At 61.8% G+C, this 130482-nt stretch overlaps 12 protein-coding genes across 32 annotated transcripts in view; 7 read left to right on the top strand and 5 right to left on the bottom strand.

The window, feature by feature from the left end:
- DEAF1 (DEAF1 transcription factor) overlaps positions 1-20533 on the bottom strand; it is a gene marked incomplete at its 5' end in the record, with an annotated part of 26167 nt that extends 5634 nt beyond the window's left edge. For 4 of the 5 annotated variants that reach the window (XM_082659298.1, XM_082659295.1, XM_082659297.1 and 1 more), the window contains 11 exons: positions 1115-1204; positions 7631-7878; positions 9490-9618; positions 9979-10107; positions 10843-10969; positions 14422-14487; positions 15371-15510; positions 16008-16154; positions 16439-16568; positions 17971-18068; positions 20245-20533. In XM_082659298.1, the coding sequence (XP_082515424.1) occupies positions 1115-1204; positions 7631-7878; positions 9490-9618; positions 9979-10107; positions 10843-10969; positions 14422-14487; positions 15371-15510; positions 16008-16154; positions 16439-16568; positions 17971-18068; positions 20245-20533 (1593 nt within the window). Of the gene's footprint in view, positions 1-551; positions 793-1114; positions 1205-7630; positions 7879-9489; positions 9619-9978; positions 10108-10842; positions 10970-14421; positions 14488-15370; positions 15511-16007; positions 16155-16438; positions 16569-17970; positions 18069-20244 lie in introns of all 5 variants that reach the window. The other variant, XM_082659294.1, reaches the window with a different exon arrangement.
- A 904-nt stretch (positions 20534-21437) lies between these two features.
- TMEM80 (transmembrane protein 80) lies at positions 21438-27066 on the top strand. Of its 2 annotated transcripts, none has more exons than XM_082660993.1 (5): positions 21438-21475; positions 23536-23668; positions 24356-24507; positions 24596-24688; positions 26028-27066. In XM_082660993.1, exons 3-5 carry the CDS (start codon positions 24435-24437, stop codon positions 26231-26233), a joined length of 372 nt encoding a protein of 123 aa, XP_082517119.1. In that variant the 5' UTR covers positions 21438-21475; positions 23536-23668; positions 24356-24434; the 3' UTR covers positions 26234-27066. The 2 variants fall into 2 exon arrangements, with proteins under 2 accessions (XP_082517119.1, XP_082517118.1); XM_082660992.1 differs by having other exon boundaries at positions 21444-21475; positions 23536-23555; positions 24414-24507.
- A 1819-nt stretch (positions 27067-28885) lies between these two features.
- Positions 28886-47113, top strand: EPS8L2 (EPS8 signaling adaptor L2). Of its 3 annotated transcripts, none has more exons than XM_082660897.1 (21): positions 28886-29032; positions 31434-31526; positions 31664-31719; positions 32519-32583; positions 40467-40628; positions 41040-41189; positions 41279-41358; positions 41472-41614; positions 41698-41774; positions 41943-42069; positions 42262-42350; positions 42451-42525; positions 42739-42887; positions 43005-43137; positions 43252-43364; positions 44690-44795; positions 45451-45564; positions 45833-45902; positions 46028-46208; positions 46321-46453; positions 46540-47113. In XM_082660897.1, the coding sequence occupies exons 2-21, from the start codon at positions 31513-31515 to the stop codon at positions 46621-46623; spliced, it is 2121 nt and encodes a 706-aa protein (XP_082517023.1). In that variant the 5' UTR covers positions 28886-29032; positions 31434-31512; the 3' UTR covers positions 46624-47113. The 3 variants fall into 3 exon arrangements, with proteins under 3 accessions (XP_082517023.1, XP_082517021.1, XP_082517022.1); XM_082660895.1 differs by having other exon boundaries at positions 31434-31556; XM_082660896.1 differs by having other exon boundaries at positions 28962-29032; positions 31496-31556.
- A 16814-nt stretch (positions 47114-63927) lies between these two features.
- Positions 63928-72704, top strand: TALDO1 (transaldolase 1). The gene is made up of 8 exons (XM_082660291.1): positions 63928-64051; positions 67610-67733; positions 69379-69486; positions 69715-69846; positions 71619-71794; positions 71883-72080; positions 72274-72419; positions 72502-72704. Exons 1-8 carry the CDS (start codon positions 63955-63957, stop codon positions 72532-72534), a joined length of 1014 nt encoding a protein of 337 aa, XP_082516417.1. The 5' UTR covers positions 63928-63954; the 3' UTR covers positions 72535-72704.
- A 1514-nt stretch (positions 72705-74218) lies between these two features.
- Positions 74219-80618, bottom strand: GATD1 (glutamine amidotransferase class 1 domain containing 1; the record flags this gene model as incomplete). 3 transcript variants are annotated; one of them, XR_014297055.1, is made up of 9 exons in its annotated part: positions 80506-80618; positions 78923-78999; positions 78364-78469; positions 77892-77999; positions 76820-76914; positions 76020-76113; positions 75740-75851; positions 75499-75657; positions 74219-75129 (listed from the first exon to the last, which is right to left on the bottom strand). XR_014297055.1 is itself a non-coding variant. In XM_082659290.1 (8 exons), the coding sequence occupies exons 1-8, from the start codon at positions 80567-80569 to the stop codon at positions 75651-75653; spliced, it is 663 nt and encodes a 220-aa protein (XP_082515416.1). In that variant the 5' UTR covers positions 80570-80618. The 3 variants fall into 3 exon arrangements, 2 of the variants coding, with proteins under 2 accessions (XP_082515416.1, XP_082515417.1); XM_082659290.1 differs by having other exon boundaries at positions 74219-75657; XM_082659291.1 differs by lacking the exons at positions 74219-75129; positions 75499-75657 and having other exon boundaries at positions 75736-75851.
- A 6769-nt stretch (positions 80619-87387) lies between these two features.
- CEND1 (cell cycle exit and neuronal differentiation 1) lies at positions 87388-88765 on the bottom strand. The gene has a single exon (XM_082661295.1). The coding sequence runs from the start codon at positions 88736-88738 to the stop codon at positions 88298-88300; it is 441 nt and encodes a 146-aa protein (XP_082517421.1). The 5' UTR covers positions 88739-88765; the 3' UTR covers positions 87388-88297.
- Positions 88766-90724: 1959 nt separating this feature from the next.
- Positions 90725-96619, bottom strand: SLC25A22 (solute carrier family 25 member 22). Of its 3 annotated transcripts, XR_014297145.1 has the most exons (11): positions 96592-96619; positions 95429-95570; positions 95207-95332; positions 94950-95005; positions 94072-94162; positions 93321-93387; positions 93082-93200; positions 92792-92966; positions 92555-92709; positions 92387-92462; positions 92245-92308 (listed from the first exon to the last, which is right to left on the bottom strand). XR_014297145.1 is itself a non-coding variant. In XM_082661230.1 (10 exons), the coding sequence occupies exons 2-10, from the start codon at positions 95446-95448 to the stop codon at positions 92158-92160; spliced, it is 969 nt and encodes a 322-aa protein (XP_082517356.1). In that variant the 5' UTR covers positions 95449-95570; positions 96592-96619; the 3' UTR covers positions 90725-92157. The 3 variants fall into 3 exon arrangements, 2 of the variants coding, with proteins under 2 accessions (XP_082517356.1, XP_082517357.1); XM_082661230.1 differs by lacking the exon at positions 93321-93387 and having other exon boundaries at positions 90725-92308; XM_082661231.1 differs by lacking the exons at positions 95207-95332; positions 95429-95570; positions 96592-96619 and having other exon boundaries at positions 90725-92308.
- A 2648-nt stretch (positions 96620-99267) lies between these two features.
- On the bottom strand, positions 99268-105001 carry PIDD1 (p53-induced death domain protein 1). The gene is made up of 15 exons (XM_082661158.1): positions 104686-105001; positions 103958-104271; positions 103108-103521; positions 102582-102791; positions 102442-102496; positions 102078-102279; positions 101875-102000; positions 101458-101637; positions 101232-101379; positions 100981-101116; positions 100749-100899; positions 100532-100655; positions 100337-100455; positions 99838-100259; positions 99268-99638 (listed from the first exon to the last, which is right to left on the bottom strand). Exons 2-15 carry the CDS (start codon positions 104259-104261, stop codon positions 99380-99382), a joined length of 2850 nt encoding a protein of 949 aa, XP_082517284.1. The 5' UTR covers positions 104262-104271; positions 104686-105001; the 3' UTR covers positions 99268-99379.
- A 2410-nt stretch (positions 105002-107411) lies between these two features.
- On the top strand, positions 107412-109608 carry RPLP2 (ribosomal protein lateral stalk subunit P2). The gene is made up of 5 exons (XM_082660991.1): positions 107412-107558; positions 107744-107867; positions 108372-108420; positions 109293-109391; positions 109496-109608. Exons 2-5 carry the CDS (start codon positions 107745-107747, stop codon positions 109570-109572), a joined length of 348 nt encoding a protein of 115 aa, XP_082517117.1. The 5' UTR covers positions 107412-107558; position 107744; the 3' UTR covers positions 109573-109608.
- A 2414-nt stretch (positions 109609-112022) lies between these two features.
- PNPLA2 (patatin like domain 2, triacylglycerol lipase) lies at positions 112023-117875 on the top strand. Of its 2 annotated transcripts, none has more exons than XM_082660617.1 (10): positions 112023-112089; positions 112842-113179; positions 114964-115196; positions 115279-115344; positions 115701-115910; positions 116157-116217; positions 116332-116517; positions 116622-116754; positions 116960-117082; positions 117177-117875. In XM_082660617.1, exons 2-10 carry the CDS (start codon positions 112993-112995, stop codon positions 117445-117447), a joined length of 1470 nt encoding a protein of 489 aa, XP_082516743.1. In that variant the 5' UTR covers positions 112023-112089; positions 112842-112992; the 3' UTR covers positions 117448-117875. The 2 variants fall into 2 exon arrangements, with proteins under 2 accessions (XP_082516743.1, XP_082516744.1); XM_082660618.1 differs by having other exon boundaries at positions 112029-112089; positions 116332-116508.
- Positions 117876-120552: 2677 nt separating this feature from the next.
- On the top strand, positions 120553-124113 carry CRACR2B (calcium release activated channel regulator 2B). 6 transcript variants are annotated; one of them, XM_082660375.1, is made up of 9 exons: positions 120553-120977; positions 121056-121167; positions 121594-121777; positions 122242-122388; positions 122517-122607; positions 122747-122839; positions 123052-123218; positions 123411-123482; positions 123702-124113. In XM_082660375.1, the coding sequence occupies exons 1-9, from the start codon at positions 120813-120815 to the stop codon at positions 123883-123885; spliced, it is 1215 nt and encodes a 404-aa protein (XP_082516501.1). In that variant the 5' UTR covers positions 120553-120812; the 3' UTR covers positions 123886-124113. The 6 variants fall into 6 exon arrangements, with proteins under 6 accessions (XP_082516501.1, XP_082516504.1, XP_082516506.1 ...); XM_082660378.1 differs by having other exon boundaries at positions 123030-123218; positions 123702-123886; XM_082660380.1 differs by having other exon boundaries at positions 123653-123778.
- An 891-nt stretch (positions 124114-125004) lies between these two features.
- Positions 125005-129816, top strand: CD151 (CD151 molecule (Raph blood group)). Of its 4 annotated transcripts, none has more exons than XM_082661355.1 (9): positions 125005-125134; positions 126090-126158; positions 126996-127105; positions 127197-127388; positions 127819-127893; positions 128365-128469; positions 128572-128730; positions 128887-128973; positions 129058-129816. In XM_082661355.1, the coding sequence occupies exons 3-9, from the start codon at positions 127022-127024 to the stop codon at positions 129115-129117; spliced, it is 762 nt and encodes a 253-aa protein (XP_082517481.1). In that variant the 5' UTR covers positions 125005-125134; positions 126090-126158; positions 126996-127021; the 3' UTR covers positions 129118-129816. The 4 variants fall into 4 exon arrangements, with proteins under 4 accessions (XP_082517481.1, XP_082517479.1, XP_082517480.1 ...); XM_082661353.1 differs by having other exon boundaries at positions 125011-125134; positions 127021-127105; XM_082661354.1 differs by lacking the exon at positions 125005-125134 and adding an exon at positions 125562-125713 and having other exon boundaries at positions 127021-127105.
- Positions 129817-130482: the final 666 nt, after the last annotated feature.

The following is a 130482-nucleotide window of genomic DNA, read 5'->3' as shown; positions in this document are numbered from 1 at the left end:
CTCCATCACGAAATAAACCCACGAATCTTCCTCTGATGGTTCACAGTCAGGGAAGAGCCACCGATCAGCCGCCCTCTCGGATCACGGGCCAGCAGGAGCCCGTCCACCCCGCCGGCTCCTCCTGGCTGCCTGGGCTCCTCCCAGCGTCCCCGAGCGCAGCAGGCATGCGGGCCCTCTGCTCAGCACACGAGCCATAGGTGACACCAGGGAAAGCAGACCTGCGGGTCTCTTTCCCAAGTCTCCCGCCCCGGGAACGGGCCAGGGCTCAGGAGCGTAGCTGGGAGCCCCTGGACACACCTTCCGCGCTGTGCTGACCCCTGCAGCCCCCCGGGAAGCCCTGAGACGCAGAGGAAGATGCCACGTCCCACACACCCTAGTCTTGGGGGTCATTCCTGCCCACCTCCCTCCCGAGGACATCTGAGGATGGGGCGCTTTGGGAAGCCGCCAGGCACAGGGTCCCCTGCGCAGCAGAGGCTGTGTCCGCAGATGCAGCTCCAAGTCACAGGTACCAGGGGTGGGATTTTTTACTATTTGTCCACCCGGAAAGTTACCTTTTTTTTTTTTTTTTTTTGCGGTACGCGGGCCTCTCGCTGTTGTGGCCTCTCCCGTTGCGGAGCGCAGGCTCCAGACACACTGGCTCAGCAGCCATGGCTCACGGGCCCAGCGGCTCCACGGCACGTGGAATCTTCCTGGACCGGGGCACGAACCCGTGTCCCCTGCATCGGCAGGCGGACTCTCAACCACTGCGCCACCAGGGAAGCCCAAGTTACCTTTTTTAATCGTGGAAAGTTTCTAAGAGGAGAGGATAACCCCACAGGTCCCAGTCAACGGCTTGGCCCCTCACTCTGAGTAAGGGTGAGAAAAGTGGTAAAAACCCGAACTAGCAACTGCTACTCCAGAACACTCTTTAATCTTCTTAGAATCAGACGCCTACACGTACAACCGCACTGACTTTCAGGGTTTATGACGAGGCGTCCAGGGCTGGGGAGCACTGACCACGACAAGGTCAAGGTCACTGGGGAGCAGCGGCCTCCATGGCCACAGCCTGTGTGGCTGCCTCGGGGCTTTGCCGGAGCCCAGGGACAGTGCGGAGGTGGCACGGGGGGGGGCCTACCTTGCGCTGGCAGAAGGTGGAGCAGTAGTTGACCTTGTGGCAGCCGGTGCACTCGCTCAGGGCCTCCCGGCCGCAGTTGACACAGAACTGCTGCAAGAGGACACAGGCGTCAGTCGCGGGGACAGGCTGACCCGCGTCCCCGCCCCCCGCTGCCCAGATGCGGGGTGGGCACTGCTGAGTGGGAAGCAGGGCTCCGGATCACACTGCTGCACCAACCTTGCTCCAAATACCAGGGGATTTCACTGCCACCAAGTACGTGCAGGAAACCAAACTGAGGAAGGCCAGGATTCTCAGCTGTCAGGATCGTCTCCTGAGCGGTCAGGCCCTGCGGCCCCCAGCCGGACCCTCATCCGCAGCCCAGGCACCCCTGGCCCAGCCACGCAGCTCCACTAGGTGGGTCTTCTGTGTGTCTTCCCCACAAGACGCGAAGGAGCCACTCCTTCTAACCAGCCAGGGAGGGGGACTCCAGTGGCACCGCTAGCGCTGGTGTGTGCAGCCGTGACCCACGCTGTCCGGCGCACCTGGCTGCACTGACTGCAGGCCAGGCCCCTGCTCCCAGCCAGCGGGTGAGTGTGTGACTTGCACACCCATGAGCCACACCAGACGCCCGTTCCTAACACCGCTGACCGCCTCCCACCGCTACCCCCGAGAGTACATGCAAAGCAGCAAATTGCTTCTTGCTTCCTGTTCTGGATTGCAGCTCCCTTCTCTGCCCAGCGCTGACTGACACGCTCCACCCCGAGCCCCCGCTACCCCCCACTCGCTTCAGGAAACACGCGCATCACGGGGACTCTGAGATACTACTAAGTTAGCTTGTCCACTGTCCCTACTTTAAAGAACAAAATACTTACAGGAAAAAACCGAAGTCTGTAACCACACATAGAAATTCCTCCAGGGAGAGCAAAGGTCTCACAGTTAGTGGGAGCAGAGGTGCGGCTGCCCTTGAGGCTGGGGGCCCCATGGACCCTCCTGCCTCTCAGCTTGGAAGTCCTCAGGGAAGCGGCCTCGTGTCACACCCTGTCCCCCGCGAGCCCGCGAGTCCCGCTCACCTGGACCTGCCATGTTGGTGCTCCTGGCACCAGCACAGTTCTTGGAAAACAGCCACCGCTCAATAAATACCTCTTAAGTGCATGAAGAGCCTGTGTCATGAGCAGACCTTGTGGAGCGGGAGCCGCTCTTGTGCGGCAAGAACTTCCGACCCCGGGCTCCCAACACATCCCCTTGGGAATTACTTCTTAACCCAAGCTAACCTGGGGCAGGAGATCTGGCTCAGACACGCCGGCTGACACACAGACAGAGACGGACGGCCACAGAGCCCTCGGGCTGTGTCTGCACACATCGGTCGGACCCACTGCTTCCCTGCTGCCAGCTGAGAGCGCCCAGATCTTGGTTCCTAAGAGCATTCGTTCTCCAATAAAGGAACCAGGCTCCCTGGAGAAACGGCTGATTCCAGGGCTGGGGCGGGGAACCCCCAAGATGGGCCTGGAGCGTCTTCTAGCACCAGAAAGGAGGGAGGTGCTCTGAGAGGCACGTTAGGGACGCGGGAGCCGACAGAGCTCCAGCCGCCAAAGCCAAACCGGATGAGCAGAACAAGTAACACGGGTGCCGTGAGCCCCTCTTGATAGAAACAAAGGTACAAACAAATGTACAAGAGACAGATCCCCCACGGAGAAGAATTCTGGAAATATTCCTAGATCACCGCTGTCCAGGAGGGGGACCGCCACCCCGGGTGACTAAGGGAGGAAAAGGGGCAATCACTCCACAGATGGAACCCTCCGATCTGCCCCAAATGCGCATGTGCTGGGCCTGGGCCCTGGGGCCCTGGAGTGAGACGAGTCCGCGACAGGGGGTCGGGGGCTGATGAGAAGAGAGAAGCCAGAGACCTCCCCCCGCCCTGGCTCGGCCAGGAGGCATGTCTGCAGCCTGGAAGAGGTGTCACCGGACTGACCCGCGGGCACCGGCTCTCTGCCAACGCTGAGAACAGCGTCTGCGGTGCAGCCAGAGGCGCCGCCCAGACTGCCCACCACTGCTACTCTTTGGGCCACAATTCCCTCTAGAAAAGGAAGTTGGGAAGATCATCGAAGGCCTGAGAAGGAGCCGGGAGGCATGAACAGAGGCCAGAGCACAGGGATGGGGCCCAGAGTGCGCGCGCTCCCCCAGCCGGGGCCGTGGCAGGCGGCCCGGCGCCCTGCAGCCACGTGGCTGGCTTGTGCTGGATGGACACAGCGCCCTTGACGGGAAGGGCATCTGGTCTTCCGCCCTGTTTAATCTCTGCTGAGCTAACTATATACACACAACACAAATGCCCCATGGTTAAAACTGGCAAAATCTCCTTAATAGTTCAGCAGGGCTAAAACGTGACTTTTCAAGAAATTCCACAGACAGTGTCCAAGCAGGCAGCCCTGCTTCCCCACCCTGGGCCGCCAGCACCTGCGCCCTCCCAGGGAGCCAGGGAGCGAGGGCTCAGCCTCCTCCTAGGGGTCCTGGGGCCTCACTCGTCCGGTCCTCCCCACCAAGCCCCAGCACCCTAAGGAGGCTGCCGTGGACAGGACCTTCCAGAAGAGTTCTCCGGGGCAGCCCTCCCCCAACCACCCAGCTGGGGGGCTCCGTCTCACCCTGGCGACGTCAGGGTGTCCAGCAGCCTCTCCACAACAGCCACCAGTGCTCCCCACCTGGCCTCCTGGCTCACTGTCCCCCGGGCCCCGCCGGCCGCTTCTCGCTGCCGCCACCTGCTTCAGGGACACGTTTTGCGTCCCCTCACTCACATGTGACTGAGGTCGGGGCCTCTCAGCCCCCCCGAGCCCCCTGAAACCCCCAGAGGATCCTGGGGAACAGGCTCTCCGAGGAGTCTGGTTCCCAAGAACCCAGTGTCGAGGAGCTGTGGTCATCACGGGGCCACAGGGATCAGACACATTGCCGTTACGAAGGGTAAACACACAGGGTGCACAGGGTGGTCAACCCACGTCTGCAAGCAACTTAACCAGGTCACCCGAGGAGCCTCGTGACACCAGCACACACAAAAGGACACTGGCGTCCACCCACCGGTGGCACTCGGACAGGACGGATGCCTAGCTTCCCCCCGCCATGTGATCAGCTCACAGGAAAACTACTGGAGGACACGTCACACCTACAGCTCCGGAGAGAGGACAAGCACACCTGTAAGAGCTCCAGCCATTTTCAAAGCTCCGGGTGTGGGAACGTGTCGGACGCCTTGGCGGGGGAAGTGGGCTCAAGCCCCTCACTAAAGGCTGAGCATCCTTCCGCCAAACAGGATTTTAAGGATAAAAGGATTTCACGCTGTATTTCTTCCTTAGAAATTCATAAAACTACAAATGAAGTGCAAAGCCCAGCCTTTCACGGTGGGGCACTCGGCGATCCAGCTGCGGCAGACGCTCCTGGCTGACCCGACGGACACGCGCGTCAGCACGTGTCCCACGGTGGGTCGAGGGGGAAGTTCTGCAAAACAGGAATTCAGCTCCTGGACCCTTAAATGTGGGATGAGCGTGGCCATGACTGTGGGCTATTCCTACGTGAAAGACAAAACCCACGCAGCTGACTCAACACGGTGCCCTGAAAGTAACCTCGGGACCGACCAGGTGGAAACGCCTCACTCCGTCTTTTTCATGCCACCTGTCTTTGGAGAATTTTCACAGAGGGGAAGGGATGTGTCTAATTTACTTGTAATTTTATTCTGTGAAGGTAAGGTCCACAAAAATTAATGAAAAACGTAAAACTGAAAGTTAAACCGTTTTCCCGTTGCACTTCCCTGCGGGGATGAGGTCCGGCTTTCTGTGCTGTCGCCGCCACCCCAGATCCGAGCCACCCGCCCACCCGCTGTCCAGCCGGCCTGACGGGGGGACACTGTGGTCTCCTCCACTCCCAGAGTCTCGGCAAGGGGGCATCCTCGCCACCCCCGGGGAAGGGAGGGTCGCCCCCCCGCCGTGCTCATCAGGGACAGGTGGTGGTGAGGCCGTGGGCAAGGCACACGGCACACACGGTGGTGGATGCAGGATGGGCAGCCGCCCTGGCAAAGTCTGGTGGCTCCTCAGAAAGTGAACCCTGAGCCACCGTGGGACCCAGCGGCTCTGCTCCCAGGTACGCACCCAGGAGAAGTGACAACACACGTCCACACAAACGGCCGTGCAAAAATGTTCAGGGCACTGTCCACAAGAGCCAAGAAGTAGAAACAACCCGAATGTCCACCAATGGCTGAGTGAAGAAACATGCGGTGCGACAACTAATGTTTAGCCATAAAAAGGAATGAAATTCTGACCCAGGCTACGTGGACGGACCCTGAAAACACTCTGCTCAGTGGAAGAAGCCAGACACAAAAGGCCACATGTTGTGTGACTCCGTTTCCAAGAAACATCCAGAACTGGCAAAGCCACAGAGACAGAAAGCAGGTTGGCGCAGCTGGGGCCTGCGGGTGGTGGGGAGTGACGGCTCCTTTGGGAGGGGAAACGATCTGGGATCAGATGGTGGTGGTGGCCGTACAAGTTGGTGAACAAACTACTGGACTGTGCACCTTAAAGGTGTGAATTCCACAGTATGTGAACCATATTTCAACGAAGAAAAAAATGCCCTTTCGTTATGAACATTGGGGACTTTTCTGAAGTATATGATCAGAAACGTGTGAACATGAGTGCATTTTGCGATTAAGACGTTGGTTATAACCGCAAAAACCAGATACGATCAAGTATTTTAGAAACAGGACTAGTAAACTGTTTACAAACATGGAACATGCAGACATTAAATGTTTGAAGAACCGGCAGCTGAGCAGCAAGAGCGCACTCTTGCCCCGCGCGTGCGGCCTCCAGACCCAGAAAGGAAGGAGCAGCTGCCCTTCTGGTGACCAGAGCAGTCTGCAGGGCTGAACCCCGGGGAGGGGCGGGGAGAAAGGCCCAGGCAGGTGGGACAGGAGTGGGGGGGGGGTGGAGCCAATCCCGAGGGGGAGGGGGGAGGGGGAAGGCCCCCCGCAGGTGGGGCAGCCTCAGGGCCTCCCCTGCCCACCAGGTGTGTGGGGCCACAGCAAGGGGCCGTGGTCACCTGGGCTGGGGGGTGGGCAGAGGGCTGAAGATGGAGCTGCCAGATGGCTGGAAGCCAAGGGAGACCGAGATCAGCACAGATGGCCACAGGCACCTGCCGCCCCCATGCAGCCAGCACGGGGCTGAGCCAACAGAAAGAGCAGCCCAGAAGGCGGCGCTGAGCAGGGATCTTGGTGCCCCCCGCCCCCAGAAGGGCCTGCATTCCCGCACGTGACCCAGACCAGGACTAGAGATGTGACGGGCAGAGGTAACCGAGACAGACTCCCCCTCACACAACAGAGTTCAGGAGACCAGCCAGGAGCTCAGCTGCTTCTGAGAACCAAGTCCAGCACTTTTCAGGGGAAGAGAGAGAATCCAACAGAACTCAGAGCTTCTGCCGTGAATAACCCAAAAGGTCCAACAATCAAAATGACTGGAATGTGAAGGAAGGAACAGAGCTTCCAGTCAAGAGGAAAGGAGTGAACAGAGGCAGATCCTGAGCTGACCCAAAGGTCAGTTATTAAAGAAGTGAAGATGAAGGAGATCAGTGAAGTGCAGGAAGAGGCGACCATGCGGAGCGGCTGGCTGGGGCGCAGCAGAGTAAAGGCAACTCCATAAAAGACGCACGTAGGCTTTCAATCCACTGCCTCTCGGCAATGAGAGCCCCCTACTTACGATCCAGCAAGCCAGGCGGCGCGGCCAAAAAAAAAAAGAAGAAAAAGGAAAACTGCACCTGAAAAGCTCTTCTTTCCCCTTTACCTATAAAAAGTAGTACTAACTGAAATTCTTTTTCTTATATGGATTTGGTGGAGATAAACCAATTCGACTCACCTACAAACCAAAGTGACACTGAAGACGCATCACTGTCCGTTCTCCCGCCTCCAGCCGCTCCCAAGAGGGCTCTGGGTACCAAGCAGCCCGGCCCGCCCTCCTCCGGCCCCAGATGAGCCCTGGGCAGTGAGGACACACCTCCTCTCGGCTTGGGCACCTGCTCCACATCACCTGGAAGACTGCATCCCAAAAGGCGCCACACGGCTGAGGGACCCTGTGCTGCAGGAAACGCTCTGGGCACCAGGCTTCCCGAACCACGGGGACCTCAGCAGCAGCGAAATACCTGTGACGGCTCCTCTGGGGCTGAGAAGCGAGTCCCCGTGGGGCTGAGATGCGGCCACAGAGCTGGGTGCCTGGAGGGGCTGGTGACCGCAAGACCTCTGCCCCAAAGACACACCAGAGGACGCTCCTCCAGATTTGATAACACACGAGACCCGTTTCCCCGGGAGGAAGACGGCCTGACCAGGTGAGTGACATCTACAACAGGCGGGCACTCAAAAACAACGGCTGGTGCGTGTGAGGGACAAAAACGCCCGACAGGTAACGGTGGCCACTTGTCTATCAGAGAAGCTTCACTTGTGCGTGGGCCGCCAGGTCCCCTGCCCAGGAAGGTGGGCGGGCTCTGCAGGTGGCAGCCCCAGACCCCCTGCGCAAATGGTACCTCTTTCCGCTCTGCATCCGCCTGGACTCTGGCCTGGGCCGCGGCGGCTTCTCGGTAGGAGCTGGCCTGCTTGGCCTGTTCAAACAACGTCTTCAGCTGCTGCGCGGTGCTGAGCAAGGAATTGACCATCTCCTCCAGGTACAGCCAGCTCCGCTGTTCCGACATCTCCAGCCCGCTGACCACAGCGGGAGACACGGCTTTGGTGGGGGTGGAGGGAGGCACCGCCAGGGCGGGCAAGGATGTCAACACTAGCGTGTGGAAAGCAAAACACAACAAGAACTTAACCCATCTCCCGGCTTCAAGGTGCCTCTGCATGCTCATCAAACGTGGGAAAGTAGGGTGGCGAACAGAGCATACCCACGGTCCCCCCTTCAAGTCACCCGTCCATGGATGACACAACAGCTGCAGGTGAGGTGACCATAGAGCTTGTGCAGAGCCAGTGTGGGGCGGGGGGCTGTTACATCACATAAAAAGTAAAGCAGACGGAAGAACTAAAACCTCCTGGTTTCGTTTCTGCTCACACAGAAAGCCTTCGGGGATGTCTGTGGTCCCCGGGGGGCTGATGAGGGATGTAGGAGACAGGGTCCCCTCAGCTGGAGAAGAAAGTCATGGAGGCGGGAGGGAACCTCAAAGGGACGCTGTTCTGGACGGGAAGTGGAGACTCGCACACGCGGACGCGCAAGGGCTCCCCACCCCTGTCCCGGGGGGCCTGGGGGCAGAGACACCCAGGCTGTGCTGCTGAATGTCTAACATCCTCCCAGAGAAGAACACCTGACGGTAGCATCGCCCGAGTCCTCGGTGTAAAAGCCCCCAGCTGGAGGTCACTGGACACAGGCTGCAGGAGACACACGGGAGCCGGACGAGTGACGCCTGCCCCCTTGGCCATGCCCCGCCCCCGCAAGGGCAGGGCCCTGGGCCCGGACATAAGGAAGCAGGCAGCGTGACAGGGTGGACAGAGGACGCAGCAGCCGCTCTCGGGGCCCCTGCCAGCCAAATCAGGGACCATCCCAATACAAATCATCCCAGCAACAGGTTGCAACGCCCTGAATGAAACAGGAAGCCACGCGTCCACGCTGAAACAAGCAAACAAGCAAGCAAGCAGACGGGGGACCGGTCGCCCAGGCCTCGCAGCCCTGCTCAGGGCACGGCCGACTGCATGGGGTGGGCACTCCCCATCCAGTCCCTGCCCAGACCCCGCAGTCAGCAGGGCCACAGCCCGGCCAGGAGGCTCACCGGGCCTGGGGCCGGGGTCTGAGGCAAGGTGTGGGGAAGAGGCAGAACAGAGGCGAGCTTTAAGGGTGGGAGGGGCGTCACAGCAAGAGGAGAGCGCGGCGAGACAAGAAAAGGAGAAGGAGAAGGGGCGTTTTCTAGGACTCGGGGACAAAGTTCTATCTTGCTGTCTTGTCTCTGGCGGAAACTGTAAAAAACACAAAGGTCCACCAGCTGGGATTACGATGCTCCCTGTAAAAAAGTGTCCTGACATAGAATGTGTCCAAAACGTGCCGTCAGTGACAAATCGCTCAAAATGCACACGTGGGGCCACGTCCCCGTTAAGCTTCAGGCGGGGCGAGTCGCAGACACGCACACACCCTCTCACCTGAGGCCACCCGGACGAGCGCCCTCACGGGACAGACCCCAAGCACAGTGTCCTGGTCAGAGCCTAGCCGAATCTCAGGCTCTGCAGGTCAAAGGTCGCTACGTGAGCAGCCTCACCCCACACAGAAATGAGCAGCAGCTTCCAGTGAAACCTGCTTTACAAACACAGGCCTGAAGCCCCACACCCCACTTCACCTAGGAAGCCTTTCAGAAGGACGATTCTGCACGTGACGGCCACTCGTGGAGAATTCTCCCACACTGACCTATTTTGGGATGAGATGTTGGCAACGCGGCCTCCGGAAACGGTGCGATCTGACAGCTGTCCTGATACCCTGGGTAGTGGGGCTCCGGGTGGCCGACCCTGCATGGGGGCTGCACGCCTGCTTCTTGTACTGTCAGGGGAGAGGGACATGATGGCGTGAGACCCAGCTGTGCTGCACGTCCAACAGGGCAGCTCCCGAGCCGCGGAAGTGGGGGACGTGAACTGTCAGAGGGACAGTATTTGGGATGTTCTGCATGAAATAAAACACAGTACAAAAGCCAGTTTCCACTGTTCCCTTTCACTTTCCGGAGGCGGCTACCAGAACATTCCACGTGCACATGGGGCGTTTCTGCCCCGCGGCGCCCGTCTAGGCTCCGTGAGCAGCCTCAGCTTCTCAGGCCCTGGTCCCGCCGCCCCTGCCTGCGGGGGTCCCCACAGCTCCTGCCAGCGACCCGCTGGGGCCGCGTTGCCAGGCGCTGAGACAACTCACCTGTGGCTCCCGCAAAGACGTCGCCCTGGGCCGGACTCTCCGAGATGACCGCGGTGGCCTCCACGGTGGACGCCCGGTCGAAGGTCAGCGCGCCAGAGGTAGTGATCTGTCCTGAGGGGGTCACGGTGACTGGAAAAGCAGGAGAGCTGTCACCGCGTGCTGGGCCCACTGGGCACACTGCAGAAAAACCCAGGGGTCGGGGCGGGGTGCGTGGGGGCCACAGCAGCGTCCGCCGGCCCACAGCCACCTCCGCAGGGGCGGTGCCTGGGGGGGGGCCAGAGACGCCTACCCCAGCAGACGCAGCTCCTGCTGTGTGTCCTGAGCACCTGGATGTACTGTCTCGTCAGAAGGCAAGAGATAAAATTTAAAAGAACGTAAGAAGGACTTTGTAGCTTGAATTAAGAAAAAGATTTTTGTCAAAGCTGAAGAGAAAACACAGCGGGGCCCCCGGCATTCTGGGGGCTCTGTTTCCTCCTGCCGACCAGCCCCAAGGACATGGGGCGCCTCCCCCGCAGGAGCCGTCAGGCTGCTGACAGTCCCTAGCGACCGGGCGCCTCCCAGGCCTCTCCCACCACCGCAGCCCAACTCAGCCCAACTCGCCTCCTCCCGGTTTCAGAAGCAGGCGCCTCCCCCGCCTCCGCCCTCCCTACACGTGCCCCAGCCGCGCCTGCCCCCGGGGCGGCGAGAGGGCCTGAGGGCTGCGCGAAGTGAAGTCCGTGCCAAGGACAGGCCGGGACCGAAGAGGCCAGGGAGCCCCATGAGCGGCAGCCGTGCCTGCTTTTGAACCAGACCCCTCGGCCACACGCGTGAGCAGGACACGCTAAGAGCATGTCGCGTGACGACAGCTGCTTCACTGTGACTCACAGGTGGTGGCGGCTGCGGCGGGAAGCAGGGTGATGTTCTTGGGGGCATCCTTCTTGACGGGTGTGGCGGGCAGCTCGCTCTCCTTCTTGCGCCTCTTGTAGGGGACGAAGAGCCTGACGGGCCCGCTCTGGGGGAGGGGGGGCGGGAGGCAAAGTGAGATGCGTGGAAACGCCACCTGGGACTCTTCTCCAATGGCGACCTGCCTGGAGACATGCCCAGACTGCGGCCAGAAGACGGAACCGTGCAAAGCTCCCTTAGCTCCCTTTAGGCCCCAAACGGCTTAAAATAACAGAAAAGGTACTTTCAGAGAGAACGTGTGAGTTAACAGCACTTCCAACAGGAGAGTAATATCAACACCGAATTTTTAGGAATCCCCGGGAGACAGAAAACAAGTGGGGACAAAGGAAGGAGAAGGGAGAGGGCCCACGGGGAGCAGGGGGCGCCCCGCAGACCCTGAGGCCCCGACACGCGGGAGGAGAGAACCTCGATGGAGCAGAAACAGCAGGAAAACGTGAAGATCAGGTGAGCCTCCCAGCTCACGCCCAAGACCCCTGTGGGCTCGCTGGCCCTTTCTGCTGCCCATTCAAACCTGCTGTGGACCCGCAAGTGAGCTTCTGTCCTACGTGTCAACCCCAGAATCTCCACCGGGCTCTCCCCGGTGGCTCCTCCCTTTACTGATTTTCTCCACGTGTTGAGACATTGCCGTCACCTTCTAGGCTAAACTGTGTCCTCAGGACCACCTGTGAGGCCCTGACCATCAGGGTGGCCGTATTTGGAGCAAGGAGGCAACGGGGGTCTTGAGGGTAAGGGCCCTGACCCGCCGGGATTAGTGCCCTTGTAGGAGCAGCTGAGTAAGCGAGAGCCTACAAGCCAGGAGGAGCCCCGCCAGGAACACACCAGCACCTCGACCTGGGCTGCCTGCCTCCACAACTGTGAGAAAGTCAGCGCCCGCTCCTGAAGTGCCCCCGCAGACCGAGACCCGTGCTGACGACGCTTTGACGTGTCTCCTTCAGCCCCGAAGACACAGAGGCTGCTTGGAAGCCTCGTCTGCTGCCCGCACCACGGGCAGTGCCTGCGTCTGCTGCTTTTCTTCTGTGTGGTTCACATATCCCTGGCCCTTTACATGTCTCACAATTTTTGCTGAAACGGGACATTTTAGGTGCTGTACTGAGTGGCTGTGCAGATGACTCTCCCTCCCTCCAGGGCTTCCTGGCTGCAGTCCTGGACAAAGGCCTCCAGGCGGCAGTGCCCCAGCCACCGCACCAGCTGTTGGACTCAGCCACCTAACTGCTCTACCCTTTGCAAACGGCTCCACTGTCAGATCGTCACGTTAGGCTCCTGTACTGGGTGGCTTTCAGGACAAACCTTTGAGGAGGCTTCTCAGGGTGATCACTTCCCGGTGGGAAGCTGAGCCGGCTGCCCTCCTGCATTGCCGGCCTCCTCCCCACGGGCTGCCCTGGAGCAGGGCAGAAACGGCACTCAGGCCGTCAGCCCTGCTCGCCAAGCCGCTTGGCCTCGGCCGGCCTCAGCTGCGTGGACCTCCACCCTAGGGACGAGCGGGGCCGGGACGATGGAGCTTCCCTGGGCTGAGCCGGAGGGATGCAGGGAGGGAGCAGGGCCTGACGCGAACGCCAGACTCACAGGATTCTCCTGGATAAGTGCTTCTCTTTTTGTTGTATGCCCCCAGGACAATCTCCAGAGACCTTAAGTGGTTGCTTTTTATCATCTTCGCCAGTTAGGGTTACTTGTCCGGGAGTGGGTCCCTGGAGCCCTGCACAGCACTACTCCTGAGGCAGAAGCCGCAATGTTTCAATCTGATGAAGGCTGACCTATGAGTTTTCATTTCATGGCCTTTGGTTCCACGTCGAAGGCCTAACCCTAGCTCAGGGCAGATTTTCTTCTACAAATCGTAGTTTAGTTTTGGACGCATTTGGCTGTATGATCCATCTTGAATTCGTGCGTATATAAAGTGTGATGTTTAGGTCAAGGGTCACTTCTACGCCTGTGAGTGTCCGACTGTTCCCACACCTGCAGGTCCGTGTGTGGACGGTGGGTCTGCTCCTAGATCGACGGGTCCCCCTCTGCCAAACACGGTCTTGGCCGCAGAAACAACACAGCAAGTCTGACAGTCAAGTGCTGTGATTCCTCCACTTGTAGTCTTCGTCCTCAAAACCGTGTTGCTACCCCTTTCCTCTGCCTTTTGATATGAATCTTAGAATCAACTTGTTGATGTCTACAAGATCCTGCCGGGGCTCTGAAGAGACCCGTGTTAAACCCACAGACCAGTGTGGGGAGAAGGACGTCTTCACTGCATCGCGGCCTCCAGCCCGCAGGTCCACGTCTTCTCGGAGTTCTCTTGCTGGCCGTTTCTAGCTTCAGTACACACGTCCCATACATGTGCCGTCAGGTGACACCTGAGGGTTTCGGCGTTTGGAGTGACCGTAAACAACCGTACCAGGTACTCCATGCTTCCCGATGGGGCTGACCCCCCACTCTGCTCCTCTTACCCCTGAAGATCTCCAAGAATGTCACCTACCAATCTTCGCAAGCAAACTTTAAAAGTGTCTTATTCTCACACAAATATCCTACTGGTCATTCTACTAGACTCATGTGTGATCTACACATGAACTAGACAATTTTAGAATATTTGGTTTTCCCACTCAACAACATCTCTCCAATTAAGTTTTCTTCCATAGCTGCTGCTAATTAACCATAAAAAAAGAAATCTCATTATGCAGCTTCCTAGTTAATTTTAGGACATTTAAAAATAATATTCAACGATAGAAACATTGAAACAAAACTGGTAGTCCACATATAACAAATTAGTGTCACACTTTGAAAGCTATAGAGCAATATACGTTCAAACGAATGCAAGTATCTTTTATTTAAACAGTTAAGAATTTAGAATAAAAAAGACTTCAAAAGACATTAAAAGTTCTCTATATAAATCAGCTCAGTGTAGTTTTTTTATAACGTGACATTAAAAATGAAAAACATAAAACAGCACATATATACTTGTCACCACAAAAAAAAGTACGGTTAAGACGATGACATTATAGGGACTTCCCTGGTGGTGCAGTGCTTAAAGAATCCACCTGCCAATGCAGGGGACATGGGTTTGAGCCCTGGTCCGAGAAGAGCCCACATGCCACGGAGCAACTAGGCCCCTACACCACAACTACTGAGCCTGCACTCTAGAGCCCACGAGCCACAACTACTGAAGCCTGCGTACCTAGAGCCCGTGCTCCGCAACAAGAGAGGCCACCACAATGAGAAGCTTGCACACCGCAATGAAGAGTAGCCCCCGCTCGCCGCAACTAGAGAAAGCCTGCACGCAGCAACAAAGACCCAACGCAGCCAAAAATAAATAAATGAATAGATTTATAAAAAAAAAAAAAAACGGTGACATTATAGGAGCTTTCCGTTATTTAAGAAAGTTTCCCTTAACGTTCTTTGAGCAGCCCCAGGGCCCACTTGAGGCCTCACTCATCAGAGTAATGGTCAAAACCCAGAATTTGAGGAAGAAACTAAGCTGGAAGCAGCTCTGAGAGGAGCTGAGGGGAGCAGGGGCCCACTCACCAGGGTCATGTCATCACAGCAGGCGGCACAGGTGCAGGAGGCGGCATGAGGGTTTAGGATCCCATCCTGAAATTTAAAAAGTACCGCAACACGTGAGAAAGTCGGCTCTGAAGTGAGTCAACAGCCCCAGATCTCAACCAGTTTCACCCCGATCCCCCTGTGAAGGTAAAATCCCACCATTTCCAGAACCTTCTCTCGTACACATCTCTGCTGGTGGCAGCATCTCTCTCTCCCCTGCCAGGGAGTGTAGGCGTGATTTCTCTATCAACCTCCTAGAGCTAAACCGGAAACAGCAACGAGGAGCCCTCTCCTCTCACAGATGAGCTCAAGGAGAGAGAAGTTAGGTGTCTTTTAAAAAGTCACGGGCAGGGCTTCCCTGGTGGCGCAGTGGTTGAGAGTCCGCCTGCCGATGCAGGGGCGCGGGTTCGTGCCCCGGTCCGGGAGGATCCCACATGCCGCGGAGCGGCTGGGCCCGTGAGCCATGGCCGCTGAGCCTGCGCGTCCGGAGCCTGTGCTCCGCAACGGGAGAGGCCACAGCAGTGAGAGGCCCGCGTACCATAAAAAAATAATAACTAATTAATTAAACGTCACAGGCAGAGTTACTCAGTTTTCCTCAGTCTCTCCCATGTATACGTGTTATTAAACTTCCGTTTGATTTTCTCCTGTTAATAAATAAACAAAAGTGACACGCACTCAAGCGGAAGCTGTTGCGCTGCCTCAGCCGCTCCTCGCGGCAAGGTGTGGAGCAAACACCCCCAACATCCCATCTGGAACATCAGGAAGCAGATGGAAAGGTGACGTAACTCACACAGCAAGTGAGCGGGGGACTCGAATCGCATCTGACTCCAGCCTGTGAACCCTGGAAAGCCCTGCGGCCGATGCTCCAGGAGCCGGGCCTGCGGCTTGCGGCTCTGAGCAGGGAGGGTGGGGAAGCGCGGCACCTGGGTACCTGGATGAGGCACTGCAGCGGCCGCCCCGCATAGCGGATGCTTCTCTTCCAGTCTTTGCTGCTGGCCCTTCCTGCCATGGCTTCAAACTCGGTAGGACTGTACCAGTTCTCCCCCTGCTTAATGCAGCGCCCCCGGCCTCCTGAAAGGACGAAGCCACCCGCTGTAGTTCCCGCTGACACTGGGCCAGGCCCATCTCCCCTCCCGCCCACCCCCCCTCGGTGTCCCGGGCCTGCCTGCTCTCAGCCGCTCCCTCGGTGCCCCACGGCGAGCCCACATCTGCAGGCAGCGCTTCCCACCGCATGCCTGAGCCCCGACCTGCTGTCCACGGTCACCGCACACTCCACCATATCCCACACGGAGCTCATGACGTCTTCCCACTTGCAGAGCCTTCTACCTACGGGTCACCCAGCTGACCCAGGACCGTAGGGAACATGGTCCAGCCCTGCTCCTACCACGGGCCACCCCATTCCTCGACCTGCCCGTTTAACTAGTTTATGCGTCATTATGGCCATCCTTGGCCCCAACTTACAGTGGGGGATGCAAAGGGAAGGCGATAAGCAGCAGCCTGGGCCCACCCCACGCAAGCCCACCTGGGCCCACTCTGTGCACACCTGGGCCCACCCCGCATGCACCCACCTGAGCCGAGCCTGCTCTTATACAAGGTGCCACTGATGTTCCGACAGCGCACAGGCAGCTCACTGTCGTACACCGATGGGTCCCAGTTGTACTTAGTTCCACCTTTCTCTTGGCCGGGAGCCAAAGGAGTCGGAGGAGACTGAGGGCCTTGAGCAAAGAAAGCATCATGAAAATGAGAGACCTGAACGCACCCCGAATAACAGAAAGGCACAAAAAACATCTTGATTCTAACAGGTTCTTCCCCCAGCTCTGCAGCATCGCCCCCTGTAACTCTGGGCAACTCTTCTGTTGCCTGAAAAAATCCACTTTTTATACTTAAACTAAATAGTATTTGAAATTTGAAATTCACCACAAGATAAAATTCACCCCCAGGATAAACTCCACCAGCTCTCAGAGCGTTTGCCCCCGAGGCCTGGAGCAGGAGGGCATACCGGGGGTGAGAGGGGCAGTGGGTGCCTTCAGCCCGGCGGTCTCCACGATGCTCCCGTCCGTGTGCACGACGATCAGCGTGGCCTTCTCGGTGTTCAGACTGTCCCCGATCTGAAGGGCTGTCCTGCCCGACTGGGGGAAAGAACACCAGTAGTCTCAAGTGACAGCGGCTGGCGCACACCTGCACACCGGGACATGGTCCTACAGAGAGGTTCCAGCTGACACCGCCACCGGGGGGCCCACCATGCCTCATGCTTCTCAGATGCAGAGCCAAGGCCAAGAAGAGGCGACACTAGGTCTGCATGGCTCTGAGCGAATGCTCACATGCCTTGTCCAAGTTAAGGGATAAATGTGTTCCTGGAACAGGAAATGCCCTCCCGTCTGCCTGGGCAGCCTCTGAGGTTGCAGGCCTCAGAGGAGGGTTTCCGAGAGGCCAAGCTCATAAGCACAGCCAAGGCCCAGTGCAGGACCCCTTCTCATGCCCGAGCCCACCCAGACACAGGGCTTCCCAAGCCACGCTGCTTACATGCCTCTCCACTGGGGCTGGATGCTGCCGTGACCGCGCCTGCCTCCTCTGGGCCAGCCAGATGCCCCTTTCCTATCCCTGCGGGCGCTAAGCCCACCCCAACTGCCCACAGGCACACGCTCATGGCCTCACTCAGACAGCCCTGGAGTGGACTAGAGACCCCGGCGCACCCCGTCCACACCAAGGCCTGGGACACTCTCGTGCTTTCACGCTGAGGATAAAACTAAGACAAAGACCTTTTCTTACATCTGAAAATGTGGCCTTCAAACCAGGGGAGGTGAGTAGAAGTTTATCGTGGGATTGCGGGCCCTCCACCCGGCGTGCGCATGCACACACCTGGCCTGCTCTCACAGGCCTGCAGGGTCAACGCCTCAGTAAGGGCGTCTACACTGCCTGCATCTGAATCACTGCACTCGTACAGCTCTCGACCGGAACCACAGAACGCTTTGCGTTCCTTCGAGAATCGCAAAGTATTTTTCTCACGAAGGCATGTGAGACATGTCGATACTCGAGACCCCCTCTCCTTGTCAGTTTCCAGAAGGATCACACTAGTTTCTGGGTCTTCTTGTCCTCAGAGCCCGCTGACTTGGGGCCGCCCCTAACTCCCCGACCCTCTGGCTCCAGCCCCTCCTAGAAAACGAGAACGTGACAGAGTCTGCTGTCAGGCAGGACACCGGCCAGAGGCACCACGTCACTGCCTGGCTATCAGCTTGCGTGCATCCTGATACCAGAAGAAATAAACCAAGACTCTTAGATCTGCACCCCTGAGCCCTTCACCAACCTGCTGCCCTTACACTCAGGAGCAACACTTTTCTGTCTGTCACTACCTCAGTAACAACCACTTTGCTTTCAGGTGTACAGCGTCCCAGGTGCGTGATCCAGGCTAGAAGGAAACCGTGAGATCTCCCCTCCCCTCCCCTCCCCAGGCAGTCGGCACAGGGCAGGCTCAGGGTCTCTGGGGGACGGGCCACCCCCCTCGGGGCCGGAAGCGCTCCCGTGGCGGCTTACCAGCACGTGGCCCGAGAGCGAGGCGGCGTTCGCCACCGACGTGGTGAAGACATTGTCCGCCGAGGCGCCCACGTTGGCCACTGTCACAGTGGTCACCTCTGCAACACAGGAGCCTCACTCAGGGCCCAGCCAAAGGCCACTGGGGACAGGGCGAGGGTGGGGGGCAGCCCACGGTGGGTCCAGGTCAAGTACCTGAGCTACCGTGGGAGGCCTCACGCTGTACACGAAACGCCCGACCAACGTTTCTAGACCAGTCTGAATGACCTGGTCCTTCCAAGGACAAAAGGCCACCTCTCCCTCTCCACAGAGCCTGCCACGCACAGTGTAGACCACAGGGCACGCCTGCCCTCACGCACCCACTGAGCTGGCCACAGCTCTGCCCTGGCATCTCGCTCCCTTCTACTTAAAACCATACCCCAAAGAGGCCCCTAAAATCCTAGAGTTCCCTCCCTTCCGGGTGGGGATCCTCCTGGCCCCTCTCCTGCAGGTCAGTGCAGGAAGGCTCATGTCTATCCCTCCCTCCCCTTCCTTCACCCCTACCTGCCACGGACCTCTTCCTCCTGAAAAGCGGCAGACCTGCCTGTGCCCACCCCACGCGCCCCCCAACTCTAAGCCCGGCCCCTCCTAGCAGCGTCTGTACACGGGGGCGCCGTCGCGCCCCGCCCCCCGTGCTCCCCCCACTGCCCATGGCCCACTCCTGATGGGCTGCCCCGGACAGCCCTCCCTTGATGCTCCCCCAGCCACCAGGGGTGGCGCTGCCTTCCGGAATGTCCCAAACCTAGAGCGCCTGTGGCCTGGGGGAGGTGCTCAAACTGACCGAGAGTCCTGCACATTCCATCAGCCCGAGCTCACTTAAACTGCTCTAAAAACACCTGCTCCCCATCTGTCTCCTCCACCGTGTCCCAGGGAGCCCGGGCCCGAGGGGTCTGAACACAAGCTCAGGTCTAAAGAGCTCGCCAGCAGCCCGGGAGGCAGCCTCAAGCCAGCACCCTGTCCTGCTGAGTTACAGAAACCCGGGAATCACCTGGCCTCGGTAATTCACAACCAACAAGTTTTAACACACTGGAAAAACACAAGGATAAAACTCTGCAGGAAAGAAACACGTGATGTCAATACGTGTCTCCAACGTGTGAATAGCATCACATTCCCTTTCTGCATTCAGAAAAACCCGTGCAAAAACAACACAAAGCTGAAGAAAAACTTCACCATCCAAGATCTCAACTTTAAACCAGAGTTTAGCAATGAAAATGGAACCCTTTAAGGGCCACAAAGCCTTCTTTCCCTGCCTTTTGCGAGGATCCCGGACAGACCACAGGCACCGGGGCAGTGAGAGAACGGGCTGCAGGCCCCACGCAGCTCCTCCAGGGCCAGAAAAACCGGAGCACTGGGTGGGGAGGCCGCTGTCCAGTTCTGAAACCCATGAAATTCCCTCGGGGAGAAGAGCCTTAGGATGCTCCCCAGGGGTTCCAGTGCCCGGCTCTGCCGGCCACACGGGAGCCCAAGTGGGAGGGAACAATGCTTAGGAAAGTCTCTACCTCCTTCGGGACGGTGCCCCGGGGAGACACAACCTCTAAAGGGCGCTTTGGGGCATGGCTCACGAACCTTGAAAATGAGAATGTTCTGTGCGGCAAGAACAAAAGCGTGGGCCAGCAGCCCGGTGGTGCCCGAAGAAGGGAAGATCCGTAAAGGAGGAAATGGGGGCCCCACGGACAGGCCAGAGGGGACTGCCCCCAAAGGCTGCGGGCCCTCCCAGACTAAGTGAGATGCCTTGCTCCCCAGGGCTAAGGTCACACCTGAGCAGGCCCTCAGGATTCTGGGTGACCAGATGCACCCAACCCCGGGCTCCTCCAGGACAGGACCCGTGTCTGACCCCTGTGTCACCAGCACCCAGGACAGAGGAGGAGAGGACACGCAAGGCAACAGGCAGGTGCTGAGAAGGTTCTGGAAGTAGCGCAGAGCACTGAAAGGAAGGAAAGGAGTTCAGGGAGCAAGTATGCGGCAGGGCAGGGCCAGGATGCTCCCATGGGGCAGGTGTGCAGGGACCACACGACACACCAGGTAGGTGCGAGGCATGTGCTGGGGGAGGGTGGGTGTGCCAGTCAGCCAGGCGTGGGCAGGGCAGGTGCGCGTGGAGGACAAGTGTGAGGAGTGCGCGCGGAGCAGGTGCCGCCAGGTCGTGCGGGAGTGTGCGGGGCAGGTGTGCAGGGCAGGTGTAGGGCAGGTGTGGGGCAGGTGCGGACAGGTGCGCGGGAACCACGGGCGGGCGGCACTTGCCTGCGAAGGCGGCGGCCGCGGCGGCCTCGTCGGGGCCAGGCAGGGCCTCGGCGCCCATGTCCATGTGCCCGGGCTCGGCGGCCATCACCGCCACGGCCGTCACCCGCCGCGTCTCGCGCTCCGCCTCCGAGTCTCCGTCCTCCTCCGAGTCCTCGTCCCTGCTGAGCACGGGCTCCTCCGCCTCGCCTCCCGCCGCGGCCGCGGCCGCCGCCGCCACAGCGGCCGCGGCCGCCACCGCCGCCGCCTCGGCCAGGCCCAGCTGCTTGGCGGCCGAGTCCGAGTCCTCCATCCGGACTCCGCCGAGCCCGCCCGAAGGCGCCGGCCGGGGCCGCCCGAAGGCCGGGACGGAGCCCGAAGCGCGCCGCCCGAGCAGGCCGCCCGAGCCGGGCCGAGACGGGCCGAGCTTGACCGAGGAGGGCTGCCCGAACCGAGCCGAGCTGAGCCGAGCCCGCCCGAAGCCGGCCGCCAAGCCGAGCCGGGGCCGCCCGAACAGGGCCCGAACCGGCACGAAGCGGCCCGGTCGAGTCCAGCCAAGCCGAGGCCTAGAGTCCGGAAACGAGGGGGGCCGAAGTGGTCCGAAGCGCGGAGCCGAGTCGGTCCGAATTGGTCCGAGGCCGCACGAGGGTTTCCGAGAGGCTCTGCGCTAGCCCTCCTCAGGGCCTAGAAGGCCGCGTCGGCCGTGGTCCCCAGTCATCGGGGTCCCCTACTGTGAGGCCGATTCCGCCGGACTCCGACGCAACGCGACCCGGCCTGGAGAACCTTGCGCTGCAGGCTCCGCCTGCACCCGCCGCCCGCGGGAGCCGAGCCCGCCCGAGAAGGAGCCGAGCGGAGCCGAACGGTCCCGAGCCGGGATCGTCACGAGCGAGCCTCGGCTCTCCGCCTCCTCCTGTCCGAAAGTGCCCGAGCGCTGTCGGACGGGCTAATCGGGCCTCGGCCACAGTTCGGGATCAAGTCCCGAAACGCGACGCCGTCGAGCCCGTTCGGGAGCAGAAGCGAAAATGGCCGAAGGGACGCCGTTTGCGTCCGGCTCCGAGAGGATGCCGGGATCGCGGGGCGGGCCGCGGGGCGGGCCGCGGGGCGGGCCGCGGGGCGGGCCGCGGGGCGGGCCGCGGGGCGGGCCGCGGGGCGGGCCGCGGGGCGGGCCGCGGGGCGGGCCGCGGGGCGGGCCGCGGGGCGGGCCGCGGGGCGGGCCGCGGGGCGGGCCGCGGCAAGATGGCGGCCTCGCGGCGAGGTGAGGGGCTGGGTGCGGTGTCGCGGAGGCCTAGGGGGTTCTCGGAGGTCGCCCCGGGAGATGGATTCGGTTGGTTCGGTTCCTCCTGTTGCGGGGAAGGGCGAGCTGCGGGTGCAGCTCGCCGGGGTCGTTAACCGGTGGACTTCATGTGTCCACAAGGTGAGATCCTGGCCCGGAGAACCCGTCCGGGGTCCGCGCCGCCGCTTCCCGTGAACGCGCGGGGCAGTGGAGCCACGGCGGTGAGGTCACGGCCCCCCCGAGGGGACGGTCGGCGCCCCCCGACCCAGTGGGCCGGCAGCGAGCGGGACGGGCTCGTCCGGGGCCGGCAGGAAGGGGACACCCCGGTTTGGAGTGGGTCCCGCCTGCGGGCCCAGTGGGACCGGCTTCTGGAGCGAAGGTTTGGATTCTCGCCGGGATTGCCGGCTCACGGGCTCGTCCTGTCTCGGTGGCGCCCTGCGCGGGGCGGCGGGGGGCCGGCCGGTCGGCAGCCCCTTCGAAGTCCTGACCGCTGGGTCTGTAAGAGCCCGCACCGCACAGCTCGTGGAACCAGAGCGAGGTACGCGGGCGGCCCCGGGCGCTCACTCGGCCGGATGGAAAAGGCCAATTTCCACATCTCAGCTGTCAGGCTCCGAAATTACTCGTGCGAGGAGAGGCTGGGACTAGACGGGAGCGGTGAGCTGGGCAGCTGACAAAGAAGCAGACTCTGTGGTCTGAGCTTCAGACAGAGTTTCCCGGCACCGGGGTTCCCAAGCGCCAGACCTTTGTGCAAGGCCACGGGTACTGAGGTTCGCGCGTTTTCATTTGGTGGAAAATTACGTTTACACCAGAGCTGTCCGCTTCACACCCCTCGTATATCACCCAAGGAAAAACATTCTTTCTCTTTGCTTTCACATTTAACTTCTGACGGCCACATTGTTATTACAGTGAATCACTGACAAAAAATGCGAAGTTCTAAAAGCCACGGTTATCTTTAGTCAGAATGAGCCTCTTTCTGTAGGTCTGAAATCGTTAGCGCAGCATATCTAATTGTAGCTACCCTTCATGTCAATTATTTAAATCCCGTGGCGCTGAAGGTTTTTCAACAGCATTTTTTCCCTGAGCCCCATCATCTCAAGCATAACAATGGGCAGCTGGCAAGTAGATCTGAAGGTCTGAAGCGAACTGTCAAGAGAAGGGTCAGAGGGGAGCAAAATCCCGATGAACGTGAAATCCACTCAAATAATGACAGGTATCGAGGCAGCCTAGTTTAGCTTGGGCCTGGGAAAAGAAGGGATCGGGTTTAGAGAGCACCCTTCCCATATCGCGATGAAGGTTTATTAATGATCTGTGCTCGGCACCCTCTGAGGCTCCCCGTGCTCAGCACGTGCTGCCTCTCCGTCACCCGTGTCCTGTGCTGACCCAGGTAAGACCCCCACCTAAGTGAGACTCCCAGAGGACCTCGAATCTGCCAAGGAAGCGAAGGCTCACCCAGGCTGGGAGTTTCTCTCTTGCCCCCTGGGGACTAAGGAGGAAATGGAGTAGGAAAGAGCAGCGTCCTACTCGCTGCTGGCAAATTCGGAGTCGTTACTGGCGCGTCACCGTACACTGTCATCTGAAGACGCAGGCAGAATGTGTAACTGCTGTGTGGCGGGAGAGGGTTGGAAAGGGACTAGATGGCTGGCTTAGGAGATTCTTATTCGGGGACGGATATTTGGGGCCATGAATAGAATTCCAGAGGAAAGCAAACATCTGTTATCCATGACAGAGACTTGTAACCTGAATCAAGAAACGTTTTCATCTATGTACGTGTGGCAGATACGAGCTGAGAAAAGCTGTGTGTCCGGTTTCTCTCCTGGCATCTGGCCTCAGGTGTGGATCTGGGCTTCGCCTGTGGGTGCGCCCTGACTCCCAGCCTCAGGTTCAGAAGAGCAGATGGTCAGATCCTCCCTGGAGGGACAGTGGGTGCAGAGGTGCTGGAAAGGAACCTAGCTGCGGGCCATAAATCCGCGGCAACAGGAGAACAGGCCGCTGGAGCATCCTGGTAGGACTTGGGACCTCTCTGACTGTACCTTCTCTTCCAGGGACAGCTTCCTCCACGGTGGTATCCCGCTGCTGCATCGCTGTGGCCCTCCGTCAGCCCAAGACTCAGGCCTCCCAGGCCCCTGAAGTCGGCTCTCCTGCTGCCACATCCCTGTGGCCCTCCAGGCGCCTGAAGTCGGCTCTTGGCCCCTGCCTTTTGCTGCTTTAAGCCCCCAGCCCCCAGCCCCACCTTCCCTATAAGTTCTGAGTAGTCATTCCACTGAGTGGGAAGGGCGTCCACTAACAGGTGGAGAGAGTTGATACAACCTCCTCCGCTGGTGCCTCCTGCCCAGCCCCTCGCCGAGGGGTGGCTGCCTGACTCCCTCCGGGCCCAGGGGGGCAGGAGCGCGAAAACCCCTCACTTGGAAAACTTGCAGACTTGTTTTAGCGTCAACAAATGCGAAGTGTTCAGAGCTCAGGGAAGTCGCTAGTGGGCGTTGGACTGCCCCCAAAGAGAAGACGGTTCCCTTGAAAGTGAAAAAGGCCCCGTTTGCTCTCAGTGTCACAACTGGGACCTAGGTCAGGGTGATGCCGCCTGAGGGAGCCCGGGGTGCCGAGGCCGTCCTGCCTGCAGCCACCAAGGATGTGCCCGGTCCTCTTGCTCTAGGCTAGGATGTCCCCTGGGGGGGAGCCCCAGCCCCACCCCGGAGCCCACAGGAGCCCTGCCAGGTGTGGTGGCACCAGGAGGGGTGTCAAAGGAAGCCAGGCAGGGGGCTGTCGGCCACGTCTTCGTGGCCACCCGCAGGTGCCTGGGCTGGACCCACGTGTTTGCAGGGCCTCTGGACAGGTGGCGGAGCAGCCCCTTCTGTCCACTCTCCCCAGGTGGGTGCCCTCGGGCAGGGTCATTTGCTGGGCCTGAGAGTCCTTAACCGCTGGCCAGCTCTCATCGCTCCCTCTTCAGATGCTGCTCTATCTGAGTGGAATGTACTATGCCCTTTATTTCCTAGCTACGCTCCTGCTGGCCGTGTATAAAAGTAAGTCTCGTGCGAAAAGGCAGCTCAAAGGTGTGGGTACCCTGCGTCCTGCAACAGGGGCTCAGCTTTGTTGCCTGTTTTTCTCCAGGCCAGGTTTTCACTTACCCTCACAGTTACCTGGTCCTCGACCTGACTCTGCTCTTTCTGATGGGGATTCTGGAAGCAATTCGGTTATACTTCGGTGAGTTGACTGAAAACCACATAGTACTTGAGATTGTTGCTAGGTTTATGTGCGAACCTTTACATGTTGATCATTTTGTAACGTGGTTCTTAGAGACACTTTTGATTTAAACTGCTCACGCATGGTTTTGCAGGCCTCGCCTTACAGTGTCATTAAGTGTTAATTTGTCCAGAAGCTTTGTCCACAAGACGAAGAATATTGGCCACGTCCTTGGTGGGGATGCTTCCTGTTTGGAAGCATGTTGTGCACAAGCTGCTGGGTAACAAACAGCACCGAGGTTAGAACCCAGCTCAGTCATCAACCCCGGGGCCCTAAAACACTCACCCCCACCCCCTTCCTCCCCTTCCATTGGCCTCAGTGGTCAGGAGGAGAAGGATCTGGAAAGTTCTGTCAGGACCCCACCAGGGCAGCAGGGCCTGGAGGGTGAAAGCTCCGTCGCCTCCCCAGTGCGGCTCCTGGACGCCCCCAGCCAGAATCTTGCTCGGCCGACTCCCCTCACGTCCTGAAGCTGAGACAGTATAGGAGCCCCGAGAGAGCTCCCCCGCTCCCTCCTCAGCTCACCATCAGGGCCCACGTCTCCCCATTCCCAGCCACAGGCACACAGACGTGAGCACATCTCTTCTAAACGGGATCACGCTGTGTGTTCCGCTGACGCGTCTGAGAAACGCTCTTGCCTCTGGAATGGCTGATAGAACAGCCGGCACATCCCGGGCCCCTGCACACGCAGACCCCCGACACAGACAAGCCCGTGCCCATGGGAGGGTGGCAAACGGCACTAGAGTCGCTGGGCATCCGCAAGTCCCTCACGCTCCAGGGGCACCCTGGGCACCCGTGGCCGGGACAGCTGGAGATCAGCGTCTTCCATGCTGACCCATTTGTTTGTAAAACGTGCAGTTGCTTTGTTTTTTTGTAAATGTGCGTGAAATTTTCCACGACGACCTTAGCCCACAGTGAACTATTTTTGGAAATTTTAAACAAAATCTTCTCAGTCAATGTGGAATTAGGAAAAGGTGTCAGAATACAGTTGGAATTGTCTTTAGAAAACCAAATTCCCTCTCCCACCCACACAACTGACCCAAAGACCAAGAGTAGAACATCACAGCCTCGGTTGGCTTTCTTCCTCACTAAGGAAGACATGCCCCTTTTTGCGTTTGCTTTCCGACACTTTGAAGAGTCCCCTGCAGTGGTCACAGTGGGATCTTTCACTCAAGTCCTCAAGCATCACATGGTGGTCAAAGCTGGCACGGGTCTCACGGCCACTCTTGAGGGGGGTCAGCGCTCCCGGGCCCGTGCGTCCCAAAGCCCGGCGCTCACCCAGCACGTCTGTTCTGCTTTCCAGGCACCAAGGGCAACCTGATGGAAGCCGAGGTACCGCTGGCCGCCAGCCTGGTCCTCACGGTGGGCGGTGCCCTGCTGTCCGTCTACTTCCTGCTCTGGCAGACCCTGGTGCTGTGGGCAGACTCGGCCCTCAGCGCCGTGCTCCTGGCGCTCCACGGCCTGGAGGCCGTCCTGCAGGCGGTGGCCATCGCCGGCTTCGAGGGCTAGGTGGGCGGTGCCCGGCCCGCGGGACAGCCCTGGGCAGGAGACCTTCCTCAGAGCCAGACTGTGCCCCAGCCGTCACCTCCCCCACTGACAGTTGCTGAGCGGGAAGGACATCTTCGTGCTGACCTGCCTCAGTGTTTGTTAGAGGGTCAGATGGTGTGGAGGGTCTGTGAGGCGGAGGTGGGGTCGGGAACCAGGGCAGAACAAGGTGCTGGGCAGGGGCTGGGTGTGGCGGAAGCAGGGGTGGGGCTGTCCCCGCCGGTCTGCGGGGAATCGCGGGGACATCTCGGGCTGGTGGGGGTCTGGCTTCAGCAGCCACCGACATCCGGGGTGCAGAGGGGAAAGAGGCCTTTGGAAGGCAGGCAGCCAGGCCAGTGCCCTCGCGGTGTCCGTGGCATCTCCCTCTCAGGCCGGGATTGGCCGTCTCTGCTCTCCCTGCAGCTTCGGGATGGCACAGGGACCAGGGGTCCTGCTCTGCGGGCCAAGCCCCGGGCAGGTGGTGCGCTCTGCCGCGCACAGGAGGCACCTGCCGAGGGCCAGGCAACTCGGGGCTGGGGGGTTTCCTTTCCCTTGGGGGCTCTGGAGAAAGGCGAAGGTGACCTGGAAGCCCCAGCGCAGAGGCGGGGAGGAGAGCTGGAGAGGCCCCCGTAGGGGTGCTGTCCGGCTCCCAGGCCCTCTGCAAGTGCTCCTGGAAGGGGTCTGCGCCGATGTTTCCTAGTGACTTCCCTTGGTCTCAATTTCACGTTTTCTAAGTCTCGAGTAACGTTGTGTTTGAGCATCTGGATAGTCTCTCTTCACGGTATTTTTAAATAAAGAAGCTTCTCTACCTCTCTGAACTGCTCCTGGCTGCAGCCACCTGTCTCCTCCAGGGTTCTCCCTTCATCCCTCAGGGCACAGGCCGCGTGCCCGCTGCAGGCCCCACGCAGCAGCCCTGGAGCTGCGCTCCCCCAGCCTGGGCCTCCCCGGGGCTGGCCTCAGTGAGGGGGACTGGTGGTGTCAGCCTCGTCAGTCTTACCCTTAGGGGGCCGGTGGGAGCAGAGAGCTCTCTGCTCCGCCAACTTCTTTAGCTCAGGACCAGCGTGCGCCTCTAGCCCCGAAGGCCAGTGGGGGCGTCCCCCTGCTTACCCTCCTGTGCGCTCATCAGGGCTCCACCCTCTCCCGCCCACATGGGCTCGGGGAGGCCGCGATGGCCACACCTGCTGTCTTTGGGAACCTCAGCCCCTCCCTTGCAGACCCAGGCAGCAAGATACCTGTTGTCCTCCCGGTTCACAGCCTGCCCGAGAGTCTGGACCAGGCCCTTGGCATCCCCATTGCTTTGGCCACGGGGCATACCACACCCAAGGTGGCCACCGAGCAGCCTGGGACTCGAGACCCCCAACTGCATTCTTGAGGGCATCAATGCTCCCAATCACGTTGATTTCAGAAGCAGAGAACTCCCACCTCAGCTGCTCCCCTCCCTGCGTGTCTCCCACATTTTGCCCTTTCAGGCTCAGACTCCTGGAAGGGCTGGCGTGCCGTCCCCTGTGGGGACGTCGTCAGCAGAGGGGAGACGGAACCAGGAAGCCAGGCCTTGCCAGGGCTCTGCGGCAGGGCGGGGCTGGAGGACGAAGGCCACTCCCTGTACCCCTGTGCGAGCTCACCAGTAACACCCCAGACAGGCAGGAAGGCCCTGGCGATATGGGGAGGGACAATGCCGCTGGCCTTCCAGGACACTGTGTCTCCTTAGCTGGGGCTCCTGGCAAACACCAGCTGCGCGGCCTTCTAGGACCACGTCCTGGCATACCTTTCCTGCTCCCCCCACCCCAGGACAACAGCGGGAGCCTTGGGGTGCCTGGGGGTGCCCACCACCACCTGGCCTGCCCTCCTTACCCAGCTTGGTGGGCACGGCCATCCTGGGGATCAGTTCAGCAGGAGGAAAGACAGAACGGCGGGCAGAGCTTGGGGCCTGGCCTAAAGTGGGGGTCACTGCCCGGAGCGCTCTCACACCAACGCTGCCCTGGCACTCAAGGACAGCATAGGCCACAGGCGTCCCGACGCCCCCCTCCCCGGCCGTGGGATAACCCCGCTCCTCAGGGGGTGCCCACTCTGGGCTGGGCGACACAAGGAAAGAGACTTCAGGAGTTCCTAGATCGTGGAGGAGGTATCCCCGCCCCCGACCTGGCAAGCTCAGGGAGCTGGACTGCAGGACCTCTGGCCCATGGTCCTACCTTTGAGACTCACTCAGACTAAAGCCTGGCCCTAGCGCTCCCTCCAGACCAGAGGGGCCCCAGTGGAAGAGGATGGGACTCGGCCCCGGGTCCTGGGGCACCTGAGGCTGGGGGCACCTGGCAGGGGCAGGTCTGACCTCCCCAGGACTCCACGCCACTCCTCTGGGGTGCAGGCAGCTGGGCTTGCCCCGGGTAGATCTCAGAGCAGCGTCGGGGCGCGCTGTCACCCAGAGCACCCCAGCGAGGGATGGGCTCCAGGCCCCGCCCACCCGTCCACCAGCGCCCCCGCTTTAGGGGTGGGGTTTGCGCAGAGGGACCCGGGTGGCTGTGGGGACCGTCCGCGGGGAGCCGCGGTGGGGGCGGGGTCTGGAGCGGGGGCGGGGTGGGCGGGGCATCCACGTCCCACCCCCGCCCCTGCCCAGTGCCCGCCCGCGCACGGTGACTCTAACCTGCCGCTCAGGTTCCTCCCCGCGCCCCGCCCCGGCTCCTCCGCGCGTCCCTCTCTCCTCTGGAACCAGGCTCCGACAGACGGGCGGACAGACGCGCGGACTAAGGGACCAGTGGGCGACCAGGCGCGGGGCCGCGAGAGGAGCAGGTGAGTGCCCCGCCTAGCGCCCGCACCCGCTTCGGCCCTGGAGCCACAGGGGAGCCGAGCGCACGGAGGGCGGGCTGCCCGGGCCTCAGTTTCCCCAGGTGGCAGCGCGACGCGGGGCCCTGGCCTGGGTCTGCAGGCCGGGCCGGGGCGCATGGGGCATCGGGCGCGAGGGGCCGCGCCGGGCCCGCGGGCTTTCCCTGGGCTGGTGGCCGCAGCCGGGTTCCTGCGGCCTGGCCCGCCCCGTCCGGTCCTGGGGCGGCGCCGTGCGCTGGGGATGTTTGTAAGCCAGTGGCTTCTGAGTCAGCCGGCCGCCTCCCAGCCCTGGGGCTCGGTGGTAGGAACCCCCTCCTCCAGTGAAGCGGTGTTGAGGAGGTCAGCCCCTGCCCCTCAAAGGATCTGCACCACTGTTGCCGGGGCAGGCTGGGGGCTCCTCTGGCGTGCTAGCCGGCTTCCTGTGGGTCAGAGGCAGGCTGAAACGCAGGGCCAGGGAAGCATCGGGCCGGGGTCAGGCTCTCGGTTAAGGTTGGGGTGTGGGAGTTTCAGGGAGGAGGCTGGGGGCCGAGCTGCCGGGGCCTGTGTGCGTCGAACCTGGGCTGGGCTGGCCTGGGGCAGAGCATGTGCCTCAGGTGTCCCGGTGGCAGGGGAGGCGGGTGAGCAGGGTTCCTGGTGCTTCTGAAGTGCGCCACCGACCCCCTGTGCCCCACCCAGATGTGGTCAGCCCCAGCTGCGCTGGGAGGCCCAGCCCAGCTGGCGCCGCCTCTGCTCCCGCACCTCCCCCACGGCCTGTGGCGGGGCCTCTCCTGGCCCTGCCCAGTGCAGTCAGGGGTCCAGCGCCGCCCAGCTCTCCGCCTGCCTCTGCCTCCCAAGTGCAAGCTCGGCGCCCTGCTCCCCACCTACAGCGTCCCAGGCGTTTCCCTCCCCCAACCCGCAGGGCCCAGACCTGGGCACAGCCAGAGCCCCAGGGTCTCCCCCATCCCGGGCCCCACCTGGCTCCCTGGGCCTTAAGCTGACTGCTCCCCAAGGTCAGTCAGCTGCGAGCTGGAATTTGAACTTGGAGCTGGTCCCTCTGCCCTCTCTGCCCTACTGGGCCTCCTCGCCCTCCCCTGCCTGACCAGGCACCATACTCGGCCTTCCTTTGCACCCGGAAAATGACCACAGTGAAACCAAAGTGCAGCCTGGGCCCTGGGGCCCTCAGGGCTAGTGTCATCCCCACCCCAGTCAGCTGAAGAAGCCCCTTACTCCCCGCTGGAGCCGGCCTGTAAGTGGCCTCTCCCCCAGCTGCTCCCCAACCCAGATGCCTGGACCCACCTCCCTGGCTGGCCCTGAGGCCCCCCACCCCGCCCCCTAGGGGAGGCCGAATGTCACGACCTAGGTGTCTGTGTGCTCACAGGCCGCGGTTTCGCCCAGGTGCGTGTGTGTATCTGGACACACGTGCCCAGCACCCTCGGCTCAGCCCGCCAGGAATCCCATTAAGCAAACACTCGGGCTCACCTACTGAGGTCATGAGCATTCCGGACATTCTCCACGGACAGATGGACAGAGGAATCTGGCCAAGCCGGGACCCTCGGTGGCATGTGGGAGGGGGTAGCCTGAAGCCCCCGGATCCCTCACGCCTCCTGGGAGCCTTCCCTGTAGGTAGTACCTGGTCAAGCTACCAGGCACCAGGTACTACCTGCCCTGGATACCAGCACCCCTGGCTTGCGACCCAACCCTGCAGCCCCCTAAACAATGAAGCCGCAGGTGGATGGCATCACTGGTGACATCTGATGCGGCACAGTGTGGACCCAGAGGTCCCCACAGAGCACAGAATCCCACAGGACATGTCAGCCTGGCCCAGGGGCACCAGGCTCTGCTCACCCCTCAGAGGGTGGGCTCCGTCTGCGCTTCACTCTGGGCTCTGGGTCCCCGGGCCCCCTACCCTTCGCCCTGGGCTCCAGCCTCATCTTTTGCTGCCTTTCTCCCTTGTCTGGCTCCCACCTGCCTCAGGGCCTTTAAACATGCTGTTCCCTCTGCTTGGAAGGTGCCTCTTCCCCCGACCCCCCCTTCAGAGCCCCCAGGACATCTTCCTCGCAGCCCCACTCCAGACAGCCTCTGGGGGTGGGACCCCTCTGCTGGCACGTCCTGGGGGTCCCTGTAGAGGACCGAGGGTCCAGGGAGGGATGGGGCTGCAGTGAACACCAGCTGGGTTGTGGAGCAGGGGTGGTCCTGGTGTGTCCGGAAGGCAGGGCTCTGCTTCCTGAGGACTGCCTGCCCAGGCACCCTGGGGAATCTGGCCAGGCCATCGGCGCTCCAGGCCCTGGATCCAGGGAGGGATGGGGAGGGGACCCAGGCCCTGTGCTGGGGTAGCAAGGCCCCGGCCAGGTCACGATAAGGTGTCAGCTTGGCTCCCCTGTGCACTCAGGTGTGGGCCAGGCACTAAGCCCTGGACTCAGGCCACTCTGAGGTCTGCCCTCTCACCGCCAGCCACCGTCGAGGACGCCATGAGCCAATCAGGGTCCGTGAGCTGTTGCCCGGGTGCTGCCAAGTGAGCCCCCACCCCCACCCACTAGGCCCCCACCACCCGCTACCCACCCGTAGTCCCCAGGGAGGGGTGCGGCATGGGCCCCACCCTCACCAGCCCCTCCCCTGCAGTGGCAGCCTGGGCCGGTCTGACGGTGTGGCCAAGATGAGTGCCAAGGACCTGTTTGGTGAGTGAGGTTTGAGGACAAGAGGCCTCGGGGGCCAGCTCGGCTGGGAGGGTCTCGCCCACTCCCTTCTCCAGGGCTGTGCCAGGCCCCCACCCGGGGAGACGCAGGTCAGCCCTGGGCACCCAGAGAAGGCCCCTGGACCCTAGTCAACCAGCAGGTGCTCAGGTCCCTCCCCCAAACTCTGGCCACTGAATAGCCCTCCCCACAGTGAGCCAGTAAGGGGAGAGGCCTTACTAATAATTCAGGGAGCATCAATATTGATTCTCTGTGCTCTTCTCCGCCACCCGATCCTCCAGGGGCGGGGGCTCCTGCTGGACTGACTGCCAGGTGTCTGCTCTGGGAGGGCGGGGCCTGGCTGGCCCCCACCTCCCCCAGCTCTGACCCTCCCCCAGCCATGCAGTGCCACCTCTGGAAAGCAAGGACCCCCAGGGAGGGACAGGGAGAGGCAGGGAGATGGGAGCTGGGAGCTCTTGGAGTTGGGGGAAGCCCTGGACCAGACCCCTCCCCAGGAAGGTGGGCAGGGGGCCTCCAGGAAAGGAGGCTCAGCCTCCTGCATCCGCTCCAGGACAGACCCCAGACACAGTTGTGCCGTCACCACTCTGAGCTGGGGGTCCCTCCTGGGGCCCGAGGGAGCTCCATGTTCTGCCAGGAGGGGCCATCCCTCCATTCTGTGCCCTGTGTCCTTCCTGGAGGCCACAAAGGGCCCACAGAGCAGCCCTCCTCCCCTGCACTCTGCCCTCCCTGCGGCCCCATCTGGGGTCCCGCCGTCAGGGGTGAGTGACCGTGTCTCCTTATTCAGAGCAGAGGAAGAAGTACTCCAACTCCAATGTCATCATGCACGAGACCTCCCAGTACCACGTCCAGGTGAGCCCCTCACCCCACAGGGCACTCCTGTCCTCTGTGCTCTGGGATCCCCGGGCCTGTGGGGAAACTGAGGCCGGGGGAGAAGTGGTCCCACAGCAGGCAGCCTGTACTGGGCTCACCCCCAGAGCCTCCCTCCAGTCCTGGGGAGCTCCCGGTCTGAGGGGCACAGGAGCCCTGGGGCTACATCAGGGAGAGGGATGCCAGGGGCAACACAGGAAGGCAAGGACAGCTCTGGGTGCCCCTGGAAACCCCAGTGGGAGGGAAACTGTCATCCTGGCCTCACAACAGGGAGCCAGACTAGGAGGGAGGAGTTTCTGAGCTCCTGCAGGGATGTCCTCCACGGCTAATCCCACTCAGCCTGGACAGTCGAGATGGGTAGCTGCACTCTAGAGGAGCCGCCAGCTCCGAGGCCTTCGCTCCTAGGTCACTTTTAATTCACACTTAGAACTCAGGAAATACGTTTTTAAAATGACCTTCCTGCTCGTGGCAGCCGGCCAAGTTCCTGGTTCCTGGTCATCGTCCAAACCTGCAGGACAGCAGGGCTGGGAATGGCTGAAGTGGGAGGAGGGAGGGGGACCCAGGATCAGGAAGGTGGGGGGCCTGGACCAGGAAGGTGGGGAACCTGGACCAGGAAGGTGAGGAGCCCTGGACCAGGAAGCAGGGAGCCCTGGACCAGGAAGCGGGGAGCCCTGGACCAGGAAGGTGGGGAGCCCTGGACCAGGAAAGTGGGGAGCCCTGGACCAGGAAAGTGAGGAGCCTGGACCAGGAAGGTGGGGAGCCCTAGACCAGGAAGCGGGGAGCCCTGGACCAGGAAGGTGAGGAGCCCTGGACCGGGAAGCGGGGAGCCCTGGACCAGGAAGCGGGGAGCTCTGGACCAGGAAGGTGAGGGGCCTGGACCAGGAAGGTGGGGAGCCCTGGACCAGGAAGGTGAGGAGCTCTAGACCAGGAAGTGGGGAGCCCTGGACCAGGAAGGTGGGAGGCCTGGACCAGGAAGCGGGGAGCCCTAGACCAGGAAGGTGAGGAGCCTGGACCAGGAAGGTGGGGGGCCTGGACCAGGAAGCGGGGAGCCCTGGACCAGGAAGGTGGGGGGCCTGGACCAGGAAGGTGAGGAGCCCTGGACCAGGAAGTGGGGAGCCCTGCACCAGGAAGGTGGGGAGCCCTAGACCAGGAAGCGGGGAACCCTGGACCAGGAAGTGGGGAGCCCTGGACCAGGAAGGTGAGGGGCCTGGACCAGGAAGGTGAGGGGCCTGGACCAGGAAGCGGGAGCCCTGGACCAGGAAGGTGGGGAGCCCTGGACCAGGAAGCGGGGAACCCTGGACCAGGAAGCGGGGAGCCCTGGACCAGGAAGGTGAGGGGCCTGGACCAGGAAGGTGGGGAGCCCTGGACCAGGAAGTGGGGAGCCCTGGACCAGGAAGGTGAGGAGCCCTGGACCGGGAAGTGGGGAGCCCTGGACCAGGAAGGTGAGGAGCCCTGGACCAGGAAGCGGGGAGCCCTGGACCAGGAAGGTGGGGAGCCCTAGACCAGGAAGCGGGGAACCCTGGACCAGGAAGCGGGGAGCCCTGGACCAGGAAGGTGAGGGGCCTGGACCAGGAAGGTGGGGAGCCCTGGACCAGGAAGGTGGGGAGCCCTGGACCAGGAAGGTGAGGAGCTCTAGACCAGGAAGCGGGGAGCCCTGGACCAGGAAGGTGGGAGGCCTGGACCAGGAAGCGGGGAGCCCTAGACCAGGAAGGTGAGGAGCCTGGACCAGGAAGGTGGGGGGCCTGGACCAGGAAGCGGGAGCCCTGGACCAGGAAGGTGAGGAGCCCTGGACCAGGAAGCGGGGAGCCCTGGACCAGGAAGCGGGGAACCCTGGACCAGGAAGGTGGGGGGCCTGGACCAGGAAGGTGGGGGGCCTGGATCAGGAAGGTGGGGGGCCTGGACCAGGAAGGTAAGAACGTCCCTCCCCTTAGAACCCTCCATGCCCACAGAAGCCAGGTGAGTCACTGCTTTCTGAGCCTCAGTCTTCTCCTCTGTACAGTGGGTGCAATGAGACATGGGAGTCCCTAGGGCTCTTGCATTGGGCTGTGTTGCCGATCAGCCCTCGCTGCCAACCTGGGCAGGCAGGGGCCATCTTGTGTGGTCAGCTCATGACTGCTGCAGGCTCAGCGTCCAAGGGCCGCTCTGCCACCTCTCTGTGGGAAGGACTTTGCCCTCCTTGGTGAGGAGCCACCTGTGCCAGCGGGGCCTCCCAGCCCTTCTCCTAGACTTTGGTCCAGGCTAGCCTGTGGAAGGACCCCAGGCTGGGGCCACCTCTCCTGCCTGCCCAGCAGCCAGCAAGGCTGGGGATGTGGGCAGGTTTGCTGACCCCTCCCGGATGATGAAGCTGAGGCCAAGAGGGAGGGTGAGAGGTGGTGGCCATGGGAGGGGGGGCACCGAAGCCTTGTGGGTTTGTTTATTTATTTATTTATTTATTTATATGGCTGCGTTGGGTCTTCGTTGAGGTACGCAGGCTTTTCATTGCGGTGGCTTCTCTTGTTGCGGAGCACGGGCTCTAGGCATGTGGGCTTCAATAGTTGTGGCGCACTGGCTCAGTAGTTGTGGGGCAAGGGCTTAGTTGCTCCGTGGCATGTGGGATCTTCCCGGACCAGGGCTTGAACTCGTGTCCCCTGCATCGGCAAGTGGATTCTTAACCATCTGCGCCGCCAGGGATGTCTCAGCATTTGTTTTATGTGATTGAATTTTTGTGTAGTGATTGAGTATCCTGAGACCTTGCTGAATTCATTTACTTGTTTCAGGAATTGCTTATAGATTCATTGGATTTTTTTATGTACGCAATCATTTTGTCTGAAAATACAGTACTTAATTTCTTAATTTTAGCCACTTTGTTTTCCTTGCTTTATTGCCCTGGCTAGAACTACCAGGACAGTGCTCAATAAAAGTAATGATAGTGGACATCCTTGCCTGTGTCCAATCTTAGAAGAGAGTATTCAGAATTCCCCGTTTTATAAGCTGTATGTTTTTGTAGATACCCTTTACTAGAATGGGGAAGTTCCTTTCTATTCTTTGTTTGCTGAGAACTTTTATCATGAAAGTTGTTGAATTTTATCAAATGCTTTCTCAATTGAAATGTATTTACTTAGTTAATGTAATGAATCATGCTGATTTTTTAAAATGTGGAACCAACCTTGCATTTCTAGGATAAACTTCATTTACTAATGGTTTATTATCCTTTTCATGTATTGACTTGACAAGACTAATTTGCTACTATTTTGTTAAGGTTTTTTTTTTTTTTTTTTACGGTACGCGGGCCTCTCACTGCTGTGGCCTCTCCTGTTGGGGAGCACAGGCTCCGGACGTGCAGGCTCAGCGGCCATGGCTCACGGGCCCAGCTGCTCCACGGCATGTGGGATCTTCCCAGACCGGGGCACGAACCCGTGTCCCCTGCATCGGCAGGCGGACTCTCAACCACTGCGCCACCAGGGAAGCCCATTAAGGATTTTTTTGCATTAATATTTATTAGAACATTGATCTACAATTTTCTTTTCCTGCAGTGCCCTTGGCAGGTTTGGGTATCAGAGTTCTGCTGGCCTTATACAATGAGTGGAGAAATGTTCCTGCTCCTCTAGTCTCTTCAGAGAGAGTTTATGGAAGGTTGCTGTGATTTCCCTCTTAAGTATTTGTTAGGATCCACCTGTGAGGCCCTGAATACAGGGCTTCCTTTGGGGGAAGTTTTCTTTTATTATAAACTCACTTTTATGCCCGTATGATCTGTAGTGATGTCCCCTCGCTCCTTCTGGTTATTGATCATTTGTGTTTTCTCTATTTTTTTCTTGGTCAGTCTTGCTAAGTGTTTATCAATTTCATCAGTCTTTTCAGAACCAACCTTGGGCTCTGTTGATTTTTCTCTGTTGTTTGTGTATTTTACTAGTTCATTGGTTTCTGCTCTTAGTTTCCTTCTTTTCACTTACTCTGGGCTTCATGTGATTGTCATTTTCTAGCTTCTGAAGAGGAATGCCCAGACCATTGATAGCAAGTCTTTCTTCTTCTCTGCCATTCATTTAAAGCTATAAAGCCCCTCTAAGTACTGCTGTAGCTATCTTCTTCCACAAGTTTTTTTTTTTTCTTCCACAAGTTTTGATGTGCTTGTTTTTATTATTGTTCAGCTCAGAATATTTTCTTTTTTAAAATTTTATTTTATTGGAGTATAGTTGATTTATAATGTTGTGTTAGTTTCAGATGTACAGCAAAGTGATTCAATTATACATATACATGTATTCCTTCTTTTTCAGATTCTTTTCCATTATAGGTTATTACAAGATATTGAATATAATTCCCTATGCTACACAGTGGGTCCTTGTTGGTTATCTATTTTATATATAGTAGTGTGTGTACGTTAATCCCAACCTCCTACTTTATCCCTTCCCCACCTTTCCCCTTTGGTAACCATAAGTTTTTTTTCGAAATCTGTGAGTCTGTTTCTGTTGTGTAAGTAAGTTCATTTGTATCATTTTTTTTAAATTAGATTCCACATATGAGTGATAACCTATGATATTTGTCTTTCTCTGTCTGACTTACTTCACTTATTTATTTTTTTAAATAAATTTATTTATTTATTTACTTACTTTTGGCTGCGTTGGGTCTTCGTCGCTGCGCGCGGGCTTTCTCTAGTTGCGGTGAGCGGGGGCTACTCTTCGTTGCGGTGCGCGGGCTTCTCATTGCGGTGGCTCCTCTTGTTGTGGAAGGCAGGGTCTAGGCTCATGGGCTTCGGCAGCTGTGGCACGCAGGCTCAGTAGCTGCAGTGCACGGGCTTAGTTGCTTCACGGCATGTGAGATCTTCCCAGACCAGGGCTCGAACCCATGTCCCCTGCATTGGCAAGCAGATCCTTAACCACTGTGCCACCAGGGAAGCCCCTGACTTCCTTCACTTAGTATGATCATCTCTAGGTCCACCCATGTTGCTGTGACTCAGAACATTTTCTAAATTTACTTGTAACTTCTTTGACCCATGGGTTGTTTAGACTTCTCTTCTTTTTAAGCATTTAACCATGTAAGCATTTATAGGTATAAATTTCCCCTTAGCGTTGCTTTTGCTGCATCCCATAAGTTTTGATATGTTGTGTTTCTATTTTCATTTGTCTCTAGATATTTTCTTATTTCCCCTGTGATTTCCTCTTTCACTCATTTGTTGTTGAAAAGTGTGCTGTTTAACTTTTACAAATATGGACCCATGATTTATTTAGAAGTGTGTTGCTTAATTTCCCATTAATAGGGATTTGTAGTTATCGTTCTGTTATGGATTTCTAATTGAATCCCATTCTGGGCAGAGAATACGCTCCGTATGTTTTCAGTCATTTGGAGTGCACGGGCAGCATGGGTGGGATGGTTTGGCTGTGCAGTATTTTGCTGACGACGCGCCTCATGCAGACAGACCAGCTGCCTGATAGTCACTGCACGTTTCTGCCCACTCTCTTTCTTTTCTTTTCTTTTAAAAAATATTTATTTATTTGTTTATTTGTTTATGGCCGCGTTGGACCTTAGTTGCTGCACACAGGCTTCTCTCTTGATGTGGCGTGCAGACTCTAGAGCACGTGGGCTTAGTTGCCTGCGGCATGTGGGATCTTAGTTCCCCGACCAGGGATGGAACCCACGTGCCCTGCATTGGAAGGCAGATTCTCAACCACTGGACCACCAGGGAAGTCCCTCTTTTTTTTTTTTTTTAATATTTAGTTATTTACTTATTTATTTTGGCTGCACCAGGTCTTAGCTGCAGCATGTGGGATCTTCGTTGCGGCATGCGGGATCTTTTAGTTGCAGCATGCAGGCTCATGGTTGCGGCATGCTAACTCTTAGTTGCAGCGTGCATGTGGGATCTAGTGCCCCAAACAGGGATCGAACCCGGGTCCCCTGCACTGGGAGCGCAGAGTCTTATCCACTGGACCACCAGGGAATTCCCCTGCCCAGTCTCTTTCTAACCTGCCCATGGACATGTAGGTTGGCCTCCAAGAGTTGTGCAGGGAGCAGCCTTGTACCCGTGCCACATTCTACACGTGTGCAGGTTGCCTTGAGATTGTAAGAGGGAAGCATGTGGGCTGGTCCAGTGTCATCAACTCCTCCCCAGAGCAGCCAGGCGAGTGCGGAGCAAGGGTTCCTCCTTCTCCACGTCTTAACCAGCCAGTGTAACCCGCAAGGGCTTGATAGTGCTGGGCAACAGAATAAGCGAAAACTCATTCCGAAAGTCATAGTCTCCAGCTTCAATGTGCAATTCTTGTATTGAATGAGTCTGCATATATACGTGTGTGTATATATATATACTTTTTGGCCGCACCGTGCAGCCTGTGGGATCTTAGTTCCCCAACCAGGGATTGAACCCGGGCCCTCAGCAATGAAAGCGCAGAGTCCTAACCCCTGGACCACCAGGAAATTCCCCTGTGTATAATTTTCTATATTAAAAGGTTACTTATATTTATTTTCCTACAGACTCTGTGTTCATACCTTTTGTCAATTTTTCTATTGAGCTGTTAATCTTTTACTTATTTACATATTCTTTCATTCTTTTTTCATTTATCGTTGGTATCCTTAATTATTAAACAAAATAGAGCTTTTAACAAAGTAAGAACTGTCATTGTAATGCATGTTGGCCTTTTCCTGTATCAAGAAAATTAGCCTACATCACCTCCATTATATCTATTATTATATCTGTAGGGGGTTTTTTATATACTTTGTATGTGGTACTTTTTTTCAGGCAGAAATTTTTTTTTTTATTAAGTCAAATTTATTGGTCTTGTCTTTTTATTACCTTTTTTTTTTTTCGTGGCCCCACCGCGTGGCATGCGGGATCCTAGTTCCCTAACCAGGGATCGAACCCACGCCCCTGCAGTTGAAGCTCAGAGTTTTAACCACTGGACCACCAGGGAAGTCCCGGCCTTGTCTTCTGAGCATCTGGATTTTCTTCCTTGCTTAGCAAAGTCCCCCAGTGAAGAAGGCCTTCCTGAGATTATCAGAAGTTACCTAGTATTTCCTACTAGCACTTTCATGCTTCCATGTTCTGTGGTTAAGCCTTAACTGCCTGGAGTTTCTGTGAGTGTTCACCCCGCTGCCCCAGCATTGTCTACTGAATTCAGCAAAGGTCAGCGAGGACACATGCGGGATCCTGGAAGGAGGAGGGGCCTGAGCCAGCCTTGGAGAGAGAGGAGCGGGGCGGGCCAGGGGTCCCCATGGGCTGCTCGTTCATTCCCATCACATTCACTGGGGGCCTGCTGGGGGCCCAGCACTGTCACAGGCGCCGGGGAGGCAGCAGACAGAAAGCAAACGAAGGAGCATGTCGTGTCCAGCATAGAGTCGGATGATGATAAACACGAGGGCAGGTCGGGGGCGTGCTGAAAGTGAGCCCGTGGCCAGGCAGGCAGGAAGGTAGTGTCCGCGCACAGTCTGGAAGGAAGAGCGGGCTGGGGGAGACGGGGCTCGGGCAGAGGTGGCATGTGCCAAGGCCCTGTCGTGAGCCTGCACCAGGGCTGCTGGAGGGGCAGGGAGCCTGGTCCCGGAGCCCAGTGGCAGATGTGGGTGGGCTGGGGGCTGTGTGTGTAGGGCTGCCAAGGGGTTTGCCAGGGCACGTCCATGGCCCCCACAGACATCCCCCAAGGAGAGCAGAGGACCCCCAAGGTGGGGCTTTGTCTCTTCAGACCCCCAGGGCAGGGATGTTCCCCTCAGACCCCCAGGGTTAGTTGTGACCCCCTCAGACCCCCAGGGTTGACTATGACCCCTCGGACCCCCCAGGGCTGGCTGTGGCCCCATCAGACCCCCAAGGTTGGCCCTAGCCCCTCAGAGCCCCAGGGCACAGCCCCTTGGCCCTGGTTCTTGGCACCAGGAGGGCTCCACCCAGAGTGACCCCCTGCCTGCCCACCCAGCACTTGGCCACGTTCATCATGGACAAGAGTGAGGCCATTGTGTCCGTGGAAGATGCCATCCGGAAGCTGGTGCAGCTGAGCTCCAAGGAGAAGATCTGGACACAGGAGATGCTGCTGCAGGTCAACGACCAGTCGCTGCGGCTGCTGGACATCGAATCCCAGGTATGGTGGCAGCAGGAGGGAGGGCGTTCGCCCATCCTGCAAGGCAGGCACAGGCAGTGACCCAGACACACTGGGCCTCTGTGGGAGAGGGAGCAGGCCGAGGGCCGAGAGTACAGGGGAGCCACGTCACACAGGGACACGTCCACCTCGCAGAGCTTCTCCACCGGCTGTACCGAGGCGGGGCCCGTTGTGTGCACGTTGCCCCGTGGGGTCCGTGTCCATGTCCAGGCCACGTTCCTTTTCCGTGCCATATCCGTGGCGTGAACGCCACAGGCCACGCCCACAGTCAGCCCGTGTCCCCGGCATCCGCTCCTCGGGTCTTCCCCGTGCCCATGGCCGTGAGCCCTCCTCTGTGTCTGGGACTCTCGCCATGCACCATGGCGAGCCTGGTCCCAGCCGCCTGTCCCCCAGGAGGAGCTGGAGAACTTCCCGCTGCCGACCGTGCGGCACAGCCAGACGGTGCTGAACCAGCTACGCTACCCATCGGTGCTTCTGCTTGTGTGCCAGGACTCAGACCAGAGCAAGCCCGACGTCCACTTCTTCCACTGCGACGAGGTGGAGGTGAGGGCCGGGCAGTGGGGGGCGGGATAGGCGCGGGGCGGGGAGCCCAGATCCCTCCGGAGAGCCAGCCTGATGCCCCGTCCCCCCAGGCGGAGCTGGTGCACGAGGACATCGAGAGCGCGCTGGCCGACTGCCGCCTGGGGAAGAAGATGCGGCCACAGACCCTCAAGTAGGGGGAGGGAGGAGGGGCGGGGGGAGGGGCGGGGGAGGAGGGGCGAGGGGCAGGGCCGGGCCTGGGGCTGGGACTGCGGCCAGGCTCAGCGGCCCTTCGTCCCACTTCAGGGGCCACCAGGAGAAGATCCGGCAGCGGCAGTCCGTCCTGCCCCCGGCCCAGGGCCCAGCCCCCATCCCCTTCCAGCGCTACGGCAGGGACTCGCCCTCCACCAAGAACCGAGTGGACCTGCCCATGCCGCTCAGAGACCCAGGTGGGCCGAGGAGGATGGGCTGGGGGCGGCAGCAGGGTTGGGGTGGGGGGGGCTCAGTCAGCAGCAGCTCTGCTCCCGAACAGGCTTTCGCACTTGGGAGTCGCAGGCGCAGGACGAGGAACCGAGGGCCGTGCTGGCTCAGAAGATCGAGAAGGAGACGGTGGGTCTCGGGCCGGCAGGACCTCCCACCCACTCCGGGCTCCTGGGGCCAACCCCCAGCCAGCACCCACCCCCTCCCCCAGGCCAGGGGCCAAGAGGCAGCGGGTTGGGGTGTCCCTGCAGCGGGTGGGGCTCCGGAGGCTGACCCCTGCCCCTGCTCTGACCCCAGCAAATCCTCAACTGCGCCCTGGACGACATCGAGTGGTTCGTGGCTCGGCTGCAGAAGGCTGCTGAGGCTTTCAAGCAGCTGAACCAGCGCAAGAAGGGGAAGAAGAAGGGGAAGAAGGGGCCGGCAGGTGCGGGGCAGGGGGTGGGGGGCACCGGACAGGGGAGGGGCATCGGGGTGGACACAGGAGTGGAGGTGGGGAGCCCAGTGGCCACTGAGTGGAGCAAGGCCCAGTCTCAGCGGGTGGGGAACACTAGACTGAGGCCAGACCCGCCGGGGCAGCGACGGGCCGGCCAGGCTCACCCCCCAACCCCCTGTCCAGAGGGCGTCCTCACGCTGCGAGCACGGCCCCCCTCCGAGGCCGAGTTTGTTGACTGTTTCCGGAAGACCAAGCTGGCCATCAACCTGCTTGTGAGTACGGCGGCCCACCCCATCCCTCCGAGCTGATGTTGTGGGTGGGGTGCCCTGTCCCTGGTGCCACCCCACAGGTCGGCCTGCTCCCTGCCCACAGGCCAAGCTGCAGAAGCACATCCAGAATCCTAGCGCAGCCGAGCTGGTGCACTTCCTCTTCGGGCCTCTGGATCTGGTGCCTGGGGCTGGGGGGGAGGCAGGGGCTGGGGCGGGGGAGCGGGGGCCTGGGGGGCTTGCCCCTGACTTGGGGGGAAGCAAGTGCCTACCTTGGGCAGTGGGCTGGGGCCGGCGTCTGCACTCGGAGTGGGGGGCGCAGTGGGCAGGCCAGTGGTGTTGCAGGCAGGCGCAGGGTGTGGGGGGGGGCCTCTGACGCCCCGCTGTGCCCCAGATCGTCAGCACCTGTGGTGGCCCAGACATTGCTCGCTCCGTCTACAGCCCCCTGCTCTCCCGAGACACTGTGGGCTTCCTGCGCGGCCACCTGGTCCCCAAGGAGATGGCGCTGTGGGAGTCCCTGGGGGAGACCTGGACACGACCCCGGTAGGGTGGTGGCATGGGGCGCACACCAGGATGGGTCCCTCGGCGGGCGGGCTGGGGGTCCTGGGTGGGGCCAGCTCTGGTGGGTGGCCCAGCTGACCCCAGGACCTCCCACCCCAGCTCCGAGTGGCCTCGGGAGCCGCAGGTGCCCCCCTACGTGCCCAAGTTCCAGAGCGGCTGGGAGCCACCACTGGACGTGCTGCAGGAGGCCCCCTGGGAGGTGGAGGGGCTGGCATCAGCCCCCGCTGATGAGGTCAGAGCGCCCGCAGCCCCGCTTGCACTCCACCCCCGCCCACTGCCCTCACCACCCCGCCCTCCTGGCCCAGCCCCTGCTTCACACCAAGTCCCAGTGTCCGCTTCCCCACAGCCAGCTCCAGTGAGCCGCACGTCCTTCAGAAACTCCCCAAAGCATGGCCTCGCATCTGAGCCCACACCCCAGGGAGACGTCCTCCCCCAAGTCGGCTCCCCACATGCTCACAGGTAAGCTCTGCTCAAAGTGAGGGAGTGTGACGCTCACCCCTCAAATCACGGAGGCTCTGCTATGGGTACACTGCCACCAGGTGGCAGCAAACGCGTTTTTCACGACCGTCAAAATACCGCTTTCCACGCTAGAGCCGGGTTTCCTCTCAACTTTGTGGTGTACAGTTGAGGGGAAAATGTCGAAAGCGCCCATAAAGTGCTTAGGTGACGTACCTAATACGTCATCTCTTTTTGTTTCTCCACGTTTATGCTTTAGAATCATGGTTAGAAATGTACTAAACCACTGAACTCAAACGGTCTCAACGATCCCAGTTGCCCTGGTGGGGCTGATTTAGGCCCAGCCGCAGAGCCGGAGGAGGAGACCGATGGTCTGGGTGGGCCTCTCTCCCTCTGGCCGCACACACTTCCACAGACCATGTCTTACAGCCCCAGGGCCTGGGGGAGTCCCCATCCTTCCTCCCCTCCCCTCCTACTTTCTGTTCTCAGCCCTGGCCCAGGACCTGCCTGGGGAGCTCATTACCCACCAGACCCCAGGATTCAGTCTCAGGAGGGGAGGGGCTTGGAATCCATGTTCTGAACAAGTGTGCCCCTCCCTGTGCCCCACCAGCCTGATGCCCTGGTCCCTGGCCTAGGGCCGCCTTCAAGAAACATTTTCATCCTTTTACCTCCAGCCCCTGACCAGTCCACCCTGGCCAATCCTGACACAGCCCCCCACCAGGGCCCCAGAGGCTGCCCCAGCCCCAGAGCCCCCACTTCCCCAGGGTCCCGAGCCCTGCACCTGTATGAGGGGTGGCCTCGTGATCAGGGGCCAGACTGACCAGAAGGGATGGCCCAGCACGGGTGGCAGGCACAGGCCTGCTCCGTGCAGGAGCTGGGACACCCTGGGACCCTGCAGCCCACGGGCGGCCCTGCATCGTGTCTGCAGTGCCAGAGGGACTATGGCTCTGAAAGCATCCGGCCCTCCCCCGATGGTCAGCCACTTTCCAGGGACGGCCTGTCCTTTCTCGGGTACACGCCTGGCTCTAGATCCCCTGGGGGGCTGGACCTGGAGACCCCTAGGCCTCCAGGGCTAGGGGCTAGGGCAGGGCAGGCCTTGCTGTGCCCACAGACCCTTGCATTCCATCCGCCTCCGCTGCCCCCCCACGCAGGGGGCCCCAGACGCAACGGGGCTGTCACAGTTTCCATCCCAGCTGACAGTCGCAGCCGCTGTGCCGCAGAACAGGACGCAGCCGTTCACCTGGGAAGCTGCTGCCCCTGGCCCTCCCCCAGGCCCAGGAAGAGACCCCAGCCCAGCCCTGAGCCTCAGCCCCTCCCATTCCACACAGGGGCTACGAACCCGCACCGGCCATGGCCAAGTACGTCAAGGTCCTCTACGACTTCACAGCCCGCAACGCGAACGAGCTGTCGGTGCTCAAGGACGAGGTCCTGGAGGTGAGTGGGGGCCGGGGAGCGGGCGGTGGTCCAGAGGTGGGATCTGCCTGACCCCAGGGCTCCACTCTGGGTCAGCAGCCTGGCACCTGCCCCAGCACAGCTGAGGGGCCTCCCTGTCTTGGGGATCTCAGAGGGAGCCCAAGGGCCCCTGGGCTGGGCTGGGCTCGGGCTGAAGGGTGGGGTGGGGTGGGGTGGGGTGGGGTGGGGTGGGGTGGGCCCTCCCTGTGCCAAGTGGGGGATCCCCCAATCCAGCAGGGGCTTGTCATTCATGCCCACCCCGGGAGCCCCCTCAAGGCACTTTCCGAGTTTTGTGTCCTGAATCCAGGCCACCCGCTGGGGGACAGAAAGTGGAGCAGCTGGAGGGGGGGGTGATCTATATCCACAACCACACTAGAGGCTTAGGAGGCTGCTGGGAGGGACGGGGAGGGGGGTGGCCCCTATGGATGGGTGGGAGGCCAGGTGGGCCAGGGGCACCTGGAGGGGGTGTGTAGAATGGGGGGGGCAGGCTCAGGGGGGACTCTGGAGCTCTCTCTGGCCCATCGGTAAACAGGGGCTCACACGGGCGGTCCCAGCACCCATCACTGGTGCCTATGGCAGGGCCGGGGCGGAGCGGGCGCTGTGGGTCAGGGGTGATGCGGGGGTGCGGCGCCCACAGGTGCTGGAAGGCGACCACCAGTGGTGGAAGCTTCGAAATCGCAGCGGCCAGGCAGGCTATGTGCCGGGCAACATCCTCGCCGAGACCCGGCCGGAGGACGCCCTCCTGGAGCAGGTGAGGCGGAGGTCTGCTCTGTCCTGCTGCGGGGTCAGGCCGGGTGGCGGGGGGTTGGTGGGGGGTGGGCAGAGAAAGACCGGCCCGGAGCCTGGACCCCGCGGCTATAGGGGCTGGTGCGGGGGCTCCCCGGCTCCGGGCTGAGTCTGGGAAGGTGGGGGGCTGGGCAGGTCCTGGGAGGTGGGGGAGGAGGGGCGGGGAGGGGTGCCGGGAGGGATGATAAGCTGACCTAATGGCGCCCCCACCTCCCCTCTTGTTCACCCTGCAGGGGGGGAAATACTGGGGTCCTGCCAGCCCAACCCACAAGCTGACCCCAGGCTTTGCCGGGAACAAAGGCGGTGAGGGATGGGGCCGCCAGACCCTACGGGCGGGGGTGGGGGGGCCCAGAGCCAGCGGGGGAGGCGGTGGGGAGGGGAGCCCCGGGTACGCGCGGGGCAGGCCTGAGCCGCCTGGCGCCCCGCAGAGCTGATGCATCACATGGACGAGGTCAACGACGAGCTCATCAAGAAGATCAGCCACATCAAGGCGCAGCCGACGCGGCACTTCCGCGTGGAGCGCAGCCAGCCGGTGCACCTGCCGCTCACCTACGAGTCCGGCCCCATCGAGGTCCGCGCCTGGCTGGAAGCCAAGGCCTTCAGCGCCCGGTGAGCCGAGGGGCGCACGGGGCGGGCAGGGGGCGGGCGCGGCGGCCGCCACGCCCACGGCCAGGGCCCCGCCCTCACGCCCCCCTCCCCGCCCCCTGCCCCCCGCCCCCAGGATCGTGGAGAACCTGGGCATCCTGACGGGGCCCCAGCTCTTCTCGCTCAACAAGGACGAGCTGCGGAAGGTGTGCGGGGAGGAGGGCGCCCGCGTGTACAGCCAGCTCACCGTACAGAAGGCCGTCCTGGAGGTGAGCCGCCCCGCCCTTCGCTCCCCGCGCGCCCCGGGAAGGGGGGCTGGCGGGACACTGACCTGCGGGTCCCCCGGCTCCCGCAGAAGCAGCAAGGTGGGTCGGAGCTGGAGGAGCTCATGAGCAAGTTCCATTCCAAGAACCAGAGGCGGGCGGAGGAAGACAGCTAAGGCCCGCGGCGGGGCGCACGGCCCGCGGCGGGGCCCGCCTCCGCGGCTGGAGTATTATTTTTGTACGTGTACGTATTTCGGACCGTGGACTCGGACGGAGAGTCGTGCCGGCTGGGGACCGGCTCGCCCGCCTCGTGGCACGTGGGGCCTGTCCTCCAGCTCAGCGGTGCCCCGGCCCACACTCCCCACCTGCCCCGATGCCCACCGTAGCCAAACTTGCCACCAGGTGGTGCCGGCCCCTCGTCCGCCCGCCCGCTGAGGCCAGAGCTGTGCCGGCCCCAGGCCCGGCCCTACCCTTCCCCACAGCTCTCCCTGAGGCCACAGAACCCACACACGCACCCTGGGAGGGGGCAGGGGACTTTCCTCTGGCCGCCTCCGTCCACACAAGGGTTTCTCCCAGCGCAGGTGACTCAGGCCCTGCCGCCGTCCCCACGGCCCCCTGCAACCTCTGCATCCCCATACCTCCAGCTGGCCGGCTGCCGGCCACCAGGGCAGCAGACCCCAGCCACACAGCTGCCCTTGGCTCTGAACTGGGTGGGCTGGGGGACTCCGGCCCCACTGGGGTGGGGGGCATGCCGTTCTCCCTTCACCACCTGGAGGATCAAGGATGGACTGAACACCACTCACCCGAGTTCTGGCCTTGGGCACCCCTCAGCCCCACCCCAGCCCTGCCCGCTCCCCCCTCCGCAGAGCCGGAAGGGAACTTTCTCTGAGCAAGTTTCAGGCCAGTCTTGCCTGGCGTGCTGTGTGCGGGGTGGGTGGGTCTTGGAGCCCTGGACTCTGCGGGTCGCACCCCAGCGAGGAAAGGTGACCACGGCTCAGAATCCATATCATTAAAGCACTTAAGCCTCCCAGCAGCCCTGTGTCTGTCTGTCTGTCTGTCTCCTGGAGCCCCCCGGGATTGCGCCTTTGGAAGAGCTCCCGAGCAGAGGCAGGCTGTGGCCAGGCGGGGCTGGGGATGTTCCCAGTGAGCTGCTCACCCCTGGACCCAAGTGGGGGGCCCAGGACACCCTCCCCTCCACACCCTTGCGAGAGGGCCCAGAGGACACTCCTGGGAGCTGGGGGCTGAGAGGGGGGCCCTGCCCACTGATGTCCGTCCAGAAGGCCCGAGTGGGAGTAGTGGGGAGCAGGGCTGCCAAGCCTCCAGGGAGGGAGGGGGCGTGAGTCACAGGAGCAAGACGGAAGCTAGATTTAGAGAACTTAGCCCAAGCTGAGGGAGTTGCCCCAGAAGAGGGCGTGGGCCTGCAGGGCCGGGCAGATGGCCAGCTGGGACGGGGTCCGTGCAGGAGCGGAGGGGTCCCTGAGCACACAGCGTGCAGCTCTCCGCACCACGCAGGCTTCCGGCCACCTGGCCATGAGCGAACTTGGGCCCCACCCTTGGAGGCCTCTGGTGCTCTCTGCTGGCGGCCCTGCCTGTTGTGTGTGACGGCCGGGGTGCCCTAGCACCTGGCTAGGTCAGGGGCGTCTGACCTGCATATCCCCAAAGCAGCCGGTGGACCCACCCTGGATCAGGGTGTCCAGAGGCCTCGGTTCCGGGGTCTCTACCTGATGGGCAACCACAGGAAGCTTGGACCCAGAGGCAGGCTGTGCTTTTCACGGTGGGAGATGGTGGGCCGACTGTCCCTCTCTGGGCCAGGCCTCGGAAGCCCCGACTCCCAACTGGGACAGGCCGTGCTGGGCCGAGTCTGTCCAGCAGAGCCCAGTCAAGGGCAACTGGAGGTGTCTGGGGCCTTCCGGGCTACACCGAGACTTGATCACCACGGCCCCCTCTCCCTGGGAAAGGAAGGTTCTCCCCACAACCCCAGGCCACGAGAGGAGGCTCTGTCCTCCCAGGCCTGGGCAGGACCCCACAGACAAGGAGTCCAAGATGAAAAGGGAGGGCTGAGGGCGCAGACCCTGCTGGTCCAGAGCAGCCAGCAGTGGGGAACCCGGACCTGACAGCCTCCCACACCCTGCCCCGCCCCCTGCTTGCCTGAGCCCCTGCCTCAGAGCGGGGATGAGCACCTCAGTGCCCTCTCCCCCGGGGCCCCAGGCCAGACTTCACTACCCAGGAGCTGCTCTGAGATGCCCCGGCCCCGCCTCTCTGCTCAGGCCTCTGGGCTCCCAGGAGGGGCTTCCCCACCCTCCCAAGAGCAAGGCACAGAGGGGCCAGGTCCCCTGCCTGGAGCCCCAGAGGGGGTCAGGGCCTGGGTTCCAATGCAGTTTGGCCTGATGCGTGTCCCTAACCACTCACGTCCCCACCTCCCACCCTGCCCTGGTCAAGCAGGGCAGAGGGAGGGTTGGATGGCAGCAGCCCCAGCGGAGGCTGCGGGGATCTGACCATGGGTGGAGCGGGGAACGTCACACTGGGGAGCTGCCCGCCCAGCACCCGCTCTGCACCCGGCTGTGCCGCCAGCAAATGTCCCCCCCAACAAGGCCGTCTCTGTCTTGGGGACAAGCTCGTCTTTGTGGCCCTCCTCCCACCCGCGTGGCATGGCTCTGTGTCCCCTCCTCTCCTCCCGTACACAGGCCGGGCCAGGAGGCCAGATCGGCTTCCCGTGACATTTTGGGCGGAGCTTCTTCATTTTCCTGTCTTTTTAACGTTTTCAAAATATTCGATTCACCAAAAGGTTACTGCACAAAATAGCATAGGGTGTGAGATGTCTTCACACCTACATCGAGCTGCTGGGAACAGAATAGAGGTGAGGGGTACACCTGTCACCTGTGCAAAGTGCTGCTCGGCGGGGTCGGCTTCACAGGTGAGGACGGCACGAAAGCATGAAAAGGGTCCCAACCAACCACCCGGCCCCACCGCGACTGACATCCTGAAGTGTCAGGCTAACGCGAGAGGCAAAATTAGAGCTGAGAAGCTCTCGACCTGTTCAGTAGTTAAACCGCACGGCGCGGCGTTCCAGGTGGGGTCCACAGGTCCCTGGGGGGCCCTGGAGGCTACACAAGCTGCTTAACAGGACAGCGGTATATTACGGGTTGAATTGTTTCCCCCCAAGTTCATATAGGATAGGGTGATGAGGGTGGGTCCTGACCCAACATGACTAGTATCCTTATAAATAAGGGACATAGACATACACACAGAGAAGCCTAACCCGAACCTGAAGATGGAAGCAGAGGTCAGGCCGCTGCTTCTACAAGATGAGGAGCATCAAAGGTTGCAGCAGGGCTTCCCTGGTGGCGCAGTGGTTGAGAGTCCACCTGCCGATGCAGGGGACACGGGTTCGTGCCCCGGTCCGGGAGGATCCCACATTCCGCGGAGCGGCTGGGCCCGCGAGCCATGGCTGCTGGGCCTGCGCGTCCAGAGCCTGTGCTCCATGGCGGGAGAGGCCACAACAGTGAGAGGTCCGCGTACCACAAAAAAAAAAAAAAAAAAGATTGCAGCAAACCATCAAGGCTGGGGGAGGGGCCTGGGCCAGATGCTCCCTCACAGCCCTAGACGAGCTAACCCTGCCGACACCTGACCTTGGACTTCCAGCCTCCAAGACTGGAAGACAGTGAATTCCTGGTGTTTAAGCCGTGCAGGTTATGATACTTTGTTAACGCAGACTCGGAAGCTAACACCAGGTGAGCTGCCGTTTTCACTGGGCTCCCGTGGCACAGATGGCGCAAAAGCCCCAGTGGGTGAAGCTGTTGGCTCAGCAAGGATCCCGGGGTGGCCACGGGGCAGGGCCCCCCGTCTTCCCCACACACTCTCCCAGGGAAAGAAGCGCTTTCAGCAAACGCTCCGAATTTAACTGACCTCAGTCTGGGCCGTGGCGCAAGCGTCCCGCTGCGCTGGGCTCGGGTGCCGGGCGAGGGGTGAGAACCACTGACCGATGGGCCGTCGTTGTTCACACCGGGGTTCTTGGCAGACATTTTCTCCAAAATGAGAAAAACAGCAGACAGTCCTTGTTGCCACGGTAAACTTGAGCTCTCTAGTGGGAATGAGAATTTTGGAACCTGCCAGCATCAGCGAGACGGCTTCCCGACCTGAAGGCCTTTCTCCGAGCTTGTGATGTTGGTGTGAGTTCCACGTGGACACGGAATGGGAGACTCTGAACCAGCGTTTTCCAAACGACCAATGCACCATGTTACAGCATCACGGCGGCCAGAGACCCGTCCACGGAGCGAGATGGACCGAGGGTCCACGGGGCCCCAGGGAGCGGTGCACGGGGTGGGCTCCCGGTCCAGACTGCAACCGCCCCGAGAGACGCCACGTGCTGGGGTTTGGTGTCGGAGCAGAGGAGAAAGTCCGCGAGGATCCCAAAAAGCTGTTCATGTGCTCCTGCCTTTCCAGCTGCAAGTCTGGGCGAGGCTGGATTTTCTCCGGATGCTTCGACCAAGACGACATTTCCCAACTGACCGAAGACAGACGCGGTGACGACGTCCAGCTGCCGCTGAGAAGCCTGACGTCAGGGAGGTTCGCAGAAACGTGTATTCATGCCACTCTTCTTACTGAATTTTTAAAAAACTATTTCTCAGGAATCTATTCTTTATGTGTTGAATGCTGGCTCCCCAAAATGCTACCAAGGGACAGATCGATAGAGCTACGCGGCTTAGCTACCTTGAGAGTCTTAGCAGGATCTGGGGGGCAAGGGTAAGGTGTGTGTGAGGTTTGGGGTCTGGATTAGAATTAGGCAAATTCAAGACATAATTCGTTCAGGATTGGTGAGCACTTAAAGGGTTGGAAGTGAGTTTAGAGGATCAGCTGAGGTAAACCATGGTATAGATGGTTTCTACAAGTCTGTCGTCATTATTTTAAAAGGAAGAATAAATGCAGGTCTTTAAATTTTCATAGTTTTATTTTCTAATACAGTAAATATGGATGGATAACACACATAAGTAAAAGTTCTTTGGGGGCCTTAGTAATTTTTAAGTGTTTAAAAGTGTCCTGAGGGGGCTTCCCTGGTGGTCCAGTGGATAAGACTCCACACTCCCAACGCAGGGGGCCCGGGATCGATCCCTGGTTGGGGAACTAGATCCCACATGCATGCTGCAAAGAAGATCCCGTGTGCCACAGCTAAGACCCAGTGCAACTAAAATAAATAAATAAATGAATAAATATTTTTATAAATAAATAAATAAATTTAAAATAAATAATAAAAGTGTCCTGAGGCCCAAAAGCATAAGAATCGTTGATATGGAATCTACTGGGAGACTGACAACCAAGGACAGAGACAGGAACTGGGCAAAGCTGGGGAGGGTGTTCTCTGCGACTGTCCCTGAGCAGAGACTTGAACTCGGCCCGCAGAAAAGGCACAGAAACCACTTTCACCTCTCAGATGGGCAGAGTGGATGCGGGCTGAGGCCCAGGGTACCACCAGGCCATGCTGGGATGTCCCCAGAGGACACCCCCAGGGGTGTGGGGAGTGGGAGAGACAGAGCTGCAGAACCCACAGGAGAGGTGCTCAGAGACAAGAAAGAGAGACCCCACTTCAGCCGCCAATGCAAGGTCACCTGTGCTTCTCACGAACTGACTACAGATCGGAAGTTCCCACGACCCCCTCCTTGCTAGAGCGGCTCACAGAATTCAGGAAATCAGTTTACTTACTAGATCGCGGGTTTATTATAAGGGATATTAAAGGATATGAATGAACAGCCAGGTGAAGAGATATGTATATAGGGCGAGGTTTGGAAGGGTTCCCAACAGAGGAGCTTCTGTCCCTGTGGGATTTGGGGCCTGGCACATGGAAGGCCCCAACCTGGCAGCTCTCTGAACCCCCTCCTTTTGGGTTTTCATGGAGGCTCCAACCCTCTAATCGTGGTCGGTCCCCCTGGCAACCATATCCCCATCCTTAGGGGATTTCCAGTAGTCACCTCTTACCATAAACCCAGTAGTGGTGGGAAGAGACTTGTTATGAATAACAAGACACCCATTTCACTTCGTGGCTCAGAAGGGATTTCCGGGATTGAGGCCAGAAGACCAAATATTGTAACAAAAGATGCTCCCGTTGCTCAGAGCAGGGCTCTGGGAGCTGTCTGCCAGGAAATAGGGACACGAAGTATGTATTGATTATAAGTCACAATATCATATACGGTTGTACCATGTGACTTTTATCCATTCATCCATCATCAGACACCTGGGTTGATTCCAACTTTTAGCTGTTGTGAATGATGGGTGAACATGGGTGAAGACAGAGCTCGAGGCTCTGCTTTCAAGTCCTTTGGGGATTGTGGAAGGAAAATGAAAGTGGGGTGGGGTTTGCTAAAAGCACACTTGAAAATTGAGCCGGGGAGCCACTGAGGTAGCGAGGCTTATGCACATCTCAGCCCGGATGGAATCGGACCGTTTGACCACTCGCTGTCCTCATGCAGACATCAGAGCATCTGCCAGAAACTCACGTACTTATTGGACCCTCACCCTAGGATAACTCGTGATTCCTTAAGGACAAATATTTCCTGCCTCGCGCCAGAGTCAACCACAATTCTCAGCAGACAACTGCACAACCTGGTGGCTTTCGTCTTCATAAGGCCCTGACTCTCCCTCCTCCCCAGAACTCTTTCGGTTTTACCCGAGCCTGTATCTCCTGAACTGCAACCTTTAAGACCCACATAAACTCTTTCCTAATTTGCAGCTTCCTGCGCTGTTTTTTGGTCGACAGGATACTCCCAGAAGTGGGATTGCCGGATCGTGTGGTAGCTCTATCTTTTGTTTTTTAAGGAAACTCCATACTGTTCTCCATAGTGGCTGAACCAGTTTACCTTCCCACCAACAGTGCAGGAGGGTTCCAATTTCTCCACATCCTCGCCAGCACTTGTTGTTTTCTGTTATTGTGAGAATAGCCGTCCTCATGGGTGTAGGTAATATCTCTCTGTGGTTGTAGTTTGCGTTTCCCTGGTGATTGGTGACGTCGGACATCTTTTCATGTGTTTATTGGCCACCTGTGTGTCTCTGGAGAAATGTCTAGTCAAGTCCTTTGCCCATGTTTGAATCGGGTTGTTTGGTTTTTGTTGTTGAGTTTTAGCAGTTCTCTATACATTCTGGATATCAATCCCTCATCAGATATAGTGATTTGATATTTTTTTCTCCTATACTCATGGGTTGCCTTTTCTTTTTCTTTTTTTTTAACATCTTTATTGGAGTATAATTGCTTTACAATGATGTGTTAGTTTCTGCTGTATAAAAAAGTGAAACAGCTATACATATACATACACCCCCATATCCCCTCCCTCTTGCATCTCCCTCCCACCCTCCCTATCCCACCCCTCCAGGTGGACACAAAGCACCGAGCTGATCTCCCTGTGCTATGTGGCTGCTTCCCACTAGCTATGTATTTTACATTGCGTAGTGTATATACGTCCATGCCACTCTCTCACTTCGTATGGGTTGCCTTTTCACCCGGTTGATTGTGTCCTTTGATGCGAAGTGTTAAATTTTTTAAATTTTATTTATTTATTTATTTATTTATGGCTGTGTTGGGTCTTCGTTGCTGTGCAGGGCTTTCTCTAGTTGTGGCGAGCAGGGGCTACTCTTCGTTGTACGGGCTTCGTTGTACGTACTCTTCGTTGTACGTTGCTGTGCACGGGCTTCTCATTGCGGTGGCTTCTCTTGTTGAGGAGCACAGGCTCTAGGCGCAAAGGCTTCAGTAGTTGTGGCGCACAGGCTTAGTTGCTCTGCGGCATGTGGGATCTTCCCGGCCCAGGGCTCGAACCCGTGTCCCCTGCATTGGCAGGCAGATTCCTTTTTTTTTTTTTGGCGGTACGCGGGCCTCTCACTGCTGTGGCCTCTCCCATTGCGAGCACAGGCTCCGGACGTGCAGGCTCAGCGGCCATGGCTCACAGGCCCAGCCGCTCCACGGCATGTGGGATCTTCCCAGACCGGGGCACGCACCCGTGTCCCCTGCATCGGCAGGCGGACTCCCAACAACTGCGCCATCAGGGAAGCCCGGCAGGCAGATTCTTAACAGCTGCGCCACCAGGAAGTCCTGAAGTGTTAAATTTTGACGTAGTTCTGAGGCAGGAGGTAGACAGGCCCGCGGCTGAGCAGCTGGAGTCTGTCCCCTGTGGACAGATACTCCAAGATAAAGAGAATGTCTGGAGCAGAGAGGAGCTGAGTCCGGTCCAGATAAGAGATAAAGACCACATATTCCTCATTCTTGAGGTCCAGGAGACCTTCCTGACTCCACACGTGCAGAAAGGCTCCTCAGGGGCCAAAAAGGGAGGGGGCGCCACCCTATTATAGGTGGTGTCAACCTACTCACATGACTCTGCGCCAGAATCCATCTTGGCTAAGAGATGCGCACACAGGGGAGGAGCCTGAGATAAACCAAATACAGACTCAGAGCCAGGCAAAGCAAGGTGACTGACCAGAGGAAACCCGGAAGAAATGCCCCATATAAGTGATTCAAACCACCACGAGGGCATGACTCTCCCTCTCAGCCCGCCCGCGTGTCCATCCACACGCACTCTTTTTCCTCCTAATAAACACTTTTCTGTACTTTGTCCCTTTGTTGAAATTCATTTCTACAAAGCAGACAAGCCAGGGCCTTGTCACTGGCCATTGGCCCTCATGGTCTAGTGGTTAGGATTCCACACTCTCACCGAGATCCCGCTTCAAGCCTCTGCAGGCCGAGGCCACCTGAGATCAGTTCCACTTACCTTTTTTTTTTTTTTTTTTTAATTGCCTGTGCTTTTGGTGTCATATTTAAGAAATCGTGGTGCTCCTGTATTCTTGGCCCGTAGAAACCGAGAAAAAAGAAATGTTTGCTGTTTTAAGCCACTCTGCTCCAGGACAATTTCTTAGGCGGCGTAGACAACTGAGCTCTGGTTCCCGTCCATCGCTGTTACGATTGACTCACCTTCCACACCCGCCCTTGCTCACCTGACTCAACCCCCCCACCCGACCCCTCCCCCAGGACCTGCCCTTGTCGCCTCACCCGCTGTGCCCATATGGCCCTCCTCTCCCTGAGCAGCTCCCTTTCCCCCACTGAACCCCAGAGGTTAGATCCACCTTCCGGCTCGCCCATACCTGCCCAGCAGAGCTGGGAGGCTGCACCCACCAGCCGCACCCAGGTCTGCCCCATCTCACCGGCCCACACCCCGTCCCCCTCCCCCAGGGCCCCCACCGTCTTGGCTGGTGGACTTGCTTCCTGCAACATCCCTGAGGATGCAGAGTGGTCTGCAGAGCCACCCCCCACCCCCTGTGCCACAGCCGTCTCCCCACTGCCCGTCTCTGCCCAGGTTGCTGCCCTTCCTCCCAGCACCCCTGACGTCCTGTCTGGTGACAAAGGCCACGCTTGCATGCGTGCCCTGGATCCCAGCGCTCACTAGCCCTGCTCCCTTCACAGCAGACCCCCAAAAGCCTCGAGGGTCCACCCCATCCCTCCTTCTCCCTCCCACCCTCCACTGCAGCTGCCCTGGGCAAGGTCAGCAGGGAGGTCCCAACTGGAGGCCACACCCCAGGCCCTGGAGTGCCCCTCCCCCACCCCAGGGCATCCAGTTCTCCAGAAGCTCCTCCCAGGTCCAGGCTCGACCTTGCCCTGGGCCCTGTCCTTCTCCATCTCCTCCCCCCCCACCCTGGGTGGTCCCTCCAGCCTCCAGGCTTCAGATGCCCCACCCAGCTCCCCTCAAACATGTTTCTCCAGCCCAACCCCTGCCCTGAGCTCCAGACCACTAACCCCACTGCTGCTTCGCATTCAGCACCAAGACCCCCCGAACCAGAGACCCCTGCCCCCACCTGACGCCCTCCCTCCCCGACAGCCTGCGGGACTGCAGCAGCTGGCTGTCCTGGTGTTGCAGCGAGGGGGACCCCTTCCAGGGCCCGAGAGTGGGCTCTCGTCTAACACCAGGAAATGGATTGTCCGAGGAGACCCACGTGCCAGCAAAGCAAGAGACCTTATTGGGGACGGGCGCCCGGGCGGAGAGCAGTGGGGGTAACGGGGCGAGGGAGCCAGGAGGACTGCTCTGCCACATGGCTCGCAGTCTCGGGTTTTACGGTGATGGGGTTAGTTTCCGGGTTGTCTCTGGCCAATCACTCTGACTCAGGGTGTTTCCTGGTAGCGGGCCCATCGCTCAGTCAAGGCAGATTCCAGCGAGGAGGCTTCTGAGAGGCCAGTAGGACGTGTGGACTGGAGTCTTCTCTCTCCTTTTGACCTTTCCCGAGGTCTTCCGGTTGGTGGTGGCTTCTTAGTTCTGCATTCCTTACTAGGACTTCCTGTTGTAAGATAACTTGTGCAGGTGGTTACTGTCATGCCTGGCCAGGGTGAACGGGCAGTCAGGGGCTGCCTAGAACATATCCTCTCCCCACCGTGCACCCACTCCATCATGACCAACCTCTGGTCCCTGTCCCTGCCCCCAGGGAGAGCAGTGGCCCCTCACGGCTTCCAGCTTCCACCCTTGCCCCTAAGTCTGCTCCCAACACAGCACCAGAGGGACCTTTAAAACCTGAGTCCTAACCCTCCTCCGCTCCCAGCCCCCCAGGCTCCTGACACGAGTCTTCAGGGAGGACTGGGACCCCCCCACACTCCTCCAGACCTCAACCTCGTACACCTCTTACGACAGGGGGCGACTCTGGCCTAGGGCAATTGCACTGGCTGTGTCCCGTCTGCAGCGCCCTGCCTGGCTCTCCCCAAGACCCTGGCATCTGCTCAAAGGCCAGCTTCTCAGGGGGGCCTTCCCTGATGCCCCCACCACTCACAGGCCCACGGCCTCTGCCCCATGTGCTCCTCGCTGGCATCTAGGCAGCCGCTTTTCTTGTCCCTGCCACCCTCTCTTTGCCTCCAGGCATCCGACCGGCTTCCCAGTGGATGGTGCCATGGCCCTGGCTGGGCCACAGGACAGTCCTGGTGCTGCTGGAACAGGAGTCCTGGAGCCCTCCCTGTACACGCCGGCCCTACGGCTGCAGTGAGGCTGGACCTCCCCAGGGCAGCCTACTGCCCACTGACCCAGCCTGACCCTTGGCCTGTCCCCAGGGATCGGTGGGGGGGGCACCAAGGCTCCTGGGAGGTTTCCTGCAGCCCGTGCAAGAGCACCTTGGGGTTATCCCTACCTTCCACCGCCTGGGAAGGGGCTGAGCCAGGCACCGGGCCCCCTCTGGAGCAGTCAGAGCCGGCCAGCTGGCCCCCCGAGGCCCTTACCCCAGCCCCCACTCTCGCTCCACACTTCGCTCCTTCTGTGACCCTGAGGCTTTAGCTGTACCTCGTCTCCCCAAACTTACACCTGCCACTGGCCTCACGCAGCCACCGGCTAGGTTTGCGTTAGAGCGTCCATGTAGTCATACAGCACCTGTGGGTTTTCCAGGCTCCAGAGGCCCCCTTCCTGAGCCACACCAGCACCCTAAGGTCATGGAGTCGGTGGAGGGGGACGTCAGCCATCACTCCTCACCATCTTCACAGCCACCCCCTTGCTCCTGGCCTCCTGCGGGGCACACTCTCGGTCCAGGCCTGGCACTGCCGGCCTTCCAGCGAGAGTTCGGACCCACAGAGCAGCCCGAGCCCAACATACGGGGGAAGCGAGGCTCTCAGTGGCCCTGGGATGCACCCCGGTGACTGGCAGTGTTGGTGGTGATTTGGGGGTTTTAATGGCAAAGCCGGTAATCATGGGGATGAGGGAAGCTGTGGATGGTGTTTGAGGTTTGCACACAGATGCATCCCACCTTCTCCGATTCAGTGCATGGTAAACACCAGCCAGGGTGCAGTTCCCTGGACAGCACAGCCCTCCACATTAGTGTCAATGAAAAAATTCATCAATAGTCAATCTAAGAATGACATAGAAAAAGAAATTGTTTGAGCCAATCTGAGAATTATAACCCAGGACACAGTCTTTCAGAAAGCTCTGAGGACTGTTCCGCCCATTAGAGGTCAAAGCACAGTGAGACCTCTTGAAACTTGAAACTTTGGCTCAAGTTTTTGAAACAAAGGGTTACATGATGTGTTGACAGTTTACACAACCCAGATCTGCAGGGCTAAAGCGTACAAAGCAAGTAATGGGTCATAGGTGACCTTTACAAGGTTAAGAAGGAATGTGGGCTCCTGAGGAGGTCTGGTTAATGCAGATGCGCAACGCACCTTAAAGGGGAGGGAGGAGGCCCGAGCAGGTACAGAAGAGTTTTATCTTTACATTTTTCTTGTCCTGCCATAAAATATAAATTGTATTTCATCACAAGGTTGGAAGGAACTTCTGGTGTTCCCTGAGTAATCACGGTGTCAGGGGCCAGGTTCCTCGGCACCTCCCTCCTGGCGCGGGTCCCGCAGCGCCTGGAAGTGACGGTGGCCCCGGGAGCCCGGCCTGGCCAGACCCCCTTCCCCTGCCTGGCCCAGCTACTCATCTGCACCTCTGGGAAATGGGCCACCATCAGCTGAGATTCAGCCCACAGAGCTCTGAATCGGGCTGAGGCCAAGGAGTCTCCCCTTTCCCCCCTCCCCTGGGTGGGGCCCATGTGGGAAAAAGGCAGAGAGAGGGACCCCTGGAGAGACGCCCCGCCAGGCAACTGCCCAGCAGACTCTGCCCCACATCTTTGCAACCTTCCACCCCAGGATGTCTTGTATTGGGAACCAGTAGATGCCAGGCAGGTGTTTCCGAGGGTCTGTATTTTGTTGTGTTTTGTTCCTTGTCTACTCTGAGTGACCAATGCCCTTTAAATATACAGAGCTGAGGTTCTCAGACCCTGGCCTGCACCAGCAACAGCAAGGCCTTGTGGGCGGCCGGAAAACAGACTTTTCAGACAGTTCCCAGGGGGAGGTGATACTGGTGGTCCTGCCTCACTCCGAAACCTCGACTGGAGAACACTCGCACCACCCCAGGAAACTCCCTGGTCCCCCTTCTGAAACCAAGCAGGACCCTGCAGGCCCTCCCGGGTACAAAAGCCCCTCCGTGCCCCTCATTTCCTGTTTGTAGAAAAAGGCTCTAGCCTCCCAAGCCCTTCCTGAGTTCAAAGAGCAGGGATAGGCAGTTACTAATTAGGGAAGTGAGGGAGAAGCAGGTAAACAAGAAAAGTAGAGACAACAGTCAGCTCAGGATAAAACTGAACCTTAGCTCCTCCTCAAGGGATTTTCACAACAATCTGATGGAATTCTTTGAGTTGTTCTTCAGGAACTAAGACGCTCGCAACCCGGGTGGATGGTGACTTACTTGCAGACCACAAGCTTGTAGACCCCGGACTGGTTGGAACCAGAAGGTTGATGACTGAGATTTCTGAAATGTCACCCTGTTACCTCATCACCAACCAATCAGAAGAAAGTCCACGTGCTGATCCGGCCCCCGGAGAGCTGGGGTCTTTGAGCAGGAGCTGCCCGTTCTCCTTGCTTAGCCCTGCAGTCAACGCTGTACTTTCCTTCACCAGAGCCCCGTGTCAAATGATTGGCTTTGCTGCTCGGCAGGCGAGCAGACCCAAGTTCGGCCGGATAACGCTTTTTCTCCTTCTGTTCTGGCCTCCCCTGAGCCAGCCACTGTGGGGACTGGTATTACCATGAGCAGTCAGCCCGTTCTTGAACTTTACAGAAATGGAATCCTTAATGTCTGGCTCCTTTCACTCACCAGAACACTTGTGGGATTTCTCTGAGCTGCTGCAGGGTCACTAGCCCATTACTTTTCATGGTCAGGTAGCTCCCCGGCATGGAGCTTCTGCTGATGGACATTTGGGTTGTTACCCGTTTGGCGCTTTAATCAGTGAAGCTGCTGTGATCATCTGTGTGCAAATCTTTGTGCAAATGTTTTTCTCTGAGGAGTAGGGGACTGGTTCGCATGCTTAACTTTTTTTTTTTTTCTGACCATGCCGCGAGGCTTGTGGGATCCTAGTTCCCTGACCAGGACCAGGGATAAAACCCGTGCCCCCTTCAGTGGAAGCGTGGCGTCCTGACCACTGGACTGCCAGGGAATTCCCAGTACATGCTTAACTTTATGAGAAAACACCCAATTGTTCTCCGAACAGTTCTTTTTGTGCCATTTTGCATCCCTAACAGCGGCATGTTCATTCCAGTTGCGCCACGTCCTCACCAGCACTTGGTATTGTCAGCTTTTTAATTTTCACTATTTGAGGGAGAGAATGGAGACATCTCATTGTGGTTTTGATTTGCATTTCTCTGATGAATAGAATTTCTCTTTTTCTGTGAATTGTATTTCCCATTTTTGCATTTTAGTGGAGAAACGAATGTCCTTTCAACGAGTGATAAGACAAGTGGAGAAAAATGACTCTTGACATCTACCTCATAACACAGACAAAACCAATTTGAGATTCATCAAAGACCCTAACATCAAAGCCAAAACTGAAACGTCTCTAGAAGAAACCATAGGGGGACTTCCCTGGTGGCGCAGTAGTTAAGAATCCGCCTGCCAATGCAGGGGACACGGATTCGAGCCCTGGTCTGGGAATATCCCACATGCCGCAGAGCAGCTAAGCCCACGCGCCACAACTATTGAGCCTGTGCTCTAGAGCCCACGTGCCACAACTACTGAAACCTGTGCTCCTAGAGCCCATGCTCCGCAACAAGAGAAGCCACTGCAATGAGAAGCCCATGTACCGCAACGAAAAGTAGCCCGTGCTCACCGCAACTAGGGAAAGCCCACAGGCAGCAACGAAGACCCAACACAGTCATAAATAAATAAATACATAAATACATTTATTTTAAAAAAAAGAAACCAGGGGCTTCCCTGGTGGCACAGTGGTTGAGAGTCCGCCTGCTGATGCGGGGGACGCAGGTTCATGCCACGGTCCGGGAAGATCCCACATGCCGCGGAGCGGCTGGTCCCGTGAGCCATGGCCGCTGAGCCTGTGCCTCCGGAGCCTGTGCTCCGCAACGAGAGACGCCACAGCAGTGAGAGGCCCACGTACCGCAAAAAATAAATAAACCATAGGAACATATTTTTGTCCCTTTGGAGTACACAAAGACTTTTTTTTTTTTTTAAGAGAAAATACAAAAAAAAAGCACTAACCATAAAATTAAAAATTGATACATTAAACTTCAGCAACATTAAAACTCATCAAAGGGGCTTTCCTGGTGGCGCAGTGGTTGAGGGTCCGCCTGCCGATGCAGGGGACACGGGTTCGTGCCCCGGTCCGGGAGGATCCCACATGCCGCGGAGCGGCTGGGCCCGTGAGCCATGGCCGCTGAGCCTGCATGTCCGGAGTCTGTGCTCCGCAACGGGAGAGGTCGCGGCAGTGAGAGGCCCGCATACCGCAAAAAAAAAAAAAAAAAAAAAAAAAAAAAAAAAAAAAAACTCATCAAAGACACTGTTAAGAAAATGAAAAGGTAAGCCACAGACTTGGAGGAAATATCTGCAATACATACACATCTGACAAAAGACTTAATCGAGAATATACAAAGAACTCAATTCGAAGAAAGAAAGACAACCAGTCTCGTAACAACCAGCAGTTACATTTCCTATGACTGATTTCGTACTTAATTCTCTTGGGACACCTTCTGTTGATGAAAAATTAATCAGTTGATCTAAGAAAGAAATGGAAAATTTTATTTGAGCCAAATTGAGGATTATAACCTCAGGAATAGTCCCTCAGAAAGCTCCAAGAACTGTTCCACCCATTAGAAGTCCAGGCACAGTTTTACAAGTGTTTTGAGACAGAGGGCTGTATATTAAATGATGTATTATCGACAGTTTACACGATCCAGACCTAAGTGTCATTGTGGCCCCTTACAAGGTCAAGAAGAAATGTTATCTTTTAAGGAGTTGTCTTGCTGATGCTAGGAGAATGCTGCTCTTTATGGTTGAGCAGGTATTTCTTTCTTTTTTTAAAAAAAGTTAATTAAATTTTTGGCTGCGTTGGGTCATTGTTGCTGCGCACGGGCTTTCTCTAGTTATGGTGAGCAGGGGCTACTCTTCATTTTGCAGTGTGCTGGCTTCTCATTGCAGTGGCTTCTCTTGTTGTGGAGCACGGGCTCTAGGCACGTGGGCTTCAGTAGTTGTGGCTCACAGGCTCAGTAGTTGTGGTTCGCGGGCTCTAGAGTGCAGGCTCAGTAGTTGTGGCTTAGTTGCTCCACAGCATGTCGGTCTTCCTGGACCAGGGATTGAACCTGGTGTCCCCTGCATTGACAGGTGGATTCTTTCTTTCTTTCTTTATTTTTGGCTGTGTTGAGTCTTCGTTGCTGCACGTGGGCTTTCTCTAGTTGCGGCGAGCAGGGGCTACTCTTCGTTGTGGTGCGCAGGCTTCTCATTACGGTGGCTTCTCTTGCTGTGGAGCACGGACTCTAGGCACGCAGGATTCAGTAGTTGTGGCACGTGGGCTCTAGAGCGCAGGCTCAGTAGTTGTGGTGCACAGGCTTAGTTGCTCTGCGGCATGTGGGATCTTCCCAGACCAGGGCTCGAACCCATGTCCCCTGCATTGGCAGGCAGATTCTTAACCACTGCGCCACCAGGGAAGTCCCTGAGCAGGTATTCCTGCCTATGGGGGAGGGTGGTCCATGCCTAATGCAGATACACAATGCACACTGAGGGGAGAGAGGGGGCCAAAGGGCAGAGAAAATGTTTCGTGTTTTAATTTTTATTGTCTTGCCATAAAGTGTGAATTTTATTTCACACTTCTGAACTTAGTACTACTTCTCTGGGGCAGATTCCCAGATGTGGGTTTCCAGAATCAAAGGCCCATCCTGGGGCTCTGGAAAATGAAACCACAGGCCCTGATTTCAGGCCACCTCACCTCTCCCAGCTCCTCCCCAGGCACCAGGCCCAGTTTGACCTAGGAGGGCTCGGAGGAGCAGCCAGGCCTGAAGGGAGGACGTGCACCCTGCGCGCCCCAGGCCTCAGGAGGGCTGGGAAACGGGGGGGCAACCCAGACCCAGGCCCACAGCCCCAGCGGCCCTTTTCATGGTCCCCGAAGGCCTCGGCCCAGATGCAGGGTCTGGGGCGTCTAGGTCTCCCTGTGACTCTGCTTAACCCTCAGCCTTAACTCCTCGCGGGGAGTGGGGGGCGAGGAGCATCCCTGGGGGTGCTTCGCTCCAGGGGGGGCACCGCTCCGGAGGGGGCGCATCACTTCGGGTATCACTGCCCCGAGGGGAGCATCACTGGAGGGGTGAATCACTGGAAGGGGGCATCACTCCGGGGTCACAGCTGCGGGGGGCCGCATCCCTCCGAGGGAAACCAACGCTCTGAGGGCACCGCCCCGGGAGCGGGGCACCGTCTCCAGGACGCTTCTCCCGGCGGGACTCGTCGCTCCGGGGGCGCCGCCCTGGGGACACATCGCCCCGGGGAGCGTATCGCTCCGGGGTCACCACTCTAGAGGCGCATCTTCCGGGAGACCTCAGCCGCACAAGTCAGGTACAGCTCCGGAGGGCGGGGGCGCCGTCTCGGGGGCGGGGCCTCGCCCGGGCGCAGGCGCGCAGGCCCGCCCTCCGGCGCCGCGCTCGGATTGGCCGCGCCCGCGGGGAGGGCACGCGGGGCATTGTGGGCCGTCCGCTCCCGCCACAGCTCGCCATGTCCGGGTCCCCGGTGAAGCGGCAGAGGATGGAGAGCGTGCTAGACCAGCTCAAGCAGTTCACCACCGTGGTGGCCGACACGGGCGACTTCCACGGTGAGGCTGCGCTGGCCCCGAGCTCCGAGAGAGGGGCTTCGTGCGCGCTGAGCGCCGGCCGGCCCCGGGGTGAGGGGAGGCGGGGCGAGGTGCCGGGGGCGCGAGCTTGCAAGTGAGGGGCGGGCCGGGCCACCAGGCCTCCCCGGCCGCGAAGTTGGCCCCGGTTCTCCTCGGCGCCTCTTACCCGGTCCGTCCGCTCCCTTCTCCCTCGCCTCCCGCCCTCTTCACCCCGGCTCCCTCCTTCGCCCCCACTATTCCCGGTACCCCTTTCTTTCGCCCCCCGTCCCCCTTTTCGCTCTCCCCCCCGTTCCCGGTGCCCCGACCCCTCTTCGCTCTCCGCCCCCGCGTTTCCCGCCCCCTTTCTCCCTCGCTCCCCGCCCTCGGCACCCGTGCCCGGCCCCCTTTCGCCTTCGGCCCGGGGCCGCCGTCCCCTCCGCGCTGCTGGTAGCTCGCGGGAGCCCGCCGTGAGCCGCCAGTGCGTCAGGGGACAGTGTCCAAATGCTTTGATTTGGGGAGAGACTCCAGGTCCGCCTTGGAGCTGCGGACCGTTTGTGGTTACACGGGGTAGTTTTGTTGCGCGAATGTTGACCGCTGAGCAGGAACATGAGTTAGTTCTGGACCCAGAAAGACCAGAAACTAAGAATGACACCACCTGCTTTTGAAACCTCGTGTTGCACACACTCTCCACCCCTACCCAGGGGACAGCTGTGCACGCTGGTGCCTGCGGCCGCGTGCGGGCCAATTAGACGTTCACCACGTTGGGCCAAGGAGCTGCGGGGATAAAACCCCATGCGCCGAGGAAAGCAAAGCTTGTCCCAGATTCAGATTTTCCTGGCTTTGAATCACGTTCCTTGCAGGCAGCTGGGGGACTTAGCTCTTCCTCCCTCTGCAGTGGAAACCCAGACTAGGTGAACCTCCATTCTGTTAGGCTGTGAACAATTAAGATTTTCAGGAAAATAATGAAATTCTCTGGGTACGAGTGCTGTGGGGCACACAGTACGGAAGGGACTTCCTCTCTTTTCTGCTTTCTCATGGTGACTTGAGAAACAGGCTTTAATTCCTCTTTGGTAAGAGTAAGTCTTTATCTAGCAGAGTCTAGGAGAGTGAGTAAGCATGTTTAGCTGCTTCAGTATAAACGCTGGAAACAGTGATGGGCTTGAGTCCAACCTGTACTTTAAACCATCTGCCAGAAGGTCCCCGCCTGGTCAGAGCTGGGGGCCCTGGAGATTCCAGCTCCTGCTCACTGGGAGGCCACGGTCTTCTTTCTACCCCCTCCCTCCCTGATTCAGGCCTCTGGCAATGACATCACTAGGACAGAGCGTGCTGGAGAAGTGGCGGCATGTATTTCTGCACCTTCTTAGCATGGAAAATTTCCCATCTTTGTGAGTTGACAAAGCCCTGGTCTATATTGTTTCCTGTCGGGTCTCACCAGGCAGCAGCCGCAGGATGGCTGGTCTTGTTACACCTGTCAGTGTAGGGCCAACAAGGCAGGAGGGACCCTGAGGAATGCTTGCTTTCCCCCCCCCCCCTTGCTTTTTAGAAATATCTAAGCCCAAGTGTTGACATTTAAGATTTCTAAGTGAGGGCTTCCCTGGTGGTGCAGTGGTTAAGAATCCGCCTGCCAATGCAGGGGACACAGGTTCGAGCCCTGGTCCGGGAAGATTCCACGTGCCTCGGAGCAACTAAGTCCCTACACCACAACTACTGAGCCTGCGCTCTAGAGCTGGTGAGCCACAACTACTGAAGCCCACGTGCCTAGAGCCCGTGCTCCACAACGAGAGAAGCCACCGCAATGAGAAGCCCACACACCACAACGAAGACCCAACACAGCCAAAAATAAATAAATAAATTTAGAGAAAAAAGATTTCTAAGTGAATGTTAAGAACTTTATTAAAAAATACATTTGTTGATAATGTATATCCATAAATCTTACATAGTTGTAAATTTGTGGGTTTTTTGTTTTATTTTTATTTTTTGGCCGTGTCGCCTGGCATGTGGGATCTTAGTTCCCCGACCAGGGATCAAACCCACGGCCTCCTACATTGGAAGTACAGAGTCTTAACCACTGGACCACCAGGGAAGCTCCTGTAAATTCGGTTTTTGGTCACTTTATGAACTGAAGGTTCTTACCTTCGGGGAGTCGTGGGCCTCTTTGAAAATACAGTCAAAGCTGTGGATGCTCTTCCCAGAACGACGCCCCACGCCCGGATTTGCGTTCAGTTTAAGGGTCCGTGGAGTCTGAAGTCCATCTGTTGACCCTAGATAGGTCTTGGTTTTGTTTTGTTTTGTTTTTAATAAAATTATTTATTTTTGGCTGCATTGGGTCTTCGTTGCTGCACGTGGGCTTTCTCTAGTTGTGGCGAGCGGGGGCTACTCTCGGTTGCGGTGTGCGGGCTTCTCATCGCGGTGGCTTCTCTTATTGCAGAGCACGGGCTCTAGGCGTGCAGACTTCAGTAGTTGTGGCACATGGGCTCAGTAGTCGTGGCTCACCAGCTCTAGAGCGCAGGCTCAGTAGTTGTGGCGCACGGGCTTAGTTGCTCCGCGGCATGTGGGATCTTCCCGGACCAGGGCTCGAACCCGTGTCCCCTGCATTGGCAGGCGGATTCTTAACCACTGTGCCACCAGGGAAGCCCCCTTGGTTTTGTTTTTAATTTTGCTAAAAGCTTTATCAAGGTATAATTTTATATGATGAAAGGTACTATTTTCAGTGCATTACTCTGGGTTTTAACACATCTGTGTAAGTTCTGCTCCAGAGTACTTTTTCTTAACTTGTCATTTTGAAATAATTATAGACTTTTAGGAAGTTGCAAAATTAGCCCATAGAGTCCCATCGTCCCCCAGTGGTGACATTTTGTGTGGCCGTGGTGACATCAGAACCAGGAACTTAGCACTAGCATGACACCGTGAACAGGCTTCAGGCCGGCTCCATGTCCACCGGTTTCCACCTGCATAGAGGAGGGGGCATCCCCTGTGGCAGTTTTATAGTTCATAGGTTCTTGTAGCCACCAGGATGGGTAGGACACAGCTGTTCCCTGGCCACAGAGACCTGCCTCGGCCCTGAGAGCCGCCCCCTTCCCTGTTCCTGTTCCCCATCTCTGTAGTTTTGTCATCAGAAGATACTTTGACAATACTAACTTGCCCAATCAGCTTACTGAACCAGCTAATCCTGGAAGCTGAGTTTGGTGAACGTGAACTCTGTGCTACCCCGGGAGCCTGGGCCACGAGACTCCTTGGACTTCCTAGCCTGGTTACCAAGAAGGTGCTAGTGTGTTAAAGGAGAATACAGACCTGGTGCCGACGACGCTGTCAGGCAGCCACTGCCCTTCTTGCTCTGGGCCCTTGGCACATCTGCTTCCTGGCTTTAGTCTCTGTTGCTTTCTCATCGTGCACGCAGCTGCCTCTTGGCCAGCCTTCCGTGTGAAGTGCGGCCACATCCTGGCTCAGAAGACATGCTTGACTCTGTTTACACGTTTAGGGCTTACAGGGGTTGGCGCGGGTTGCTGGCTGGAAGCGAGCACTCCACTTACTTCCCTGCTTTCCACAATTATTTCCCTATAGCCATCGATGAGTACAAGCCCCAGGATGCCACCACCAACCCGTCCCTGATCCTAGCCGCGGCGCAGATGCCCACCTACCAGGAGCTGGTGGAGGAGGCCGTCGCCCATGGCCGGAGGCTGGGCGGGTGAGTGCGGGTCTGGGCAGCAGCCCTCAGCTGGTCTGGTTGCTTCCTGCCCTCCCTGAGTTTAGTTCTCAGGTGTCTTAGACTCAGGGAGGGAATGCTGTCTGCTTTCCTGTTTCTTTTTGTCAGGAAAGAAATAGCCGACATGTTATTTACACGTAGCAGGCAATACCCATTGTGCGAATACAGTTCACTGAGTTTTGTTTGCAGGAACATGTAGACACCACCCCAGAAGCCCCTCCCCGCTTTTGCAGTCAGTCTCCCCAGCCCTGGCAACCATGGACCTGCTCTCTGGCTTTTTGTTATGTTTTAGCAGTTCTGCTGGAGTGAGATTCATTAGTGTGCTGTCCGATTCATTCTGGTCAGTTTATGCACTGCTGCAGCATCTGCACCTCCTAGAAGGTTCCCTGGAGCCTCTGCCAGTGACCACAGACTGGCTTTCCTCTCCGTAGATTGGCCTTTGCTGGATGTCATTTTAAATTTTCATTTGGGCGATACAGCTCAGCTGAGAGTGAGCCTGCAGGGAACAGTGGCCTCTGGGAGGAGCCACGCTGGGCTGGCCTGTCCCTTTCTGGTGCTCCTGTGTGCTGAGGTCAGGCGGTGTGCAGGTGTGTGTGAGATGGCTGCTCCTTGCACTGGGCCGCCCTGCCCCCGCCATCCTGGCTGCTTCCCTGTCCCTTCTTGGTATTCCTGGAATCGGTGACAAGGTGGTGCCCTTAGTGGTCACCAGACTGGCCCTGCTCCCGTGTCCAGCCCGTGACACGCGGGCTGGAGATCTTTCTGGTCCATTTTGGAACAGCATCATGTACCTTACTCATCTGCCCAGGCAGCTTCAAAGAGATTGGAAAGACTGTTCTGTTCACGTCCCCAAAGATGAAGGGGTTCAGTTTGGGAGGATGAAACGTGGAGATGGAAGGCAGGGATGGTTGCACCACGATGTGGATGCACTCAGTGCCCCTAACTAGTCACTTAAAAATGGTTAAGATAGGGCTTCCCTGGTGGCACAGTGGTTGAGAATCCGCCTGCCAGTGCAGGGGACACAGGTTCAAGCCCTGGTCCGGGAAGATCCCACATGCCGGGGAGCAACTAAGCCCATGTGCCACAACTACTGAGCCTGCGCTCTAGAGCCCACGAGCCACAACTACTGAGCCCGCATGCCTAGAGCCCTGCTCCGCAACAAGAGAAGCCACCACAATGAGAAGCCCACACACCGCAACAAACAGTAGCCCCGGCTCGCCTCAACTAGAGAAAGCCCGCACACAGCAGTGGAGACCCAACACAGCCCAAAAATAAATTAGTTAAAAAAAGAAAAACCCAACAAACCTCATTAAAAAAAAAGGTTAAGATGGGGCAGTTTCCTTGCGGCCTAGTGGTTAAGACTCTGCAGTCTCACTGCCGTGGCTCAGGTTCAGTCCCTCATCAGGAAACTGAGATCCTGCAAGCTGTGTGGCATGGCCAAGGTTAAAAAAAAAAGGTTAAGATGATAAGTTTTATGCTATGTGTGTTTTACCACAATTTAAAAAAATTATTTTAAGAAAAAAGATGAAGGGAAAAGAATTTGGGAAATGAATAACAGAATTTGTTTTGTAGAACCCTGTGCATTTAAATCTAACAAGCTTCTAGCCTAATTGTTTCCCTGGAATTTCAGATCACAAGAGGAACAGATTACAAATGCTACTGATAAACTTTTTGTGCTGTTTGGAGTAGAAATACTGAAGAAAATTCCAGGCCGCGTATCCACAGAAGTGGATGCAAGGTAAGGACGCAGGGCTGACACAGGTGACGCGGGCAGAGGGCGGCAGCTGCTTTCAGTCCGCGGTTCCCCGCGTGGCGCCCAGGTGCTGCTGTGGCTGCTGGTCCACGATGAGCTGCTCGTCTCTGGGTCCTGCTTGAATATCAGTCCTGCTAAGGTGCTCTGAGCTGGGCATGCCACGCACCCCCTGGCTGGCTGCTGGGCACCCCTGTCACGGCCCTGCCCCCGCAGGCTCTCCTTCGATAAGGATGCTATGGTGGCCCGCGCCCAGCGCCTCATCGACCTGTACAAGGAGGCTGGGATCAGCAAGGACCGGATTCTGATAAAGCTGTCGTCTACCTGGGAAGGAATCCAGGCTGGAAAGTAAGTGTCCCCGTGAGGAGGGAGCTGGTGGGGACTGCCCGTCCCGGGTGGGCCTTGGGGAGCAGGCCCCGTGCGATGCCACACGTTGTCCTCACGTCGTCTTCCGTGTACAGAACGTAAGTCGTTTCCCAGCAGCTGTGCTCAGTGCGGAGGAGGTAGAAGCAGGTACAGACAGGGAGCTGCTCTGGCGCCGGCCCCGCAGGGCCATGCACGGCTGTCCTGGAAGCGCCCCTTGTGCACCAGCGGGGTCCCTGTGTTATCTGTTGCCCTCCTGCGACCTTCTGCCTCTGGACGCACCTGTCTGGACTCTTCCGCGTGATGGAATCGTGCAGCACGTGGCCTTCGTGTCTGGCTTCCCTTGCTAGGCATGTGTTCAAGGTTCACACATGCTGTGCGTGTGTTGGGGCTGCATTCCTCTGAAAGCTGTTGTTCGCTCGTGTGTATACACTGCATTTTCTGAGTCCATCCTTCAAGGGACGCGTGGTTGTCCTGCTTTTGGTGCTGTCGAGGGTAGTGCTGCTGTGAGCACATGTGCTCGAGCTCTGGTGCCGTCTCTGGTGGGCGCACACTGGAGGGCGGAGTTTCTGGTGCTGTGGTCATGGTGTCGGCTGTCGAGGCTGCCTTGTGCCCCCCTCAGATGCACTTCTTGACCACCTTTCTGCGGCCAGGCAGCAGAGGTGCCTCTGAAACTGTCCATTGGGACAGGGACTCAGTTGTCACAGTCCACGTCCCGGCATGTTGCAGAGTGGGGCCGGGGCCCTGTTCTCACAGTCGACCCCAGGATGTCACGTGGGTGACTGACTTTCTGCAGGGTGACCCAGAAGGGCGAGGGGGAGCAGTGGGGCTGGGGAGGCCGCGGGCTCCGGGCGAGACTGAGGCAGGATGGCGCTGTGGTCGGAGCTGATTCTGTGACGAGGTGAGGGACCGGGCCTGTGGCTCTCAGGGAACCTCTTGCCTTTGTCCCTGTTTTGAATTGCTGGTTTGATGAAGGAAGTTCTGGTCACCCACAACTCATTAGCCAGAGAGAGCCCTGGTGAATGTTCCAGAGTTTTGTTTTGTTTTGTTTTTAGTAAAACGAACTAATTTCAGCTCCACACATATTTGTTTCTAAATATCTGTTTGTTTATTTTTGGCTATGCCGGGGCTTTGTTGAGGCCTGCGGACTTCTTAGTGGAAGCATGTGTGCAGGATCTAGTTTCCCAACCAGGGATCGAACCTGGGCCCACTGCATTGAGAGCGTGGAGTCTTACCCACTGGACCACCAGGGAAGTTCCTCCAGAGTTTTTTGGGGGGTTTTTTGTTTTGTTTTTTCTTTAAATAAATTTATTTTATTTATTTTTGGTTGAATTGGGTCTTTGTTGCGTGTGGGCTTTCTCTAATTGCGGCAAGCGGGGGCTACCCTTTTTTGCGGTGTGCGGGCTTCTCATTGCGGTGGCTTCTCTTGTAGACGAGCACAGGCTCTAGGCTCATGAGCTTCAGTAGTTGTGGCACACGGGCTCAGTAGTTGTGACTCGCAGGCTCTAGAGCGCAGGCTCAGTAGTTGTGGCGCACGGGGCTTAGTTGGTCCGCGGCATGTGAGATCTTCCCGGACCAGGGCTCGAACCCGTGTCCCCTCCATTGGCAGGTGGATTCTTAACCACTGAGCCACCAGGGAAGCCCCAGAGTTGCTCTTGACGAGGATGGGGCGACCCTGTTCCTGCCTTTGCAGTTACTGAATCGCGAGCGTTTCTCGCTGTGTCCCTGCTGTTCATGCCGCCCTCCCCCGCCCACAGGCAGCTGGAGGAGCAGCACGGCATCCACTGCAACATGACGCTGCTCTTCTCCTTCGCCCAGGCCGTGGCCTGCGCTGAGGCGGGGGTGACGCTCATCTCCCCCTTCGTGGGCCGCATCCTCGACTGGCACGTGGCCAACACGGACAAGAAGTCCTTTGAGCCCCTGGAGGACCCCGGTGAGGAGCACTGGGAGGCAGGGGCGGAGGGGTGCTGCGCTGTCTGCTGCCGGCGGCCGGCGTGGCAGCTCCGGGCATGTCTCCCCAGGAGTGAAGAGCGTCACCAAGATCTACAACTATTACAAGAAGTTCGGCTACGAGACCGTCGTCATGGGCGCCTCCTTCCGCAACACGGGCGAGATCAAGGCCCTGGCGGGCTGCGACTTCCTCACCATCTCACCCCAGCTCCTGGGGGAGCTGCTCAAGGACCACAGCAAGCTGGCGCCCACGCTCTCGGTCAAGGCAGGTAAGAAGCCCCCCGCCCCGCTCAAGGCCCCCATGGGGACACCGGTGCCTCCGTCACCTGAGGGTGTGGAGCCTAGAGCCGCAGGGCCAGCCTGCACTCACCTGCTGTCCAGCCCACCTGCCGTGGGGGCCGCGCCAGGGAGGGGCCTTAGGGCGGCTCTGAGCCCAAGGCCCCGGCGCATGCCCTCCCCCAGCCCAGGCCAGTGACCTGGAGAAGGTCCACCTGGACGAGAAGGCCTTCCGCTGGCTGCACAACGAGGACCGCATGGCCGTGGAGAAGCTCTCGGACGGGATCCGCAGGTTCGCCGCGGACGCTGTGAAGCTGGAGCGGATGCTGAGGGTGAGAGCCCGGGGTTACGGTTGGGAGGGGCCAGGGCGGGGCGGGGGAGGACAGCGCACCAGCTCACACTGCCCATCTCTAGGAACGAATGTTCAGCGCGGAGAACGGAAAATAGCTTGGCACCTGAGGCTGGACCAGATATGCCGCCGACTTTGAATTGGGGCCTAATTGCACATATGCCTTGCGACGAATCTTGGATTTTTTTTACTAATCGGAGCGGGGATTAATCACAGATTTCTGATTTTATGTAAAATTCTGCTCAGCGCATTAAAGGTGTCACTTTTCGTTCCGTGTGTGCGTCCTTTCTCGCTGGCTGCAGCCTGGCCCGATGGAGGCGGGGTTGGGTCAAGAGCCCCCTGGGGGCCTCCAGGCAGGGGTGACAGCCCCTCACCTGCTTCTGGGAGCCTGGACACAGAAGGCAGGGACTGCCTGAGCACTTCCTCTGTGTCTGGAGCCCGACGGCCCCGGGGCTTGTAGGCTGTGCTTGCGCAGTTGGGTGGGAGGGTGCCAGGGGCCCGCTGGAGCTGTGCGGGGGCCGGGCCTGCAGAGAGGAGCCTCTGCGTCAGAGCCTCCGGCCGTCCGGACCTGTTGGGACGGCCCCCATGCCTCTGAGCCGCTCCACGCTGCCCTGGGGCGGAGGCACAGGTGGGGCGATGGCGCCACCTTGTGGGGACAGCGTAGCGTGCGCTGAGCAGGACTTCCAAGCCTCAAACCCCGAGCAGAGGCAGGGCACAGCTTGTGAAGACACTTCACTTGCACCCTCTGGATTTTTCTGGGAAGGGGTTGGTGGGGGGCGGTGATGGGTGGTCCACAGGGGAGCCCCTTCCTCTCCCCTGGGACCAGCCTCTGTTCTTGGAACAGCGAAGCTGGGGGTGGGGGGGACACAGGGTCTGGGTGAGACTGCCTGGGAGCACGAGGTGGGTGGAAGGGGCCCCGGCGGACCCTCCAGGCCTGCGCCAGTGGAGCCAGGTGTCAGGACAGTCCTGTGGGACGCTGCCCTGGGTCTGGCTGAGGGTCAACGGGGAGCCCCTGTGCCCCCCACCCCCGCCCTGGGGGCGCCTGCTGGGCTGGGCTTGTTCCCCACGGCTCCCTGCAAGTGAGTGGGGCTCCTGGAACCCCCGTCTGCTGGCATTGGAGCAGGTGGCTGGGACTTGCGGTTCTGAAGCTGCCACCCTCCCCAAACGCAGGGGCAGTGCTGAGCAGCCGGGGACAGGTGCCACCCTGGGCCACACCCCTCGGGCCACCTAGCCTGCCCAGGCTGCCCCCCCCCCCGCCGATCCTGGTGCTGAGGGGGTGGCCTTGGGTTGGGTGCCGTAGCACAGGGACCTGCTGAGGTGGGCAGGGCTTCTCGCCCCCAGCCCCCCAGCTGCCTGGCCAGGTCGGGTCAGGGGGCTAAGGCTCCCTGCAGCCCCCTCCCCCGAGCTGATCAAAGGGCTGTGTCCTAGGAGGGCGTGGAGGTCTCAGCTCACCATCTTGCCTGGCCTGGGGCCTCAGGATGGAGACCGTGGATGCCAGTGACGGACATGAAGCCCGCCTGCTCACAGGTACAACTCTGTGCGGCCAGCACCTTAGAACATGCTTGTCCCCTGATCTGCCCCCATTCCCAGCCACAAATGACCGGCCCACATGGAGTTTTTGGGTTTTTCGTATCTGTCTGGCTTCCTTTGCTGAGCTTGCTTCCAAGGGTCCACCGCATGGACGTTAATACCGTCCAGTAGTAAGAATGCTCCTTTTATGGAAGCTACAGCTTATCGCGAAAAACACCACAGATGTTCACGCACTGTTTTTGTAGAGTTGTAGGTCTTTCTTTCTCTTGGATAAACCTCAGGGTCTATTTTACACACCCCGGGAATGTGGGGAGCCCCCGGGGGCACAGGCACCTGCACCCACCCAGTGGCCACCCCAGTGCCCTGGACCTGGCATACCCAGGACCAGCCAGTGGGGCAGACTCAGAAAGCATCGGCGACCAGGGAGCAGGGCTGTGGAGGGGCCCCCGCAGAGCCCGCCTGGGTCTTGGTCTGCAGTCAGAAGGCGTCATCATTTGAAAAAAACTTTTTGTCCAGAGATGTCCATGACTCCGTGATGTGGCGACTGCAAACACGGGATGAACGATGGGGCTGCCTAAGCCCCATGTGTGCACAGAGCAGGCCAGCAGGTGGCAGGGGCCCTGACGCCGGGAGATGCCGGACAGAAAGGAGCACATGGGAGCATCGCCTCCGACTCGGGCGCCCTGCTTCCTCCTCCTTTGTCCTGAGGGGTTGGATGCGGCAGAGCTAGTCAGGCTGAGACAAGGATGGTGACACACGGGGCCAGAGCGGCTCCAGGAGGCCCCAGCCAAAGGCCACAGGCCAGGACAGGTGCCCTGGGGAAGCTGGAGAGCCACCAGGCTGCACTGGGACTCGGCTGGCTGGACAGCCACCTGGCATCCCCAGGACTGTCCGCCGCCCCTGCCAACCCAGCCCAGCCAGCCCCACTCAAGGCCTCCTTCCAAGTGGAACTCGGCTCCGTCACGTCCACCTTGAAACAGGCAGAGCAGCTGCAAAACCAGGCTCGGCCGTCAGGACCCGAGGCCACCTGGGCAGGGCCGTGTGTTGTATCCACAATTAAAAGTGTTTCTCAACATCAGAAGGGACGTGGTGACACTGCAGCATCCACCCCAAGGTCCATCCTGGCCTTAACACGGGGTCGCCATCACATTTGAAACCGTGCACTAGGCAAGGGTTAGGATGAGAGCAGGTTCTTCAGCAGCAGCCAGCGGGCCCCTCCCCACCCAGCCCCCACCAACGCCCAAAGCCCTGGGGAGACCGCAGGGAGGCCTGGGAGGAGCCTCAGCACAGAAGCGGGACCCTGGGATCCCAGCCGGCAGCCACCCAGCTTCCAGGAAGGCTCAGCCTCTGCCCGCCCCCCTCCCCCCCCCGCCAGGGTGAACAGGGACGGGCAGAGGAGCCAAGACCCCAGCCCGGACCCCACAGCCGACCCTCTGCGGGGCACTCAGAATGCTCGGGCCCTCGGCACTCCCCACCCCTCCCTGAGGAGACTCTGCAGGGTGGGGGCTCAGCCCTTCCCCCAGAGCCTTCACCCCTCAGGGAGGATCCTCAGAGCCCCCAGCAAGCCAGGCTGGGGTGTCGTGAAGACGGGGTTCCCGGAAGCCTGAGAGTCCAGCTGCCTCTGGGGACACCCGGGACATCTGGAGGTGGTGGCATCCGCTGGCGGGCTCAGTTCGGGGCCACCTCACTTCCTGTGAGACGGAGGCCAGGTCAAGGCAAAGGGGCCAGTCACAAGGCAGCGTCCCACCCGCCACCCAGGCCAAGGCCCCTCACCGGCTGCCGCAGAGGAAGAGCAGGTTCTGCACGGCCGGGACGGTGGAGCTGGCGTTCTGGCCAGTGACCAGGTGGCGGTCCAGCACCACGTGCACGGCGTCAGGCTCGCTGGCTGCAGGAGACCCCCGGGGGCCCAGGCCTCAGGCCACGTGCTGGGCCAGCTCCCGAGACCCTCCCGCACCTGCCCTCCCAGGCCGGGGACTCGTGGTCAAGGGCTGGCCCCCGAGGTCCTTTGGACACTCAGCCCCTGCAGGCGGCCCTGGCCAGGGCCCCCACTCACCACTGAAGCAGGCCCCCGCGTCCTTCACGAAGTCCTCCACGACCAGCGGCAGGTGGGCGAAGCCGGGCGCCCGGACGAGCTCGTACACGGAAGGCTGCGGGGAAAGGGCACCCAGGCTCAGGGGGCCACGCCCGCCACGTGGGGGCTGCTGAGGGTGGAGGGCCCGCAGCAGGGGCCGGGGCTGAGGCTCTCCCGCCGTGGGGTGGCCTGAGGTGACAAGGCCACCGTAGGGCGGGAGCTGCCTGTCACCGCCTCGCCCAGCATCGGGGCACACGGGTGACCAGAAAGAGCCGGGCAGGTGACCTCAGGGCAGAGCCCTTCAACGAGCAGAAGGGCTGGGGGTCGAGCACAGAGCCATGCGAGGGGTGGTGACCGAGGTCCCCCCCAGAGGAGAGCCCCTGCCCCTCTCCTCCTGTCCTCTCCCAGCCACCGGCCAGGCCGGCCCCGTGCAGCCCCCGCACCTAGGCCTCAGTCCTCGCCCGGCAGATCCCCCCAGACCCACCCCAGGACCCGGACTCTGGCTCCACGTCCAGCCGGGCCCTCTGCCCAAGTGGCGGCACCGCTTCCTGGACCCGAAAGGAGTGACATACTCAACAGGCATGAAACAAGGCCCCGAAGGGCCCCTGCTCCCCACCCCTGCCCCATGCTGGTAACCAAGAGCCCCAGCTGGGCAAATGACTGCTGCCCCCACCGGAGGGGACCCTGGGCCCCCCAGCAGGCCCCCAGCCAGTCCGCCTGCTCTCGATGCGTGTGCACATCTTCCGTACCCACCCACAGCCCAGCAGCCCTGCAGCACTCACCCCCGTGACGCTGTAGCCTTGGAACGCCCAGGACCTGTCCTCATTGGTGGCACAGCAGAGGGCGGCAACGCCGTGGCCTACAGCACAGATGGGCTCTGGAAGCAGGGCCAAGGCCAGAGTGAGGCACTGGAAGCCGCCCAGGCCCCTGCCAACATTTCCACTTCCCTGGCTCCCCTCCCCAGATACAACTCAGAACTAGGATTTGTTTAGAGCCCAGATCCCCTCAAGTCGTTCTCGTGGCCAAGAAACAGGTACAAGGAGGAAGTCGGGTGCCAGGCCACCTGTCACACCGGAGCGCCACCACCCTCTGCCCCGCATAACCACCCGCCTGGCTCCAGGCCCCGACCTGGCCTCTAGGCACCGCGGGGCAGCCCGCCTGGGAGACGCCCCCTCTGAATGCGGCGGGGGGAGGCCCCTGGCTCCGAGGCTCCCTCTCAGGGCAGCCTGGCATGAGTGCGTTCCCACGGCTGAGGCGGCCCAGACAATCACTGCCTGGGGACAGGAGGCCCCGTTCCCACCAAGAGAGGACACGCCCTAACGAGCGTCCCAGCCCCATCGCAGCCACTTGCCCATCACCGCCAATGCCAGGCCAGGGCAGCGCGCCACGTCTCCACAGAGCAGAAGTCCTGCCAGCCTCCGAGCCCAAACCCCACCGGGAACAAAGCCAGCATCCTGCCTGCCCATCTGGGGGGGTAAGCATCCCAGCCACGAGCCCCCGAGGGAGCCAGGCAGAGGGACCACAGGGGCAGCGGCCTGATGGGCACAAAGTCGGGGAAGGAGGGATGGGGAAGGGATGCCCCTCCTGTGTGTGTGTGTGTGTGTGTGTGTGTGTGTACACATGCCGTCTAAACTTGTCCGCTCACTGGTCAGAATCATGGCTCTTCACACCTACCCTATCTGGCTCCTGAAATGACCAGGCATCTCCAGCAACAAAACCTGAACCCCACAGTCCATGGCCGTCACCTCCCACGCCCCTCACTGGGCATCTCCCCGCCTCTCCTCCCTGTTGGTGGAGCCCCGTTTCCCACGAATCTGCATACACACCCCAACCCCAGTCCTGGGGGCCACCTACTGCTCTCGGAGCGGAAGTGCTGCAGGATGCGAGCCAGGGACCCGCTGCTGGCCAGGTCAGCCAGGGCCCCAGGACAGCTGGGAATCAGGAGGGCGTGGTACCGGGCACCTGGCGGGAGACCACAGCCCAGTCAGTCACAGACAGCGAGGTCGCCAGCTGGGACCAGGCCCTACACGGCCACCAGCCCAGCTCCTCTCTGCTCCTGCCAGCCACTGTGTCACAGGATTGTGTCACTTACCCCCACGTGGGCTAAGGCTCCCGAGGCTCCCAACCACCTCTGTGTGCCCGCCAACTCCCTCCCCCAGCCCGAGCTGGAGAACTCTGGCCACGGGACGCAGGGCTGGACACGGCCCCGGATGGCCACAGTGCTTCGGGACAAGCCCCTGGATGCTCCAGGAACAGAGTGGGCGAGCGCTTTGGGGCCATGACCCCAGCTGGAACCACCCCCACCCAGACCCCCCAGGCCCCGCACCGTCGATGGACTCGAGCTTGGCGGGGCTGGCGTAGGCCTTGAGGCGGAAGTCCTGCACCCAGCGCGCGTTGCTCTCGTTCACGTCCACGAAGTCCATGGTCTTCCCCTGCGGGAGCCCAGCATGAGACGCCCCCGCTATTGGCTCAGGAAAATGCTGGCAAGGGCTGGGACTGACAGCAGTGCCTCGGGACAAAGGCACCCAACCACCCAGCCCCTCGGCTTCCTCGCCACACCCAGCCCCCTCCTGCCCCTGAGTGGCCTCAGTCTCCTGCCTCTAAAGTGGAAGCAAGTGTCCCACCCACCTCAGGGTGACCCTTGGTGCAGTGAGAAACACCTGCTGGGTCACTTCTGTGACCCTGAGTTCCACACCATCCAGGGCCGGGAAGTCCTCCCAATGGTAGGTCTGTGCCACCCTCACTCACACGTGACCAAAGGTCTCAGAAAATGGGGAAGAGAACTAGCTGGTGCCACCGGGGTCCCGGGCCCTCAGCCCAAGCTGGCTCCCGGCTCCTCCCAGGGGGTGGAACACTGTCCTGGAGGAGAGGGTGGCTGGACTTACCCCGGGGGTGGCCACCTGCAGATTGAAGGCGGCGCTGGCCAGTGTGAAGCAGTGGAGGAAGGACTGGGCTGACACGCCTGCGAGGAGATGCAGCCCGGTGGGTGCAGGGCTCCTCCCGGCCCCGGACCACCCTGGGGAGCAGCCCCGCACCCCATCTCACCCCGGGGCCCACCCCTCCCATGGCTGGGGTAGCAGCCCTAGCCCCCCTGGCCCCCCGAGGGGGGCTGTCTCCCCAGCCTGACCACTAAAGGCCTTTCCAGAAGGCAAACCCATGCATGAGGTTCCCTGACACTCTGCTTGTCTACGCACCGAACCACAGGGGCTGGGCACCAGCCCCACCCCCGATCGCAGCCACAGAGGAGCGGCAGTGAGCGAGGCCTGTGGCCGTGGAGGTGGGGCCGCAGCACGTGTCAGCAGGAAGCGCGGTGCACAGGCCGGGGGGACGCTGGCTCCCTTCCTCACCGAGCTCGCGTATCCCGCCTACCGCCCCGGCCCCGGGGCTGCGTGCAGCCTCTTCTGCGCATGCCCAGTCCGAAGGCTCCCGGCCGCTGGGGGCTGAGGCCCCCCCACCAGAGACGCCTGCTTCTAAAGGGACGTGATCTGCATCCCTCCACCTTTATTTAGTCGAGGGACCCAATCCCGAAAACTCGCCTTCACCTTTATTCACTCTTACAAATTAATACACATTCATCGTAGAGTCCACAGATTGGGCAAAGACGGTCTCCCCAGTTCTGCCCAGTTCCTCCAGCCCTCCCGCCCCCACCTGCTCCGCCCCAGGCTCCCCTGAAGGGACTCTGGAGGGCCCGCTCGTCTTGCCCACGGAGCGCAGCCTTGTCAGAGCTGTGCCCCCACCCCATGTCCTCAGCATCCCTTCCCCGTGGCACAGTCAAGCCAGTGCGACCCCTCCTCACCCTTACTGCACTCCGACCAGCCACCTACGTCTTCAGGACTGAACCCCACTCTCGATGGCTCACCCTTGAACTCCCCATGCGGGAGGGGGGCGTCCCTCAGTTCCTCCATCCCTCATTCTGGGGACAGCTCAGGGGCCCTGGGGCTCAGCACACTGTGACCCCATGACCCGCGGTCCTCACTCCCTCGCCCACCTGGGCAGCTACAGAAGTCAAGGCGGGAACAGACTCGGACCCTTGGTCCCAACCCTGGTTCTCCACCTCCCGCCGTTCGACCTCGGGCTCATCACTCTTCTGCGATGCAGGCAGCAAGGGGAGGACCCAGGAAGTGCGCCAGCCACCCTCACCGGCTCGTTCCTCCCCTGCTGACCCTGAGCACCCGGGGGCCTTGGGCGAGAACCGGGCCCCACCAGCCACGGCGCCCGCGAGCCCATCGGACTCGTCCCTTCCCCACCCTCGTCCTCCGGGCCGTGTGCCGGGCCGGCGGGCAGCGGGGAGGGTGCGGGGAGGAGACACCACTGCCCTCGCCGCCCCGCCTCCCCGGCTCCCCCAGAGCGGCGGCCCGGCGTACTGACCAGACCCGCGGCGGGCCGCCATCCCCGGTCCTCGGCCCGGGCGGAAGCACTCGCAGCGGACGACCCCCGGCCCCGCCCGCCCCGCCCTCTCGAGCCTCACCTTCGGCGGCGCCGCTGGCCACGAGGAGGCAGGCTGGCCGGCTCGGGAGCCGCTCGGACGCCATGGGCCCAGCCACGGCCTGTGCGGCCTGCGCGTGCGCGGAGCGTGCCAGGGGCAAGGTCAAGGGCCGCGGCGGCCTGGGGGCTGGGCTGAGCCGCGCCGGGCGCATGCGCCATCCCGCCTCCCGCCCCGCCTTTCCCTCCCAGCCCTGGTCCGGGTCGGAGTCCAGGTCAAGGTCCGCCCGGGCCACTCCTCTGACGCCGTCCGCCTCGTGGCCCAGGCGGGCCCGCAGAGAGGTCTGAGCTTGGGCGCGGGGCCGCAGGAGGGGCCTCCGAGGGTCTTCTCGGGCCAGATCCCTCAGCAGCCCTGAGCAGCCCCCTGGCCCGACTCCTAACCGCGGTCAGGAGCACAGTTCATTCCCCTGCCCAAGCCCAGTCCAGGGCCGCGCAGGCCAGCCTGCGAGGGTACGGGTCCCACGTGGCATGTGGAGTTGGGAGGCGCACCCGGCACAGAGGCAGCGGTGCTGGCATGGGGCCTCACAAGCCAGAAGCCTCATTCTGGGTCTGGCAGTGGCCTGCCTCTCCGTGTCTGCCCCCGGGTCCAGTGGGGAGGACGCACACAAGATGACCTGTCATGGTGACTGGGGTGCCCCCCAGGTGGGGTTGCAGTCTCGCTGCCCCTTCCTGAGTGGGTTCCCATCCCAGGGGGCGGCCCCTGTCCCTCACACCCCACCCCCAGCGTTTGAGGTGGGGCCTGTCACTCAGGCCTGGCCTCGGGACCCACACCTGGGCCAGGTGGCCGTGCACACCCGGGGGTGATGGCGGCTGCTGCAGGGGAGCGACTGGCAGGTGACTCCTCCTCTCAGAGCAGATGCAGGAGGGCCTGGGAACCAGACAGATCTGCAGCCAGCAGCCCAGGCCTGGTGACTGTCTCCTGGGAAGGATCTAGACCTGAGAGGTTGGGGCTCCCCCTTCAGAGCCCCCACCCGTCCTGCTGAGCCTCATCCCACAGCTCTTGCCCTGGGTCACACCTGAGGTGTAGGCTCACCCACCTCCCCCTGGCATCATCTACATGCTATTCAGGTACCTCCTTGTCCAATAGCGCCTGGGTGGGGCAGGTGAAGGTGGGGGAGGCCTGGGGGCTGGGCACAGGGGCTCTGCTGTTGGGGGTTGTGACACCCTTGAACCTGGGTTCTTGCACTTGTTTGGGACCCTGAGGCACAAGGTACGTGGGGATCACAAGGTCCTGTTGTCCTGCACCAGCATTTCATTCCTGTCTCTGGAACTTGCTCACCCTGGAAGCCAAGGCTGGGTGAGTGGGGGGCCATTCCTGGGGGGCTTGCTGACCAGTGCTTCAGGTCACCCCTGCTTTTGCTCCCCTGGCAACTTCCTCTTTTCAGAGCACGCCTGAGCCTTTCCCTGGGGGCCTTTGCACCCCCTACCTCTGGAATGCTGGAGTGCCTCTCTGCCCGTCAAACTCCTAACCATCCGTCAAAGCCCATGGGCACTAAGGCACTGTCTACCCAGTTCTCCCGTTCTGAGAACACCCCATGCAAGGACTGCCCTGAGTGCCCTTTTGCTAGCTCAACCTGACTGCCCAGTGGGCCTCCCATATAAGGACTTGGGGTTGGGGCTCTCTCAGGGTGGGTGTGTCAGGGGCAGGCCAGCTACGAGGCAGCGGGCAGAGTGGCCATGTCCCAGGCCCAGGATGCATCCCTCTTCCCAGCAGGGCTAAGGTCCCTCAGCTCCAGGTTCTCTTTTGGCCGAGGCTGGGCAGGGTGGATCCAGAGACTTAGACCTCAAGCACCTGTGGGTTATGCAGACCCTGCACCAGCCCCTAAAGGCTGGGGTGGCTGAGGCCAGGGCAGCGGGCTGGGCACAGGGTCCCTCTGCCTCGGGTGGGACTTCAGCAGTACTGTTGAGAGGACAGATCAGCTGGTTCCACTGTCTGACCCCAGGCTGCCAGGGCCTGGCTGGAGAACATCAGGCAGTTGGACAGGCAGTGGCGATCTGTGGCCTGGAGTGGGGTGATGTGACAGGGAGGTGGGTTCTGTCTCAAGCTGGCCCATCCCAATGCCCAGGACATCAGGACAGGAAGCAGCGGTCACCTGGGAGGATCCAGAGGAGGGTCTGCATGGGGTTCCCCTCAGACACACCTCCGGGTACCACTGGGCTGAAGGCGGGGCCGACTTACACCCAGGCTTTTTGTTCCCATGTGCCGGGGTGGATCCCAGGGACGTTCCCTCAGCGCCCTCTGCAACACACAGGTGTGCACTTCTCTCCTGCAGGGACAGGTGCCTGATGCCGGGGCCGGGGGGCGGGGGCCGTGGCGTGTGGACGTGGTGCGACTTTCGCTCTTCTCAGCAGCCCTCGGACAGCCAGCACCGGCTCCGGGGGCCGAAGGCACCAGACAGGAAGCCCAGGCACGGCAGGACCAGTCACTGGGGCGCAGGGAGCCTCTGCCTGCCTGGCCCTGGGACCTCCCTGAGGTCAGGGAGCCTCGGGGCCAGGGGTGCGCTGAAGGCCCAGGAATCAGAGAGGCCTGATGCAGCAGCCAGGGGGAGGGTCCGCAGCAGCGAGCCGCCCGCACCTCTGCCCTCCGCAGGCCTCGGTTGTTCTGCCCTGCTGGAGGAAGAGCATTTCCAAAGGCCCCTACCTGGCCATGCCCATATCTGCGGAGGGCAGGATCCTGAGGCATTGGCATCCCCACCCCTGGGCACACGGAGGATGCGTGCCACGGTGGGGTCCCCAAAGGGAAGTTACTCTCGGGAGAGGAGAGGGTGCTAGAGAGGAAAGCACACTGGACCCCTACACTTTTTGCGTCCCTATACGGTGACCCCACGTGTGACACAGCTTATCCTAGCAGCCCCTCCCTCAGTGCCCAGCCCACTGGGGCCTCCGTCCCTGGAGACGCTGCTGCCATCTGAGTTCTCCTGGTTTTCAGGTGTCCTTGTAAGTTCGAGTGGGATTTACAGTGTGCACTCTTTATACACTAAATACTTTTTATAGCTGGTATTTTGTTTAGACCTTAAAAGTAGTTCTGGGATTTCCCTGGTGGTCCAGTGGTTAAGCATCTGCCTTCCAATGCAGGGGATTCGGGTTCGATCCCTCGTCTGGGAACTAAGATCCCACGTGCCACGGGGCAACTAAGCCCGCACATCACAACCACCGAGCCCGTGGCCTCTGGAGCCTGCACGCTGCAACTAAGACCCGATGCAGCCAAATAAACAAACAAATAAATAAATAAATATAAAAGCAGTTCTGTAACAAAAGTAACTTAAGTTAGCCTGGGCATCCCCAAGAGGTTGTTTTTGTTTGTTTGTTTGTTTTGTTTTGTTTTTCTCATTTTGGAAGCATGCCTACATTCCTCAAGCTTAGAGATGCTATGAACGAGAAGCTGAGCCTCAGAAGAAACAGGAGATGGTTACAAAGTGATATCACAAAACTACAGTGTGGCCTTGTGGCAGGTGCAGGCAGACCCAGGCTCAGGATAGGCCCTGGCTGTGTGGGAAGTGACATCAGGAGACAGAGTCACCGTGGGGCTAGGGGGACCGTCCACTGCCTGTTGCTGGCTCATCACACCTGCTGGTGAGAAAGAAAGACCACAAGCTCTCCAGCTTACTCCACACAAAACCTAAGGTCCAGATGCATTAAAGGCCTAAACGTGCGTAAATGCCAAGAGTATTAGACTACAACAAGGGAGAACATCCTTCTAACCGAGGTTCCAAAAGCTTGCATGGTAAAGAGAGCAACAGTTCCGTGTGATGAGCTGAGATTTTGGAACTTCTAGATGCAGGAAACAGTGAGGTGTAAGCCAGCCACTGAATGCAGATAGTGCCATGTGATGAAGGCTTGCAGTATAAAACACATGAAGAGGACTTCGCTGGTGGCGCAGTGGTTAAGAATCCGCCTGCCAATGCAGGGGACACGGGTTCGAGCCCTGGTCCGGGAAGATCCCACATGTCACAGAGCAGCTTAAGCCCGTGAGCCACAACTACTGAACCTGAGAGCCACAACTACCGAGCCCGCACGCCTAGAGCCCGTGCTCCACAACAAAGAGAAGCCACTGCAATGAGAAGCCTGCGCGCTGCAGCGAAGAGTAGCCCCCGCTCGCCGCAACTAGAGGAAGCCCGCGCGCAGCAACCAAGACCCAATACAGCCAAAAATAAATAAATAAAATCTTAAAAAAAAAAAGTCAGAAAAGGCAAGGCCCAGATGGCCAAGAACCTGGTGAAAAGTAGCAGTTGGATCAGTGCAAACAGAAACAACCAGAAGTGGCCAGCTTCCCCTGTTCAGACGGACAGGGGAATTTACTTATATTTGGCTGTGTTGGGTCTTTGTTGCTGTGCGCGGACTTTCTCTAGTTGCAGCGAGGGGTGGCTACTCTTCGTTGCGGTGCGCGGGCTTCTCACCGCGGTGGCTTCTTGTGTTGCAGAGCGTGGGCTCTAGACGCATGGGCTTCAGTAGTTGTGGCTTGCGGGCTCAGTAGTTGTGGCTCGCGGGCTCTAGAGTGCAGGCTCAGTAGTTGTGGCGCGTGGGCTTAGTTGCTCCGCGGCATGCGGGATCTTCCCGGACCAGGGCGCGAACCCGTGTCCCCTGCACTGGCAGGCAGATACTTAACCACTGCGCCACCAGGGAAGTCCCCAGATGGGCTTTAAAACCTTGAGTGCTTCACCTGCTCCTGTGTCACCAAGGGAGGGGAGCTCTGCTCTCGTGGCTGACCCATGGGCACGAGACAGGGCAGCCGAGTTTAAGGTGCATACACAGTGTGGCCTGCCTCTGGGTGAGTCCCAGGAGAACCGCAGGGAGGGCCTCAGGTGTGCACACACCCGTGTTCACAGCAGCCTTACAGGAAGAGGCAGCCCAGTGCCCATCAGCGAATGACGGACACACAAAAGGTGGTCCATGCATATAATGGGATAGTCAGCCTTAAAAGGAAGGAGATCCTGACACAGGCTACAACATGGATGAAGCTTGGGGACATTATGCTCAGTGAATAAGCCAGACACAGAAGGACAAATCCTGTCTGATTCCACTCACATGACGTCCCCAGAGTCGTCATTCACAGAGACAGAAAGTAGATGGTGAGGGCGAGGGGGGGGGGAGGGAATGAGGAGTGAGTGTTTAATGGGGGCAGACTGTCAGTTTGGGACGATGAATGATTTCCGGAGGCAGATGGTGTGATGCTAGCACAGCAGTGTGGATGTGATTAATGCTAATGTCCTGTGCACCGAAAAGTTTAAGATAAAATGGTAAATTTTATATAATGTACATTTTACCACAATAAAATAAAGGTCAGATGTGCACGCAGGATGCCCAGAGACACAGGGCACCGGGGCAGGACAAGGATTTCCATTACTGCTTTGTCTAAAGTTGCAAAAATTCTGAAACAATCTAAATATCCTTTAATAGAGAATCGAGGGGGCTTCCCTGATGGTGCAGTGGTTGAGAGTCCGCCTGCCGATGCAGGGGACACGGGTTCGTGCCCCGGTCCAGGAGGATCCCACATGCCACGGAGCGGCTGGGCCCGTGAGCCATGGCCACTGAGCCTGCGGATCCGGAGCCTGTGCTCCGCAACGGGAGAGGCCACAACGGTGAGAGGCCCGCGTACCGCAAAAAACAAACAAACAAACAGAGAATGGAGAAGTAAAATGAGGCAGCAACACGGGGAGAACATCACCGCATCGAGAGGAGCGAGCCCTGGGTGTCCAGCTGAAGGTGACAGATCTCACCTTCACAGGCACCTCCGTCCCGCCCCAAGTCCCCTAAAATGGCAGAAGGATTTTCGTTTGTTTGCATTTTAGGTGCAAGCAGAACACAGAGAAGGGGCGAGGGGCCTGGCTGGCTGGAGAAGGTAGGCAAGCCCCGGCGCCTGTGGGGCCGGCGGGCTGGAGGCTGCGGGTGTGGGCACCGTCCGCCTGCTCTCTATGGCCAAGCTCAGGCCAGATGGCTCAGGGCAAGGGTGTCAGGTCTGTTTGGAGTGTGTTCACTCCAAGGAAGGGCTCTGGACTTGCCTGGGCCTGAGGTATGGGTGCACCAATGGGGGATGAGTACCTGGAAAAGAAGGGAGAGACGTGCCCCCAACCAGCTTGAGGAAGTCCGTGGGGCCCAGGGTGACAAAGCCCGCAGAGCACTTCTGGAGCCCAGGGGGCCTTCCTCCCCACGAGCCCACGCCCGCGCGACTCCCCCAGTTGGACACCTGGCCAGGGTGGGCAGCGAGCTGCGGGTGGAAGGTGATGAGAGGAGGGACCCCCCTCCCTGCAGCGACCTCCCCACCCCCCTGGAGTGGTGAGCTCACTGCAGAGAGGGGTCGAGAAAGCGCCCCCAGCTGGAGAGGACGACTGAGGGCCAAGGTCCCCATTCCCCTCCCAACGTGGCTCCAGGACAGCTCGACCCCATGCTGTGGCCGGCAGCCTGGGCCTGGGGGCGGGTCCTGCAGCCCCTGGGTGTCCATCTAGCGTCAGGGCCTGCAGGAAGGCCTGGCTGTGGCTGTCTGGGAGGGGCCAGGCCCTGGGCGGGGCTGTGGGTAGAGCTCACCAGGATCGAGGGCACGGAGGTGGCAGGAAGGGCTGGTGAGGGGCACCTGGGGGTCCCTGTCCCTCCCTGGAAGGCCCTCGGTGTGGATACATGACACCCCACACACCCAGACAGGCAGCCCCAGCCTGTCCCGGCCGCGTGCAGGTGAGGACGCCAGCCCAGCCTTTAGATAATTAGAGTTTATTTCAGACTCGGCCTCCACTCAGGCCTGGGGTTCCAGTGGCCAGCTGGCCAGGCAAGGGCACATTGGGCTCCCACAGTGCCCACTGCCACCATGCCGTGGGCCCAGCAACGCATGGTCTCCCTGCAGGCACAATGAGGCAGCGGACGTGGGTGACGGGCACCCGCCAAGCGGTTCTACTCTACCTGTGTTATTGCATGTATACGCTTGTTAGAGCCCGAGGACGCTGGGTGAGGCAGGAGGCGCCGTCTGTGGGGGGCTAGGCCGGCACAGCCGCCTCCCTGCCAAGCTCTCAGCTGCCCGCAGGACAACTGCCGCACGGTGGGATGGGGGTCAGGGCGGGAAATGTGGGGCCCAGCTAGAAGGTCAACTTGGGGAGCCCCCTCCCGACACCAGCCTTCGGGCTGTCTGTCCACCCAGCCAGGGCTCAGGTGACCGGGCAAGTGGCTCGGAAACTCCGCCCGTGTGGCCGCCCGCCTGAGGCCAGCCCCCCGGAGTCAGCCCACCCAGATGAACGCCCCACCCCAAGTTGCAAGCAAAGAGCAGAAATGGGGAGAGTGAGACAGCCACACCCTTTAATGTCCCCACGCGGGCTGCACCCAGGTCAGAACCCATCCCAGACCCCTGCCCAGCCCTGGGGGCACCCACCCTGGGGGCTCATTGGGAAGTTGCTGCCAGGAAGCCCGCAGAACCACTGGGGCCCTTGGGACAGGCTGGCATGCTTGGGCAGGCGGGCCACACTCAGCCCACTCCTTCCTCCGCCCTCAGGTGCCCTGGTCCAGCCTAAGCCGCCACCCTGTCAGGGCTCCAACCGTGCTGCTCTGTAACCCACAGAGCCAGGGCTCCTTCTGCCCCCAGGTTCAGAGGGGAAAGTGCTGGGGACTGACCGACCGAGGGGGCTTGGTTTCCACTGCTGGCAGGGGGCCTGTCCCTCTCTCTCTTCCTCTGCGTGTATATGGGGGGTACACAAGTATATGTATTACGTATGTATAGATAGCTGTGTGTGAACTTGGCATGCACTAGATTCCTGAGGTCTGTACAGGAAGTGGCTGTGCCCCCGCCTGGGCACCAGCCATCATTTTTTTCGGACCAGGAAGGCCACACCGAGAATCAGGGCTGCAGCTGCCACAGCCATGCCCCCAGCCACAAACAGGGGGGTCAAGTTCTCGAAAGGGCAGGGGCCTTGGCCCCCTGGGCCCCCGTTGGGGGCCTCGCCCTCCTCAGCCCCATCCCCAGGGCCCTTGGGCTCGGGCGCTGCATCGGGGCTGCTGGGGGCTGCGGGGGTCGGCTTCAGGTTGCTGTGGTTGTTGAGGAGGGCAGGGTCTGCCTTGGCTGGGGTCTTCTTGGCAGGCGGCAGGGTGGGGGCCGCTGGAGGCTCCTGCTTCTCCACTTGGGCCTCCTTCTTCCCTGGCTTAGCCGAGGGGGCTTTCCCGTCCGCGGCGGTGGGCGCTCGGGCCTCAGCAGCAGCCTTGGTGTCGGCCTTTGGGCTGCTGGTCGACTTCCCTCTGGACTCCATGGTGGGTGTGCTGGCGGGCTGCACGGGGCGTGCGTGGACAGGCAGGTGTCTAGACCGCAGCAGCTCAGGACAGCTCACCTCTGGGCATCCTATGAGCCTGGGGGGTGGGGGAGACCCAACGAGGCTGGGACAAGAGACTTGGCGTCCTGTCCAGCTCCCAGCTCCTTGTCCCTATAGAGACCCTGCTCAGTTCTCTGGACCCTCTTCTTCCAGGGCTCAGCCTCCGTCCGGCTTCACCCACCTTCTGAAAAGCCCCTCCAAGCACACAAGCAGGGGCTGTGGGCCCCCTCTGGGCTGGGGTGTCGGGATGAGACCAGCCAGAGGCTTCAGTTTCCTCATCTGTGACACGGTCTTGCCCACATGTGTGCCGTGTCCATCACGCTGACCCAGGGTGGGAAAGAGAGCCCACCCAGCCCTGAGAAGGGTGTGCAGTCACAGGAGGTGGACAGCAGCCCCGTGGGCCTGGGCAGAACTGACTGCATACCCTTCTCAGGGCTGGGTGGGCTGGGGGGGAGCCAGGGCAGGGTGGGAGCCCAGAGTCTGGGCTCTTGCGCCTTGGTGGGGTAGGAATGGGCCCCAGGCCGCCAGGACCTGGATGTGACAAAACCAGGGTGTCTTCTCAGAAGGCTGGAGAAGGCAGGGTGGCAGTGACAGGCCTGTGCCTCCCAGCCAGCCATCTACTCCCCCCAGCGCCGGGCACCCACCCCCATGACCGGCCTTGCCTGCTCCGGCCTAAGAGCAGGGAGTCCTCCGTGACCCTGAGGCCACGCCTGCCTCTGGGAGTGGAGGGAATCCCTGGTGTGAGTCTGGGGTCGGCAGGCGCCCTGTCATCAGCCTCAGCACCCCCGAATCTGGGCCAGGCAGAGGATGGGGGCTCTGGGCTGTAGGGAAGGCCTGGCCCAGATCCTCAATGTTTGGGGAGGGCAGGGGGACTGGGGGCCTCGTCACTCTGGACCTGAGTCTTCCCTCCCTGGACACCCGGACACCGGCGGTCCGCTGCTTCTCCAGGAGGTTGAGAACTCCCACCTCAACCCTCAGGGAGAGGGAGCCTGCGTGGGGGGTGGCAGCCCCAGGTCCCCACCCTGGCAATGCACACTAACCACAGTGAAGGTCGCCTGAAGGTCACGGCGTGATGTGGGTGTCCTGATGAGAGGCCCAGCTGCTGTCCTACTTCCCGGGGAACCCCAGCAGCCCCTCACCCCTGCCACTCTGGAGGGGCACCCAGCTGCTGGGCATCAAGTTTGCAAAGGGCATGGGGTCCACTCTCCACCTCCCCCAGACCCTTGGTTATTTCTGGCTCATACTAACGTCACCCGGCTACCCCTCCCCCTGCAGGCCGCTGTGCCCAAGAGAGCAAGGGCCCCGGAGGGCCCCCGGTGACCTTCATAGCGGAGAACCGCTGCTTCTTCCTGCGGGGCCCAACGCCCCCACCCCACCCCAGACCCCAGGCCGCGGAGTCGCCGCCGCCTTACGCTGCTGCTCCCGGCGCTCCCACCTCGGCGCAGCGCGCTCTCCGCGGGACCACGGCGGGCGGCGGGCGGCGGGCGGCGGGCGGCGGGCGGCGGGCGGCGGGCGGCGGCTGCGGAGGAAGGACTGGGAGTTTCCCACAATGCACTGCTTCCGGCGCAGGAAGGGGGGCGGGACCGCATCAGCGCTGGCCCCGCCCACCTGCTCTCGGCCACCACAGCTCCCCGAGCTGGCTGAGACCTCTGGGGCCCCCAAACCCAGCTCCGCTTTTGATCCCAAGGGCAGCTTAGAGTCAGGGAGGTGAGGGGCTGAGGCTGGCAACCCCATCCCAGACTGTGAGGGAGTCAGGAGGCCACTCCGCCCAGGACCCCCTCCAGCCAGTGTGCCCGTCAGTGGGTGGGCAGACGGACCCAGGACTGCCAGGTGAGGGGAGCCAGTTACCAGAAGAGGAGGGCGCCCTTCCCCTCGTCACCCCTACCAGAGTCTCAGAGAAGAGGCATCTACTTAGAATATTTATTTATCTTCTTACATGACAAGACACAAAAAGTTACAACTTCTTAAAACTCTTGAATTCGAAAGAAAAAATATATAATTCTGTAAGCAGCAGCAGCAGCAGCTTCCAAGGTACAGATGTGACGGGAGAGGGCAGCTCCCAGGAGCAACCGCAAACTGCGGGGCCCAGGCCTGAGCCCCAGGTAGTGTCACTGGGAGGGGCCCCCAGGGAGGGGGCCCGGGGGGTGGGGGAACACAGCACCGGCACGTCAGACCAATCACCAACACGATCACGTGGCTGGGGACAGGGCAGGGCAGGGTGAGCCTCTGCCTCCATTCACAATATCAGTGGGGGGGGGGACGCTGGGAGGGCGGAGCTTTACTAATTGTTGGGGGGGCCGTATGCAGAGGCCCAGAGAGCAATGTGGGCACTGGGAAGACTGGAGGGGCAGCTCCTGGCACCCTGCAAGAGGAGCACACGCTCCCAGGCTGCAGACTGGTCCTCGTGCCTGCCCTCCCCTAGGGCCAATCCTGCACCAGGGTGGTGGTCTCCGAAGAGGGGTCTACTGAAGGTGCAGCAGGAGCGGGCAGGCCGGAGAAATGAATTTCTGGACGGGGGCAGTGGGGAGTCTAGGGCACACACAGCACGTGTGCGCGCGCGCACACGCGCACGCGCACGCGCCTGGCCACGTGGGGAAAGGCAGCAGTCTCCCCGGCAGCCCCATCCCTGAGGGGCCAAGCCAGCAACTCCACCACAACAGCTACTCCCCACAACATTCGTACATGCGCCCCGACTTCACACGCTCTGGGTCCCCAGCCTGGGCTGGAGGCCGAGGGGCCTAGCAGGAAGGAGGCTGGGTCCCACGGTGGGGGCGGGGAACCTGTCCTGGGAGTCAGAACGCAGGGTGACCCCCAGCCTAGGATTCCTGGCTCAATATGGGGGGCAGGAGAGCCCAATCCTCCCGCAAGGCTGGCCAAGGCGAGAACAGCAGCAGGGGAGGCTGGACGGACAGACGGAGGGATGGACAAAGCCACTTGTGCTCAGCAAGTTAATAAATAGGTTTGTGCAGGGTCCCCTCTGTGGACTAGGGGCCAAGCCTCGGGGACGGGAGCTGGTAGACTGGAAGGGAGGGTCCAGCTTGCCCAGCCCAGGCCTGGGGGCCCCCAGTCCAGAGACCAGCTCTGTCCCTGGGGGTGTTCGGGGGGGGCCAAGGTGGGCAGGGCTGGCTCCAGGAATGTAAAGATTTCTGAGTTTTCTACATAAGACATTGATCCCAGCGGTCGTGCAGGCAGAACCCCACCAGGCCCACGTGTGCACACCGTGTGGACCCTGCACCCCTTCCTCTCCCCCCACCCCCACGTCCATGTGGGGAGAGGCTCTCGCATCATCCGGGTGCGTTGCCTGGCTCTGGCCCCACTCTGGTCCCGCTCAGCTGGAGGGCGTGGGGTGGCTGCCGGGCTCAGGGCTGGACTCGCGGCAGCCCCAGCAGGGTCTCGGCGATGCCCAGGAAGTAGACCACCTGAGCAATGCCGAACAGCGGGGCGATGACCAGGGCGCGGCAGTAAGCACCCTTCAGGAAGGCTGTGGGGCCCTCGTTCCGCAAGATCTTCCTGTCGGGGGAGGGGGGTCAGAGCTGCAGGGCTGGGGCCGCCCTACCCCCGCCCCACACCCCCCGGGGGCTCACCCACCTGGCGCAGTCCAGGAACCCCGAGTAGGTGTCCTCGTTGACGCCGCGCTGGAGCGTCTGGAGCCGGGTCTTCACCACTGCAGGGAGCGTGCGGGTCAGTGTGGGCCCCTTACCGCCGACCCCACTCCTCAGCCCCGTCCCCAACCCGGGCCCAGGCCTGGGCACTGACCATCACAGGGGTTGACAGCCACGGCAGCCGCGCTCCCAGCCACGCAGCCGGCCAGGAAGGACACGTAGAAAGGAGACTTCTCCCCAGATGCCGGTTGGCCCAGCTGGTTCAGGTTGGCAAAGAGGGGGAAGTAGACGATGGAGAAGGGGACATCCCTGCGGAAGGAGGGCGGTGGTGACTGGCTGGGAGGTGGGGGGCAGGTGGGCGGGCCGCCCCCAACCCTCCCTGCCCCCCTACCTGAGCAGCGTGGCCCCCAGTCCCTTGTAGAGGCCGGCGATGCCGCGGCTCCGCAGCAGGTCCCGGGTCAGCTGAGTGGCTGTGGGCCGGGGTGCAGCTGGAGGCTCCACGGGGGGCTGGGCACCCCCCCGGCCAGAAAGCTGGGCCTGGCCAGATAGGGTCTTCCTCTGGGCGGCTGGGGAGAAAGGGGCCGGCCTGCTGGTCTCCCTCTCGGCGCGAGGCACGCGGTGGCGGCAGGGCAGGGGCCTGGCTAGTTCTCCCGCCCAGCTGCCCTGCCACCCCGCCCTCACCAATGCGGCCCGCGTCCTGGAGCTGGATCTTCAGCATCTCCATGGGGGTGGTCACGATCACCTGGCAGGTGCCGGCCCCGCAGCCCGCCAGCATCTCCTTGAACAGGGTCAGCTTCTGCCTGTAGCAAAGAGGGTGGGGCTGCAAGGAAGAGTCAGAGGCCCCGGGGGCCTCCCAGTGCGCCCAGGAGTGAGGGGGCATGGGAGGGGTGGAGGCGGAGGCAGCCCTGTGGGGTACAGACCTCCGCAGCCTCAGACACCCTCCAGGCTCTCCAGCAACAGGCGCTGAGCCCAATTGACAGATGGCTCCTGGCAGGGCCAGGGAAGGGCCAAGGGGCCGTTGTTGAGCAAAGAGAAATGCAGTGGGGGGGCAGTTCCAGTTCTCCAAGGGACTACTGGCCTTTCAGCCCCACCCTTGGGTGATGGGGAAAACTGGTCAGTGCCCCCCAAATCCCAACCTACAAGGGGCAGCAGGCAGTGGCTGGGGGCCAAGGACCCCTGGGGCCTGGGCACCACTGACTCAGCATCTGGGGACAGAGGAGGAGGAGGAGGAGGAGGAGGAGGAGGAGGAGGGGGAGGAGGGGGAGGGGAGGGGAGGAGGGGGAGGGGAGGGGAGGAGGGGGAGGGGAGGAGGGAAAGGAGGAGGAGGGGGAGGAGAGGAGAGGGAGGAGGGGGAGGAGGGGAGGAGGAGGGGGAGGAGGGGAGGAGGAGGGGAGGAGGAGGGGAGGAGGAGGAGGGGAGGGGAAGGAGAAGGAGGGGGAGGAGAGGGAGGAGAGGGAGGAGGGGGAGGAGGATGAGGGGGAGGAGGAGGAGGGGGAGGAGAGGGAGGGGAAGGAGGAGGAGGGGGAGGAGAGGGAGGGGAAGGAGGAGGAGGGGGCCCTGCAAGGTCAGGGTGAGGGGCCCCCAGGAGGACAGAGCCTTCATCCTTTGTCTGGAAGCACAGACCCCTCCCCCTCACGACCCTGGCCCCCAGCAGCCGGCCGAGCCCCTCACCCGTCCTTGGAGAGCTGGTATCGGAAGAAGTCATTGGCTGCCAGCTTGATGGCCTTCTCGGGGGTGACGAGGGTCAGGTTCACGGCGGCTCCTGTTTGGTACACGGGGGAGCACAGACAGGTCAGTGGCCTGGGCTGGGGAGGCTCTCCACCAGCACTCGCCTCCCAGTTGACAAAGCCCGCCCCCCGTCACTCCTGGGCTGTGTCCTGCCCTCTCGCCCACATCTGTGCCTGGCAGGGGCGGGACCGGCGGGCCAGGCAGTGCCTTCTCCGGGCTTTCTGCTCAGCCTCCCCCGTAACCCTCCCAGTCCAGTGGGCGGCCTCCCTGAGGGACACCTCCCCTGGGCTACAGACGTGCTCGCATTGGGGTTCTGGGTAAGGCCACGTCCGGCCTGGCGCGGGTCAGAGCTGGGGAGGCAGTGGCGAGCCCCTCTCAGCGGCGAGGACTCAGGGCTGCACAGCATCTGGGCAAATCCAGGCTTGGAGATTGTCTCCTAAGCTGCTTTGCAGTAACGACCCCATCCCTCCCAATCTCCTGGCACAGACAGGGTCCCACCCGTCCCGGGAGGCAGGGGAGGGGGCTGCGGCCACTGTGGTAGAGACAGTGTCCTGCCATGCTGTGCACTGGTAGTGAGTGGGGGACGGGGCTGAGAACTGCCGTGCCCCAGAGATCCCACCCCCCGTCCCCCCAGCACCCAGGGCCCGGCTGATGACCCCCGGTGCAAGTGCAGCAGCCCCCACGGGACAGGTCCACACCGTCACACCCGGCACAGGTACGCCGCCCTGCCCTGGCTTCCCACCTGCCTCCCCGCCGCTACGGTAGGACCCCTCTGGGGCTGCAGGAGGGTGCTACCCAGGCCTGCCCCGTCCCAGCCTCACCGCGGTACATCCCGAAGTAGCCCTCTGAGCGGATGGTCTTGACGAGGCAGTCAGACCTACAGCCCGGGGGGGGGGGGCAGGGGATCAGTCTGGCATCCAGCAACGGCCCCAGCCCTGACCCAGGGAGGCGCTCCCCCAGCCTGCCCCCCTCAGTTTCCCCTTTGGTTTAACGGGATGGGGGGATACAGGCGCCGAGCGCAGAAGTCTGCCCCACACCCATGGCTCCACGCCTGCTACCCGCCCCCCCGCAGGCTCACATGCTGGTGTACAGGCGCTGGCCATTCTGCTGGTTCTGCAGCCTCGTCTTGGCCAGGTCGATGGGGAACACGCAGGTGACCCCGATCAGCCCAGCGATGCCGCCATTGATGAGCTTGGCTGGCAGACTGTGTGGGCGGAGGGAGTGTCAGGACGACCTCCTGGGCCATAGGTCGGCGGGGAGGGGAGGACAGGGGTGGGGTGAGGCTGGGTGGGGTTCTGACCTGATCTGCTTATCGGCCATTTAACTCGGGAGCACTCAGGTAGGAGCCGCAGAGGTGGATACCAGACAGCGGAGGTGGTGCTGGAGGAGGGGGAGGGGCGGTCCTCTACTTCCAGGGGAGCTTGAAAACCAACACTTCTGTCCTAGAAGAAAGAGGGAACTGGGATCAGCGGGGGTGGGCAGAGCCACGGCTCAGAGGCACCCCAGAGGAGTAAGCCCCCCCAGCCTCCCTCCCAGGTCTCCTGAAGGGGCACCGAGCCCTCCCCCCAGCGCCCCCTCCCAGGCTGGGGCCCTCCGCACGTCCTGGGCGCGCAGTGTGCGGCGAACCGTTGCCCCTTGGCCCCATCCCTGGGCCACCCGGCTTCCCCTCAAGGCGCCCCCACCGGCTGCGTACTCCCAGCTGGCCTCGCTCGCTCGCTCACGTGCGCGGAGCCCTTTAAAGGGCCAGGCGCCGCTGGGGAGGCAGCAGCAGGGGACGGGGCCAACACGCCGGGCAGGGCGCCCCTAGACTGGGCTGTGACGGCCCCCATCCTTGAGCAGAGGCAGCGGGCACCTGCCCTCTTCAGGAGGGGGGTGAGAGTGCCCCAGGGTCCACTCTAGGGCTCAGCTCACAGCTGCCCGGTAGATGCCCCCACTCCCGTGGCAACTCCACGCTGGACCCCCAGACCATCCGCTCCCCTGGTGACCGGAGAAGCGCCAGCACAGCCACAGCCAGCCCTGTGCCCACCCTCCCAGGAACTTCACCCCCAGACTCACACCCAACACACCCACACACACGGAGGAACCCAGCGACCAGGACCTCTGGGAGGGGGATGGCTGACCTTCCGAGGCTCCCTGGGGCCAGTCCCCCAGCTACTCCAGGGGTGCAGAGACAAGAGGCCCCTCTCTCTAGGGGCAGGGTTGGGGAGCCAGAGCCAGCCTCGGGGGCCTCCTATGCAGGGGCACAGCCATAAAAACTGGGCTGTGGGGTCCTCCCCCCCACTGTGGCCCCCTCAGAGGCCAGCTGTCACAGGCTCCCACCCGAAGCGCTGCCACCCAGGGTCACACGGCTGGCTCACACCTGTCGCCCCCCCGAGAACTGGTGACCTTCACCCAGCTTTCCTGGGCCGGGATGTCCCCTGCCTCCTCATCAGCCCCTCCGCCCCCCACCGCGGTCCCGCTCACCCCAAGGTGCACCGGACCGGCTCCTCCTCCGCGACTACAGCCCGCGGGCGGGCGGAGGAGATCCAGTGGCCGAGGGCGGTGCCGGCTGCGGGGATTGGCTGTGGGGCGGGGCGGGGCGGGGCGGGCCTGAGGGGGGTGGTGACTTTCTCTTTCACTTTGGGCGGGATGAGGCTCCCTGCCCCTGTGGGAGAAGGGACCAGAAGGGGGTGTGACAGCTTCTGGGAGGCTGGGACTGGCCTCGAAGCCCCCGCCAGCCCGTGGGGCAGTGGGTCAGACTCGGGCTGACCCAGCCAAGCCACGCAACCGGTTCCCAGGGACCCCAGCCCCTGACCACCGTGCCCCCAGCTGCCCTATGGGTTTCAGTCTGCAGCCTGCAGGCTGGATCTGCCTAGGGCCCCGGGACCCCAAGGATAGGGCTCTCTCTGTGCCCAGGCATGGGGGATCTGATGCCATGGGGTGGAGATGGGTCTGTGTCCACTCGTGCCTGTGGGACTTGTGGGTCTTTTTGGGGAAGGTGAACTTCAGGGAAAACTCACGCTGGAGCAGAGAAAGACATGCTTGTCTGCTGGAAAGGCCAGGGAGGGGGTGGCTGGGCCTCAGAGCCTACTGGTTGCCACCCATGGGCCTGTTCACCTGGCAGGTCCAGAGGGCATGGGAACCAGCACTCCCAGAGCCCTCTGCCCAGCCAAGCTGCACCCCCCCCACTCGCCCAGGGCCTCAGTGCCAGGACCTGCTTCTCCGTGCCCCAGCCTGCAGAGAGGAGTCTGACCTCTGCACTTCAACCTGACCCTCTCTTCCCACCCCCACCCTCCCCCACCCTCCAGGTGTAGACTGGCCACAGCCGTCTCTCTCCGCTGTACCAGACCCTTGGGGGCAAGGTCCACATCCTGCCCTATGGGGACTGAGTGAGCCCTGCCTCCCATCTGGGGTAAGGGACATCTGGGTGATGGGGGCCCCGGAAGTCAGACAGACTATCCAAGGTGGGGAGGGGAGCAGCTGTCCCAGGAAGACAGGCAGCCCTGGGGTCCCACATCACACTCTGCCGGCTGGAATGGGGAAGACGGTTGCAGAACTGAGAACAGTGGGGGCAGTGGGCTCTGCCGGGAGACGACTGGCAAGGGGTCCTCCGGACCCTGAATGCTCCTTTTTCTGTCCTCACTCAGTGTTCTCACACCCTGCTCATGAGACAGCTTGGAGGGCCCTCCCCTTGCGCCCCCATGTTGCCATAGAAACCTGGCAGCCCCAGCCAGGACTGAGGCCCCAGGGCTGTCAGCCCTCCCTGTACCCCCTCCGGTTCCCCGCAGCCTGGTAAACTGGGATTGCAGGCAAGGCTGTGGACACCGCAGCTCACAGGGACCACCCACAGGACGATGCTGCTGCTTCCAGGCCCTCCAGAGGTAAAATCTCCCACAAATGAAGCCGCTGAGCTCCCCCACCCCCAAAAAAGGCAATGGGGGTGAGGCTCAGAGTCTGCGACTGGCCATTTGCTCCCCATTCAATCTTCCCCAGCGCCTTCCCCCCCGGGGAGGTGCTTTCTGTCCAGCCGTCTGGAGGGGCGCCAAGCCGGTGACAAAGGCGGCGCGGGGTGGGAGTTCAGGGCTCCGCTTGGAGGCTGGCTCAACTCCCCGTCTCGCTGGAGGGGGTCCGGACGGGGCCCGGACCGCCACGCTGTCCCCCTCCAGGCGATGGCGACTCCAGCCAAGCACGTGTCCCCATACGTCCAGCAGGGCCCCACGTGTGTCCCCCCTACGGCCGGGCTTCTGTTCCTTGGCCACCGGCCCCCGTCTCCTACCCCGCGGGGACACGTGTGCGCGGGGAGCGCGCCCGGCACCGCCCGGGGCCGAGCACGGCCTCCCACACTCCAGCGGCAGCGGGTCGCAGCATCCGCCGGCGCGGGCCCCGCAGGAGCCGCCTCGTCCGGGCAGATGTCACCTCCCACAGCCGTCGTGGTGCCCCTCGCCCCCGCAGCCGGGCTACACTCGGGTGGGCGCCGCGGATGGGAGCCGCCCCGCGGGCACTCACCGCGCGCTCTGCCGCCGCCGCCGCCGCTCTCGCCTCCCCGCCGCGCCGCGCGCCCGGCTTCACCTAAGCGCGGGGGCGCGTCCGCTCGGCGCCGCGCGCGCTCCGCCCCCGGTCCTCGGCCCGCTCGCGGCCTCCGGCTCCCTCTCCTGGCCGCCGCGGCCACTGCGCCCGGCGGGCCACAGCCCAGCGCCAAGCCCTCACACTAGGTCCCCAAGGGTCTTCCCTGCGTGTCCGGCCTCGCGCCCGTGCATGGGCCAGTGACCAGGGACTACTCCCGTTGGGCCAGCGGATGGCGAGGTGCGCTGGGACGAGGTGTCCTAGGGGAGGAGCGGTGCTGGGAGGGGACTGAACTGGCCAAGCCCCCCCCCTCACCGCCACCAAAGGGCAGATGTGCAATCCCGCACAGGGTGACTTTGTATCCATCGGGGCTGCAGCCCTTACTTTGTAGCTGGGGCCCCCTGTCTCCCAGAGATCAGGACCAAGAGGAGGCGCTGGGCCGGAGACAGGCAGGAGCGAGGGCTGTGGGGAAGCCTGTGCACAGGCCCCCTCACAGCAGGGGCCAGGCCTCTGATCTGGCCTCCCCGTGCCTTCCACCTGTCTCTCCACCCAGCAAATAAACTGAGCTCTGAGACAGCAGCCAGGATGGTGCACGTTTGTTACACAAGGAGGAGAGGGTCACTGGCCCCATACCCAGGGCAAGTTTGAAAGTGGGAGCATCTAACCATTGGCCAGAGGATGTCAGGGACCAGCCCAAAGTCGGTAGGTTCTAGGTCTGGGCAGGCTCGGGGGATCGTGATGCTGAAGAGCCAGGTGGGCCGAGGTCCCCGGGGGCCAGGCTTGTGCGCTGGATGCCCTCCTGGTACTTGCGGCGGCCAAGCTCCAAGACAGCTCGCACCTCTTCGGCCACGTCCCGCCGGTCACTCTGCTCCAGGGCCTCCACAAGGAGCCCCACAGCCCCTGGCTGCCCGGCCTGGCGCTCAGCCCAGGAGAAGAGCATATGGCGGATCTGCCCATCCAGGTCGTCCCTGGGGGAACAGGGAACGGTGAGGGAGGGGCCCGGCCCAGGACCACCCTCCCAAGATGGGTTCCTTCCTCCCTGGGCCAGGGGCGGCCAGACCCTCCCTTTCCTGACTGTTTGCCCTGCCCCCACCTCCCCTGGACAGAACTTCAGCCAGCCTCCAGTAGGCAGGCCAGCAGCGGGAAGGGAGGCGCAAAAGAACGCACCGGAACTCATGCCGGATGCGCTGCAGCTCACGGTACGGCAAACCCAGGTGCAGGGCCACGGCTGGCCAGTCAGGGCCCAGGCGCCCGGCCACATTTAGCAGGTTGCTCTGTGTCAGGAACCCAGTCTCGGCGTCGCCCAGGTTCAGAGGTGCCAGGGAGAGGCCAGCCCCCTGCCCTGGGCCCTTGGATCCCCGCAGTCTCTGTGGGGAGGACGCAGTGGCAGTGAGCCCCAGCCCCGCCCCCGGCTCCGGCCCATACCCCTGGCCGCCCCCTTCCCCCTTCACACACGCTCCCCCGCCAGGCCGCACCGGCAGCTTGAGGGGCAGAGTGGCCATCCACGGGGCGTCTGCAGCCCTCTTCTGCCGAGCAGCCTCCGCCTCCTCAGGTACCTCCTCTGGCACCTCTCCTCGGTAGAAGGACACCTGTGGGTGGGATGAGGCGGGCTTCCGTGCTCTGGCCTCGGCCCAGGCAGCCCGGGGGCCCTACCCCGTTGGCCCACCTGGCCCCTCACGGCCTGAGCCCGCCGGTCCAGCGTTGTGGTCACGTACACCTCCTTCAGGTTCTTCAGGTGTGAGTAGAAGACGAAGCACACCCTGCCCTCCACACAGTCTGGACGGTCTGGGGGCAGGGGGTGGGCTCAGCAGGGACTGTGGGGGCAGACCCCAGGGTCCCTTCTCTGGGGGCGGGGGCCTACCGGCATCCACGTTGATGCCCCTCTCGAAGGCAGCGAAGAATTTCTCACCCTCAAACATCTCCACGGTTTCTGAGGGCTCCGGGCCACGGTAGCGCTCCAGCAGCCGCCGCAGGGTGCTGTCCACCTGCAGGGGCGACCCACTGGCTGGGAGCCCAATGCCCTGACCTGGCCCCCTGGCCCCCACCCCGCCCTCCCAGCCCTCTGCCCCCGCCCCCACCTTGTTGCGGGGCAGGCACTGCAGCAGGACCTGCTCGGGGTCCCGGCGCCTCTGCAGCGCGATGAGGCTCACGCGGTGCAGCCGCAGCCGCTCCCAGGCCTTCCGCGCCAGGCCCCCCACGCAGGTCTTGGTGGTGTACCAGAGCCAGTACCTGGGAAGGCTGGGGGTGAGCGGAGTGCACAGGCCGGGGCAGGGGTGGGGGACCAAAGAGGCGGAGGGAGGGGGCACTGACCAGGAGAAGTGCGTGACCTGGAAGCGAGCATACAGGTGGGTGAGCTCCAGTGCCACCTGCGCCGTGATGTCGTCCCAGGTGGCCGCGGGAGGGGCCCGGTACAGCAGGTGCAGGTGCGAGCGGTCCAGACTCAGGCCTGTGGGTGGCAGGGGGCCACAGGCTGAGGCGTCCCTGCCCGGGGCCCCCCTTCTGAGCACTGTTCCCCCCACCCCGTGGCTACAAGTCCAGGAGGCCACACAGCCGCCTCTCACCTGTGACGCCGGGGGGCAGAGGCAGTTGCACGGTGACTGGCCGAAGGAAGCTTGGGGGGCCGCTCTGGGAGAGGTAGAGCAGGGGGCTGGCGGCCGCCTCAGGCTCTCCCAGCAGGGCCGGCAGTTCTCTGCTGCCCACGCGCACCACCTGGAGCAGAGGGCACCCGAGCGATCACCTCTGTGCCCAGGCACCACCCGCCACCCGTGGCAGCTGCCCTGCCCGTACCTGCATGCAGGCATGACGGGGCTCCTCAGTGGCCCCAGGGGGGAATGTGACCTTGACCCCAGGATGTCCTGAGGAGCACAGCAATGTCCCCTCTGGTGGCACCACGCAGGCGTCAGACACAGGGCGCGAAACCACGAGGAACCAGGAGAAGTGAGGCACCTGGCAGCGAGCCCAGAGCCGCTGGGCGTGTGGGGGGCAGAGGGACAGGGTCAGGGGCCTCGCCGGGCATGGGGGGGGCAGAGGGACAGGGTCAGGGGCCTCGCCGGGCATGGGCGGGGCAGAGGGACAGGGTCAGGGGCCTCGCCGGGCATGGGGGGGGCAGAGGGACAGGGTCGGGGCTTTGCCGGGCATGGGGGGGGGGACAGTTAGGCAAGGGCAGAGATGCTCCCTTCCCAGATGGGCCTGGACAGCCCTCACCTTGGGCGCCTCTTCCTCCAGGTGGGTCTCCAGGTCACTCCAGCTATTGTCACTCAGGGTCCTGACCACCACCTCACGGCAACGCCGGGCCCGGGGGGGCACAAAGAGCAGCCACAGGCCCACGTCCTGCCAGGCAAGGGTGCTGTGAGTGCCAGGGCCACGGCGGGGCCCTCCTCACCTGCCCCGACCCGCCCCGGCCGCACCTTCTGGAAGGCCACCCCGTGGGGCTGCAGCTCCAGGACACCACTGAGCAGAGAGTCGTGGGGACCCAGAGGGACGAGGCGGGGCTCTGGCAGCCACAGTCGATAGCGGATGGTAACAGGGGTAGCAGTGGCTCCCACAGGGAACTGCAGGCGGACACCGCAGGCCAGGGTCACAGAGCAGCCTAGGGGGGTCACGGCGAAGCTGAGGGAGACAGGGTGGACATCGGGTCAGACGCAGCAGGGTCCCACATGTCTGAGTCTGGCGCCCTGGGCAACTCTAGGAGACCCCCACGGCATGGGCAGGTGGACAGGGTGACAGGGTGGACAGACGCTTTTGCAGCCCGGCCCCTCCTCCACACCGTACCTGTCCAGATCTGAAGTCAGCAACAGTCTGGGCATTTCTGGAACCACGGGTGTCCCTGTGGAAGGACAGATGGGCTGTTAGGATGGTGATGACACCTGCGTCCTGTCTGTGGTCTGCCCCGTCCCCACCAGTGAGCCTACCTGGAGGACTGTGGGGGCCGGGGCTAGGCCCACCCAGGGGGTTTCCTTGCAGGCGCACGAAGGGGGCATTCAGTAGCTCGGGGGGCACGTCCCGGAGCTGGTTGTCCCTCAGGTCGAGCCGGGCGAGCAGCGGGAGACGGGCCAGGCCGGCAGGTACCGAAGCCAGAAGGTTGCTGTGCAGAACGAGGAGCCGTAGGGACCGCAGGCCCGCTGCAGGGGCGCCAGCTTAGGGCCCGCGGAGGCCGCACAGGGCCACCCCAGCCCTGCAGCGCCAGGCCAGGCCGCCCGCGCTTTCAGTCTCCGCCCTTTGGCTGGACGAGAGAGCTCGGGCCGGCCTACACAGGGAGCCTCAGCAGCCAGGGAAGTGGGGGGCAAGCAAGGGCCGCGAGGGGGGCGAAGGCTCGAGGTGGCAGCCTGTGCGCACGAGGCCCTGCGCAGGAGAGAGCGCTGTGGGGCAGGGCAGGCTGGGCAGTGGCCGATGGGCCATCAGGCCCATCAGGCCCAGGGAGCCAAGGCTGCGACTCACCAAGGGAGGCAGGGAGGCCCTGCAGCTGGTTGGAGGCGAGGTTGAGCTCGGCCAGGCTGCTCAGGCCTCCGATCTCAGGGGGCAGAGCATCCAGAAGGTTCTCGGAGAGATCGAGGCGCTGCAGGCTGGACAAGGACCCCAGTGCTGCGGGCAGCGTTTGCAGGCGGTTGTGGGTGGCAGCGAGGAAGGTGAGGGCAGCGAGGGTCCCCAGGGCCTCAGGCAGCTCTGAGAGGCAGTTATGAGACAGCAGGAGGGCATCCAGGCCACACAACTGCGGGACACAGGCTGGCAATGTCTCCAGGCTGTTGAAGCTCAGGTCCAGGTGGGCCAAGTGGGCTAGGCCACTCAGGCTGGCGGGCAGCGTGGCGAGGGAGCCCCGGAGGCAGGCACCCAGAGCGTCCCGATGTTGCCCACCTGGGTGGGGGAAAGGCAGACATGGCTTTCAGAGCCAGAGTCCCAGGTCCCAGCTCAGCCCTGCCAGCCAGGGAAATAGGTGCATGGAAACACAGACCTCCACCCCAGCCCCGCTTAGACAGCGAGAGATGGACACAGATACTGGAGAGTCACCAGCAAATGAAGGGAGCAGCGACAGACAACGCAGGCTCGTCTCGGCTGACAGTCTCCACCCGTGACCCACCCCAGGAGAAATACCCACACTGGGGTCTGCTGGAGACCCCACTGGCAGCTGCCAGGTCCAGGAGCCCAGGCTCAGCCAGCTTCCTCTCGGGGTAAAAGGGGTCGGGTAGCGCTGTGCAGAGAACAGCGATGAGGCTGGGACCGGGGTTTGCCTTTCAGGACCAAGAAGCAGAGGCAGGAGCCAGCGATGAGGCTGGGACCAGGTGGTGCTCACCTTTGAGGACCAGGGAGCGGAGGCGTGGCAGGCTCCAGGGCAGACGGGCCAGGGTGGCCTGCAGCAGCTGAGGGTCCTCGTGGCCACTCAGCTGCAGGAACTCCACCTCCAGCAACTGACGGACCTGCTGGGCACACAGGTGCAGCAGCCGGTGGCAGCCCCTGGGGTACAGGTCCAGGCTCAGCCGGTTCCCAACCAGGAGAGGGGGTGCCCCCAGCCTTGCATCCACAGCATCTGTAGCATCTCCTGCAGCATCTTCTACAGCCGCTGTCTCGGGCTCCAGCCCCTCCGCCTCTGCAGCCATCGCCCACCGGCTGTCCTCGGGGGCCAGACATGTCCCAGCTCGCCAGGCAGGCCTGCTCAGGCAGGGCCCAGGGAGGCTGCAGAGTCAGGGGGAGGAGCGGGTAGGAGGGGGCTGGGCGTCCTCTAGCCAGAGGAAGGGGGACTCTGGCTGGGGAGAGCTCTTGAGCCAGGCCAGCTGGTCCAGAGCCCAAAGCCTAGGCTGCTGGACAGATAATCGCTGCAATGGGGCCGGGGAATAGGACTCCCCAAGGCTGGGAAGGCAGCAGGCAGGGAGACCTGTGTGCAGAGGGGCCTGGGGACATGCTTGAGGGAGAGGGGAAAAGTGAGGCTTCACGTCCCAAATCTGGAAACTTGACAAGGGACTCCTAGAGGTGTCAGGTCCTATTCCACCCCCCACCCCCTCTGGGTCCAGCCCCACCTCCAACCTTCACATTCCTCGGCTTTGACCAGAGGTCCCGGCTCTCATCTACCACGTGGGGCCAGTGTTGCAGGCAAGGGCCGGGTGATCGTGCCCGCGTATGTCAGAGCAGTGAGTGTGAGGGGGTTCCTAAGGACCGGACCCCACTTCCTGGCGCCTGGAGCTGGGCTCCCCGCCACTTCCAGCTCGCACCTCGGTCCGCGGAGGAGGTCGGTGCACCGCGCAGTCGCGGCCCCCACCGCTCGGGTAGGGTCCCGGGCGGGAGAGCGCGCCCTCCCCGAGCCGCCCTCCCCACGGCGCGCCCGCGGCCCGCGCGTCACCTGCTCCCGGCGGCGCGTTTCCGGGTCCCGCCGCATCGGAAGCTCGCCTCATGTCCGGCGAGGGTCCGCAGGCCGGGATCTCAGTGTCCCTCCCGCCCCGCCCGCCCGCCCTCCGCCGGTCGCCGCCCTGCTGCGCTCAGCTTCCTGTAGGCCTGCGTGCCTCTGCCGTCCAGCCTTCCGTGGGAGGGCCCGCGTTGCGCGCCACCAAACCCAACCTTTGAGGTTCTCTCGGGCCCTGGGCCCGCTCAGCTCTAGGGCTGTGCATTCCCGGCCCCATGCTGAAATGAGCTAGTGCGATCTCTGGCTGCAGGGGGTATCGGGTGCTGATCGAAGCTGCTGCCCCACCCACCTCCTGCCAGAGGACAGCTCTGAGAATGGCCCCAGCCAGCCCCAAAGGCCTCCTCTCAAGCCCTGCAGAGCCTGGGCCCCAGCTGCAATGGCCCTCCTTTTAGGGTGATCACTGTGGGGCACATGCCCCCAGCAGTGGACTTCCTCACATGCTGCCTCCTATCTTTCCGCATCTCACAAGGAAGGAAAAGGCAGCTCCGAGAGATCAGATGTTGCCCAAGGCCACTAGCTGGTGAGTGCCAAAGCCAAGGACCTCAAACCAGGTCTGACTCTCAAGAGAACCTTCCCCACTCCCGCTTCCTCACCCCGCACAGTCGATGCCTATAAACGGACACATGAACGCATCTGCTTCTGCCTGTTCTGCCCCAAATGATACCGTGTGCACCCTCTTTCCTCCACCCTCGCCAGCCACCGCCATCCCTCCTACCCGGATGGGCAGTTCCCACCAGGCCTCCATTCTCCCCAGTTCCTATCCCCCCTTCAGTTTCCACATAGCTGCCAGAAGAATTTAAAACAAACAAACAAAAAACCAATCACCAGTCTTAAAAAGAACTGAAATCCTGACACATGCTATAACCTAGATGAACCCTGAGAGCATTACGCTAAAGAAACGGGCCAGACACAAAAGGACAAATGCTGTATGACTCCACTTCCGTAAAGTCTCTAGAGCGGTCAAATACATAGAAACGGAGCGTAAAACGGTGGGGGCCAGGGGCTGGGGGAGGGGGATGGGGAGCTATTGCTTAATGTGCATGGAGTTCAGTTTGAGAAGTTCTGGAGCTAAATGGGGGTGATGATTGCACAACAATGTCAATGCACCTAGTGTCCCTAAATTGCATGGTTAAAATGGTAAGTTTTACGTTATGTATTATTTTCCCATTTAAAAATTTAAATAAAAACAATCACAACACTTTCTTGTGTGATTGCAGTAAAGTCCCATCCTTCCCAAACGGTTTCCCCACTTTACCGCAGCTGTGTGACCCCGAGCAAGAAAACCTTTCTATGTCTGACTTCATCTATACGATAAGGGTACCGTGTGGCTTGCGTTAACAAACCAGTGCTTGGCGCTAACACGCGGGTTCACCTGCTGTCAGAGCCCGCACGGGCTGGCTGCTGCCTCTGAACCCATCTCCGGCCACCTTAGTTGGGCCTTTGCATCTGACCCCTGGGGGCTGATGCTCGCCCCACATCTTCGCAGGGCCGGCTCCTTCTCATCCTTCAGCCCCGTGACAGTGTCAGCCTGGGACTGCCTCGTTTATTTACTTTGCGTGTCTGCGCACTAGAACCTGAGTTCTGCGGAGGCAGAACCGGGCCTGTTCCCTCTCAGGACTGACGCCAGCCTGCAGCAGGGTTCCTGACACGGAGAGTGAATGAGTGACGTGTGCTACGTGTGCTACGTCCGTGTGGACCCTGAGATCTGTCCCGAGCCGACAAGGCCAGGGCAGGGGGTAGGGGGGGAGTCACGCGGGCTTCGGCACTCCTGGCTCCGCTCCTCGGGGCGGCGGTGACAGGGCCTCCCAGCTTCGGCCGGAGCTCCCACCAAGGCGCTGGGGGGAAGCAGCGGCTCGGTTCGGCGGTGTGAGCGCGCGGAGCAGCTCGCCCGCCCCACTGGGCGGGCCGGACAGCGAACTCCTGTTCCCGCGTCTGGGAACCACCTGAGACCCGGAAGGGCAGCGGGCTGGACCAGTGCAATAGCGCCCGGGCCACGTGTGGCCCGCGCAGGCAGCAGCGAAACCGCGCTTCCGGTAGCCATGCACCATGGGACTCGTAGTTTGCCGGCCGCGTCAGCCTCTCCCGCAGAGATGCGTCCTGGGCGTGAAGGCTGCGCTGCATGGTGGGAGCTGTAGGCGCCGCGTGGCATCCTGGGAGCCCTAAAGGGAAAAAAGCTGCACTTCGGACTCGCGTCTTGCTCTGCCCCGCTTCCCCCAGGGATCTCGAGGGGCACTCACCCCACTGTATACAAGAAGGCGGCCCGGAACTGCCTTTCGCCTTTGCGGTGGTGGCTGCGGGACAAGACGGGATAATGGCGTCACCTGCGTCCTCCTGGGCTACGCACCGTCTGACATCACTAGGAGGCGCCCTCAAGGGGCGCTGCGCGCAGGTTCCGGAGGCTTCTGGGTAGCGAATTATCCCCGCCCCCCGCACCAGCGCCTTCCTTTCCGTGCCTAACGCCGCCGAAGTCGCACGCGCGAGGCTTCTCCGCCGCCGCCAAGTTAGTGGGGCGGGCAGGCCGGGGCGCGGGCCGGGCCGGGAGTGCCGCGGAGGGAGGGCGGGCGGGGCAGGGCGCGAGCTGAGCCTCTGCGGGGTCCCCGGACCGAGCCACGCGCGGCCGCGCACGGGCCGGGGTGGGGGCGGGAGGCCTCCCCGTAACGCCGCCGCCCTCTCCTCGCGCCGCAGGATGCGCTACGTTGCCTCCTACCTGCTGGCCGCTCTCGGGGGCAATTCCTCCCCCAACGCCAAGGACATCAAGAAGATCCTGGACAGCGTGGGCATCGAGGCAGACGACGACCGGCTCAACAAGGTAGCCGCCTCGCTGGGGCCCGAAGCCCCCGGTCTGCTCTGTACTTCGTACAGGGGGACCCCTCCCTTACCCGACCCGGCGTTTCCGTTTGGGAAAGTGTAGGTTCCTGCTGATTTCTGCCAGCCCATATGGTTTTGGGGTTGCCTTGATGTACTGGTACAGCCCCAAAGAAGAAAAAGTGGGGGTGAAGCCAAACCTCAGCGTGGCTCAGTAGAAACACGAGTCACGTGTAATTGAAGGTTTCTTAGTAATTTTTTTTTTTTAATGAAAGCGGTGACGTTTATCTTGATCTTGTTTTTTTTACCCAACTTGGTGAAAGTTACTTTGACACGTGTTGAGTGTAAAGTGAGATATTTTGCATCCTTTCTCAGCAGTAAGTTTTGGTGTTAGTTTTTACATGCAGGGCGTCTCAGTTCACCTGTCCTGCGTCGGTCGTGACGGCTGTGCTGGGTCCAGGGGTGTGATGGTAGGCCTCTCGTAAACTAGGCCACTCCTCTCTTTTAGGTCATCAGTGAGCTGAACGGAAAGAACATCGAGGACGTCATTGCCCAGGGTGAGGTTCTGTCCTGGACTTTCGTTTTCACGGTCCATTCTAATTCCTGCCGGTCAGCCTGTGACCTGCCAGGTTTCGCTTGTGGACCAGAGCACCCTAGAAGCCTTACCCAGAGGAGTGAGCGGGGTTTCAGTGGGCTCAAGCCGTGGGCGCTTCTAGACAGCTCCGGGACAGGGCGCCCGTGCTCTCACTGGGCTTTTGTAAACAAGTCTCTCCACCCCTTCTTGGGGTGCTAGGGCTGATCACAGGCCCCTGCCCTGTGGTATCAGACTGGAGTATGTGGGATTTGTCTGGAAGTTGAGCTCTTGGGGAGCTGTTTCTGTCCTTGGGTCCGTGACGGGGCAAAGCCAGTTCAGCAGACAGTCTGGTCTGTGAGCTCGCTGCTGGACACTGGGGCAGCGGACTTTACCTGCTTGATTGTAAACATGTTTGTCTAGCTTACCTCCAGGGTAGGGCGCTGTGGTCTTGTAGCCCTGCTGGAGGGACTCCTAGAAGCCAATTTCTAGCAGTGGCAACAGACTCCTGTGTCGGAGAACAGGAACCTATGACGTGGATCCTAATACATTGGACTAAGTGTCTGGTTACTTTTTTTTTTTTTTTTTTTTTTTTTGCGGTACGCGGGCCTCTCACTGTTGTGGCCTCTCCCGTTGCGGAGCACAGGCTCCGGAGGTGCAGGCTCAGCGGCCATGGCTCACGGGCCCAGCCGCTCCGTGGCATGTGGGATCTTCCCGGACCAGGGCACGAACCCACGTCCCCTGCATTGGCAGGCAGACTCTCAGCCACTGCGCCACCAGGGAAGCCCTCGTTACTCTTGAGTAACGTTGAGGCCGGGCTCCTGCTGTGGTCTCATCTCTCCCTTCTGATTGCTGTAGGTATTGGCAAGCTGGCCAGCGTGCCAGCTGGCGGGGCTGTGGCCGTCTCTGCTGCCCCAGGAGCTGCAGCTCCTGCTGTGGGTTCTGCCCCAGCCGCAGGTAAGTGGAGGCTCAGGCAGCTGTCTCTGCAGACACACTGGGGTCTTTGCTGGGAGTGTGGCCTGCACCGTGGGCATTTCTCACCACGCTCTTTCTCCCTGCAGCAGAGGAGAAGAAGGAGGAGAAAAAGGAGGAGTCAGAAGAGTCAGATGACGACATGGGGTTCGGCTTGTTTGACTAGAGCCCACACCCGTGCAAATAAAAACCTGTTGACGTATTTCTTGAGTTGCCTGTGAGCCCTTCATCAGAGTGTGGTGTCCGCATCCTAGTCTCATCCCGGGACGAACCAGGGCTCTTGCGCGATGAGGCAGAGCCGGTTGCCTGAAGAGCCAGGAGCGGAGTGCCTGGACGGGGGCTACTTTCTATTGGTCTTGAGTGTGGCCAAGCCTTGAGTCCCCTTCTTGGGCATGGTCCTGGCTCCTGTGGACTGCCAGGGCCTTCCTAGGAAATGAGGCCTTCAGGGGGACACCCACGAACACTTGAAAAGCAGGGGTGGGTGGTCTCTGCTCTGCGAAGTGGGTCAGGCCAGTTGAGGTCAGCAGCTCCTGCAAGGCTGGGAGAGCCTCAGTTACACACAGGAGATGTGCTGGTGGGTGTGTGGTCCCCAGATGGCAGTGTGGAGGTCAGTGCCCCGGCTCCACCTCTCCCCTGAGCAGCTTGGACTTACCTCCTCTGAGCCTGTGTCCCCAGCTGTCTGGTGGGCCAGTACCTTGGCTGGGTAGATTCAGAAGTGGTGTGGGCAGCAGTGTTGGGCTGCGTGCTTGCTTGTCGGGCCTGCCCGTGCTCTTTCTGCCAGGCTCTGGCCTAGAATGTGGGGCACAGAGGAGAGGCCCTCCCACTGCCCACCCAAGCACCATCCTGGCCCTGCAGTGCAGCTATTGGCAGCCGCCCACCAGTGCCAGGCCACCCAGTAGATTCTCAGCTTTGCTTTCTGAAGGCTGTGGTGTGGTGGGCACCTGCCATGTGCCCACCACATGGTAGGCCGGTGTGAAGGACTTGCTTCTATGGGCTTGTAGTTCTGGAGGAGAGTAATGAGTGTGGCACGAGACAGCAGGGCTGGGTGTGTGTGGGGCCCTCCCTCAGGAAGAGGCCCCAGGGCAGGGGTGTTCATGGGTGGAGGGAGAGGGCTGAGGGCCTTTTTGCTACCCAGAGGAGTGGGGATTAGAAGAGGGCCTCGGGGGAGGGGGTGTAGGACATGGGGCTAAGGGGGAATGAGGAGTCCTAGCAGTGTGGGCTGCAAGGGGAAAGTATGAGTGGGATGAGAGGTGGGGCTGTGGATACCCAGAGACACAGGTGGCAAGGGGCCGTGGTCCAAGGTTAGGGTGGAGACGGCCCGCCAGAGGAGTGACGCAGGGTCCAGGGGCAGAGCTCGCAATCCCAGCCTTGGAGGCTGAGGAGAAGGGCCCTCCTTCTGTGGGCCAGAGGACACCGTGGGAGTGGGGGCAGGCCAGGGACCTCCCTGGCAGTCAGCAGATACCAGGGCTTCTCCTCTGTGCAGACGGGGAGGGGGGCAGGCCCACTCCCACCCCCAGCCAGGATTCTAGGAAGAGCCACCCAGTTCCTGGCTGCAGAGCTCCTGGGGCCTGGTGGGAGGGAGAGATATGTACCCAAAACAAGTCAGCTAGGGTGTGGAAATGGGAGCAGAGGTCTCCCGGCATGGGGGTAGTGCCACCCTCCAAGCCCCACAGCCCCTTGGAAACGGGGAGGGCACGGGCTCTGCCCTTCCCTCGGAGCAGGTTGCAGGGATGGCCTGCTTAGGTTCCTGGCTCAGCACCGTCCCGGTCCTCCTTGGCACCCTGGTGAACCCCTGAACTTTGCAGGCTGGCCCTGGGGGTCTGTTCCATCCCCACTGTGTCACACCCCTTGTCCCCTGCTGCATCCAGCAGCATCCCCAAGGGCTCAGTCACCCTCATGGGGCCACATCCTCTGCCCTGCGCCTCCATCCCACCCAAGCATTTGGGGTTCTAAGTCAAATTCCCTCATCCCCCCTGCCTTCCCCATTCCCAGCACCCACAGCACCCAGACCTGGGCTCCCCTCTCCTAATTCCCCCACCCAGGGCCTTTGAACGTCCTGTAGGTGGGTGGCCCTTTGCTTTCCCATGTTAATAGTGTCCACACGCCTCTTCGCCCTTCTCAGTCCTTATCTGAACTTAATAGAAACCATCGCTCCCACTCCCTCCCCCAAGTGGGGCAGGGTCTGTGTTGACTTTGCTCACTGCTCACGGGCACCCGTGCTGGCCACCATGCCAGGCGCACATGGTGCTAAGCATGGGTGGCTTGGAGCACAGAGGCTGAGGACTGGGGGGCGTGACGCCAGAAGGCCCTGTGCTGGGGAGGCCCTGCTCTGGCTTCACCTGGGCCTCGGGGCTGGGGGTCGTGCAGCCCCAAGCTGGGTCCTGAGCCAAGCTCCAGCCAGAGGAGCTAGTGTTCCTGGGGAGACAGATGCACACTGGCTGCCCACTGCCCAGCACAGACAAGCCCCTCGTTTGGGAGGTGGGGTGAGGTGCAGGGCTGGCCCCTGGATCCAAGCCAGTTTAGGCCTGCCCTACAGTCCAGGAGAAAAACGCGGAAGCGGGCAGGAGGTGACATCACCAGGAATGTTCCACCTGTTGGGGCAATTAGGCGGGACAGGGCTTGAGTCATACCCACGTAGACCCCACAGCCTGAGGAGCTGGGGCAGGACGCAGGTCGAACCCAGGTTAGTGCCAAGGTGGAGCTGGGCGCGTGGCGGGCAGGGCTGGGTCGGGATGTCCGGTGTGGTCTACCACGCCGGTGTTATCTCTAGAGGTCTGTGTGTGATTCGCGTGCGCCCTGTATGTTCATGGGTAAGTAAGTCTGTGGATGAGTCGGTGGGTCCTTCAGGTCCCTGACCCTCGGCGAGCTCCGCAGTGTCCCGGGTTGGTGTTGTAGGCCGACCCCCGAGGGAGGGGGCGGATGCTGCCCAGACAGCAGGGCCCTCCCCTCGTGGGTATCCAGCTCAGACTGCGGTCGTCCTGGACCTGAGCTCGACCATCCCCACACCTCTGGGCCACTTGGTGTCCCCTCCCGCCGTCGACGATGGCGGGGTGGGGAGGTGGGGAGGCAGCGGGAGGTCAAGGTTTTGGACTCTCGTCCGGGCCTGGCCAGTGTCTTTGGCGGGGCCGCAGGTGTCGCGTCTCAGGGCCCAGTGGCCTGGACAGCGGGCGGCGAGGTGGTGGTGGGGGGGCGGGGAGGGGGTCTCAGAGCCTGGGCCGGGGCTCCGGGCGGGGTCTCTGGGTCGAGACGGGCTTCCGGAGAGGGGCGTGGCCTCGGGGCCGGGCTTCGACCTGGGTGGGCCCTCGGGGCCAGGGACGGGGCTCCAGGGCCCGCCCCGAGGGCGCGGCCGTTCCCCGCGCGCCCCAATTGGGCCGCGCGTGCCGGCTCCGCCCCGCCCCCCGCTAAAATCGCCGCCTCCGCCTCCTCCCCCGGCAGCTTCTCCAACTCCGCCGGCTGAGACCGCGAGCCACAGCGACTGCGGGGCCGGCCTGCCGGCTCTGGCCCCGGCTCCAGAGCGAGCGGCGAGCGCGCGGCGCACAGCGAGGCCGGCCGCCCGCGGAGCCCGGAAGCCCGGCGGGCCGCCGCGATGTTCCCCAGGGAGACGACGTGGAACATCTCGTTCGCAGGCTGCGGCTTCCTCGGTGTCTACCACATCGGCGTGGCCTCCTGCCTCCGCGAGCACGCGTCCTTCCTGGTGGCCAACGCCACGCACATCTACGGCGCCTCGGCCGGGGCGCTCACGGCCACGGCGCTGGTCACCGGGGCCTGCCTGGGTGAGCGGGGCCGGCGGGGGCTGGCGTGTGGTCTTCGTGAGCGCGGAGCGCCCCGCTCCGTCCGCACAGAGCAGCGGGCCGGGCCGCGGGGACCGTGGGGGCCTTGGGGTCTCTGCCCGGGACCCCGACCGAGGCTCCAATGCCGGACGCCGACGAGGGGCGGGGCCTGCCTTGTTTTCCTCCGAGGGTGCCCGGGGATTGGGGTAGGGCCCTGTGCGCCTCTGAGTGGAGGCTGCCGCCTAGGACCCGCCCCTCGGGCGCAAAGGTTGGGGGGCGGGCAGGTGCAGCACGAGCTCTTTCGTTGGAAAGAGAAAGTAGTTCGTGGGCGGGACCGCGAGAGTCGGGGGAGAGGCCTAGGCCGTCCTCCTGCCCCGGGCATCCGGCCGGGTGGCAGCGGTCACTGTCTCGTGGGGCTACGGCATTCCGGACTGCCATGGCCCCGGGGCTGGGAAAGGGTTGGCCTCTGAGGAGCGCGTCCGGGCACTGTGGCCTGGTGCCTCCCGAGGGCGCCTAGAGGAGGAGCCGGCAGGTCAGGCGTGGGCCCGTCCAGCGCAAGCTCTCTGCCGCCCTCGCCTTCCTGGCGCACGGCCCACTGTGGGCCTCGGGCCCTCTGTGGACTGCGGCCAGACGTTTTTGCCCACCCCGTGGGGTGAGAGGTGCTTTAGGACTCTGCAGCCCCGGAGTCGGCTTCCTCCACCCACACGCTTCCGGCGGCCAGCGCGAGTGATGTTTACAGCACACGGAGTCCTCCAGGAGTCCTGGGAGTGCTGCCCGGCCCCCAGCCGACTAGGGCAGCCAAAGTAACAGAGGGGTCATGAGCTTCTGGAATGCCCTGCCCATCAGGAGCCTGTCCAGTGTTCTCCTCTGCACCCTGCCGGTGGCCTTTCCCCTGAGGAGGGTGGGGTGCAGGGAGCACAGCTCTGCATTCTTGGGACCTGGGAATTCACCACTGTGGCCCTGCCCCTCCTCCTCACGGAGGCTTTCAGGCCAGTGCTTCCCAGACCGCCGTGCTGGTCTCAGGTCCGTGGTACCTCGTTGAGGACATGGTCCCATGGCGCCTCCCCCTCCCCACTCCCAAGAATCCTCTTTCTCACGGGTGGGAGTGGTCTTGGGCAGCTGGAGTCCCCACAACTTGGCGGGTGTTGGCTCCACGCTGCCCCCCCTCCTGACCTGGGGGATGGTCCTCAGCTCCTCCCCAAGGCCTTGCTGCTCCCTGACTAGCCCTGGGCCTGCTCCCACCCTGGCTTTGTCCCAGGCCAGTGCCCATGGGCCCCCAGGAGGAGTGTCGGGGGGTTGCTTGCTCTTGGCTGCAGTGGGATGCGAGTGTGCTTCCCCAGGTGATGCGGCCCCGCTACGTCCAACCTCAGGCCCCTGGGCCTGTGGGGCCCCTGGGCTGCGCTGGGGTCGGTGCATCTGGATCCGGCCAAGCGGTGAAGGCTGAGCCTGGTCAGAGCTGAGCCTCTGCCTTCTACCCTTCCCCGGGGTGGGGGCTGGGCGCCATGTCATGCCAGGCCCAGTGACTCACAGATCAGGGCGGGCAGTTGGGAAATACGGGCAGAGGGTAAGTCGTGGCCCCAGCTGTCTGCCCTCCCAGCAGCCCCTCTCTCCCCAGGAGCAGGTGGCAGAAGCCCCAGCTGTGGGCCAGGCTCCACGGTGGACGCTGAGACTCCTCTAGGGTAGAAAGGGGTGCCGAGAGTCTGTGCCGTGGACCCTGGGTCTGGAGCCCTGGGGAGTGTGCGAAGCCCAGGAGTGCTGGCCCCTGACCCTTGCCCCTGCTGCTCCAGGGGAGGCTGGCGCCAACATCATTGAGGTGTCGAAGGAGGCCCGGAAGCGCTTCTTGGGCCCACTGCACCCTTCCTTCAACCTGGTGAAGATCATTCGGGGCTGCCTGCTAAAGACCCTGCCTGCTGACGGCCACGAGCGCGCCAGCGGCCGCCTGGGCATCTCCCTGACCCGCGTCTCCGATGGCGAGAACGTCATTATAACCCAGTTCAACTCCAAGGAGGAGCTCATCCAGGTGGGCCCTGGGGGCCGCACTGGGGGTTCAGTAGGGACCCCAAGGCCCCTGCTCACTGTCTCCCTCTGTCCCTGCCCCACAGGCCAACGTCTGCAGCACTTTCATCCCTGTGTACTGTGGCCTCATTCCTCCTTCCCTCCAGGGGGTAGTGAGTATCTCCTGGGCGCCTTCCCTGGGTGACAAGAGTCTGCTCCTCTGTGGGCTGTGGGACAGGGAGGCGGGGAGGAAGCCATCTGTGCCTCCCTACGCCGGCCCCTCACTCCTGCCTCTGCCCGTTGCCTCACTTCCCCCAGAGTTACTCAAGACCCAGGCCAGCCCTGCGCAGATGCACCTTTCCTGTGGCTGTTCCCCACCCCCCACTGTCTGGCCATCTGCTCAGTGGCCAGTGCCCAGTGGGTGAAACGCCCAAATGAAATAGCCACTGGGGGGGGCCTGAGGTGGCTGGGGGGCAGCCCAGCTCACCCTGCAGGCCTGTCCCCGTGTGACCCCGTGTCCCTGCCACAGCGCTACGTGGATGGCGGCATCTCAGACAACCTGCCGCTCTACGAGCTCAAGAACACCATCACAGTGTCCCCGTTCTCGGGCGAGAGTGACATCTGCCCACAGGACAGCTCCACCAACATCCACGAGCTGCGCGTCACCAACACCAGCATCCAGTTCAACCTGCGCAACCTCTACCGTCTCTCCAAGGCCCTGTTCCCGCCCGAGCCCCTGGTGAGGCCAGACCTCCCCGCCGGGCACCGGGGGTGCCGGGGGCGGCTCCCCGGGGGCCTCTCCCGGCTACAGCCCGCACAGCCTCTCCACTGGGGCAACCCGTCCAGCCTCTGTCCACCCTGGACCTGGTCCTGAATCCAAGTTAGCTTGCAGTGGGGCAGGGTGGGGTGGTGGTTCAGGGACACTGGGGACTCTATCAGGCACGTCTGGCTCCCCTGCCCCAGTTTATGCATCCCCCTGCCTCAGGTGCTTCGAGAGATGTGCAAGCAGGGCTACAGGGATGGCCTGCGCTTCCTGCGGCGGAACGGTGCGTGGGGGCTGCCTGGGCAGCCGGGTGGGCTCTGCGTGGCCGTCCTCTGTGGGCCAGCCAGCCTCAGCCGTGCTGATCGCCTATCGGGTCCCCCCCCCCGCCCCACCCCAGGCCTCCTGAACCGGCCCGACCCCTTGCTGGCGCTGCCTCCCGCCCGCCCTCCTGCCCCCGAGGATGAGGACGCACAGGAGGCCGAGGTGGCCACGGAGAGGACCGGAGTGAAGGACCACTTGCAGCCACCTGGGGAGGATCACATCCTCGAGCACCTGCCCTCGAGGCTCAACGAGGGCATGTGGGGTTGGCGGGAGCGGGGGGACCTGGGGGGATGGGGGGCAGAGGGGTCCTGGGCTCCACCTCCCTCCCCTGCCGACCTCGCACCAACCTCCCTCCTGCACCCACAGCCCTGCTGGACGCCTGCATGGAACCCACGGACCTGCTGACCACGCTCTCCAACATGCTGCCCGTGCGTCTGGCCACGGCCATGATGGTGCCCTACACTCTGCCGCTGGAGAGCGCCGTGTCCTTTACCATCCGGTGCGGGGCAGGGGGAAGGGGTGCAGGGACGAACTCTGGGTCATCCCCGGGTGGTGGGCACTCGAGGGAAGAAAAAGGCGGCCGGTTTAAGGGGCTGCAGAGATGCCACGTCGGGCACAGAAGCCAGGCACAGACGGAGGTGGGCTGGGGCGGGTGTGAGGTTTGGGCCGCAGCCCCTGAGGCCATGCCTTGTGCCCCGCCCCAGCTTGCTGGAGTGGTTGCCCGACGTTCCCGAGGACATCCGCTGGATGAAGGAGCAGACGGGCAGCATCTGCCAGTACCTGGTGATGCGCGCCAAGAGGAAGCTGGGCAGCCACCTGCCCTCCAGGTGAGCTCCTTGCTGCCCTGTCCACCCCGCCTGCAGCTTCAGGGGCCCCCACGAAAGCCCTCCCTCCCTCCCTCGGTCCTTTCCCTGCCCGCAGGCTGTCGGAGCAGGCGGAGCTGCGCCGCACCCGGTCGCTGCCCTCCGTGCCGCTGTCCTGTGCCGTCTACAGCGAGGCGCTGCCCAGCTGGATGCGCAACAGCCTGTCGCTGGGGGACGTGCTGGCGAAGTGGGAGGAGTGCCAGCGGCAGCTGCTGCTGGGCCTCTTCTGCACCAACGTGGCCTTCCCGCAGGACGCCCTGCGCATGCGCACCCCTGCCGGCGTGGCCCTCGTGCCCCCGCAGCACCCGCCCAGCTCGCCCCCTTGCTGAGAGCTGCCCACTCCGGCCTTCCCCGCCCCCGGTGCCGAGGGCCGGGCCCCCCAGCTTCCCTGCCCCGTGAGGTGGGGCCACGGGGCCAGCAGAGAGAGGAGATGGGGGGTCCCTCACGCTGCCCGAGGGGGCTTTGCTGTCAACCAACCACTAACTCGCTGCACTGAGGAGGGAGGGGAGTGGAGTAGCCCTCCCCTCGCAGAGGGCCCCCTGTCTGTGCCTTAACCTCCCCTTGCAGGCCCCGCCCTGGGGCTGGGGGCTCCTGCACCTGCGGCCCCTGCCCAGCACCCACACCCGCGAGTGCAGTATTACTGCTGAGAACTTTGCACCTGTTCCTCCCTCTACATTTTTCTCATTTGGCCGAAGCATGTGTGTGAATTATTTATTTTTGCCAAAGCAGATGTAATAAATGCCGCCGCTCAGCCTTACCTCCTTCACTCGTTGGTGACGCCTCCCCACCCCCGCCGCCCCCAGCTGACCCCCACAGCGTCCAGCCTCAGGCCAGTACTTCCTGGGCTCCCGCTCTCCTGGAGCCTGGCACTCCGGCCCTGCCAGCCGGGCCTGGGGCTCCCTCCTCAAAGCACTGCGGGCTTCCTAGGCTTCAGCCTGCTCCTCTGCCTGGGACCCTTGGGCACAGCTTTCTAAGGGCCAGTGGAAGTATCGGGGACCAAGATCCTTGCAAGATAAAAACAGAACTCTTTAGTTTCTTACCGAGGTGGTGTCTGCACCTCTGCTCCATGGTGCCCTGGGGGCGTGGCGCTGATTTCCCAAGCTGAGCTCTGGGGGCCTGCTCCACTGGGGGTGTTTGGCCCAAGGCTCTGTGGGTGGTGCGGGTCTTGCCCTTGTCACCCATGAGCCTCACTGCGAGGTGCACACACCTCGTTCCCCTGTCCCCCTCCCCCCCCACTGTGTCCCCAGTCTCCTGCAGGTATACAGGAGGGATCTGGAACGTTGGGCGGGGCGAGGTGTGCGCCAAAGGGGGCTGGATCCTGTTCTGGGGGGGATGAGGTTTCCCGAAGGCCTTCTCTGCCCTGCCTGGGCAGTCTGAGGGGATGTAACCAGCCCTCCTTGGTGATCAAAAGGGCCCATGGGGTAACGGGCGCCTGAGCAGAGCTGGGCACTTGGCTGGAGGTCCAGAGCGCTTAGTGCTGCCGGGTTCAGCCGGCACCTGCCCTCCTGCCCTTTCTCCTCGAGGCACGGGGCAGCGGCAGTAGCCTCCAGCCAACAATAACGGTCGGTAGTGCGACTGCAGGACTGGGAGAGCCGGCTCAGCAAGTCCCCGTGCACCTGTGCCAGGGGCCACCCCCACCTTGGTCTCAAGGTCCTGTCCTATAGGCCCAACCTGTTCTAGTTGAGCAGGATCCCAGGCCCCTGAAGAGGCAGAGGCCTCCAGCACCCCAGCGCTGCCCGGACAGCTCTGCCAGGCCAGCCCCTCCAGGTGGGTGCCAGGCTGGGGCCGGGGAGGAGGACCCCTGGGAAGATGACGAGATTTTTCTCCCCCCCACCTCAGGAAGGTCACACACAGGCCCCACCCAGAACCTTCTGGCAGCCCTACCCCAACAGGAACCTGAGTCAGGGCTATGCCCCCAAAGGAGTGCTTGGGGCACCTGCTGAGACGAGGACCTCCTTCTGCTCCCCCCACCCCCAGCCACTCACCCTCACACGCCCAGGCATCTATGCCGCTGATTTAAGTACCATTTTCTTGTATAGTACGCGTTTATTGTTTAAAAATGGAAAAAGAAAATTGGAGAAGTATAGGGAAGAAAGGAAAGTCACCCCACTTCTAGAGAAAAGCGTTGAGAATATTTTGGTCTATTTCCTGCCTTCTTCGTGCACACACTTTGGCGCCTTAAATCGGGATCCTGAGGACTGCCCCCCAACTTTGGCCCTGTGCAGGAAGGGTCCCCAGGGTCATCCCCCCACTCTGCGCTCGGACTCTGCCAGGACAGACACTCGGGGGTCGGGCCGTACGCGGGGGCGGGGCGGGCTATGAGGCGAGCGCTGGGCCACCGGGGCAATGCCGAGAGGCGGGGACACGGGGGGGACGCGGCGGCGGCTCCGCCAGGGCCATCGCTGCCGGGGTCCCGGTGCCCGCAGGAGAACAGCCTGGTGTGCAGCAGGTGCGGTGGCAAAGCTCGCAGGTAGCCGCCCGGCCCGTCCCCCCGCCCGCATTGGCCCCGCAACCCCCGTCACCGCCAGGCGCGCCGATCCCCGCGTGTCGTGGTCAGGGACTCCGGGGCCCCTTGGGACACGCACTGCAGGGGCAGAGTGGGCTAGGTCCCAGGGTGCGGGGGCTCAGGCAGCCCTTCCCCCCCCCCCCCCCCCCGCTCCCCGGCCCGGCCACAGCGCAGCTTCCAGCTGGGATGGTCCCCCGGTCCCGTGGAGCCCGCCCGGGGAAGGCGACGGCGTGAGGCGGAGACGTCTCCGCCCCTGTGTCCCCTCCTCTCCGCCTTTCTCAGCCCTGCCCTCTTGGAGGTCGCCTCCCGCATCCCCCAGGAATGGGTGGGGAGAGAGAATCACAGTCCTGGACTGGGGGGCGAGGACCACAGGGTCCCAGGCCGGGGGCTGTCGCCACGCTGGGGGTTAGCTTTGGGAACTCTGGGGTCCAGGTGTCGTGGGAATGACAGATGGTCTGATTAGGGGGCAGGGCGCCCCCATGGGGAGGGAGGCCAGTCTGGCGGAGAGCATAGTGCCAGCAGGAGAGCCTGTTAAGCTAGACTCTGAGCTTACTCCTGACAAGGGCCACAGAAGGCATCGTGGCCCAGGCTGGACCCTGCACCTGCACCCCTTGGGGCCTGGTGCCGGTGGGCGGGGCTGCAGGCAGGGAGGGAGGAGCTCCCCCGCCTGCCAGCTGGCTGGAAGCAAGGCCCAGAGGCCCAGACTCAGAGGCTAAGGACTCTATCAGCCGGGATAGGCTGACACTCCCACTGGCCCAGCCCGGCCCTCCCAGTCTCCAGGCCCCGACTCCAGGACCTGTTCAGCTTCTCTGCGGCTGACCATTCACTCACCCAAGCCCCCACCTCCTCATTTTCCATCACAAGATCTATAGCTGCCCCCCCACCCCTGCCCCCGCCCCCCAGCACATCCTCTCGTGCACCGGCTGGCTCCCTGGGTGGCCCTGAGCCTGCAGGCTCCACCCATGCCACCTTGCGCCAGCCCCACCACCTGCAATTGGGCCACACCTCCCCCAGCTGCCCCTCCTCTCTGGGCCTCCACCTTCCCATCCCCACCGCTCCACCTTAGCCCTCAGCCACCTTTGCCCGTCACCCTCTTTGCCTACACTTCTCCTCTCCCCTCATTTCTCAGCTCTGCTCAGGCCCTGACTTCTCCTTGGCTTCACAGTGCCCAAGGCTGAGACCCCCGCCATGGCCAGCCCCGGGAAGCCTGGGGCTGGGGAGAACCAGGAGGAGGAGGGGTGGGACAAGGGGCACGCCCCAGGGCCACTGGCAGCGACACTGGAGCAGGCCCAGGAGCTGTTTCTGCTGTGCGACAAGGAGGCCAAGGGCTTCATCACCCGGCACGACCTGCAGGTGAGCCCCCAGCTCCAAGAGGCCTCCCACCCCAGGGCTGACCTTGGCTGCTCAGCCTTGCCATCCTTGCCCGGCCAGGGCCTGCAGAGCGACCTGCCCCTCACGCCCGAACAGCTGGAGGCTGTGTTCGAAAGTCTGGACCAGGCGCACACCGGCTTCCTCACCGCTCGGGAGTTCTGCCTTGGCCTGGGTGAGCCCGGCCCCTGAGCCCCACCCCCTACCCCGCTGCTCAGACACCCTCCGCTGGCACATATGGGACTCTGTGGGGCCCACAGCCCACAAGGGTGGCAGGCCGTGCTTCTCCCTGGCCTCCCTCCGGAGCACAGGCTGGTGTCTGTACACGCAGGCACCACGGGAAGCCCCCCAGATGCTGTGGCATATGTGGAGATGACCTGCTCCCTGACCCAAACCCAGGTGGGACTGGGAGCCAGGCATGCCTCATTTTGGCCCGAGCCCAGCTGTCACCTCCCATTCCCAGGACAAGAATCGGACCAGAATAAGGAAGAAAAACAGGAAACTGGGCTCAGAGAAAGGGCAGGATATGCGGGGGGCGGGGGTGGGCTGGGCTGGAGGTGGTGACCCAAAGCCCGGTGATCTCTCCCTCCCATGCCCACAGGGAAGTTGGTGGGGGTGGAGCCTGCCCCGGGTGCTCTGCCCTCCCAGGCTCCTCGGGCTCCAGAGGAAACCTTCGAGGCGGGCTGGTCGGATGTGCGAGGCCCCCGGGGCTCCCTGGAGGAGGAGGACGAGGAGAGATTCTGCTCTGCGCTGGAGCAGCTGGGGGTGGCCCGGGTCCTGGGCGAGTGAGTCGGCACTGGCCCGGCTCCCGTCACCCTCACCTGCTCTCTGTCCGCCTGCATGATGCCTGTCCGCGTTGCCTGCGTGTCTGTTCCCAGGCAAGGTCCCTAGACCAGGTCTGGGCCGCTCCTTCCCTCTCAGCTGCAACTACTGCGTGCCGGGCCTGATTTCCCACAGAATTTGCATTTCAGGAGGCAGCAGCCAGGGCTGCGCCCAGCACAGGCACAGCCCTGTGTACACAAGGACACAACCCCACGCACACACACCTCCTGGCCACACAAGCCCCGCACAGGCACAGGCCCCCCACAGGAGTGAAAGCACCCAGGAGAGGGATGCCCAGCTTGTGCAAGACTATGGGGGCCTCTGGGGGCTTCTTACCCTGCAGGGTGGGGTGGGGAGTCCCCGCTTCAGCTTCAGCCTCTGGCCTCCCACCCCCCACCCCCACGCCCACCTCCACCCCCACCCCCAGGCAGCGGGCAATTCGGACGCTCTGGACCCAGCTGCAGCGTGAGCGACCCGAACTGCTGGGCTCCTTCGAGGACGTTCTGATGCAGGCGTCAGCCTGCCTGGAGGAAGCGGCCCGAGAGCGGGAGGTCCTGGAGCAGGCGCTGCGGCGGTGAGGGCTGGGGGGCTGGGGGCGGCCTGAGGGCCAGGCGGAGGGGCTCTGCGAGGTGGTAGGGGCGGGGCCGAGGGCTGTACCGCTGGCAGGTTCTAAGCAGCTGTCTTACTCCTGGTTTCCCGAAGGCGGGAGAGCGAGCACGAGAGGGCGGTGCGATGTCTGTACGAAGATATGGAGCGGCAGCTTGGCGAGCAGCGCCGGCGCCTGCGGAGTCAGGTGGGCCCGCAGCGCCGCCCCGCGCCCAGCCCAACCCCGGACGCGCGGGTCTCCCCGGCCCCGCCTTCTCCGAAGTGGTCCCACCCGCGCCCCTGCCGCTCCGCCGCCAAGGGGGCTCAGGTGTCCCCGCGCGTCCTAGGACGTCCCCCGGGAGGAGCGGAGAAGCCGCCTAGAGCTGGAGCTGCAGAGTCGCGAGCAGGAGCTGGAACGCGCGGGGCTGCGGCAGCGGGAGGTGAGCGGCTGCCTGGCGGTCCCGGCCGGGAGGCGTGCACAGCGGTCCAGCCCAGGCCTCATCCTCACCGTCCCCCATGCTACTCCCCGGCGTCCTTGAGGCCCTTGGGCCTATGTTCCCAGCCCCGGAATTGTTGGGAGTCAGGGGCAAACGCAGCATCCCGGGGACGTGGGGGGGGGGTTCTCTCCAGCCTCGATCCCCCCACACCCCAGTTGGAACAGCAGCTGCAGGCCCGGACCACCGAGCAGCTGGAGGCGCAGGCGCAGAACGCCCAGCTGTGGCTGGCCAACGAGGCGCTGCGGGCGCAACTGGAAGGGGTGCAAGAGCAGCTCCGCAGACTGGAGAGCGACTTGCTGGGCCGTCGGGAGCAAACCCAACGGTGCTGGGGGGCGGGGCTGCGGTTGGGCCCTCAGGGGCGGACTCCGAGAAGGGTCGCGCTTGGAGCCCAGGGCTTCCATCCCACCCCGTCCCAGCCCCGCCTCCAGGGTCTCCGTGGGGCAGGGTCCTCCAGGGGGTCGTGGGGCACCCCGAGGAGCCTCCCTGCACCCAAATCACCACCTCCGTCCTGCAGAGACGTGGTCGCGGTCTCGAGGAACATGCAGAAAGAGAAGCTCAGCCTCCTGCGGCAACTGGAACTGCTCAGGTGCGTCAGCCCAGCTCCTAGCTCCCAAACAGTCCCTCTCACTGCCCCATCCCACTGCGAGGAAGTCCTTCCTTGTGTCTGCCCTCCATCCGTCATGCTGCAGCTCCAGGCAGACACCTCTCTTCTGGTCTGAGGGAGCGCCAGAGCCCGTGCCTGCATTCCCCACCTAGGAATGCTGCCTCTTGAGACCTCTAGAACCCCTGGACTCCTATTCCCCAGGGAGCTGAACACGAGGCTACGAGACGAGAGGGACGTCTGTGAGGCCGAGCGGCTGGGCAGTGGCCGCAGGAAGGCTCTGACCACGGCCCCCCTGCTGGGGCCCACCTGCTGCTGTTCCTGCTGTTGTAGTAGCTGGGCTCGCCCCCCCAGACGCGGCTCTGGCCACCTTCCCAGTGCCCGCTGACCAGCCCGAGTGACTCACTGGGCGTTACTTGGTTACTCGGAGAAGCTGCCCCTTGAAGGCGACTCCTCGTGGCTGGGGGCTGCCCATCCTGGCTGTGGGTTCTACCCAGTAGGTTGCCTGGCCTGCCTGACTTGCAGACGTGAAGGAACTAATCCTGGGTGGTCAGGGTCTCACCGTGCCTCCCTGCCGGTCCTCACCCTACCCCCATCCCATCAAAACCAGCAGAAAACTCCCTCTTCCAAATAAAGTCCACTGACTTCGACCTCCTCGGCCTCCTGTGTGTGTGTGGGAGCCACAACATTTGAGAGGTACACGCATGAGATTTCCATCGTCCACGCGTGTCCCCGGTCATGTCCCCAAGCCCTCACTGTCCGTCAAAGCTGTAGGAACCAAGGGGCTGAGGCCACTGACTCCCAGGAAGCAGCAGGCGAGGTTCCCTGCCCACCCCCAGCCTCAGTCAGCCACCCCCTCCCCATGCCAGTCCTCACACAGTCCTGGGTGGGCTAGCTCAGCCCACTGGAGTCCTGAGTGGAGGCGCCGGGGGTAGGCCTGAGCTGTCCCCCTGCCCCTCCGCCCTGCCAGCGCGAGCCTCGGGCAGGGAGCTGGGGATGAGTGCTGCCACCGTCCACGCAGAGCCGCTCCCAGCGACTGTGCCGCCTCAGGGCCCACCTGGGACTCCCCTTCCCCTTCTACTCCCGCTCTCAGCGCCCCAGCGCAGCGGGTGGGCAGCCTCTGCCCTCTCTCCTTCACCTCCCCCCACCACTCCCAGGCGATGCCCTCCAAACTGGACTCTCACACTGACCCCAGGCCTCCCCTCCAGGCCGTCCTCCCAACGGCGCCCAGAGAGGCTCCTGTCTGCATCTGACCGCACCTCCAGAGACTCCCCCCAGGCCCGCATCTGTTCCGTCGACTCCTGCAGCCTCCCGCCCCTCCCCCAGCGCAGCTCCTCCCGAGGGCATGGGCCGGCGGGGCTGTGGGCGCCCCCGGGCCGCAGCCCGCCAAGCCCCCGCCGCCTCGGGCGGACCCCCGGGGCCCGCCCCCGCTGGTGTTCCGCCCGCTGGCGCCGAGCGCTGTTCGGACCTGCCCGGCGTCGCGGCCGTGGGCGGGGCCTCCGGGCCCGGGGCGGGGACCTGAGCGGTCCGGCGCGTTGCGCTCGCAAGCGCCCGGTCGGCCGCACATTCTCCGCGCTCCGAGCCGCCGCCGCCTGCGCCGCCACCGCCGCCGCCGGCCCGACTCGGACGCGTGGCCGGTGAGTGCACCGCCCGGCCCGGCCGGCCGGGAGAAGCCGCGCGCCTGGCGGCCGTGCAGGCCGCTTCCGGAGGGAGACGGGCGCCCGGAGGCCGGGCGGAAAGAGGGTCCGCCGGGCGGCGAGGGCGAGGCGCCTCCCGGGTCTCCGGACGGGCCTGGCGGCCCCTTCCGGCCAGGAGCTCCTCCCGAGCACCCCGCTCACTGTGTGCAGACACCGGTGCCCTCCCCTCCGCCCGGTGCGAGTGGGCGGGCCGTTCGCCTCGCCCCGGCGTGGGGGAGGCGGCGGCGGTGACTTCATCGCGAATTCCTCACCCGGCCTGGCTGGAGCCGAGTCGGGGTCCCCCACCTTGCGGGGCGGGGCGGGGCGCCGAAGGGCTGGTTGGGCCGCGGGGGACGTGGGTGGGGCGGCTCTGTCCCGGGCCGCGGGAGCTATTTCTGGCCGGCCCTTTCCCTTGGGGATCATCTCCGCCAGGCACTCCCGGAAAGAGGGGCCCCTCCTCAGCCGGTCGCCGGCGGGCGGGCCGTGGGGGCCGGATCTGTGTCTGGAAGCAGCCTCCCCGGGACCCCAGGGCAGCCCCAGGTCTGCGGCACGTGGGGCTTCCACACCCCGGCTGTGCTAGTGGTCTGCGCCTTTTTCTTTCCAGGCTGCAGCTACTGCTGCTTGGTGGGGCAAGGGGCAGTGACAGGTCTGGTGCCAAGGCTCACGGGGGCCTGGAGAAGGCGTGCGGTCCCTCCCTGGATCGGACTGTCCAGAAATGTCCTCTGCCCTGCCCCGCCCTGGCCCAGACCAAAATACCGGGCCTGGCCGCTCCCCTCTCAGCCACGGGCAGGGGGTGGACGCTGCCTGCTCTGGAAGGCCAGCTCGGGTCCAGTGCCTGGGTCGGCCAGAGAGAGGGGTGGCGGGATCCTGACCATCCAGGTTGAGCCAGACCTGTGACCTGTCCCTGCCCTTCTAGCGGAGGCTCCTCGGGCGGGAACTTCCGTCTGCCTGCCTTACAGAGGAGAGAGACATCCCCACCAGCCAGGTGAGTGCTGGGCGGGGTGGATATAAATTTGGCTGTGGGCGGGCAGCGCTGTGTCTGTCTGGAAACATGGCCCCGGGCGCTCAGCTGCCATCTGTGTCCCACAGCCACTCCCCGCCCAGTGCGGACACCCCAGAACAGAGTGGGTGGGGTGGCCCTGGGGTGCCTCTGGGGAGGAGCACAGCCGGTAGCTCCACTTCTCCCTGGGGTCGGTGTGGCTGTCCCCATTCCAGCAACGAGGACCGGCACAGGAAGAACCCCCCAGGTCTGGGCGGGTGTGTGTCTGCCAGCTCCACTTGCCCCCACTGGGAGGAAGGCAGGCCTGTCCTTTCACAGAGCCCTGAGGGGCTTTCCTAAGGCCGTGGGACTAGGCTAGCGAGGGGCAGGTCGGTCTGTCTTGGAGCGCCTCCTCCCCCCCAGCAGCTGGTGGGTTCCTGCCAACCTGTGACGTGGGCCCGGGGAATGCTTGGGACGGGGTGGGGAGCCTGCATGAGCTCACCCCGAGGTGCCTGCTGGGGCTTCCTACCCTGGCTGCCAGAGGGGTGAGTCAGCCCGTGATGGTTGGGGGTCCTCCAGGCCCCCTCTCACCGTGCCCTGGGCTCTGGTCAGGGAAGCCTGGCCCCCCGGCCTTCAGCTAGGCTGTGGGCACCCCAGCTGCCCTCGCTGCAGTGGGGTGGAGGTTCCTGAGCGGCCTTCGCAGGAAGCATCCTGGTTGCCGTGGACATTCTCCCAGAGCCCTCACCCGGGCAGGCACTTGGCTTGGCCCCAACCTGGGGCTGGTCTGGACATCTGTGTCCCCTCCTTCTGTCCCCACTGGTGTCTGGCCATCCTCCCAGTCAGGCCCTCCCCCGCCTCCCTGCCGCAGGATGGGCGAGTTCGGCGAGAAGACGACGACATGTGGCACCGTCTGCCTCAAGTACTTGCTCTTCACCTTCAACTGCTGCTTCTGGGTGAGGCACCCCCTTCCCCAGCCTTGAAAGGAGCCTGGCCTGGGGCTCAGACCTGGGGCCAGGTGTGGTGACCGCTGTGCACTGCCCACAGCTGGCTGGTCTGGCCGTCATGGCCGTGGGCATCTGGACACTGGCCCTCAAGAGCGACTACATCAGCCTGCTGGCCTCGGGCACCTATCTGGCCACAGCCTACATCCTGGTGGTGGCGGGCGCTGTCGTCATGGTGACCGGGGTTCTGGGCTGCTGCGCCACCTTCAAGGAGCGGAGGGACCTGCTGCGTCTGGTCAGCAGGGTGTGGCTGGCACTGGGGGCGGGGGTGGGGCTGCGGGTACCTGCCAGGGCTCCCTGCCAGGCTGCCGGGGGCTGGCTCTGGGTCCTTGAGGGAGTTAGAAGGGACTGACGGGGGTCGAGTGTGACACCGCAGGATGGACTCTGCTGTGCTCACCTGGGGGGGGGGGCGTCCCTTCCCACCTGCCCAGTCCTGTGAGTGCCCACCTCCCAGCTGGGCCAACAGAGGGAAGACACCTGGGAGTGAGCACTGGGGGTCCTGGCGGCCCCCCAGCGCTCGCCTGCTGCCTGGAGCCCTCACCGTGTGGCTGCTGGGAGCTGAGGGCAGTGGCTGTGCTCTGTTGTGCCTGGGCCCGGGGAGTCCTCACGGACTGGGGGTGTCCGTGTCCCGCCCCGTCTCACGGAGCCCCTGCACCGCCCCCCAGTACTTCACCCTGCTCCTCGTCATCTTCCTGCTGGAGATCATCGCGGGAGCCCTGGCCTACGTCTACTACCAGCAGGTGAGGGGCACAGACGGGCCGTGGGCGACGTGGACGTGCACGGGCACACACGGGGACACGCACGTGCGAGATGGATGCGCACACGCAGGCGACGTGTACATACACACGGGGACACACACATACACAGGCAGGGCGCGCACATGCACACAGGACCCCACGCGCTCCAGCGCTGAGCATCGTGGCATCAGGCCCAGGAGGTGGGGACTGGGTCCCAGGGGGAGGGCGGATCACAGGGATGGGCAGCCTGCCTGCAGCACCCAAGCTGCCTGCTTGGGGGCCCTGGCGGGGGAGGCAGGTGTCCGCAGGCTCTGGAGCGCCCTCCCTGCCCGCGGCCCTCCCCGTGGCCATCCGAGCCATGCGTCTGACCCCAGCCCTGACCCTGCGCCTCTCTCCCGCCTGTGCCCATTGCATTCTGCCCCACCTTGGAGAGTGTTAGATTTTGTGGCTGAAGCTGTCACCCCCTCACCCCAGCTGAACGCAGAGCTCAAGGAGAACCTGAAGGACACCATGACCAAGCGGTACCACCAGCTGGGCCACGAGGGCGTGACCAGCGCTGTGGACAAGCTGCAGCAGGAGGTGGGTGGGTGGCGCAGGGAGGCACCTCCCCAGACTCGTGCGGGAGCCCCAGCCGCAGGGGTGGGCGCTCAGGGCTCAGCCTGGGCTGTGTCCTCGCTGCAGTTCCACTGCTGCGGCAGCAACAACTCGCAGGACTGGCGGGACAGCGAGTGGATCCGCTCGGGCGAGGCAGGTGGCCGCGTGGTCCCTGACAGCTGCTGCAAGACCGTGGTGGCCGGCTGCGGGCAGCGCGACCACGCCTCCAACATCTACAAGGTGGAGGTAGGCCGGTGGGGCCTTGCTGAGACGCCCAGGGCCCTGAGGGCAGTGGCTCTGCTCTGTCGTGCCTGGGCCCGGGGAGCCCCGGGATGCTGGGGGCTGGTGAGGGGGCCTGACGACTTGCTGCCTTCAGCGCGCACCCCTGGCCTGCTCCTGCAGGGCGGCTGCATCACTAAGCTGGAGACGTTCATCCAGGAGCACCTGAGGATCATCGGGGCCGTGGGCCTCGGCATCGCCTGCGTGCAGGTGCGGGCACGGCAGGGCGGGCCGGCGGGTGCTGGGACGCGAGGTGCTGGCGGCCACGTCCGCTCACGCTGGCCCCATGTTCAGGTGTTTGGCATGATCTTCACGTGCTGCCTGTACAAGAGCCTGAAGCTGGAGCATTACTGATCCTGCCTGCGGGCCGGCCCTCCACGTGCACTGCAGCTTCTTGCCACGCGTTGACTACTGACGGCCAGGGAGCTGCGGTCCAGCACGTGGCCCCGCCCTTTGCCTGCCAGGGTCTCCCCCTGGTGTCCTCGTGCCTGGGCCCCCCCGCCCCCCGCACCGTGCCATCACCGTGACCTCTGGGGAGCCCCAAACCCCGGAGGCAGCTTCAAGTGCCTTTAGCTGCACACCAAAGTCCCAAGGCCTGGGGTCGGCCCCACTTGTCTGCCTGTCTGCTGGGCTGGGTGGGTGGGTGGGGGCCGGGGTCGTGGCCTCAGGTTGCTCCCTGAGGCCTGGGTTCAGTCAGAGGAGCCGAGTTGGGCAGCAATGGGCTGGCCCAGCGGGGAGCCGGGCGGCAGCAGGTGAGGAGCCCCGTGTGCCTGCCCTGAGGCCCCTCAGGTACTGCGGGCTTCTCCTTAAGCAAGCCACGTCCAGCCTCTGGGGAAAACCAAGCAAGAGTTCTCCCAGGGCCAGGCCTCTGCTGCTCCCCCCGCTGTGTTCCCGCTGCTCTGACCACCACCTAGAGGCCTCGCATCACTAGTTCACTGCTGTCACCTCTTCCCTGGAGGCAGGCGTCCTGCAGGTTTTATTCACTGCCGCCTGATGATGCCTAGGACTGCTCCTGCTGTGCGGTAGGTGCTCAATAAACGTCTGTGGAGCGGATGGCTGAACTTACTATGTTGGTGACACAGTCCTGGTCCCCAGGGCCGTCACGTCCAGCAGAGTGGACAGATCCCCCCCACCCAGGGCCACAACAGAGGAGGACAGGGGGCCAGCTGTGGGCCAAGGGGACTCGAGGGAGAGGTGGCTGGGGACAGGCCTTGATGCAAAGCTGGTGGTGTGGCCAGAGCCCCAGAGGAAGTGGGGCTAGATCTCGGGGAGTAGCCGGGACTGCTTGTGGTTTTCAGGGGCCCTTCTGGCCACGGTGCAGGAATCAGGAACGGGAGAAGGTGCTGGGGCTGGTGTCTCAGGAGCGAGTCCGGGGTGTGTCTGGAAGGATGTGTGCTGGCAGTGGGAGCTGGGGCTGGAAGGGGTGCTGGGCCCGGAGGGGCAGCCAGGGTGTGGCCATCGTGCCCTGGCCCAGGGGCTGCCCAGCTCCTCACACCGCTGCACAGACCCCATCTCCCTCCCGTGGTCCCCTCCCGTGCGTTCAGGGAACCCCACTTCAGGCGTCCGGGCAGCTGGGCCAGCCCTGAGGAAGGTGCCCGGGGAAGGGCGCCTCCCTCGCTAACTGCACGGCCCTGCCCTCTGCCCGCTGCAGGGCACCAGGGCCTGCCTGACCCCCGCCAAGGCGGCAGCTTCCCGTTCTGAGCCTCAGCCTGGCCACAA

This window comes from Grampus griseus, assembly GCF_964374135.1.
Source record: "Grampus griseus genome assembly, chromosome: 8".
Classification (NCBI taxonomy): domain Eukaryota; kingdom Metazoa; phylum Chordata; class Mammalia; order Artiodactyla; family Delphinidae; genus Grampus; species Grampus griseus.
This window is presented reverse-complemented; position numbering and strand designations above follow the sequence as displayed.

What these genes read in the sequence shown, in the direction of transcription:
- TMEM80 (XM_082660992.1), top strand. An exon ending in CCTGCTGGCCGTGTATAAAA is followed by an intron (nt 24,508 to 24,595) that starts GTAAGTCTCGTG and finishes GTTTTTCTCCAG; the next exon opens with GCCAGGTTTTCACTTACCCT. An exon ending in AGCAATTCGGTTATACTTCG is followed by an intron (nt 24,689 to 26,027) that starts GTGAGTTGACTG and finishes TCTGCTTTCCAG; the next exon opens with GCACCAAGGGCAACCTGATG.
- EPS8L2 (XM_082660895.1), top strand. Translation starts at nt 31,513, where the DNA reads ATGAGCCAATCAGGGTCCGTGAGCTGTTGCCCGGGTGCTGCCAA. An exon ending in GAGTGCCAAGGACCTGTTTG is followed by an intron (nt 31,720 to 32,518) that starts GTGAGTGAGGTT and finishes CTCCTTATTCAG; the next exon opens with AGCAGAGGAAGAAGTACTCC. An exon ending in AGAAGATCGAGAAGGAGACG is followed by an intron (nt 41,775 to 41,942) that starts GTGGGTCTCGGG and finishes CTCTGACCCCAG; the next exon opens with CAAATCCTCAACTGCGCCCT.
- TALDO1 (XM_082660291.1), top strand. Translation starts at nt 63,955, where the DNA reads ATGTCCGGGTCCCCGGTGAAGCGGCAGAGGATGGAGAGCGTGCTAGAC. An exon ending in CGACACGGGCGACTTCCACG is followed by an intron (nt 64,052 to 67,609) that starts GTGAGGCTGCGC and finishes ATTTCCCTATAG; the next exon opens with CCATCGATGAGTACAAGCCC. An exon ending in TCCACAGAAGTGGATGCAAG is followed by an intron (nt 69,487 to 69,714) that starts GTAAGGACGCAG and finishes CTGCCCCCGCAG; the next exon opens with GCTCTCCTTCGATAAGGATG.
- CEND1 (XM_082661295.1), bottom strand. Translation starts at nt 88,738, where the DNA reads ATGGAGTCCAGAGGGAAGTCGACCAGCAGCCCAAAGGCCGACACCAAG.
- SLC25A22 (XM_082661230.1), bottom strand. Translation starts at nt 95,448, where the DNA reads ATGGCCGATAAGCAGATCAG. An exon ending in CTACTTCGGGATGTACCGCG is followed by an intron (nt 94,163 to 94,949) that starts GTGAGGCTGGGA and finishes TGTACCAAACAG; the next exon opens with GAGCCGCCGTGAACCTGACC. An exon ending in GGCTGTCAACCCCTGTGATG is followed by an intron (nt 92,463 to 92,554) that starts GTCAGTGCCCAG and finishes CGCTCCCTGCAG; the next exon opens with TGGTGAAGACCCGGCTCCAG.
- PIDD1 (XM_082661158.1), bottom strand. Translation starts at nt 104,261, where the DNA reads ATGGCTGCAGAGGCGGAGGGGCTGGAGCCCGAGACAGCGGCTGTAGAA. An exon ending in CCGCTCCCTGGTCCTCAAAG is followed by an intron (nt 103,522 to 103,957) that starts GTGAGCACCACC and finishes TCCCCCACCCAG; the next exon opens with GTGGGCAACATCGGGACGCT. An exon ending in CAGGTCACGCACTTCTCCTG is followed by an intron (nt 100,900 to 100,980) that starts GTCAGTGCCCCC and finishes CAGCCTTCCCAG; the next exon opens with GTACTGGCTCTGGTACACCA.
- RPLP2 (XM_082660991.1), top strand. Translation starts at nt 107,745, where the DNA reads ATGCGCTACGTTGCCTCCTACCTGCTGGCCGCTCTCGGGGGCAATTCC. An exon ending in ACGACGACCGGCTCAACAAG is followed by an intron (nt 107,868 to 108,371) that starts GTAGCCGCCTCG and finishes CCTCTCTTTTAG; the next exon opens with GTCATCAGTGAGCTGAACGG. An exon ending in GGGTTCTGCCCCAGCCGCAG is followed by an intron (nt 109,392 to 109,495) that starts GTAAGTGGAGGC and finishes TTCTCCCTGCAG; the next exon opens with CAGAGGAGAAGAAGGAGGAG.
- PNPLA2 (XM_082660617.1), top strand. Translation starts at nt 112,993, where the DNA reads ATGTTCCCCAGGGAGACGACGTGGAACATCTCGTTCGCAGGCTGCGGC. An exon ending in CCAAGGAGGAGCTCATCCAG is followed by an intron (nt 115,197 to 115,278) that starts GTGGGCCCTGGG and finishes CCTGCCCCACAG; the next exon opens with GCCAACGTCTGCAGCACTTT. An exon ending in CTCCTTCCCTCCAGGGGGTA is followed by an intron (nt 115,345 to 115,700) that starts GTGAGTATCTCC and finishes TCCCTGCCACAG; the next exon opens with CGCTACGTGGATGGCGGCAT.
- CRACR2B (XM_082660375.1), top strand. Translation starts at nt 120,813, where the DNA reads ATGGCCAGCCCCGGGAAGCCTGGGGCTGGGGAGAACCAGGAGGAGGAG. An exon ending in TCACCCGGCACGACCTGCAG is followed by an intron (nt 120,978 to 121,055) that starts GTGAGCCCCCAG and finishes TTGCCCGGCCAG; the next exon opens with GGCCTGCAGAGCGACCTGCC. An exon ending in CGTCGGGAGCAAACCCAACG is followed by an intron (nt 123,219 to 123,410) that starts GTGCTGGGGGGC and finishes TCCGTCCTGCAG; the next exon opens with AGACGTGGTCGCGGTCTCGA.
- CD151 (XM_082661355.1), top strand. Translation starts at nt 127,022, where the DNA reads ATGGGCGAGTTCGGCGAGAAGACGACGACATGTGGCACCGTCTGCCTC. An exon ending in CCTACGTCTACTACCAGCAG is followed by an intron (nt 127,894 to 128,364) that starts GTGAGGGGCACA and finishes CCCTCACCCCAG; the next exon opens with CTGAACGCAGAGCTCAAGGA. An exon ending in TCGGCATCGCCTGCGTGCAG is followed by an intron (nt 128,974 to 129,057) that starts GTGCGGGCACGG and finishes CCCCATGTTCAG; the next exon opens with GTGTTTGGCATGATCTTCAC.